The sequence below is a fragment of the Dermacentor variabilis genome, chromosome 2 (assembly GCF_050947875.1).
Source record: "Dermacentor variabilis isolate Ectoservices chromosome 2, ASM5094787v1, whole genome shotgun sequence".
NCBI classification, from domain to species: Eukaryota; Metazoa; Arthropoda; class Arachnida; order Ixodida; family Ixodidae; genus Dermacentor; species Dermacentor variabilis.
In genome coordinates, this window is record NC_134569.1 from 12489278 (window position 1) to 12621037 (window position 131760).

Genomic DNA, 131760 nt, shown 5'->3' on the forward strand with positions numbered 1-131760 from the left:
TCTGTCTCGGGAGGCACATTGCAAACGTAGTGAAGACGTGCGTTTATTTGCCTGGAGGATATGAACGTGACCTGGCGGTCAGGGATCCTCCCAAAAGCTGGCGGACAGCAGTTGCGATGCCTGTACGGAAGCCTGGGTGATCGGCTGCAGCCATAAATTTGTACAGACCGGACTCGTTGACAAATTCTACCTGCAAGTGCATGGAAGCCATAGCCCTGGCACGCCTGAGCTGGATAGCAGGGGCAGTGGAGTTCCTGCCAGAACGGCAGACGGCCTTCCATCGTCAGCGCTGCACGGCCGACTTAATGGTGGATGTGGTGTCCACTCTACAGTACGACAAGAGCAGGGGAGAGGTTGCCCTCCTGATCTTGATAGACGTCCAGAGCGCTTTTTATGGCCTACCACACACGGTCATTGAGGGTTCTCTGATGTTCTTGGCATTACAGGCAGCCTCCTGCAGTTTGTCACCGCCTCCCTGACAGGACGGACCCTCCGAGTGTGAGTTGGCCGGGAAACCAGCACCTCCAGGCCAGTGACCACAGTCGTCCCACATGGTTCTGTATTGAGCCAATTCCTTTTCAACATGGCACTGGCTGGACTGCCTGCTGCGATACCAGTCGATGCAAGCTATCAGACGCAGTGCTCCGTTTACGCAGACGATGTATCTCTCTGGGTGCATGCATTTAGGAAGCACATACCAGCTATCCGGTCGACACTGCAGCGCTCCCTGGGTGCGGTGGTCCCCTTCTTCACAAGCATCGGGCCTCTCGCCTGCAAAGACGGAGGCCTTACTGAGTCATCCAAGAGCTGCTGCACGAAGCACCATCCAGACGCTGGTGCTAGGAGGCAGGCTCATCCCACGGAACAGGATCATCACATATGTGGGGCTGAAGGTGGACCACTGCCTAACCTGGGTGCCAGCTGCCAAGGCTGCCAATGCCAGAATCCGTAAGGTGCGGACCGCAGACAGCAGACTTCGCTTGCGAGGGCAGGGCTACAGCGCCCAGTGGGCCCTTCGCCCCTACCAAGCTGCCGCCACTTCAGTACTACTATACGCTCTTCCACTGGTGAGACTGTCCCCTCGCCGAAAAGACCAGCTGGAAATGCAGCACAGGGCAGCCATCAGGCTGTTCCTGGGCTGCCACGTAGCTCACCAGTTGCTGCCACGCTGGCAGAGGCCAAAGCCTGGCCGCTATCACTCCTGATGCTGCGACAGGCGCTACTCCATGTAGACTGGCTGCATCGGGCGCCACAGGGAGCAGCTCTTCTACAAAGACTGCAGATCCGGCTGTTCTCCAGGATGGGCAGCATCTGTCCACTCTGTGAGGAACTGTTGCTACAGCCCCCCAGGGCAGTGACGGACCCGCCACTACACTACAACAGGAGCGGCTCAACAAGAGGCGCACACCGGCGTGTGAACTACAGCAGGCACATGCGGCCAAGATCCATGACCAGCTGAGAGGTCACCTCCTTGTATTCACCGATGGGTCTGTCTACCAGAACCACAGATCGGCTGCGGCTGCTTGCTTGGTTCCAGCAACGGGGGCAAGCATCCAGTGCCGCCTTCCGTTCCCAGCAAGCTCCACGGCAGCTGAACTGGCGGGACTGCACCTGGCAGCTGACCACCTGGCTGTCCACATGCCTCAGACACCAGTGGCGATCGTTACTGACTCACGGCCGGCCTTCAAGGCGCTCTTTCAACCTGATCGGGCAGGCATCACATTCAACCTGCCACTGGCCAAATTGACAGCCATCAGGGCGAGTGGCCTCTCCCTGTCCCTGCACTGGCTACCATCTCATGTAGAAATAGCAGGCAATGAGGAGCTGGATGCAGCTGCCAGAGCTGCACACCATGGTGCTCTCCCAGTCACCACGGCAGTGGCAGCCTGCGACTACTCTCGGCAGCGACTACTGCAATTGCTGACAATGGCTCACCGAGACCAACGGGTGCCTAATGGACACCCCCCGCGGCCAATCCCGGAGACGCGTCGTGGCAGGCAGGACATGACACTGCTACTACGCCTCCGGACAGGCAGTGTTTGGCCTGCCGCAGGAAAGTTCAAGGTAGGCCGCTGCCCTTGCCAGCCTGCAGTGTATGCGGGTCACCAGAGACGCTGGAGCACATTATATTCTTCTGCCCAAACTTGAGCAACAGCGACAAACCATGGTGAGCACATACCACCGACTAGGCCTTCCGGCTTCAACGGTCGAGGACCTGCTGTTCCCAGACAGTCACCGGACAGCTCTGCGAGCTCTCCTGGAGTTTGCTGACCCGGCTGGGCTTGCCACGTTTTAGCCGGATTCCACGACCGCCAGCACTCACACGCGTTACGGACATGCTATGCCTGCCTCCTGCTCCTATCTCACATCTTAAGCTTATACCACCTCTAACTCCTCCCTACTCACTGCGCTGTGCCCTCACATGGGAGGCAGAAACCAGTGTCTCTTATTCTTCCACCAGAATCACTATATATACTGATGTCAGTTGCTGACGCCGTGAACGAGCGTAGACCCCGCCCCGACTCACGCCCCCCTATCCCCCCTCCCCTGAGAAACGCAAATGAGATAGCCCACGGCTCTGTAAATGAGTTGCTGCCGTGGCCGCCAGCAACTCAGCGCATGCGCAGGCCGTCTCCCGTCAACTCGTACTCCGCTTTCCGCCTCATGCTTTCACTGTAGCCTCCTTCTTCACTTTCCTCCTCGCTCGCACTCTTTCATGTCCCGTTCGCTTCTGATTCGCTTTCATCTTTCGCTGTGCTCATCCGCTCGGTTACAAGGTATAACAACGCCGAGGCACGCCGACACTCAACGCCGAAACGGGCACCTAAGAGCTGCGCTCTAAAGAGGCTGTGAAGAATTACAAGCATGAGAAAAAAGAAATTAGTAGGGAAAATTGGTACGATAACACAAAGTGCAGGCCTTGCTATTTGAGCCTCGAACTGGTTGCCTAAGGAAAAAAAAAAATATGCCGGAGCAAATTTTCGCAACAAGATGAGGCATTTATATGCGGCGGCAAAAATCCGGAGACGCCGTAGCACATCCTAATGTATTGCGAAGGGATTCACCCAGTGAGACCCGTAGGTGAAGTGCACCTTCTAGAAGCGCTTGGATTTAAAATGGACGGAAGTATCAACCGGTCAGCAGTAGAGGTAAGCAAGATACGTTTAGGATATTGATGGAAAAAAAGCAAAGGAAAGATTGATAAGATCGGGGGGGGGAGGGGGTCTATTGCCGGCATAGGAAGCGGTAAAATATATATAGAGAAGTTTTGAGGAAGACTGGAAAAGGTTCAGGAGATATGTACAAAAATGGTAGAATGAAAAAGATCACCGACGATTACGATACTCACTAATGCAAAATTTGAGCGCATTTCGTGTTTTCATTTCGCGTTATATTGGTTAGCGCGGACAATCTGTCTCGTGCGTCACGTTGCAAACGAAACGACGTGCGGCGCGACTGCTTCGCTAATCGGGAGATCGCGAAAGGCAGTGCGTGGGTGACACGTGGGCGTGGTTCAAAGCAGCCGCCGCAGACAGACCTCCGCACATGCAACGCTTTGTTTACAGATATGGTATCGGTGGTGTCATCGGTGAACAGACGACACGCGCAACTCTGGCGCCATCTAGTAGCCATCATCGTCTGAGAGCCCGTCTTGCGCGTCACTATACGCTTTTATTCGGACACATTCGCCATACCCTCCTCCTCCGCTTTTCTCCTCATGGTTGAGCTGCACCCTCCTCCTGCACTTTCTCCTCGCGCTCTCTTCGGCATCGACGCTTTTCATACTTTTTCATACCCCGCTGGACTCTACCTTCGCTCTTTCATCGTTCGCTCGGTTACGAGGGACGCCGACGCTCGCCGCAGTAACCGGCGCCTGAGAGCTGCGCTCTAAAACCTGTACAGCATACCTAATCAAATCAAGAAGGCTAGGTGAATATTTGTCAACGCCCCGTTTCAAAGGGCCGACGGCAGTAAATGCTGATCATCGTGATCAAGGTCCTGGGACCAGGCGACTGACTGCGCGGCATCACTGCCATCGCGTTGTCGAGCACCGGTCAATGTCCCGCACCACCTGTGACGGCGGCGAGCCACGTTGCTTCAAGCGCGTGTTCAGTCAAACAGCGGAAACGCTACAACTGCGCAGTCTGTACAGAGTGTTCAAAACTAGAAACAAAATTCGCTAAAACGTTTTGCAGCTGCATAAGCTGCACTTGTACGAGCGTATATTTTACCTGATGACGTATGGGTGCAAGCGCCTCGAATATCCGAGCATGAGCGAGGAAAATATGCCGCGCAAAATTGCCACGCGACTGGCCGGTCGAGGCACTCTGCGGGCATTCCCGGGCTTCTTTCGCGCTCGGAAGAATACTTCTACGTAGTACGTATCGAGCAACAGAAATCTGTATCGGGAGTTTTTCATGTTGCTCTACAATTTTCTCATTAACACGTTTCATTTAACTATAATATTCGAGATGTTTATGTATTATTAAGACGAATTATGTCATTAGGCAGAATGCAAGACGTAATCTGCGTATCTCCAAGCGAAGGCAAATAACATTACCTTGATTCTGTCCAGCGACATGGAACTTACATATTTTTTTATGTTTGGCTCAAAGTACCGGGGACAACCTGTATACGCCAACCGCCGTGGTTGCTCAATGGCTATGGTGTTGGGCTGCTGAGCGCGAGGTCGCGGGATTGAATCCCGGCCACGGCGGCCGAATTTCGATGGGGGATAAATGCGAAAACACCCGTGTACTTAGATTTAGGCGCACGTTAAAGAACCCCAGTTGATCGAAATTTCCGGAGTCCTCCACTACAGAACTACAGGCCGTCCAGAGGGCCAGCGACGTCGCGGAGAGTCCCCACCTCCCTGTCCCGTCGTGGGCGGAGCCACCAACTTGATCGGGGAGCCTTCGGTTCCCCCCAATCGAGTTCCTCAGGACACTCTAATAAAGTTCTTGTCACTGTCACTGTCCTCCACTATGCCACACCTGCTGAGAATTATGGAGGACTTTAATACTAAAGGCACACTACCCCACAACATAATTCTCGCAACGCTAGACGTCACTGTCCTGTACACCAACATTCCAATCCTTGATGGTTTATCTTCGATAAAAACAACGCTGTCTAAACACAATGCACAAGACTTTACTGAAGTCTACTTGTCTCTCCTTGAATTAGTTCTAACAAATACATAACTACTTGCAATTTAAGGAGAGTTACTACCTACAGATACATGGTACAAGCATGGGTACGCCTTTTGCACCAACCTACGCGAACATAGTTATGGGGATTCTAAAAACAGATTTCCTATCGCGCTGCACTGACAAGCCCCACACATACGTACGATACAAAATAGACATATTCATAATATGGGAACATGGTCAAGACAGTCTAGATAAATATGTAGCATTTCTAAATTCTTTTCACCCAACAAAAAAATTCACATCAGAATCTTCAACTGAGCGCATAAATTTTCTGGACACAACAATATACATTGAAAATGGGGTGCTAAAGACAACGCTGTATAGGAAACCTTTCGACAAACAACAGTACCTAGAATATACGAGCCACCATCCCAGACATTGCAAACAAGGCATCTTTAAAGGCCAAGCCACACGACTACGTCGCATTTGCGGTGGAAACCAAGATTACATAGATAGATTCGATCACCTTGAAGAAACCCTATCAAACAGGAACCACCAAAACAGTGACCTTCAAAAAGCCTACACCGCTGCAACCAAACTTGATCGAGCTGAGGTCCTCAAGCCCCACCCGCGGATCACAAGAACAACAACGGCTCTTCAACCAGAAACTTACCAGAAACTTCAACCAGAGACCAGCAACCAGAAACTTAAGATTTTTTCCGACGCGCCCAGAGTAGCCTACAGACGCAACACTAACCTTAAAGACATTCTTACGCATGCCAAACTAAGGGCAAAGACGAAGTTGAGAACCGGTCCCTGTGGCCACCCTAGGTGCTCTACATGCAAACATATTCAATGACTACTACAGTAAAACGTACAGCGTCAAATTACGCACAGAAGGTAACTTCGGCTTTCATCTTCATATCAAGCAACGTAGTCTACTGTGTAGAATGCGCCGCTTGTAGCAAACAATACATAGGTGAGACTGGACAACAAGTTCATACAAGACTCAACGGTCACCGCGCGGACATAAAACACAATTTACCTAAAGCAGTAGCCAGCCACTTTAACGAACATGGTCATATATTCGACAAAGCAAGGCTCTATATACTACAAACAAATTTCCGCTCACCTCGCCAAAGGAAATAAACGGAATCATACCTAATACACAAGTTTAATTGCCTACACCCGACGGGAATTAATTTGGCACGTGGCAACTTAGAACCTTTAAAAGCGGTAAGTTAAATCTGAAATTCTTTTATCATCAACCAAGGCACAAAACACATTATGATACCATCTAACCTTAATTCTTAACCTCACCTATTCCTTCATTTCGAATTTTTTTTCCTGCCTACTACTCAATTTAATATACTCTTTCATGTTTTTACGTTTATATCACCTTTTCCCATGTACACCGGCCCCCGCCCGCTTCTGCGCACGTCACCCTCCTATTTGTTATTCCGGTTTCGGTTCCCCTCTCTCTTTCCTTTTTTTTTGGCTGTTTTTAATATGTGTTTTTTGAAACGCCCTCACCAACACATTGCAAAGTCCCGGATGTCAGTATACCTTTTTCGGCGTCTCAGCCACACAGAGTATCGCCATTCGTGTATACCGCCGTAACGACACCTACGTTGAGCTACTGGGGCTAACGTCCCTTAGAAAGACCATGCCGCTGCCCTCCAGTTACCCCATACATAGCACCCTAGACTCGTTGTCGCCAATTTAACTACTTCAAAATTACTCGACGCATTGCTGCTATGCTACTAAGGTCACTCTTTCAACTCATGTTTTTTTTTGGGGGGGGGGGAGGAGTCTTTTGTGTTACTCGCGCACTGACCGCCTGACGGGCTCTTCTAAAGCCACAAAAACATGCCGCCAACGACACCCCTGAATGCACCCTAACCTCTCGCCTCCCCAACGCCTCCATGCCCCGCTTCTTCCTTTTTTGTTCTTTCTTTCCCTCGTGGTGTCCCCCCATTTTTTTCTCTCCTTTTTTTCTTTTCTTTTCTCCCCGCCTTCCCATTCTCCCACTCTTGTTTCGAGCGTCTTGGGAACCACGCTCACAGACGTCAGGCGACAGCGCTCATTATCTCTGAAGTTGTTCCCTTTATAACCAACCGCCACCGACAACAACCGCACGTGACGTCACTGCACTAACCTTTTAAAACTAACATGCCGAGGATGACGACCCGGCTTTGACGAAGATAGGTCCTCCTATTGCAACGCTGGCCAGCCTTTCTGAGGCACCTTATCCCTGTTTACAAACTTTATACCACAATATATATTGTAAACACTATATATATATATATATGTATACATATATATATATATATATATATATATATATATATATATATATATATATATATATATATATATATATATATATATATATATATATATATATATATATATATATATATATTGTAAGCACTATTAAGGTACTTCGTCGTTTTCATCTTTACATAGCCATCATCATCTTCCCTGTTCTCCATCATCGCGCATGAGCTGGGGCGTTTCCTTTCTTTGAATAAAAAGCGCTTGACAGCTTGGTCGGTCTCGTTCTTATAAAGGGGTGGAGGTACGTCAAGACCCCGACGTCCTCTCGCGTTCCCGTCCTCCCTGGACCTATGTTCCGGTCGCCGGCTGCGCCCGGCTAGCCCTACAACGATGGACACTTCCAACCCCTGCTCTTCCGGCGCCTCTAACCCCACCACACAGACGACTCCGCCTGCGGTGCCCTCTTGGACTGTGACAAGCCCTCACTGCGATCCCCCTGTCTTTGCGGGACTGCGCGGTGATGACGTCGACGATTGGATCGACCACTACGACCGCGTGAGTTCTTGCAGTACGTGGAGCGACACCCAGAAATTGAGACACGTCGCATTCTACTTGACCGGTGTTGCAAAGACGAGGTATTTCAACTATGAATTCCGACATCGCGGATTGGTCCACGTTTACCTCCAAGCAGCGGCAAATCTTCGTTTCCTCGTCTGGCCGTGCAGAAGTTACCAAACAGAAGCTGGGTACGCGCCTCAAACTTCCACAACAGTCTTACACCTCATACATAGAGGATGTCTTGGCTCTGTGCCCCCGTGCGAACCCTAGCATGACGGAAGCCGAACGCGTTCGACACATATTAAAATGGATTGGGTCTCTCGCATTCAACTCCTTAATCGTGCAAAATACGGCTTCTCTCCAAGACATCACGTCCACGTGTCAGCGCCTAGACGAGCTGCGGTCTCTTCGTCTTCGACATGACAGCAGCGATCCGCAGGCTCTCCATTCTTCAAATCTACGTGCTCTTATCCGCACCATCGTCTGCGAAGAGCTTCAAATACAAGACCTGAGGCATCCACCTGCTGCCTGCGCCCCAACCCCCACATTCGATTTGTTCGAGGACGTAAAGCAAGGGTTGACAGCGATGACTACACCCACGACGCATCTTGCTCCGGTAGCGCGCCCCACACCTAGCTACACCGGATGTTGCTTCGCTACCCACCCCTACCGTGACCTCCGTGCCTACTGACGTTTCCTATGACCATTTGGCTTCGATGGGAACCAGAGCACTTGCTGCACCATCGTACCTTCAGTGGCGTCCACCTCGTCCGGTTTGTTTTTACTGTGGTATACGCGGACATATATCTCGCTTCTGCCGCCGTCGCCAGCAGGATGAAAGACGAGGCTATGCTGAGCACGAGAGAGACCGCACTCGTCGATTAGACGCCTACTATCCCGGATCGTACTCGTTCCCTCAACAGCGTTCTCCGTCTCCTCCAGCTGCTCCCAATCTGCCTCATAGTTCCCGTTCGGCCAGACGTCGTTCTCCTTCGCCTTACCGGCGCTCTACATGAGCGCTTCGCCCCACTTTCCATCTTGCCGACCAGCACTCGGACAACTAACTGTTGCGGCTTTTGGAGGGGAAACTGCCTCCTATCGGTCTTCAAAAATTCCTCCTGTTCGCCCGGCCAACCTGCTTTCTGTAACTGTTGAACGTGTTCCCGCGTCAGCTCTCATCGATACCGGTGCCGCCGTTTCTGTTCTTCGTAGTGATCTATGTTCACGGCTCCGGAAATTAAGAGAGCCTTATCTTGGACCTATTTTTCATGGTGCTAATAATGCATTCATTCATCCGGACGGACAGTGTACAGCTCGTGCTCTCATAGACAGCATTCGCCACCACACTGAGTTTATCATCCTTCCAACGTGCATCCATGAACTTATACTGCGTTGGGACTTCCAACATTCTGCTTCAGCCGTCAAGTCATGTAGAGAGGAAGTTGTCAATATCACGCTTGCACCTGTTACGGACTCTTCACCTTCTTGCGTGAACTTGGCCATCGCTGTAAACTACGTCCTGCCTCCTGGTCACGAAGACGTTGTAGCCGTAACATCCAGTCAGATCGTCGAGGGAGACGCCCTAGTCGCCCCTTCTTCCCGCTGTACTTCTCGCGGAATTCTCATTGCCGCCTGTCTCGTTCAGTTTTCACGTGGCCGCGGCCTTCGGTCTGCTTGCAACACGACCCCAGAACCTGTGATGCTGCCCAAATGGATGACTGTGGCAACCCTCGCCGACACTCAACCTATCTCGATAGTCATGCTTTGCCCTTCTTCATCACTAGCACAAACCTCAGGTTTGGATTATTCTTTCCCTCCCACAGCCGTTGTTGGTTCTGACCTTAACAGCCGCTTAGTCCGAAGCCTTAATGGTGGTCTTGGCAAAGCACAAAGCCTGTTTCGATAGCTGTTCCCCTGTGTTGAGCCAAACTCCTGCGGCTACGCACCGCATCGAAACTGATGGTTCCGCTATAATACGACGACGTCCCTATCGTGTATCACCGTCCGAACGGAAGGTCATTGAACAACAGGTTGCTGACATGCTTGCGCGGAAGATAATACGACCTTCATCTAGCCCATGGACTTCTCCCGTGGTCCTGGTAAAGAAAAAAGATGGCTCCGTTCGCTTTTGCGTCGATTATCGAGTGCTCAATAAGATCACACGCAAGGACGTGTATCCAATACCTCGAATTGACGACGCTTTGGACACACTACAAGGGGCGGAGTATTTCTCCAGCCTTGATCTTCGATCAGGATATTGACAAATTCCGATCAACGAGACTGACAAAGAAAAGACCCGATTCGCTGCACCAGACGGACTTTATGAATTTAACGTGATGCCTTTTGGCCTTTGTAACGCTCCTGCCACGTTTGAACGCATGATAGACAACGTACTTCGTGGTCTAAAATGGAAGACCTGCCTCTGTTATCTAGACGATATTGTCATCTTTTCGTCTGACTTCAACCAACATCTTCATCGATTAGACGAAGTTCTCAAGTGCCTTGCAGATGCTCGTCTCCAGATCAATACAAAAAAAAAATGCAAATTTGCAAGCAAGTCTATAAAAGTATTGGGCCACGTCGTCTCAAAAGATGGCATCCAGCCAGACCCCGAAAAGATTAGTGCTGTTCTCCAGCTTGTGGGGATGCGTGACTCTCACGCCTCCCCTGAGATCTAGTTTTCCCGCATGGCTCGTCTCCTGCAGGGCGGCTTCGCCCGCCGCGTGGCCTGGCGCCCGCGGCGGTCGGGTGGTACAAGCGCGGTGCGAGAGATGGCGCGAGCGTCGCGCCGCTGCGGGGTTACTCGGGCGTCGGGAGACAAGGCGCTTGGGCTGTTGGGTTCGAGACAGGAAGCGGGACGGCCGTGCCGCACGTGCAGCGACCCTCTTGCCCGGCGGGTCGGCTAACAGCGAGGACGTCCCGCGCGCCGACCCATGCTTCTGCGAGACCGCCTCGCGTGGCCGCCCTCGAACGCGCCACGATTCGCGTGACCATACACGCGAACGACCAGGCCTTGTGATCCAGCATGGGGCGAACATATTCGCTCGCTTCCGGTCGCGGTGAGTCAGACTTCTAGATTTGTCGCGCGCCCATCGGCATGTTTTGTGGATAGCAGCTCGGCTAGCAGGCACTGATCTATGAAAGGTGCAATAAATGCCCTTGTGACTGTTTGCACTACTGTGTTGTCGTTCCTTTGTCCCAAGAGCACGGGCGTGAGAGGACCCCACATCTGGCGCCCAACGTGGGGCCTCTTGGGGCATCGGACGATAGTTTTAACAGTTCTGCTTCGTTCGAGACCTTTGTTTGAACCGAAGCGTAGGCCTAGCGTGAATTTTGATCGCTAGCGTCGGCGGCGTGCTTTCTTGAGCGAGGTGATGGTGGCTGTAGTGTGTTTGAACATGTCAACATGCTAAGCCTTTCCGCAAGTGTTTTTTTTAATGAAATTCGTCAGTACGAGAGCCACGTGGTCTGCATCCTGGGAGAGCGAGGCTGAGCGCCCGCAGAGCAGTGGCAAGTCTGAAGCGAGTGAGTACGGAAGCCTCGTGGGTGGTCCGAATTTCTCATGTAAATAGCTTCTCCTATCTCTTTGACTCTGATGAAGTCGCGGCTCTGGGAGCCGGGTGGCCGCGGGCCACGGGTGCCACTACGGGCTGACTGGTATTGCGGCCTGGCACCGGGCGCTCCGACACCGTCTGGGACGGTGGGCGCCGTCAACTCGGATGCTGCGTGCACCGAGCGGAGTAGGACCACCTCACAGAGCTAACGTCTCCTCGCGGCTGCCTGTTTTGCGCTCATTTTGGGTGTTGTTTTTGGATGCCGGTTGTTTTCAGGGTAGCGACGCTTTAGGCCTAAGGCTTTACGAAGCTGCCTGTCGCACGTGGAGGGACACAACCTGGTGGACCGTGGCGTTGAGGTGTTGCAATTAGCTTCCCTCATTCTATTTAGCCTCGCACGAATTGAAATTACTCGTTCGACTCAAGAAAGCGAGCTTCGTTCACGTGAACTTAGCATCTGAGTAGCTCCCCAATCTTTGCTAGCCGAGTTGAACATCGTACCACGTGGGCGATGCGCATGCAGAATTCCTCTCCCTTGCACTACTTTAGTGTTTGCCGAGTGTGTTGAATGTACGCAGCGTGATTGGAGTCACCCCTGGCTTGCTGTCACCTGCACATCGTCTGCACTGCTGCCCCGGACTACGATCGAGCCACCCCGGGCGATGGTGATGCTGTGGCCAGTTCGGCGCAGCGACTTCGGCGGCCTCCTGCATCCAGTTCACAACCCTCGGCGGCGGACAAAAGAGCCGGCGGTCACCGACAGCTACGGCGGCTCTTCCCAGCAGGGCGCGCCGGCGCGAACGACGCTTGCTCGTTCCGACTACTGCGTCGTCGTTTCCGGAGTCCTGGCCTGGAATCGTGCCGCCGAGTCGGCAAAGCTGCCGCTGTGACCGGCGGACGCCAGCGGTGCACCCAAGGACAATGTCGGCTCGCATGTTATGGACAGCGTGCGGACATTTCTTCGGCGCGACCACTGTTTAATGTTCTACCTTGTTTGCGAAGCACAGTTTGATGTTAGACCGTGTCACATGTCTCGCCGGAATATGTAGTGATTTAAGGTTGGGGGGATGTGGGGATGCGTGACTCTCACGCCTCCCCTGAGATCTAGTTTTCCCGCATGGCTCGTCTCCTGCAGGGCGGCTTCGCCCGCCGCGTGGCCTGGCGCCCGCGGCGGTCGGGTGGTACAAGCGCGGTGCGAGAGATGGCGCGAGCGTCGCGCCGCTGCGGGGTTACTCGGGCGTCGGGAGACAAGGCGCTTGGGCTGTTGGGTTCGAGACTGGAAGCGGGACGGCCGTGCCGCACGTGCAGCGACCCTCTTCCCCGGCGGGTCGGCTAACAGCGAGGACGTCCCGCGCGCCGACCCATGCTTCTGCGAGACCGCCTCGCGTGGCCGCCCTCGAACGCGCCACGATTCGCGTGACCATACACGCGAACGACCAGGCCTTGGGATCCAGCATGGGGCGAACATATTCGCTCGCTTCCGGTCGCGGTGAGTCAGACTTCTAGATTTGTCGCGCGCCCATCGGCATGTTTTGTGGATAGCAGCTCGGCTAGCAGGCACTGATCTATGAAAGGTGCAATAAATACCCTTGTGACTGTTTGCACTACTGTGTTGTCGTTGCTTTGTCCCAAGAGCACGGGCGTGAGAGACCCCACAAGCTTCTTCGCCCCCAGCAACAGAAGGATTTACGTAGTTTCCTCGGCTTGGTGTCATATTTTGGTCGATTTATACGCAACATTGCTGCAATAGCAGCTCCTCTACACAAGCTACTGGTTACCGGCGCCTCTTTCACATGGACTAACGATTGCGAGTTGGCTTTTCAAGCTCTTAAGCAACATCTTACTTCCGGACCAGTGCTTCGCCACTTCGATGATCGAGCCCCCACCATACTCCATACTGACGCAAGCGCACAAGGTATTGGCGCAGTACTTCTGCAACGTAATGCAGCCTCTAAAGAGCAATTCATAGCCTATGCCAGCCGTACACATTCTCCAGCTGAGCGGAACTACATCACTACAGAGCAAGCGTGCCTGGCTACCGTTTGGTCGATTCAGAAATTTCGCCTATATAGACCTTTACGGTGCTACGGCTGGCGTCTAGCACCTCGTGCAGAAAGGACTTTAACCCACCATGCCTCGTTGAAATGAAGCGTGACTTCCTAATTCGCCATGGTCATCTCGGGTGTCTGCCGGTCTGGCGGAAGCCCCGCAGTGTTTACAGGCCTCTTTTGTGTGCGTGTGTGTGTGTGTGTGTGTGTGCGTGTGTGTGTGTGTGTGCGTGCGTGTGTGTGTGTGTGTGCGTGTGTGTGTGTGTGTGTGTGTGTGTGTGTGTGTGTGTGTGTGTGTGTGTGTGTGTGTGTGTGTGTGTGTGTGTGTGTGTGTGTGTGTGTGTGTGCGCGACCTTAGAGGGACCGTTTCCTCGACCTGCCAAGCTCTGCAGGGGAACTTCCGGGAACCAGCAACGCCCAAAAGAGAAGGATAAGCGTCTGCAATTCCCTGGCCTGGGGCTTGGTGCAACCGGAGGCAGGATGCCCTTCTCCTTGCAGCAAGCTCGGTATAACCAGAGGCTCGGTATAATTGTAGGAGGAGGGGCCCTCTTTTCGCGAATAATTCTCAGAGCCGGTCACGTGACGTCGACGGAAGCAAGATCCCTCCCACGATTGTAGAGAGTCTATTTAAGGGGCTCCGAAATGTATTTTTTAGAACACTTCATTCTCTTCTCTTCATCTTTCACCAACCTCTGAATAAACCGTGCAAGTTTCGCACTAGAAATCGTCTCGTCCTTGCCCGGTCGCCATGGTCTACCGGATGCCTGCAGCCCGCCGACAACGCTACGCTACCCAATAGTAACGTCGGTCGAGCTTCAATAGGCAGGCGTCGCTACAACTTAGCAGGAGTACGATACGCTACCCTGGAGTACGCAACAACGGCCGCCACTCCACCATCGTCACCGACCATCATACTTTGTGTTGGCTGTCATCAATGAAAAACATGTCAGGACGCTTAGGACGCTGAACACTCCGCTTGCAGGAATAAGACTTTACAATAATATACAAGTCTGTAAAAAGTCATCATGATGCAGACGCACTGTCTCGCTGCCAACTCGCTATCGCCCAGTAACGCGCCGTCATCTTCCCGACCACGTCGTTCCGATACTACGCCTGCCTCACACCAGCTCTCGATAATGCCTCTGGAACAAGTTACGCTTTCATCACGCTCTGATTTCATCTCCTACTGTCGCCTTAGTGGGTTCGCCGAACCACCCAACAGCCGCTTGCAACGCCAACACCGACAATTCCGCCTTCAAGGTGGCGTGCTACATCACTACGTTTACCACCCAACAGGTCACCGTTGTGTCCCAGTTCTACCTCGCTGCCTTCGCCTGCGGGTATTAGAGGCACTTTACGACGACGTATCGGCTGGCCACTTAGGCTTCCACAAGACATACGACCGCATAAAGACCCGCTGCTTCTGGCCTGGCCTATCTACAATGGTGGCCAAATACTTTGCCTCTTTGCGTCATGTCGGCACCGCAAACGCTCGACATCCCCTCCTGCCGGTTTACTACAACCTCTCCCTTGTCCGGACGCACCTTTTGAATTTGTTGGTATTGATTTATATGGTCCCTTGCCGTTGACACCCTCCGGTCACCGTTGGATTGTCACTTCGGTCGACCATTTAACAAGATATGCCGAGACTGCCCCTCTGCGATCCGGTACCGCTTCTGAGGTCGCCGACTTTTTCTTGCGCTCCATCGTATTGCGCCACGGGGCTCCTCGCGTTCTTCTCAGTGACCGTGGCAAGGCGTTCATTTCACAAGTTCTTGAGGAAGTTCTTCGGGCCACTAATACCGCCCACAAATATACTTCTACCTATCATCCGCAAACCAATGGCCTTACTGAGCGCTTCCACCGTACGCTGTCTTACATGATTTCCGTGTACATCCGTCCTGACCACACTGACTGGGATAAAATTCTCCCTTTTGTGACATTTGCATATAATACTGCTATTCAACGGACTACCGGCTACAGCCCTTTCTTCCTTGTGTATGGACGATCTCCTTCCACCATATTCGACAGAGAATTCTTTCTAGCACCTTCTTCGCCTAACGCGTCCCTTCCAGAAGATTATGCTGCCCGAGTTGCCCATTGCCGTCAAATCGCCCGGCAAAGCACAGAAGCTACCCAAGCTGAGCGCAAACGTCGCTGCGAGAACAAACGCCGTGACCTCCGTTTTCACCCTGGAGACCAAGTCTTGCTTTGAATTCCAGTCTGCACTCCAGGCCTCTGATAAGTTCCTTCAACGTTACATTGGCCCATACACCGTTGTGCCGCAAACATCTGTAGTGAACTATATCGTCCACGCAGTGTACACCGTCACTGACCGGCGCCGCCGGAATGCCGAAATTGTTCACGTCTCGCTGATGAAGCCCTACACACCCCGTTTAGATAATCTCTAATCTGCGGCCAGGCTGGCCGCTTCCATGAAGGGGGGAAGTTAGTGTAAGCACTATTAACGTACTTCGTCGACCCTGTTCGACTTCTTCGCACATGAGCTGGGGCGTTTCCTTTCTTGGAATAAAAAGCGCTGGACAACTTGATCGGTCTCGGTATTATTATATATATATAAATATATATATATATATATATATATATATATATATATATATATATATATATATATATATATATATATATATATATATGTGTGTGTGTGTGTGTGTGTGTGCAAGGACGACAAGAAATGATAGCAGATGACATTGGTGTCGCTGAAAAGACGAAGAAGAAGACAGAAGTACGGCGCGTGAAGGAATGAGTGAGTGAGTCAGCGAATAAACTTTTACTGGGTCCAGCAAAAATCGATAAAACGCGCGCCCGGCTAAGCCCACGACGGGACTGACAGATCTAGCCTGCCGACCCGATCGCAGGCGCGCTGGACGGCCAGGATTCGGTCCTCAAAAACGGGATTTCGCAGGAGCGCATCCCTCTCTTCCTTGGTGAACTTCGGGCACAACGACCCGCACTCCCGGAGCATGTGAGACAAAGTAGCAGCCTCACTACAGGCCATGCTAGAACAATTCGGGTAAATCTCAGGATATATGCTGTTAAGGGACGCCGGATTACGGTAGGAGTTAGTTTGCAAGAGTGTTAGCGTGACCACCTGCGGCCTGCTTAGCTTGGAGTGAGGCGGCGGGAAAACCCTCTTCTCTAAGTAAAAGAATTTAGTAATTTCATTGTGAGTGATAGGAGCGTCTCTGTGTCCGGGGAGAGAGTCGCCCGATCCGAGGGCAGCGCGGTCTGTAAAGCCACGCGCAGCCTCGTGGGCAGACTCGTTGAGGTTCAGATGAACCTCTTCAATCGCGCAGACGTGGGCAAAGAACCAAAAGATGGAGTGTATGAAGCTGTCGCCGTGTTTGGCGCCTTTCAGAATTTGAACTACCTGCCGGGCTGCGCGGCCTTTCTGCCTTGACGGCCGCTTTCGAATCGCTATACACCCTGTCCCTCTGACCGTCTTGCATGGCGAGTGCAATGGCCACTTGCTCGGACACCTTGGGGTCCATTGTCCGGACCAAAGCACAGTTGATGACTTTGCCCGCATAAACGAAACGCACGTGACAAATGAAGCGTGGCAGCGCTTCATTTGTCAAAGGAGACGGGCTTTTGGAACTCGAGAAGAGCGGACATGTCAGCACTACGTCCCAGCAACATCGGCAAGGCCTTGGCGTGTTGGTCTGGGTCCCGCCCCAGCACCTGTCGTCGCTCAGAGTCTTCCTGCCAAGCCTAAGTCTCGGTAAGGTGCCGCCGTCGACCGCCAGGACCAGTGCTCGGCATCCTGTCCGGCTGCGTCCAGGTCAGGCAAGTACAAGCGCCAGGAGTTCGCGGGCCACGTCAGTGAACGTGCCACGAAGGGCATCGCTGACTTTACTCTGGTGAATATACTGGAAGAAAGAAACAGCGTTACAAAGACAGGGACTAAAATACGGACAGACGCAAACTTCCAGTTAAACGTTTAGTTGGAAGTTAGCGCCTGTCCGTCGTGCATGTTCTTATTTTAGTACGCGTCTTTGTAGCGCTGCTTTTTCTTCAAGTATGTTAAAACAAACTCGGCCACATCAAGATCCTGGTGAATATACGTTCCGTCTATTTCGTTGAGAACACTCACGACGTAAGTGTGTTCAGGGGCCGTCAGTTATGCGCGTGTTGTAGAATTCGGAATATTTGTGGTTGCGCTGCTGTTGAAGTTTGTGAGAACACTTTATAAGGAAATTTTTGTCAACTATTGAGCCTGATAGGTTCTTTTTTCACTTTTTTCTAGTTTGTTTTATTATAACCTCTCTAGCGTCCGAATTCATCCTGTCGAGTGGGACGACAGGCCAGGTTTCGCGTTACAATATATATATATATATATATTGTAACGCGAAACCTGTATATATATATATATATATATATATATATATATATATATATATATATATATATATATATATAATGTTGCACAAGAAATACATATTTTCAGATATCTACAAGATAAGGCGCGTAGCATAGGCGTAGCAATAGCCAAGATGGCGAGGAGCAACCTTTACGTCATCGTCATCGGTGCCGGCCTAATGGTGCAGTATTCTTCTGTATCGCGCCAATATACAATCATAAGCGAACAAACAATGACACCTAGGAAAGCATAGGGGAAAATATTGCAGTTCTTAAATGAAATAAATGATAAATAAATGGAAATTAACATTAATGGCTGCAGTTCGGATCACGTTTTCGCATTTCCATTCCGACACCCCGAACTCTTGGACAATTGCAGATATTGTGCTTTTACCGAAAAACCAAAAGGTCGGTTATGTCTTGGACAACATTCGGCCTTCCCTTATATCAAACCAAGTCAAAGTAATTCATGTCCGGCTCAATGAACTTACTTCTCGGGGTATTCTGAGCTCGAGACATATACAATATAGGCCTCAATGTTTTCTGTATTCAGCACGCGTTGATTTGAAACACCGCATTCAATTCACACAACTATCAGGAGATGTCTGAGCGTTAGTGACTTTAGATATTGCAAAAGCTTATGACAGTGTCGAACATGAAATTTTAATTTCTAGAATAGCAAGCTGTGTAATTCCAGACTATATAGATAGATGCGAGAGTTTTTTTCAGGTAGACAATTCTTTTGTTTCCAGGATAGAGTGACAACGGGTACATGTAAACAGACAAAAGCCGTAGCACAGGAATCAGTTCTTTCTCCGCTTTTATTTAATATTTTGTTATCTTCTGTCCTAGTTCACGAGGATGTGCATCTCTATAATAATGAGATTGAATATTTCTCCCCATCGCGGAATATCAATGGTTTCTACTAGTCTACCAAACTTTACAATCATATTTGTGTGAACTCGAGTTCCGGCTGGACGGGCTGTCTTTTTCCCTGAACCTCAAGAAATTCGGTTGCCTTTTTTCTCGTTCATTACATTATACGAGGGTCCCGAGTCCGGCAACATTGATGCCCTCAGGAAGCATGTGTGGGTTTATTGACCAGCTGCCGTTACCCAAAGAGATGACGTACTCGTGGCGCCTGCGGCAGAAAGGATGTTCCACATCCGCCGCCAAGGTTTGTGAGTTGTGGCGCTAGCTAACACTCCCAGGGTAAGTTCTAGTAGCAAAAACAGAAATATATACTCCAGAAAGTAGGTGGCGAAACGGTGCCGTGGTGGCTCAGTTGTTAGGAGCATCGCACGCGTAATGAGAAGACGTGGTATCGTTCCCCACCTGCCTGCGGCGAGTTGTTTTTAAAGCGAAAGCTTTACTGGCCGCGAACTTGCGATTTCGCTGTGGCCGTGCTCCGAGGGGGCACATGACGTCACACCGCGTTCCTCGTCGTTGCGTTCGCCTCCGCTCGCTACGCCAGCTGCGTCGCATGCCTGTTAACATGTCGGAGGATTGAAAAGCAGAGCTCGCGTGCGCCGCAAGCACAGTTGAGGCGGCAGTGTGGACGGCGACAATTCTGTGGAGTAGGTGGAGGCCTGGAATCGACATCGGAACGAGATGAAGAGGAAACGAATCGCCCAGGAAACAGAGGAACAGCGCGCCGAACGACTGGCTAAACGCCTCAACGTAGCTAGACAACTAGACTAACCTGGACTTGCAATCAAGATAAACCAAAGCTAACCACGCTATGCCTTAGCTTTCGCTACGTATATCCTGGCATAGCCGAGCTAAGCCACTGCCAATTTTTTCATCCACTTTCCTTTGCATTAATTTATCATTTCTTTAATTCAATTAGTAAGTACAAGTAATTTCCTCTATCTTGGCTTTGGTGTCTTTGTTGGCTTCTTGTGATATGATTAATAAATATCGGGCCCCTCGGTCCTCTGATCTCTCGTTTATAGAGAGCAATATGTTACTCGAGAATAACGTCGTCTAATTGGTCGAAGAAGGTTATCGCACGCTCGGTGCTTACCATGTGCTCGCTAGGACACGGGGACGCGTGCAAGAAAATCAACTTATCTTGAATATAGTACAACATTTGTCTGTGGCAACGTGTGTACAGAATAATCGTTTTGCAGTGAATTTGCGTTGTGCTTTTTGACTGTCTGTTTTCTGCTGCGTCTTGTTTCATTTTGTCTGAGATGGTGGCCTGAATATTCCTTAATTCCGCGAGTGTGCGTTGCTTGGCCAGTAATAGCATTTATATTCTGGTGAGGTTGAACTTCTAATCGGTCTGTATATACTCGAGATAGCGTCCAATGTTGCCCTGTGCCCACCGCGAACGACGGCGTTTTCACCTATGTTTAGCATAGGCCATTGCAGTCATAGACTTATTTACCGGTCGGTGGGGGGGGGGGGGGGGAGGGGTCTAAGAGAAGGGAGTAAGTATGCCATTTGCCCCCCCCCTCTACATACACACACAGTTTCCAAGCTGGAACTGCTGATTGTGCACTGGCAAATCTGACAAATCAACAGCCGATGCCAAGTATTTTGCAAAAATAGCAGTCACGTTGTCATGCTCTTTTTCTTACACTTTTCCAGCTATAGCAGCGAGTCGAGATGTAATATTTCGAGAAATTTTCAAGCTGCGAAGAAAGGCTATGAAATAAACATTCTTTTTCTTTAAAATTTGTAAACACTGAAGAAATATAACTTTTCCTAACATGCGGAAGTAAAAATAACAGCAGACGAGGGAGCATGCTAATACATGTTTGTAAAAAAGCTTTGGCAAGATGTGGACATCCCATGTCAAAGAAGCCACGTTCTTTTTTATTTTTTCGAAGATTATCGGTAGATTTCAAAATTTTCGCCTACCAGCCATGAAAGCTGCGCACATTTATTTTATAGGCCGGTGACTCTGCGCACACTTGAGAGCTTAACATATTCAGATTGCGAATGTAGTGTGTTTGCCGCGTGGTCAATTGCATTACTTCTATCGGTATAAGCTAAGTCAAGCATGTGGGCGACTTAAGCGCGCGGCACCGTCGAAAAGGACCAGTCACAAGTATATCGCATTCTATTAGTCCCGAGAGCGAACTACCAGGGCGCTGCGAGCACCGCTCGCTTAACGTCAGGGCGGGGGACTCGCGCCTGTCGTCTGCTGCAGTTCGGGCGCTGTCCGGGCGCCTTCTGCAGTCTTTCCGTTTGTTCCCTCTCTTTCCCTATGCCTGTATACTCATGACGGTCGTCTCAAATATACTTCTGCGACGTCTTCGCTCGCGAAAACTTATTTAAAGAGCTTATTTCTTAAACGACAATACAATTCTCAAAGGCAACGCTACAGCGCCAGCCGAAGGAGCGCAGACCAGCCGATTGTGGGTTTTTCATGAGCGGATCGACAACCGCAGAAACATAGCATATAAGAATCCAGTTATGATACCATACCTGCCGCAGCGCGACAAGTACGTCACAAACGCTGGCTATATATGACTTCTACAACGTAGTTACCTTGCTTTTAATCCGCTAAAACAAGTTTGCTCACGACGAGTAGTTCATGATATAATATCGAAGTTTTGCATTTCATCACAAAAACGCTCGGCAGTAACACCAGCACTTAACACCGCAGTTTCGATTCTATCGGCACCATTTGCTGATTTAACTGCTTCTCAAAATTAGGCGGTTCTTTGCGTGTTTAAGTGACCGTAATTTGTAGTAAAGCCAATTCAGCCTTACAGCTGTTTGCAGAATACGAAAAGGAATGCACAAATATATATTCCATTTTCCATGCTACACGTTCAACTCACTTGAGCATTTTACTCGTGTTTGTTGCTTGAGGAATATACTTGAATCTGTTTGGCGAACTAGCACAGGCTGTCCGGCTCAAATTTTTTACTGCAATATGCCTTTTGGATCGCATGGCTGCAGCCAGAAAGAAGCCGAAGCGTCATTCATGATTAGTATGGGACATATTGAAGATATCATAATTCCCCGGTAGAGGGTCAAAAATTAAGTGAAATATGTAAGACTTGTGGTGTCTTCCTTATGAAGGTTTGCGAGGTTCTCTTTTATGTACAGAGGAAACGAATAGTTCTCCGTTCGTTTAAATATAGAACGCTGGATCGAGACATGGCGAGTAAGAATGTGCTTGAATTTTCCTTTTCTGGACCCCTAAGCTGCGCTGTAGTACCTCGAGTATACTTTAGGCATTGCAATTGGTGCTGTAAAAAACTGCTTCATCGTTGCAATTTGCAGTTGTAGTGAACTGATGGGTTTCGCTAACAATACGTACCTGTCTCGCCATAACGACTATCGGTTGGTATACCGTTGCGTGAGGGGAGTGCCATATTGTCGATAAAGGCTACTGAGGGCCGTCATGAAACATTTCACCGCTTGCAGTTGGTTGGCTCTCGATCTGAACCATGAAAGCTTTCTTTCAGGTGATTGCTACTATGGTATTTGTGAATTAACTATATATGTAAATAATCTACATGACGCGCCGTCGCGTTAGCAACCATGAGCAATTCGTTTTATGGGGGCCTGTTTCAGAGAGAGGTGAATGTAGCAGCAAACTTTTTCATACGAAATGCGCGCCTAATTCTTTCTTTTACGAATTAATAACGTGGCCATATTTGACTAGAACAAGTCACCAGAGTAATAACAATCATGATGACAGGTTCGCTGGGCAGTGTCTTTCTGAAACGGATAACAGGTTGACACCAAATACCAAGATTTTTATTCCATGTAAAATGCAATGTCTCTCGTAGCTAAGCACTAAGAGAATGTTAAGTGTTTAGCAAAGCGTCATACAGGAATTCGCGTGCTAAATTTGCAGGCATTCCTATTGCGCAATATTTATGGACAGACATGGCGCATATTGCATACATTGCAAAACAAGTAGACCCTTCAACGCTACATAGCTTCAGATATCCAAGCCGCCAATTTTCTCGACTCACGCGCTTTTGAAGAAGGAACTGTGCTTCAGGCATGGCAGCTGAAAGAAGCCGACGTATCCTTCAACAAGTACGGCTCGGGCCACCCGTCCCCACAAGCACACACGAAGGGAACGAGCGCGCGCGGCAGCTGCAGCGAGCGGCGTCCTCGCCGTGACGTCACTCGCGAGAGGGCGCCACTCCAAGTTCTCGCCGCTAGTAGAGCGACCCACTAGAAAGCAGTTAACAATAGTATATTATTCGTTCAAAACTGTTCTTAATCATTCTGCGGAAAAAGAAATGTTGGTGAATAATTACTGAAATTAGGGCCAAACTTTTTCTTGGAATTATTTCGTCGAAACCTCTGTGGCTGTCACCAATGTGTGACGTGATGAATTTATTTTTTTGTGTGTGCGTATCTTTTGTACCTTTTACGGATAGAAAACGAAAGGGAGCACAGTCTTTGTAACGTGCTCATCCACAATGATCCATAAAAAATGGATCCATAAAAAGTAGTAGTGACAGAAAATTTTGTCTTATTTTTTAATTGGATAGCTGTCAATCCAGTAATTGCGCTATGGATCCTTAATTATCCTGTGTGCCGCGATAAATTACGCATGCAGTTGCTTCTCTGAGCAACAAACGATGGAGATGCAACACACCATCACCATAAGAAATGTCACACAAACTGGAGGAAATAATGTGTTGTCTTAATGTTTATACTTGCAAAGTGACTTTTAATCTAATTCAGACTCATTATTTTGTTGTTGTTTTCGATTTTTATGCCCTAGGAAGAAAACGAGACAAAAGCTGATTTTTTTTAATTCGTTTATTTCTTAGCCCTCACATCACAAGCAGCGAGGATTGTCTGTTGGCTTCGCTGCGACGCTCTACATTATAGTAGACAACGCGCGGATGGCAGCATTGAAGGGGCACTAAGGAAAAAGGATAAATTCCCCTACACTGACAACGTGCTCCTTCTAAATTTCATTTTCGTTAATTTAGCTGTAAGAGGTAGATTATTAGAAGAGAAAAAAAGTTCAAAGTATCGCTTCTCGAATTTCGCGCCGAAACCTCAGCGCCGTTCTTTGACGTCATTGTGACGTCACAGATCTTAAAATACATTTCTTTGTTTGCATCGTTGTTGCTCAGTAAAGTCCTTGAAGCTTTGCTAAGTTCAATCTCTGGCGAATAAAAATTTCACCTAGGCACGAGTGGATGCCGTCAAAACCTGTGACGGCCCGGTGGTGTGGCAAGTTCAAGGCGGCGTCGTCACCGGTCTTTGCACGTCAACTTCGGCTGCACGCAGGCTCGTCTCGCGGTGAGAGTGGAATTTTCGGTGTTGCAGGAGGGTAACTTAATCGTGCAGCTGACATTCGAATTTTGAACAGATATATTTCCCTCCACTCGTGAACTAGTTGGTACGCCACTGATTAAAGTGTTTACAAAACGCCTAACCACTAGACTAACAGCCAAATTTTACTGTACATGCACGCATGAGCTGCTTGGATGCCTTTTACGATAATAAGAACAATAGCGCAGCATTTGCCGTCTTGCTCTGCTATGATGGTTGTCGGTGACGATTGTCTGGTCCTCAAAGCTGTCGTCACCCCTTGCCGTTCATAAAGATCACGGAACGCACGTAGCGCACCACTGCCAATGATATTCTAATGTCACCTCCAAGGAAGTCTCCTTTGACACAGTTCTACAAGAGAAATTTGTCAGAAAATCAATGTATCGAAATTATGTATGCGGCAACAAAATGTGAAAGAAAGGAAAACACGCCGGAACAATCAATTGGATCAAGGAAAATGGCGAGAAATCCACGTTACCGCTGTTGTGTTCATCACTTCGTTTAGGCTTCCAGAAAAGCTTCCAAGGACTTCCTGGAATAAAAGGCAAAAAGTACTTTTAGGCATGTGTAGGCGCAGCCACGATCTGGAACTCCGTGGTAGCATCATAGGCGACGTTTCTGAATGTTCCTCAACCGAACGTTGAACTTGCCTTCATCGTTCTGCATTCCTCTTGTGTCATCATCATCATCATCCCTTTACGTCTCCATTCCTCCTGTGCACAGCTAGTAGCAGGCTCAGGCCGGCTCTATAAGCCTTGCTTCAAATAATTTCCCCCCTCTCTCTCTATCTAACCATGGTAAACAGACTGCGGAATTTTCCTCGATATCACTTTATAATACTCTACCGCCTATAATCAGCAATGCAAAAAATTTATGCCAATTTAAAGAGAACTAAAAGCATTCATAATAAATACTTACTGATATTGTCCGTCTTTTTAAATTTTATTCTGTTTCGTTATATTGTTATGCTGTCAAAAAGTGTTCTTATTACTCATACGCTATAAACATGTTTTGACATTACTCTTAGCTCTCATCTGTACTACTGTTGCTTTAAACATTGTATAACATCATATGTGTTTTTAACAGAAGGTCCCGATACATTCTTTGACTACGGGGCCTCCTTATGTATACTACGCACATGTAATTATCTGTATCTTTACTAATAAATAAATTATGAAATTATGACTCTATCTATCCACACACACACACACACACACACACACACACACACACACACACACACACACACACATATATATATATATATATATATATATATATATATATATATATATATATATATATATATATATATATATATATATATATATATATATATATAATACCGAGACCGAACAAGTTGTCCAGCACTGTTTATTCCAAAAGAAGGCAACGCCCCAGCTCACGCGCGAAGAAGAAGAATAGGGAAGATGATGATGGCTATGTACAAATGAAAACGACGAAGTACGTTAATAGTGCTTACACTAACTTCCCCCCTTCATGGAAGCGGCCAGCCTGGCCGCAGATTAGAGATTATCTAAACGGGGTGTGTAGGGCTTCATCAGCGAGACGTGAACAATTTCGGCGTTCCGGCGGCGCCGGTCAGTGACGGAGTGTACTGGGCGGACAAGATAGTTCACTGCAGATGTTTGCTGCACAACGGTGTATGGGCCAATGTAGCGTGGAAGGAACTTCTCACAGAGGGCTGGAGTGCGGACTGGAGTCCAAAGCAGGACTTGGTCTCCAGGGTGAAAACGTAGGTCACGGCGTTTGTTGTCGCAGTGACGCTTGCGCTCAGCTTGGGTAGCTGCTGTGCTTTGCAGGGCGATTCGACGGCAATGTGCAACTCGGGCAGCAAAATCTTCTGGAAGCGACGCGTTAAGTGAAGAAGGTGCGAAAAAGAGTTCTCTGTCGAATATGGTGGAAGGAGATCGGCCATATACAAGGAAGAAAGGGCTGTAGCCGGTAGTCCGTTGAATAGCAGTATTATATGCAAATGTCACAAAAGGAAGAATTTTATCCCAGTCAGTGTGGTCAGGACGGATGTACATGGAAATCATGTCAGACAGCGTACGGTGGAAGCGCTCAGTAAGGCCATTGGTTTGCGGATGATAGGTAGAAGTATATTTTTGGGCGGTATTAGTGGCCCGAAGAACTTCCTCAAGAACTTGTGAAATGAACGCCTTGCCACGGTCACTGAGAAGAACGCGAGGAGCCCCGTGGTGCAATACGATGGAGCGCAAGAAAAAGTCGGCGACCTCAGAAGCGGTACCGGATCGCAGAGGGACAGTCTCGGCATATCTTGTTAAATGGTCGACCGAAGTGACAATCCAACGGTGACCGGAGGGTGTCAACGGCAAGGGACCATATAAATCAATACCAACAAATTCAAAAGGTGCGTCCGGACAAGAAAGAGGTTGTAGTAAACCGGCAGGAGGGGATGTCGAGCGTTTGCGGTGCCGACATGACGCAAAGAGGCAAAGTATTTGGCCACCATTGTAGATAGGCCAGGCCAGAAGCAGCGGTTCTTTATGCGGTCGTAAGTCTTGTGGAAGCCTAAGTGGCCAGCCGATACGTCGTCGTAAAGTGCCTCTAATACCCGCAGGCGAAGGCAGCGAGGTAGAACTGGGACACATCGGTGACCTGTTGGGTGGTAAACGTAGCGGTGAAGCACGCCACCTTGAAGGCGGAATTGTCGGTGTTGGCGTTGCAAGCGGCTGTTGGGTGGTTCGGCGAACCCACTAAGGCGATCCATGAGAGCTCGACAGTAGGAGTCGGCCCGCTGTAGCGAGGCGAAATCAGAGCGTGATGAAGGCATAACTTGGTCCAGGGGCGTTATCGAGAGCTGGTGTGAGGCAGGCGTAGCAGCGGAACGACTTGGTGGGGAAGACGACGGCGCGTTACCGGGAGAGGGTGATAGTGGGCAGCGAGACAATGCCATAGAGTTAGTAGAACAACTCTAGAGAAAAAGCTGGGCCGGAAAAGTGGGAACCTCTAGGGCGCCGCCCTGTTGCTACTGGTCAATGTGGCCAGCGCAATTACTATTGAAAGAGCTGAAAACAAGTACAGGTCACCTTATGCTTTGTCATCTAAAAACGCATACCTGATGGCTTTATGAAGGTGGTACGTTAATATTAAGTTTACAAAAAGCGATCGCTAAGTCCTTGACTTATGTAAATCACGATGTAGTACGCATTCATGCAATAAAGGATGACGCGAATTTCGGTTTAGAATCTGTTTTTTGGAAGCGTAGTAGTTTCGTACAGTTTAGGTTCGACATGCGATCGCGCGTCGGCATCGGACGCTATGGCACACTCGTGCCTTATGTGCCACCGAAGCCCCGAAGTGCTCTGGCATATACCTTCACATGTAAGTAAACGAATGCATCTCCTTGTTGAGAATATCACGCGAGTAGGCAGCTCTTGTAGTGCATCACAATCGTTTGAGAAGCGTCACAGTAGAGCATTTTTCTGCATGCGGAGCGGTGTTTTTATTTGCAGGTTTCTCTTCAGTAGGAAATGGCTGGACAGGCGGACCAGCGCACCGGAATTGTACTGGCGAAGCCACAAGCCACTCAAAGAATCTGTTTAATTGTTGCACTTTGAACAATCATGCTTCTACAAAGGCCACAGCAGAAAAACAGCCTGATGCCGAGTATTTCTATGCCACGAAGTAATCAAGAGGCGAGTGCCTATAATGCGGACGAAATCGAGTGCATCGAGACTTAGAACGACAGAAAGCTGAGCTAGTTGAAGGATTCATTATGCAAAACAGAGGTGAGGCGTGCAGACAGGACACAAGAGTAGAGAAGTGGGCAGCGCTCGTGTTGTTTGCTTGTAAATACTCTACTCTTGTGTCCTGTCTGCACGCCTCCGTTTTGCATAACTAGTGCATCAACCCACATATTAATAGCGTAGGCGTTTTATTAACTGTGCAATATTTTCAACACTTCCTTGCATGCAATTTCATGTGGAATATCTTTTCTGGTCACAAATTTGTGCAGCGAATCTATTTGCATGATCGACTCCGGGCCTGTGGGACCGTTCACTTGCACTTGATGCTGAGTCTTTTACATGTATCCATAAACTGCAGGTATGCACATCAGATCCTTGCGAGCATTTTCAAAATTCAATTATTTTAGACAACAGGCACATATGCAATACTGACATAATCCCGAATACCACTAAGCGGCTGGGACACATTTTTGTTGACCATACTCGCAGGTAAAATAAGTACATCATGTGGACAGCTCCAGCTCATTTTCCATAAATCAGTGTGTACAAGGGGTATGCAAAAATAATTTTTTTTTCTCGCACACCGATTATTTTGCTGTATAAGCAAGAGAACCCACCACGTTAGTGTAACGTATCTTGTACATCACACTAATATGTGCTTTAATTTAGCAAATGAGATGAGTTACTGTTATGGCTCATTCAGTCATATCACACTGCAAGCTGCGTTCATCAATCTTCAATTGGATTTTGCAAATGTTTAATGAAACATGTTTCCCTTTTATGCAGATATGCAATGGCAAGCCCTTCCGTGTGTTCCAAAGGTAAAATTTAAGCTCTAAATTAAAGAAGACATTTCTAGTCAGAAACAAGCAAAAATGGTGAATGCAGAGTATCAGAAGCCCAAGGTACAGAAATTATGAGAAGTGTCGAATGATTTTAAGGAAAGAGTCGTATTTGAAAATGCAAGACTCTTTAGTGGAGGTCAAGCAAGTCAATATAGGTAGAATGCTCTGCACAATTATGCGAGTGAGGGGATGGCAAACAATGGGACAGGAAATGCGTTGTTTTTCTGCAAAACAAAAGCTGATTGCCATTACATAAGTCACTTTAGCATCATGAGACTGCTGCTTGATAAATTCAGAAATAAACCAAAAAACAAGACACGCAAAATAAAAAAACAATTTAATGATGCTCTCTCCACACTGGGATAAATAAAAACATACACATCACATCTAATTTGGACATATCAGACGCCTTGTGAAACACTAAAGGAAAAATTCAGTTTCGAGCTATGGCACTTGTCGCATAGATGTGGGGGGCCTTGCACTAATAGTGATAGTTACCACTGCATTTAGAAATTGAAAGCATTCGTGCAGACAAGGATGATTCTTTATATTTTTGGCTACCACTTCAAATGCCTCCACCAAGTGTTACAATGCTGCACGCAGCCACACTAGGGATCTCGCAGCAACACCTGCAGGTAAAAAGAAGAAGCAGTCAAAGTGCTGGTGTGTACTGGACACTATGTTTGAAAACTTTTAGGCAAGAAGAGTGCAAGAAGCAGACATAACAACTGCATTTATTTCCATAATTCCCCATTTGAATGGCCTTTTCTTTTTGCTTAGACAATGCCTACGCCTAGCCACAGCAGCTCCCTCATACAGACTCTGCAAGCCAAGAGGCCGTGGAGGCAAATGCAGGTAAGAGGCAAGAAGCAATAGTACTGGTATCGATATTCATCTAATTTCTTTATTTTCCTTTCGTTTAGGCAGCCAGCACACCTCGAACAGCCACTTTGACTGCGGGTGTGTCACCCTAGTCGCCAAGGAAACATTTGAGGGAAAGCGACAGTCAATGTGAACAGCCACTTCTCCATGTAAACGATACTCTTTCTCTCGGATGACTCCTACGCCTCGCCACACCAGCACACTTGTGCACAAAGATGCCGCTGAGGCACAGGCAAGAAGCACTGGCACTGGTGTCGACATTCACTCTATTTCTTTTTCTTACACTGAGGCAGCCAGCACACCTCCAACAGCCACCTTGACTGCGGGTGTGTCAGTAGATTCCTGTTGTACATATGCTCATAACAAACTTCAGTAAACTTGAACTTGATAATAAACTTGAAGGCAAATGGGACATTGATGCATTGTATTATTGAACATTTATTGTACACATACAATATATGTTATACTTTGCAGTGCTACAGAGCGTATTTTGAAGCTTCCCCCTATATTTTGCACCTTTAATTACGTATGTGTTGTGTGGCCCTCAATGCAGTTCATGTTGTAGCAGCTGCTTTGTCTGTGTATGCACATTGGCTTAAGCTTGTGATATCCACATACTTCTCTCACATATACAAAATAAGGTTCTATGTAGTCCTCAGTGTTACAATAAAAACTGAAAGTGAACAATCCGATTGTGATTACAGTGATTCCTATGACAGTTACTGACAAGTTGACATACTGAACTGGTCAATCGGTCCATAGCCTCCTCTATTTTTCAAAAATAAAGGAGGCTATGATCCGTCATGGCAAGGAATTGTATGTATACATAAAAAAGGGGGTATGTGTGTGTGTTTGTAGTGGGGGGTATAGGATTAGGGCGGTACGAAAAAATGTACCAACACCGTCCTCTAGACCCATTCCGTTAAGGTACCGTAACAAAGCGTATTAACCATGAAGTCCATACAACCAACTCTGACATTACTACACAGGCCAGGCGACGCGAGCTACATTTGTCATGACGCATTCGCGACTGCACCGGATGCCCTCCATATTATTCTCGTTAATCGTGCTCACTGCACCGAGGCAAAAGAAAGATCATGGGCGCAGGTGCCTTTAAAATATCTCGACCTTGCGAGGCACTGCTGCGCGTGCCAGGGGAGCTGTCCGTGCGAACACTACCTGGCAAACACCTGCCTCGGCGGCTCCAACCTACGTACCGTTCTGCTTCGAGCTTTGATCCCCCCACTGTCCCTTGGGTGCCCTGGAGTTCCTGCGCCGCCTGCTTTATTATAATCTCAGGTGCTCTCCTGAGGCTTCTTTTTGTCGGTTACATGTGCCCTACAGCAGGATCAGTACTTACAATAATAAAAAAACCCGATCTATCGTCGCGACGATAGATCGTGAAAGGGGCTTTTGCAACATACCGCGCCCGTGCGAACAGAATTACGGAATGCCAACGAGGAATCTGACCACAGCTTCGAGCTCGTAACCTCGTCGAGTGACACTCCAGCAACAGGCGTGACCACTGAAAACTTCAACAGGATCATCCCTCGGTTGCATAACTGCCACCTGTACGGCCAACGTGGACCACACCCACACCATCCCGCAACATAGAATAAAGAAGCAACTTAAAGAAGCCCAAACACACGGCTGCACGCACACCACTTCACGACACTACAAGCGAGACGCCATGCTGCTACGCTGCTACTGTTGCCGGATTAAAACTGACTACTGTCACCAAGTCTAGCAAGCATCTCAGGAGGTGGCAACCTCGGCGCGTAGCAACATGGCGGCGCTCTTGCGGTTCCCGATTTCAATGCATGGGCCCTATGGGTAGCTTGTCCTCTAGAGTCAGTATAGTAACTCTATGGACAATGCGTCTGCATCATGATGGCTTTTTCCAAACATGTACGTTATAGTAAAGTCATATTCCTGCAAGTGGAGTATCCAGCGTCCTAAGCGTCCTGACATGTTTTTAATTGATGACAGCCAACACAGAGCATGATGGTCGGTGACGATGGTAAAGTGGCGGCCGTAAAGGTATGGATCAAATTTCTGAATCGACCAAACGATAGCCAGACGCTCTTGCTCTGTAATGGTGTAGTTCCGCTCAGCTGGAGAAAGTGTTCGGCTGGCATATGCTATGACTTGCTCTTAGCGGCTGCATTACGTTGCAGAAGTACTGCACCAATACCTTGTGCGCTTGCGTCAGTATGGAGTATGGTGGGGGCTCGATTATCGAAGTGGCGAAGCACTGGTCCGGAAGTAAGATGCCGCTTAAGATCTTGAAAAGCCGACTCGCAGTCGCTAGTCCATGTGAAAGAGGCACCGTTAACTAGTAGGTTGTGTAGAGGAGCTGCTATTGCTGCGAAGTTGCGTATAAATCGACGAAAATACGACGCCAAGCCGAGGAAACTACGGAGATCTTTCTGTTGCTGGGGGCGAGGAAACTGGAGAACGGCACTAATCTTTTCGGGGTCTGGCTGGATGCCATCTTTTGAGACGACGTGACGCAATAATTTTATAGACTTGCTTGCAAATGTGCATTTTTTTGTATTGATCTGGAGACGAGCATCTGCAAGGCACTTGAGAACTTCGTCTAATCGATGAAGATGTTGGTTGAAGTCAGACGAAAAGATGACAATATCGTCCAGATAACAGAGGCAGGTCTTCCATTTTAGACCACGAAGTACGTTGTCTATCATGCGTTCAAATGTGGCAGGAGCGTTACAAAGGCCAAAAGGCATCACGTTAAATTCATAAAGTCTGTCTGGTGTAGCGAACGTGGTCTTTTCTTTGTCAGTCTCGTTCATCCGAATTTGCCAATATCCTGATCGAAGATCAAGGTTGGAGAAATACTCCGCCCCTTGTAGTGTGGCCAAAGCGTCGTCAATTCGAGGTATTGGATACACGTCCTTGCGCGTGATCTTATTGAGCGCTCGATAATCGACGCAAAAGCGAACGGAGCCATCTTTTTTCTTTACCAGGACCACGGGAGAAGCCCATGGGCTAGATGAAGGTCGTATTATCTTCCGCGCAAGCATGTCAGCAACCTGTTGTTCAATGATCTTCCGTTCGGACGGTGATACACGATATGGACGTCGTCGTATTATAGCGGAACCATCAGTTTCGATGCGGTGCGTAGCCGCAGGAGTTTGGCTCAACACAGGGGAACAGCTATCGAAACAGGCTTTGTGCTTTGCCAATAGTGAGCACCGTGGATGGCAGTCAAGGGCGTCATCAACGCGAGGTAGGGGGATACACGTCTTTATTCTTTTAACTCTGTTGAGGTTCTAGTATGTCAAAGATTGGGATATGATTACTTGCACTCCTCGAACCGGAGGGGATGAGGCGAACAAAAACCCATCATCCCGGCGGAATCAGGGGACCGAGCGCGCCGGTGAAGAGATGCGACGCGTAGACCGACCACCTGCAGAAGGAGATTCCTCGACAATCTAGCCAATGAGTTCCTCGGGCGTCTGCATTTCCAGAAGAAGTTCCTTCTCCAAGATCTACCTCGAGTTAAGCCGAGGACGTCTAGCTCAAGACCAGTACGGGTGAATACAAGTGGACACTTGTTACTCCTCCTAATTCTGTACTATACGTGTTGAACTCTTAGTGCTTGTCGTTCATTATTTGCCGGAGTTTTGTTAACACTCATCTGAATTGCATTATGGTATGCCTAGCCAAAGTGTGCATATGTTTATGTGACCGCCTTAATAGAAGAATATATTTTATTGAGTTTTGACAACTCTGGCCTCTCACTCGGTCTTTGGACTACAACCGGCGTTCGCTGACGCACCAGAAGTCGTCTTATTAATCGCCCGTCCTTTGGTGGGGTTATTTTCGGAATCCGATAAGTCAGCTTTAGAATTTGGCCCGGCGTTGGCTCCTCGTTCACGGGGTGTGCGATAGTGTGGCATAGGGAAGAGAAGAGCTGCTTAGGCGAGAGGAGCCAGTATAGATGTTCTGGGCCGGGGAGCTCCAGCGACTGTGACAGGAGCGAGAAATGTGCCCGATTCGACGGTAATGAAAGCAAATGGGCTTGTCGTCAGCAGTGCACCATTCAGACGGGTCTCGGAAACGTGTATAATAAGGTGTCAGACGGGGCGGAATCGAAGAATCCGTGCGGGCGTCAGATCGATATAGGCCGAACAGACGGAGTGAAGACCCATGTTGGCGAACTTTTGGCGTTGTAATGGTTGGGATCGGGCATGAAACAGATGGTAGCTGGCCCATGCCGTCGTCCAACTTATCCGCGCTGAGGACTTTGTTGGAAGGAGAGACTTGTTCTCATCGAGAAAGAAGAATATGGGTTTATATACAGTATTCACATGAAAACGTTATAGTTCATCAGTCTAACATGATTGAAAGAGCTATGCACACTGAGGAGCCGCCAACGGCTCCTTAAATACACTGTGTCCTCCCTAGATCCCTAGGTGAGGAAAAGCGGCCGTTCGACCAAACGGAGCGTTCAAAGTCATCGTCGTCGACCCGCCTTTGAGGAGGAGGGTTTACACACTCACTTCCGCACAGGTTGCACCGACCACACCAAGGTGAGAGGGTTCTCGCAGACACGGGTCTTGCCCCGAGCAGGCGCCTCTTCATCCCAGTGATGATTCCGCGACAATGGCCGCCGCAACGGTTCATTGACCGACGACTTCTAAGCCCCGTGAGACGGCCGCCAATTATCTTCTCCCAGGAGTGCCACCGCTTCAAACAAGCCGTGACGGTGACGGTGAATCTACTAGCAATACTTGGTCCGCCGACCGCATTTAGTCATAGCGGCGCCGAGGGGGTATTGATGAGGCACATCGTCGCCCCTACAAAGCGAGTCATTGCAGAAGGTCCGGTAGGGTTCCACGGTCGCTTCTGGGAAGCTCTCCACCCCCGCAGCAGCAGCTGGCTGGGAAAATTTTGTAGGTCGGTACCCTTGCAGGCCGTTCGTAACAGCGTACAACTGCCTGAATGAGAGAAGCCGTGACCGTAGGTGTGTTGAGGAAGCTGGATTTGAAGGCAGCCGGACAGGTGACCTCAATCTCTTGTCGGACGATCCGGGTAACATCGCCAGTGTTGTTGCACAGCGTCAGCACAGGAAGATGTCGCCGCGGTGTTTAGTAGGCGGGCAAACTGTTGGTCGATACGTCGGCTTCTTGCAAGTTCGTGGCAGCGGCACTCTTAGATAACTGCGTCCACCGTCGCCGCATTGTTTAAGACCAGCAAGTTGAAGGCGTCGTCGGCAACACCTTTCGGAATGTGAGAAAGCTAGTCTCGCTCAGTCATGTGTGCGTCAACTTTGCGGCACAGAGCCAAGACGTCTTGAATGTACGTGACGTAAGGCTCTGTTGACACATGCACTCCGCTGTATAACGTCTTCTTTGCGGCAATTTGATGACCGTAAGGATTGCCGAACAAGCCACGCAGCTTTTTGTTTAAGGATATCTCAACTGGTGAGCTCGTCTTCGCGTGTCCTAAACCATACTCGAGGTGCTCCACCGAGGTGAAATACTACGTTGGCGAGCATGACAGTAGGGTCCCACTTGTTACTGGCGCTGACGCATTCGTACAGGCTGATCCAGTCCTCAACGATTTTCCCATTTTTGCCCGAGTATACGTCAGGATCACGGGGAGCGGAGAGTGCGATGTAGGCCGCCGCGGAGTGGCAGCAGATGTCGGAGCCGGTTGAGTCGAGCTGTCGTCTCTTGTTGCCATGACGGAAGGCTCGACGTACCGTCCACTATGAAGCTCCGTGACGAGGTACAGCGAACGTCCACCTACACCGAATTTGTTAAGTGGGAAGACCCGAGGCTATATAGAATTATATTTACAGATCAATACGCTGCGCATGGCTAAAAGGCAATAAATAGCCCGCGCTCGCCGCTAATCGTCGTCGTATTCGCACCACCGGCCTCTTCGTCATTGGACATCGAAAATACTGGTCTGTAGCAATATCATTGTGATCATAAAGCGATAGTCACCTTGGTGACCAAATAATAAATCCAAGAAAGCAAACAAAAGGAAGATAAAATCGAAAAGCATTGAGTATGCAATTTAATAAAACAAAATTCGTTGTGGTATGTCTTTTATTTTCAAGCAACATAATTATTATCAACCTATCTATCACCACATATACAGCTCCGCTGGTCACCCACCTTCACAGAGCGGAACGGCTCTGAATTTTTCTTTAATTTGTTCCTTTGCGCCGTTTTTGTTTCCCACATAATCTTTTTTATGAAAGTGAACATGGATCATAACCATTCCCTCTATATAAACATGGTATACACCCTAATACTAGTTATGTTTTTCGTATACTTATAATAGTAGAGTCAAAGCTTTTTATTTATTTGCATGTGCCCATCATTTGTTATGGCTCCTTTTTGGGCTGTTGCTGCTCACACGCCTGGTGGTGAGAACTCGTCAAGCTGCCTCATTGGAATTTTTTTCTTTTCATCCCTCCACGTACACTGGTGCATAAATAAACTGACTGGTTGATTGATCGATCGATCGACCGGAATATTGGGGCAGAGCCGCGAGCGTCAGAAGTTCGTGGCACTGCCGCAATTATCGTCACTCTAGGCGGCGGCTATACACACACGAAACGCATCTTGGGTGCGGCGTTGCTCTTTCACCGGGACGCCGACAATGAAATTGGGACAGAATCGCATTCCACATGATTGAAAGAGTAATTTGCAACGACATAAAATGGACATCAACGGCAAATAAACCACGGTGCCATAACGTACGTACCGGATGGACTTTCGCAATCAGCTGTAGTGTCTTCAAGAAGCAATGCATCATAGCGTCTACAAATGTATTCTTCTTCTGAAAGCAATGCAATAAAAGAAGAACGATGTCGAGACTTGCGAGAAACTATAATAGTTTGTCCGTGTATGTTCATATAAACAGGAGTGTTATAAACCGCGTAAAACAGCTAACGCAGCTGGTTGGTACATTCGTGGCTGTATGTCTCTCTCAAAGAGCTCTCGATGAAAAGGACCGTCGAACGCTTGTTGGTTTGGCGCAAGTTGTTTTCATCAGAGACGACTCACCGAACTCTGAGAATTCGTGATGCAGCAATTCACAGCATGCCCTGTGCTGTTTTTTCAATGCGGTACGTATACAGGGTGTCCCACATAACTTGAGCCAAGAATTTAAACATGAAAGGCGCGTCGGAAGCTGATTGAACCGAATGCATACATTCACATATAGTAACTCAGACATTCTTTTTGTTTTTCCCGTAACTCACTAATTAAGTATAATTACTCAACTACGATACGTCTCACGTAGTCGTTTTTTCCGGTTCGCAAAGAAAGCCCGCGAAATATGAAAGAAGCCACGTGACGGAGCGTTTGCGCAGTGGTATCGTGCTGCTCTCAAGCGTGCGTTCGGTGAACAAGGTCGGCTGCATGGTGACTGGCGACGAGGAAGCGGCAGGGCGTTCTTTATCTCGTCGGCAGCGCTCGGCCAGCAGCCGCATGCACTTGCGCCGTCGTCCGACGAGAGCCGACCTTGTTCACCGAACGCACGCTTGAGAGCAGCACGATACCACTCCGCAAGAGCTCCGTCACGTGGCTTTTTTTTCATATTTCGCGGGCTTTCTTTGCAAACTGGAAAAAAGGACTACGTGAGACGTATCGTAAAGGAAACAACTCGATCGGTGGTTTCTGAAGGTGCTCTACAAATCTGCGTATCATACTTGGGGTCCTCAGCCAATAACTAGAAGTTGGGTAATTAAACTTAATTAGGGAGGAATGGGGAAACAAAAAATTGTCCGAGTTAATATAGGCTATTGCGAATAGTATGCGCCCGGTTCAATTCGCTTCTGCCGTGCTTTTCATTTTTAAATTCTTGGGTCAAGTTATGTGGGACACCGTGTAGAATCTCGTTAAACTGAATCTCAAGCGGAGAAATATGTTCCGACTGACAGGAGTTCCGTTTGCTTAGAAAGATATGTGCAGGGTTGCAGCACTGTATACCATACGCCGTTTTAACATTGTTAGATATGTTAAGCTTAAAGAAGTGAATGTAGCAGCCATATTTTCCCCATCGTTTGGCCGCTGTCGACGGCCAGTCGATCAACTAAGCCTCGCTAGCTTCGCTTTTGAGGATGCGCCACGGCGACGTAGGTATCAAAACAAAAGAAAAAAAAGAAACATCGCTTATACTGCCTCCAATCGGCGGCCGAATAAAATGCGGTCCTGCAGGGGGAGTGCAAATTATGCAAAGTGTCCTAAATTTCGATTGTACTAATTTTGGTCGTATATGCGGCGAGTCGCAGCGCTGCGAAGTTGTCGACGTGTTTATACGCTTTGCGATAAAAACCAACAACTTATACTTGATTGAGTCTTTGCCACCACCTTTTAAGGATGGCTTTCTGGTCAGAAAACAGGTGTCGGAAAAATCTATTCTCAGTTCCTGCCTCTTTCTAAAAATATGGTCTAGAGCTTGCTTTTGTGTTTCCGTTTACCTATGGTTGCGGCTCCAATAAACTAAAGTTCTCTCTTTTTTGCATTATGCAAATGTAAAACCAACCATTTTAGATGACGCCATTTTGTTTAGGCCGTAGCTCCGTTTAAGTGGCTCCCCCGTTTGCCTAAAGCCCTTCCATCCGCACGCCACCTGGTCGATGAAAACATGTGCGCAAGGGCCTTATACTTTTACCGAGAATCTACTATATTTCATCGAATGGCATCGTGTTCGGTCTTCCGTCAAGCTTCGGTTCAAGCACGGATCCTAACGCAACAAAAGATAATTGAGCTAATGATGGTTAGTATATGTTATTGCAATATTCATGATTGATATTTTAGAGCGTGCTTGTATAATACGCTTTACTTTTTTAAAGTTCACTAGAATTGAACAGAGCAGATCGAAGCGTAGCCACGCGCTCAGTGTGCTCTCCCCCCCCCCCTCCTCCTCCGAAAGAAATTCTGCGTGCCAGGATACCTGGCATGAAACGACGTGCGACAACACCCGCCTGCCACCCCCGTCTTCAGTTAAGCGCGAGCCTCCCTTCGCCCCGAAAAAAAAAAAAAAATTCCCACTGACGCCAATGTAGTACTGAGCAAAATCATGGAGCGGGAATGGGGAAGAGCAATTTAATCAAGGCTTCATTTCATATTTTGTTTGTATTGTTCTGCTTCATTCTGTGTTTTTTGTTCATTTGCGCCGTGGCGTACATACAGATGGGAAATAAAGCTAATAGAATGAAGTTGTTATTCACCGCCTGTATGTGCATTGCGCCTTCCTTTCGCCCATGTCTTCTCCGCTGCTTTATAAAATTCCTCATAATACATATTTCTAAATTTTCAAGAACAGGTGTTTTAAACTCAGGGCCGCAATAGATTTCTGCGCACTTGCATAATAAGTGCGAATCGCTGCGTTTACAACGCAATATATCTTGCTGAATACTATCAATCGGCAAAGTCACAAAGCCTTTCTAAGCAGCGCGGACGAAGTTTAGGGCCCATCCGCATCCACTCGGACACTGTCTATACTCGTCGTGGCCGCTGCTGCCGCCCTCGCAGGTGGCGGGCTGCAGGGTTTGGCTCCGATGCGGTGCAGGAAGCACTGCGGCTGCACCGCTGGTGCATGTGCACTGCGGTACGGTCCTCCGAAATAAAATAGAATTACATTTTTCTTTACAATTTTTAGCAACCTTCCTCGAGAAAGGATGGCCTAATCAAATATCTGCTCAACACAATCTGTAGAATTTACCTTTATTTCTTTCAAATGCAAAGACTCATATTAAAATAAGTTCAGTGGATAGCAAGCAAAATATTTTCTTCCCACCTATTTGTTTATTGGACTGACATATCCCAGGTGAAGCTTTCTTTCGACACCTTTATTTGGTTCTCTTTCAATATATGTGCTCTCGTGCTTTCAAAAAGCAACTGTAAATGTACCGCTGCGATAAAAACAGAAAACACCCTCTTCCTAATTCACAATTGCGTTTCTCTGCATTGCACACGTGCCCTGCTCGTGGCATTACTCAAATGAAGACGACGTGCGAGCGCAGCCAAGTAATTAAGGCTTGCCTGAACAACAGTAACTGTGCCACATTTTCATGATCGCGCGAGCCACCTCTACACATTCAAGCTCGTAAAACGCACCAACTGTGATATACGCACTCATTTAAATACTGGCTAAGCCGCTATAGGGTTGGCAAGACGCCTTGCAAGAAAGCTACCTTTAAGTTAAGATACTTGCCAAGCAGCATAAAATTCCCATCAGGCTGTAATATCCGATGGATATTTTGAGTTCATGCGACGAAGCTGAGTGAGATGGCGGAAAACGCTTACCTCTCGCAGGTGAACGTTGTGAGCGTTGCACATCTGCAATACCACACAGCTCTGCGCGAAGCCCTAATCGTACAGAGATAAAAAATCAAGCAATCAACACTCACAAGAAATCGTGCGCGCTATATACGACGTAACGTCAGATTGCAGAGCAACGTCACCATATTCCTCGACTTGCCAAAAAAGTGTCACCGTTACGTATACCTTTGCGAAAGAAAATACACTCCTCTCTGTCTTCCTTCTGTTTTCTTTCCTTCTTTCTCTTTTTTTAATCGTAACGTGTCATCGCTTTAGCGACAGATAGTTCAGCAGTCGACATTGCTTATTATATCTCACACTCCAACTTGCGCCTCATCGGGTGAATATGCAACCAGAGTTCTCGAGATCAGGTTGGCAACGGAACTGCACGACGCCGTGACCGCCCGCCACGCCGCTGTCACGAGCGCTCCGTGAAAAACATACTGCTGCCATTCACGCCTGTCAGAAGCCGTAATTGACTAGCAGTAGCAGACACAAAGAGTGAGACAGAACTACAGCTATGAGAAGGAATAAACTGCGCATGGGCATAGAATTGAGCGGTATGCGTGCACAAGTACACTCCGTTCCATACACGGCTGCAGCCACCGCTAGGGAGGCTAGTGAGACTTCTTGCAACCGCTTCGTTCGCACTTGGACATAGTTCCGTCTTTTTTCACCACAATCCTGCGCTACTGTTTGTTATAATAGGCTCAGTATTGAATGAAGCAAGTTTTAACCCTTAGAAACAAAGACACTGGACTATGCGGCTACCAATGCGTTGCTTTAGATCATCGTTTTTGTTGTTCTTTTCGGACTTTTCATTTGCAGCCCGTCGCGTGGAGCCTGACGTGCATGGACGCGCGAGCGAATGTAGTGGGCGCGCAGCGAAGCATGGACGGAACGCGCGGAGCGATAACTTCCCTTGACCGACCGTCTTGCGTAGCTTCCACAGCGTTGACTGCTAAGTATGGAACGGAGTGCACTTATAATCAAGTATCAGTCGACGCGTAAGAATGAGCTGTATTGAAGAGAAATTGAAGAAGGGGTATGTTTTGTAATTTTGGGAAGTCATCACCGTCATTTAGACAAGGCGTTTCTATCGCCGTGAACAAGGAGAGGAGAGAGTCACGAATACCATATGAAAAACAGAAAGGAATTGCTCGTGATAATAACGAGATTCGATTGGCTGCAGTGTGGACTATGTCGTGTTGTACGCCTTCTAAATGACGGCCTGCGGTCATTTTGACGGTTAAATGCTTGAAAACAGAGCTGCGAACATATGTCCCTTCATTTACTGCATGCAAATTTCTTCTTCCAGTGCCATAGACAGCTGAGTTTAAAGATCCGCCGCGATAGCTCGGCGGCTGTGGCGTTGAGCTGGAGGCTTCGGTCCCGGCCGCCGCATTCCGATGGGGGGGGGGGGGGGGGGGGGGGCAGAAACGCTTGCGTACCGTGCACTACAATTTATATAGGTGCACGTTTAATTAAGGACTCCAGACGATTGAGATAAATCAGGAATCCCCATTACGGGTGTGCCTCAGACTCAAATCGTAGTGTTGGCAAGCGAAGCACAATTTCATTTTATTTTTAGCTGGGCTAACCTAAATATTTATGGCATATTGAAGGGCGAGCAAGGACACTCATCGAGACAGCGCTTAAGTATAAACCCCATGCAAGCGATCTTGCGCGTGACAGCGACAAGCGACGCCATGGAGATGGCTGTCTCGTTCGCTCGTCGCCTACAAGTCGTACCCCATGCGAGCGAGGACTTCGAGCGACGTCTCCCCGGTGTTGCCGGTATGAGGGCAGCAATATAGGCGCCGAAACTAGCGTGACGCGTGCTTTATTAATTTAAGTTGATGTATTTTACTGTAAAAAGCAGCATAAAATATTTCTGAGGGTCTTGCAGCGGGTTCTTATCCTTGCAAGTATAAAAGTTCAATTGTTTGCTCCTTCCGTGCGTCGATCGGTAGTACTTGAGTAACGTACATCTAGTTCGGGCTTCGCGCTATTCGCTAGTCGCTCATAGCACTTCCGGGCGGCGAGCGACGAATTCTAGATTCGCAGAACCGAGCGATCGAGCGACAAGACCGAGCGATCTGTTCAAGCGACGGCGCGATCCGTCGCTCGAAGCCGTCGCTCGTCGCTGTCGTGCACAAAATCGCTCTCATGGGGTTTAGGCTTTATTGCTTCTCCGTCTGTGTGTCTTTGCTCGCGATTTAACATCATGGGTATTAAAGACGTTAAAAGTGTAATGAAAATTCTGTAAAATTACATGAAATTTGCTCGTGATAAAGCTTATGAAAAGTGGCACGACATTGTTTTGTTTTGTTTTTTAGGGCGCAGCTCTATGGCGACCGTTCCCGCCTTTCGCGTCGCCGTCGGCCTCACCGTTGTGCCTAGCCGTAACCAGCTGCGTAGCCGGGGCTAGCGCGCGCCCCTAGCGCCACCTCTCGCGCATGGCGCGAGCCTTGCTCTCCCCTTTTCCTCCAAAGCCGGATCACGTGTTCTCGCCTATCCTCTCGCCCCCTTCCTCCGCGCAGCGCCGTTGCGGTGACTCTCGCCGCTATCGCCTACTCCTTCCTCGCCGTGCCTGCTGCCGCTGTCGCGGCACCGCCGCGGTGCCGGCGGCGGGCGCTCCTTGCCGCCTGGCGCGTGATCCACGACTCTCTGCTCCTCCGTCTCCGCGTCGCGTGGCTGTACAGCTCTCTGCCATGTCTCTAGCTTCCCCGTTTGCGGGGCGCGTTCTTCAGTGGCATTTGTCGCCTATGGCAGTGCATGCGCCAGGCTGCCCTTTTCCCGCCTCCACACTTGCCCTATACGTCCCCTTACCTGGCGCAGTGCCGTTGCAGTGACTCGAAAGACAGTTAAAGCGTTTCGTCCCCTTAGTTCTACTTCCCACCCAAACCAATGTGCGGTCACATTGAGGCCTGTCTGTGAGTGAATGAGTGTGTGACCTCTACTCAATACCCCTGTTCTCCACCCGTTTCCTCATCCCACCTCAGAAGAAACATTCAATAATAATTGCTAATCCCCCCCTCTCTCCGCAGCGGTGACCCACTACAAGATGGCGTGTCGCGGGAGCGCCGGCTCGATAGCGGCGGATCGCGATGTATGCTGCCCAATCCGAAACGCAGAACCGCAACCGCTCGGCACTGCGTGTTCTTTATGCAGGTGCCTGTTGTTTAAATAAATCAGCAGCTGCGCTCAAAGATCGTATTACCAAGAAGCGTAATCGTCAGCCATTCTTTCCATACTGTGAGCATCTGTCAGCAAACACCTAAATATGTAAAGTTCACAAGAATGATTTGACATCGTGTTTTTTTCTACCGCATAGTCCCCGCTCTGTCTTGTCTATGTTCGGTTGTTTCCGTTTCACGTTTTTGATGCGAAAGCGTCAAGTGGCCCATTGAGCGAAAAAGCCGACGTCTGTAGTCTGTAGCAGAGAAACGGAACCTGAAGTACCATTGGCTGCGACGCCATGTCACGAGGGCGCCTCGACGGAGCGGAGCGGGCGAAAGGGAACACCTGCTGTAGCGCGCCAAGTGTTGCGCGAGGAGAGAGAGCATCGCCGCGACACAACGTCACTCTCGCTCTCGCAACCGCGCGTTCCTTGTCCTTGTCCGCGCAAGCTGCGTGCTGCTGTTTCTGATGCACTTTCTCTCCCTCTACTTTCATTCCCCACCCCCTGTGCAGCGCGGTTGAGGTGTCCTCTGCTGAGAGACAGTTACTGCGCTGCACTTTACCCCAACCTTTCCTTCCCATCATCAAGAATCTCCTTCTCTCTCTCTCTCCGCGCAAGCTCTCCCCTGCATTCTAACTTCGCCTCGGTAATAGACCAAATCAAAACGCGCCAAGCGTCTCAAAGCGCTCGCTTGCCCCTGAGGAGTACCTATAAAAATAGTGCGTTGAATTGCAGATTAATGCTTTCGCATTCACAACTCACAAAAAATGTTCAGGTGTCCTCGGATCTTTGTTCGTAAGTGCTCTCTGCCGTGGGCCAGCCGGCTTAGCTAATGATGTGCCCAGCATAAGGATCGGCTGAAACTTTCCTTTACGAGCAATTCTAGCGTAAGATGTTTTGGTGAATACGAGCCCGCGCCTTTACTCTGAAGAATAGCATACCTTTTGCAAGGTAACCGCTTAATTAAAGTAGTCAACCGCTCATCCCTTACCCTAGATCATCATCATTCATGAAACTACCACAGCATTCGTGAATCATCCATTCGAGCTCCCTAGCTTCGTCTTCTACTCTCACTGCTCGACGGGAAGAGACTATTGTACTCAAATAATGATGAACTCTCTCCGTCTTGCTCTGCCTCCTCGTATACGCGACTTCTTTCGTGACGTGACAGCACAGCCGCAATCTGTAATTGGATATCGTTTCAGGGCTAATCGTGCAACGAATATGTGATTGATTGATTGATTGATTGATTGATTGATTGATTGATTGATTGATTGATTGATTGATTGATTGATTCCATAAAAAGGGCACGACAGTGGGACACAATAAAAAAGTGGTGTCGAGGGAATCGTGACTGTCTCGCTGTATTGCGGACACCGAAACTATTCGGCAGCTGCAAATGAAAACGAAGCGGTAATTGAACATATTCCTAGGGGTGGGCAGCGCAACCCGGACGAAGGACGATACGAAAGCAGACTAACAAATGGTTTATTTTTTCAAATAAATGATTAAATATAAAGAGAATATACTTCCTTTTGTTCTTCGTCCTGGTTGCGCTGCCCACCCCTAGCAATATGTTCAGTCGCCAACTCGCCCAGCTAGCTGTGATAACTGAGGCAGGAACGCGGACTTAGGACACACAAAATATGTGACGTCGCTTCAGAGAGAGAAGCCAGCAAGGCCAGGAGACGTGAGGAGTCGTTCGCCACACGGAAGATAAACCAACGATGGCGAGCGGGATAAACGTATATTTGTCTAGAAGAAACGTAGTGTGTCACGCGGAGAAGAAACTGTAGCCAGCGCTTTGGGTAATGGCACGTGAATAGTTAGTTCCACGAATGCTGTTCGAGAGTAGAAGAGATTATAAGGGCATTGAGGAGATTTCCTCGATGATTTCTATGCCTCGAACTCCAGCGTACAAAAACCTTTCCCACAAGTTTCCAGGCTTTCTCAGAAACATCACAAACACGCCTCGTGAATCAAAAGATCCAAGTTGTCAAATACGCACGCATGAATTAGAGGCACGAACAAGAGTCCGTTTTCGGCTATCCTTAGAACTATAAAGGATCCTACAGCGAATTTCATTCGGTGACAAAAGTACTATCGTGTGTTCGAGGCGTGCGTGCTCTGACTATGGGCCCGCTGTGGTAAACGTAGCCCTTTTGCGAGAGAGAATAGCTAAATATTGACCACACAAAGACCGTATTTCACCATAAGTTTACCACGGTTTCGGAGAGTTACACGAATAGCATGGACGCTGCCCGCACTCTGGGGCTTTGAATGTGCGCAGGCTGCAGCGGTGTCGCCAGTGGAGCGGGCTCACCTTGGACAGCGTCTCGGAGCGAATGGAGTGCTTGAGAAGCAAGTTGCGACCACATTTTGCCAGAAGGGAGGCACCCATCGAAGCAGCTTTAGCCGTTGTCACCACCCCTGCATCCATGGCGAAGGTATCAAGCAATGTTATGGGTCGAGGTGCTGGTTTAACGGCGCACTTTCTATTTGAAGAAGGCATTTGATGCTAAGCATGCGATCGAACGTAGCGCAGACCGTCAGCTATCTCATCTGCAGAGGTGGGCGTACGCGAATAGCAGTGATTTCGTCTTCGTATCAACCATTGAATGGCACAGCGGTAAAGGGACGCGCCTACTTTCAAAATATCAAAATCTATACTTTCCGGCAATCCCAGCAACAAAAATTTGTATTAATTGCCATGCATTTTTTAGCAGAATGAGTGTAAAGAAAGAGAGGTCGAGCTTCAGATTATGTTACTAGTGCAAAATAAAGCTCACTAAACGAACAAGATAACACAAACCGCGTCTCACTAACATTACAGTTCACTCCCGACCGGCGAAATTACCTGGTTTTGGCCCGCACTCGTCAAACTTGGCCGCTTCCAAAAACACCGACAGAGAGATGTGCGTGATGACAAAAATGGTGGCACACGGGGCCCGAGCGCCCAGGGCGCGAGTCATTGCTCCTGAAACGAAAGTATTCCTGCATGGCACCTTTCTGCATACGAGGCCAATCAAGAAATTGTCGCCGCACTTGCTACGGTTTCTTTATTTGATTTTAAGAAATAACAAACACATCTGTGATCGATATTTACTTAGCCCAGGTTTTCTATGGATACTCAAACTGTTTGTCAACATGGAGAATCATCTCGGGCGACTTTTGAGCGCACACGCTCGTGCGTTAATTCTTCCTTCCTACAAATACCGTGTAAGTTCAAACTTCAACACCTGCACAATATCCTCAGTAGTTTACCTCAATATCTCCCCAGCAGCCCCGTATAACAGAACAGAACAGAACCATTCACCTATCTGAGTTGATATACCGTGATCAAAGCTGCTCAATGTTCAATGAAAAAACTCACGGACGATTACGGAAATTTGAGCGCAACCTTATACTTGCATTCATTTCGCGATATATTGTTTAGCGCGGACAGTCTGCCTCGTGTGGCACGTTGCAAACGGAGCAAAGTGTGGGGCGACTGCCTCGCTAATTAGGAGATCGCGAGAGCCAGCGCGTGCGTGACGCACGGTAGCGATTCACAGCAGCCGCCGCCGACAGACCTCCCAAGCGGCGCACGCAGAGCGCTTACAGGACAGTGTGATTGTTTTAGAGCGCAGCTCTCAGGCGCCTGTTCCTGAGTTGAGCGTCGGCGTCCTCGGCGTAACCGAGCAAACAAGCACAACGAAGGATGAAAGAGCGAACGCCGAGAGCAGCGGGGTATGAAATGCAGCGATAGTGAAGAGAGCGCGAGGAGGAAAGCGCGGGAGGAGGTCGCAGCGGAACCATGACGAGGAAAGCGGATGAGGATGGTATGGCGAAAGCGTGAGAAGAAAAGAGTATACAGTGCCGCACACGATGGGCTCTGCGGCAACGACCGCTACGAGATGGCGCCAGAGTAGCGCGGCGTCGTCTCTTTACGGATGACGCTATCGATAATGCATGCGGCGACCGCGTCCACCGAGTCGATGTGTGCAAACAAAGCGCTGCGTGAGCGGAGGTCTGTCTGCGGCGGCTGCTGTGAATCGCTCCCACGCGTGCACCACGTGTTGCCTCTCGTGATTTCCCTATTAGCGAGACGCTCGCGCCACAGTCCGCTCCGTTTGCAATGCGCCGCACGAGACAGATTGACCACGCCAGCCACGCTACGCAGAGCGTTCTGTTCCTAGCATAAACCGTGTACCCTACTTATATAATCATAGTACAAAATAATGACATGTCTACTTCTTTTACGTATAGAGCTGCGGTCAGATTTCACATGTAGTATCGTAATCATCGGTGGATTTTTTTTCTTCATCAATTAGTGTTCCAGCAAGGAGTTTTGACAGCCGTATCGCCGTTTTCATGCACAGCCAACTTTCCTATACTCCATCTCACAAGTACCTTGCAGCACTGTCAAAGTGCAAGTTGTACGCAGGCAATAACCTCCCGCAGCGGCATATCATCATCATCATCATCATCCTCATCATCCTCCTCCTCATCATCATCATCATCAGCCTGATTGCGCCCACTGCAGGGCAAAGGCCTCTCCCATGCTTCTCCAACAACCCCGGTCGTGTACTAATTGTGGCCATGCCGTGCCTGTAAACTTCTTAATCTCATCCGCCCACCTAACTTTCTGCCGCCCCCTGCTACGCTTCCCTTCCCTTGGGATCCAGTCCGTAACCCTTAATGACCATCGGTTATCTTCCCTCCTCATTACATCTCCTGCCCATGCCCATTTCTTTTTCTTGATTTCAACTAAGATATCATTAACTCGCGTTTGTTCCCTCACCCAATCTGCTCTTTTCTTATCCCTTAACGTTACACCTATCATTCTTCTTTCCATAGCTCGTTGCGTCGTCCTCAATTTGAGTAGAACCCTTTTCGTAAGCCTCCAGGTTTCTGCCCCGTAGGTGAGTACTGGTAAGACACAGCTGTTATATACTTTTCTCTTGAGGGATAATGGCAACCTGCTATTCATGATCTGAGAATGCCTGCCAAACGCACCCCAGCCCATTCTTATTCTACTGATTATTTCCGTCTCATGATCCGGATCCGCCATCACTACCTGCCCTAAGTAGATGTATTCCCTTACGACTTCCAGTGCCTCGCTGCCTATTGTAAATTGCTGTTCTCTTCCGAGACTGTTAAGCATTACTTTAGTTTTCTGCATATTAATTTTTAGACCCACTCTTCTGCTTTCCCTCTCCAGGTCAGTGAGCATGCATTGCGATTGGTCCCCTGAGTTACTAAGCAAGGCAATATCATCAGCGAATCGCAAGTTACTAAGGTATTCTCCATAAACTTTTATCCCCAATTCTTCCCAATCCAGGTCTCTGAATACCTCCTGTAAACACGCTGTGAATAGCATCGGAGATATTGTATCTCCCTGCCTGACGCCTTTCTTTATTGGGATTTTGTTGCTTGCTTCATGGTGGACTACGGTGGCTGTGGAGCCGCTATATATATCTTTCAGTATTTTTACATACGGCTCGTCTACACCCTGATTCCGTAATGCCTCCATGACTGCTGAGGTTTCGACAGAATCAAACGCTTACTCGTAATCAATGAAAGCTATATATAAGGGTTGGTTATATTCCGCACATTTCTCTATCACCTTATTGATAGTGTGAATATGATCTATTGTTGAGTAGCCTTTACGGAATCCTGCCTGGTCCTTTGCTTGACAGAAGTCTAGGGTGTTCCTGATTCTATTTGCGATTACCTTAGTAAATAGTTTGTAGGCAACAGACAGTAAGCTGATCGGACTATAATTTTTCAAGTCTTTGGCGTCCCCTTTCTTATGGATTAGGATTATGTTAGCGTTCTTCCAAGATTCCGGTACGCTCGAGGTCATGAGGCATTGCGTATACAGGGTGGCCAGTTTCTCTAGAACAATCTGTCCACCATCATTCAACAAATCTGCTGTTACCTGATCCTCCCCAGCTGCCTTCCCCCTTTGCATATCTGCCAAGGCTTTCTTTACTTCTTCCGGCGTTACCTTTGGCATTTTGAATTCCTCTAGACTATTTTTTCTTCCATTATCGTCGTGGGTGCCACTGGTACTGTATAAATCTCTATAGAACTCCTCAGCCACTTGAACTATCTCATCCATATTAGTAATGATATTGCCGGCTTTGTCTCTTAGCGCATATATCTGATTCTTGCCAATGCCTAGTTTCTTCTTCACTGTTTTTACGCTTCCTCCGTTCCTGAGAGCATGTTCAATTCTATCCATATTATACTTCCTTATGTCAGCTGTCTTACGCTTGTTGATTAATTTCGAAAGTTCTGCCAGTTCTATTCTAGCTGCAGGGTTAGATGCTTTCATACATTGTCGTTTCTTGATGAGATCTTTAGTCTCCTGCGATAGTTTGCTGGTATACTGCCTAACGGAGTTACCACCGACTTCCATTGCACACTCCTTAATGATGCCCACAAGATTGTCGCTCATTGCTTCAACACTAAGGCCCTCTTCCTGAGTTAAAGCCGAATACCTGTTCTGTAGCTTGATCTGGAATTCCTCTATTTTCCCTCTTACCGCTAACTCATTAATCGGCTTCTTATGTACCAGTTTCTTCCGTTCCCTCCTCAGGTCTAGGCTAATTCGAGTCCTTACCATCCTGTGGTCACTGCAGCGCACCTTGCCGAGCACGTCCACATCTTGTATGATGCCAGGGTTAGCGCAGAGTATGAAGTCTATTTCATTTCTAGTCTCGCCGTTCGGGCTCCTCCACGTCCACTTTCGGCTATCCCGCTTGCGGAAGAAGGTATTCATTATCCTCATATTATTATGTTCCGCAAACTCTACTAATAACTCTCCCCTGCTATTCCTAGTGCCTATGCCATATTCCCCCACTGCCTTGTCTCCAGCCTGCTTCTTGCCTACCTTGGCAATAAAGTCGCCCATTAGTATAGCGTATTTAGTTTTCACTCTAACCATCGCCCATTCTATGTCTTCATAGAAGCTTTCGACTTCCTGGTCATCATGACTGGATGTAGGGGCGTAGACCTGTACAATCTTCATTTTGTACCTCTTATTAAGTTTCACAACAAGACCTGCCACGCTCTCGTTAATGCTATAGAATTCCTGTATGTTACCAGCTATATTCTTATTAATCAGGAATCCGACTCCTAGTTCTCTTCTCTCCGCTAAGCCCCGGTAGCACAGGACGTGCCCACTTTTTAGCACTGTATATGCTTCTTTTGGCCTCTTCACTTCACTTCACTCCTAACTTCACAGCGGCATATAGTTCCGGGCATACCTGGCTGATTATTGGCTCCACTAGAGAGTTTGATTTTTGCTCGCTGCACATGCATAGCGATACGTGACATGTTATGGGCTTTGCGCGTGTACTACGTCGTATACCGAGAATTACTGTGGCAGTTACCGCCCGTTTCCCTAATGGCCACCATTTTTCTTTTATTGATATGATATAAGGAGATGTTGGCGCACAATTTAAGGCGCCGGCTACTCCTTATCTCTTGAGTGGTTCCGTCATACTTTATATAGGGTTCAAGATTACAAATCAAACAATCTTTTCACACAAGCACCCGGACTTGTCACGCAACGTTTCCACAGGAAGACGTAAGGAACACATGGTACATACAATATACAAGGTAAATGTCTCCACAGTTATGTAGATAAAAGTCTCAAAAGTACCAACGATACTGTCGCCTAATAACACATTGTCTAGTCAGCGGGTGGTACATACATCGTGTAAATGCATTATCACATACAGTCACAACAGAACAGTCAACATAACATAATTCACAAACAGATGCAGTGACATTGATATGACATTATATACAGTGACATTGAAATGAAGGGAACAATGAAAGCGCTAATGACGTCCAACAATGCCGCTGTCTCCAAGAAAAGTCTTTAGTGCTTTTAAAGCGCTCTTCTGCAAGGCCGTTGTTGGCCAAGAGCCCAAAAGTTTCCTTAAACTGAAAGGTCCGCGGTCTAATTTAATTAGCGCTGATTTAAGTCGGCATCTTGGTGTGTCGTGATGTGGGCAATCTAGAAGGAGGTGATATATATCTTCGTCTACAAATCCACAATCACATTCGGGGATTTCCGCTCGGCCAATTCTGTGCAAGAAATGCTTTGTGTAAGCAGTGCCTAGCGTTAATCGATGAATAAGGGTTTCCATAGTTCTATCTAACGACAATGAAAATTTGAATTCAATAAATGGATCAATATGGTATAAGTCCGAGCTCTTAGAATTCTGGTCAAACCAAGTGTTTCTAGATAATTTGAGAGACGTTGTCCTTATAATGCAGCGTAATTCATCCTTTGATATTGGGAGCGGAGCCGTATCATCTTTTAGGTGCGCTTGTCGTGCTGCTTCATCGGCTGCTGTGTTGCCAGGAATGTCGCAATGCCCTGGTATCCACTGGAATGCTATTGCATGTTTCGCTTCGCTTGCCTTCGTGAGGTTTTTAAGTGTTTCATATATTATACTGTCACTGAATGTTTTCCCCTTTGTGTTGCAGAGTGATGTTAGAGCCGCCTGTGAATCGCTGAAAATTACCCATTTTTGCGCATCTCTTACTGACAATATAAATTTTATCGCACATAGGATTGCGAACAGTTCAGCCGTTGTGGACGAAGTCGCATGAGATAACTTAAATGATTCTTGTTTGCTGAGGTGCGGTATAATGAATGGTGAAGTTGAAAAGGTTGCGGTACTGGAGCAGTCTGTATAGACGTCTGTGTATCCTGAATACCGCATATATATCTGGTATAGTGCTAGTTGTTGAACAGATTGAATGAACATGTCTCTTTTTCTGAATATCACATCTACTGACAATTCGATTTTTGGAACTGTAAGCAGCCATGGAGGATATTCGATGTCTGAGTTCCAAAATTAATTTCTTGGCAATATGTGAAGATTTTCTTGAATTTCTATACGAACATAACTTCTATCTCATTTCATTATGTCTAGAGCCAATGGGTGGTTTTTATGCTGGGTTTGAAGACGGAAATAATGCCGGCATGTTTCTTTAATTCGCATAACTGGAAATGGTGATTGGCGAGCCTCAGCTATTACAAGAGAACTAGAAGTCGCTCGTGGAACTCCTAGACATAGGCGTAATCCTCTAGCTAAAAGTCTTCGAAGGCGCTCTTCTGACGTGTGGGAAAGTCCGTGTAAGATGGGCGCGGAATACGCAATTTCTTGTTGTATTAATGCATTGTAAACAGTCAGCATGGACGATACTGATCCGCCCCATGATGTGCCTGCAAGTCTGCGAAGTACAGTCACTATGGCATTGACCTCGTTTTAGAGTTTTTTTTTTATGTGGGGTGCCCAGGATAGCTGCTTATCAAGTATTATGCCAAGAAATCGATGCTGTGTGACAATCATTAGAGGGTGTCCTTCCAGATTAAGAGTGACATTTTTTAACTGAAGTGAAGGGCAATACAGCTATCTTTGCGTGTGACAGTACCATCTCTCTCTCTCTCTCTCTCTCTCTCTCTCTCTCTCTCTCTCAAAAATTGGTTGATGATATTTATGCCGTCTTGCGATGCCATCTGAAGTAGTTGAGCATTAGACCCACGTGTCCAAATACACACATCATATGCATACAGTGAAACCTTTAACTGTGATGGCAGCCTTCTTGTTAAATCAGCCATGACGCAGTTAAAGAGGAAGGGGCTGAGTAAGCTTCCCTGTGGTACTCCCTGTTTGACAACATATTCAGCACTCTTTCCTTCACCCGTCTGAACCAATGTTTTGCGACCTCATAGAAATTCAGAAATCCATCGCAAGGACCTGCCAGACAGACCAAGTTCCAACATGCTTAGCAGAACATGAACGTGACAAACAGTGTCAAATACCCTCTTGATGTCTAGGAATACTGCTATAGTCATGTTTCCACGTGCACGCTCGTGCACCACACAGGTTACTATATCTAATATTGCATCCACTGTGTATCTATGTTTCCTAAAACCTACTAAGTAGTTGGACAACACATTTTTTTCCTTACACCACCACTGAAGTCGCGCGTCAATCATTTTCTCCATTACTTTGCATAAAAACTTGTCAAACTAACTGGGCGGAAGGATTCAAGGCACAAGGGCGTCTTACCAGGTTTTAAAATTGGTATGATTCGAGCGACTTTCCAAGAGTCAGATACAGTTTCCTCTATGCATAAGTTATTATAGATGTCTAAGAGAGCATTTGTACCTGTCGGTCCGAGGTTTCTTAGCATATTGTACGTAATGCCGTCCGGCCCAGCAGCGGACTTTTGGCGACATGATGCAATTGCACTTTGAAGCTCGGTTAATGTGAAAGTATGATCTAATTGAGGATGTTGGAGCCAGTAGCAAGCAGTAATTATTCGCTTAGCCAACACTACTGAAACATCAAATTCTGCACATTTCGATGAAAATCAGGTCTGGAAATAAGTTCACAAAATTCATCTGCAACTATTATTTCACGCGTGTCCCGAGCTACAGCGAGAGCACGAAATGGGAAGCTCTGTGTTACAGGTCCGCTTAAAGAACGAATTACTAGAAAAATTCGTGGGACAGACGTGTGGGGAGACAGCGTGCCGCAGAAATCGCGCCAGATCCGTTTGCCTAAATTTTCCATTCGTCTGCGCATTACATTGTGTATTTTCTGAGCGTTTCTGTATGCTTCTAAACTTCCGCTCGGTCGGTAAGCTCTTTCGGATCGGCGTCGGATGGCTCTTAGGTGTTAATAATCTCCGTCAACTGCAGCATAATCTCTTGGAATTGGGACCTTCTTTGTGCATGTGTTCATATTATCCTGCAAAAATTCTGCAAATCTTTCGTTGCATGTTGATTAATTTGATTCCTTAGGCGGTACCGAAAAGCTTGCCAGTTTGTTAGTCTGCTGTAACGCTTGATATCATAGTGCATGTTAGAGCGATTAACAAGTATGGGAAAATGATCACTTCCGCGCGTTTACATATCTGTTGTCCATCCCACACCATTCACTAGATCATGTGAATGATCTTGAGTAATTGAGAATCACTTGAGTATGAATCTTGAGAATGATCTTGAGTAATTATATCCACGAAGGAATGTAGGCGACCCATCGTTTAAAACAGTCAAGTTGCATTTATCTATGGCGCACTCAATAACGTTACCCCGTGCATCACAATGATCACTGCCCCAGATGATGCTGTGTGCATTGAAGTCGCCACGTATAAATACATTAGAATGAGCTAGCGCTTCTAATGAAATCCGGTTTGAAGGTTGTAGATATAGATTAATCACTGTTATACAGAGCTTGCCGAAGGATACTTTGCATGCGATGAATTCCGGGAAGTCTGAATAACTGGACTGAATTTGATAAGATGGTAAGTCCTTTCTGACGCACAGGGGCACTCTGCTAACAGCACCTTAACGAGAAGTCTTGTATATCACATAATTCGAGAGGCGAAAGTCGTCATTGCTTCCCGCCTCTTGAATGCAAAGTATTGGGAAGTTGTATTGCACAAGCAGTTTACGAAAGTCAGCACACTTCCTTCGAAGACTGTTGGTATTCCATTGAAATATGGTGACACTCTAGTAGCGGGTATTCAGATACTGCCTGCCGCAGTTTTGGCCCGGATTGTTGACACAATAGTGCTTCTAGAGGCAACGATGGTTTCACTTCTGGTAGGTTGTTTGCTTCCGGCAGAGCAGATAGGATTGCCTTAACAGCTGCGAAAAGCATTGGCAAAATCAGTTGTGTCACCGATGCTGTGGTGTGTTCGCTATTAGCTGGCGTTACTTCTGCAGTAGATGCGTAAGGTCGCTGAGAGAAATGTGTGCGAATACTGGAGCTTTCTTGTGTATTACTTTCTGCCTGTTGTCGTCTGGGTTTCAGTAGCACTGATGCATAAGACTGGGCGCTTGACTGTGATCCTCTTGATTGTACGGTTGGTCGTTCTCTAGAGGGGGGGATAGCTTGTTGGTGCTCTTGGCTGTGGTGGTTCCGGTGCCCGCTGAGGTGGTTGATCTGGCACTGGATGAACAATCACAAGGGTTCGTGCGGTTTCATTGTGTCTCGGTTGTCTTCCATGGATTAGTTCATGGCGACGCATTTGTGCCGCTGCCTTTTTCTGAGGGCAGCCTGAGAAGAAGGCGACATGGTTCCCCGCACAGTTTGCAAATTTAGGTTGAAGAAGTGACTTGCACTCCTTGTGGTCATGATCTTCTGAGCAGATTTTGCATCGACGTGTGCTGCGGCAGGTTTTCGCCATGTGCCCAAATCTCTGGCAATTATAGCCGCGAAGTGCTGGTCCTAGGTATTCCTCGACAGAGTGACTGGTAAACTCAAGTAAATTCTTCCTGGAATAGGGCGATTGTCTCTGAAAGTCAGAATTACCGCGTGAAGTGAATGTGACTTTACCGCTCCATCTTCTTGGCGGTCCTACCTGTCAGCAAATGAAAAAGGCTGGATTCTTTCTCAAATGAAAACTGTTTATTATCTGCAGAGCGTCGGCGTGAAGCGTGTTGCTGCCTTCCTCGGCCGCGTCTCTCGTGCGTCTCTCCGTGCCGTCTCTCCGGCTCGGCTGACCTCCGGCCCTTCCCTCTCGCCTCGCTCGAACCCCCGTGTCTACTCGTGGGTCTCTTCTTACAGTCCCTGGAACTATAGCAGGGCATCGGTGCGATGAGTCTTTCCTCGTGTTTACTCAAGGGTCTCTTGCGGGGAGCAAAGTACCATGCGGGGCGTCTCGTGATCTACGGGATTGCGGCGGTGGAGCACGCTGCCTGACAGGTCGGCGTAAAATGCGTGACGGCTAAGTTATGAGAGTGCGCGCCGCTCACACGGCCCACCCAAAATTTGCGACTGTCCTCAGGCGCACGTGTCCGTCGATGTCAATTCCTCGGTGGCGAAGGCGCGTTCTTTGTACTTGTTCGGAGATCGACTTGCGTATCCATGAAATGACAGAGGGCGCCTTGGACACGAGAAATTGACATCGACGGAGACGCACGAGGGACGCGGCCGAGGAAGGCAGCAACACGCTTCACGCCGACGCTCTGCAGATAATAAACAGTTTTCATTTGAGAAAGAATCAAGCCTTTTTCATTTGCTGACATACCTTACCAGTCTGCGTGCCGATATAACTCCTGCGTCTTTCAAGAAGTCTAGGGGTTGTTCGTCTGTATACTGCAGAGGCACATGTTTTACTTTCCCAACGTATCGCGTGTATGACTTCCAGGCCGCCTACACTTGAGAGCATCAAAAGGCGTTTCGCCGATGCTAAGGAGGCAACGCTGACACTGAAACTTTCATCTCTGGTCGTCCTGAAAGAGTGTACTTTTTCTTTGGCAGCGAAAACTATTTCGGCAGACACTCGGTTTGGATTTACTTGCCAAAAAGTAGTACCTTCACTTGTTGGGCGAAAGACAACCGGAATGCCTTCGGCTCTCTTTTTCTTATACGTGACCAAAGTAAATGGTGCATCTTCACCCATCTCTTCTTTATCACTTAGCTCATAATTCGATGTTGTATTGACGCGTGTACTTATCTTTATCGGGCTACGATGTTTCGCCGCCTAACAAATGTTATCGCACAGCGCAGGACGCGCCTGCATGTAAAAGAAGTTTCTGGAATGTTATCGATGGTTCTGTCCACTGTCTTTCACCGCAACTTGTGTAATCTGATTGCTTGTATGCGCGACGCGAATAGTGTAGAACTTTGTGAAAGACACGCGGGTCCGAGTGGTTAATCTGGAACATTCTGCGACTGATCTATAAAAGCCGAGCGCGCTTGACCCGCTGATCAGATTTTCGACGATCGCCGACCGTGTTCGCCGCTATAGTTGTGCTATAAGTGTAGCCTGTTTTTTGTGGGCACAGGTTCGCCCAATAAAAGTTAGTTTTGTCTTTCACAGTATTCCAACTGTGTTCTTAACGTCACCACCACGTGAACTCTGGTGGAGGTGCTTTTCGTTCATGTACCGGACCCCCCGACAAGCCGTGATCCAAGCCCGGACCGCAAAGACAGCACTAACGTAGACCGGACCATCGAGCTAGTCACCGTCTTCAACAACTACCCCCGGAGCACGGACTTCTACGGGAGAAGACCAAGAAGATTGTGACCAAGGCAACCCCAATGGCAGCCCCAGCGTCCACCATCGTGCTGCAGCAGCCCAGGGAGCCTCCAACGTTCCGCAGTTCAACGTTCGAGGACCCGGAAAACTGGCTTGAGACATACGAGAGGGTCGCTGCTTTTAACAACTGGAAAAGCGACGACAAACTGAGACATGTCTTCATCGCATTGAAAAACGCTGCCAGGACGTGGTTAGAGAACTGAGAAGCCGCCTTAACGACCTGGGAGCTGTTCCGAAGCGGCTTCCTGCAGACATTCGCAAGCGTCGTACGCCGAGAACGAGCCCAAGCGCTATTAGAAACCCGGGTGCAACTACGAAACGAGACCACCGCGATTTTTACAGAAGAAATGAGCCGCCTATTCCGCCACGCCGACCCGGAAATGTCCGAGGAAAAGAAAGTCCGCCTACTCATGCGTGGTGTGAAGGAGGAACTTTTTGCCGGAATGGTACGAAGCCCACCGAAGACCGTCGAGGAGATTCTTCGTGAGGCCACCAGCATCGAGAAGACAGTCGAGATGCGAAACCGGAAATTCGATCGCCGCACGAACTCGACATACTACGCCGGAGTTCAGTCACTGGCCACCGACGACCTACGCGAGACTATACGAGCGCTCGTGCGGGAGGAGCTACAGAAGCTGTTCCCATCATCACAGCCTCAAATGGCTTCGATTGCCGACGCCGTACGTGACCAGCTCCAACAACAACTCGGAGTAGCCGCAGCCTCAGCCGCAAGCGATGAGCTACGCCGCCGTCGCCCGCCGTCAAGGTCCCCCTCCACGACCGCGCCAGGACCCCGTAACGCCGCAATTCCGTCGACCACCACCGCCAGCACGCCCACCCGTCGCCCAGCGCAGCCACCCGAGGAAGACAGACGTTTGGCGCGCTCCTGACCACCGCCCGCTCTGCTACCACTGCGGTGAAGCGGGTCACGTCTACCGACGATGCCCATAAGGGGAGGTGGGACTGCGAGGTTTCGCTGTCAACGCTCCGCGCCCGCAGCAAGGTGAACGCCCTCGCGATATCGCCGACTACATCGCCGCTACTCAGTGGAGCTCTCGACGACCATCGCGTTCGCCATCACCACAGCGCTACCTGTCGCCGCAGCGCCGACCATACACTGGCCCAGCTCGGGGCCGGTCAGCGAGCCCATATCCGGGAAACTAAAAGCAGCAACAGATGGAGGTGCGGTTGCTGTTCGTCGAACTGACGAAGATCCTCCGCCGCCGACGAAGACACCGAAGAAACTACCTCGACGACATAACGACACGCCGCCGTCCCGACGAAGTCTGGAAGCAAAGAATACGACGACGAAAAATAACCCGACGACGCGATCTTCCCGCTTCATTTCAACACGACGCAGCCGTGATCCGACGCCAAGACCTAACTGCAACGCCAGACAAAGAACCACCGACCTCGACGTGCTTCTCGACGGCCACGCAGTTACCGTCTTAGTGGACACAGGGGCCGATTACTCCGTAATGAGTGGACACATCGCCGCCCAGTTGAAGAAAGTGAAAACTGCATGGGAAGGCCCTCAAATTCGAACCGCTGGAGGTCACCTCCTTACGCCGACTGGAATCTGCACGGCAAGAATAACCGTTCATAACCGGACTTACCCTGCCACCTTCGTTATCCTCCAACAGTGTTCACGAGACGTCATTCTCGGCTTGGACTTCCTGAACCAACACGGTGCAATCATAGACCTGAAGTCAAAATCGATAACGCTGTCGGAAGATCAAGCGATACCACCGGAGAGCTCTCGTAGTCACCACGCCTTGAGTGCTCTCGAAGATCAAGTGAGCATCCCGCCTCGCTCGAGCATTGTTATTTCGGTCGGCACCGAAATACCCGCTGACGTAGAAGGCGTCATCGAAGGCGACCAACGTCTACTGCTCGACCGTGAAATTTGCGTCGCTAGAGGAATCGCTCGACTGCACGAAGGAAACACGAAAGTGTTGCTGACAAACTTCAGCCAGGAGTTCAAGCACATCAACAAGGGCACGACGATCGCATACATCGAGGATATTCTGGAAACCAGCAATGCCTTTGTCCTCTCGTATTCTGCCGCATGTACCCCGACGACCGTAGTTCCCGAACCAGACTTCGACATAAATCCAAGTCTCCCCATGATTAAGCAACAACAGCTGAGAAGCTTACTTCGACGATACAAAGAGTACTTTTCGACGTCATCAAGGATTCGACAAACGCCAGTCGCAAAGCATCGCATAATAACCGAGGAGTGTGCTCGACCACTCCGCCAGAGCCCTTATCGAGTAACGTGAGGCTATAAGGCACCAAGTCGACGAAATGCTGCGCGACGACATCATCCAGCCGTCCAAAAGCCCGTGGGCATCTCCTGTAGTCTTGGTGAAGAAAAAGGACGGAACCCTACGTTTCTGCGTCGGTTATCGTCGACTGAACAAGATCACGAAGAAGGACGTTTACCCCGTCCCACGAATAGACGACGCATTGGATCGGCTCTGCAACGCTAAATACTTCTCGTCGATGGACCTCAAGTCTGGCTCAAGTCTGACCTCAAGTCTGGATCGCCGACCGTGTTCGCCGCTATCGTTGTGCTAGAAGTGTAGCCTGCTTTTGTGGGCACAGGTTCGCCCAATAAAAGTTAGTTTTGTCTTTTACAGTATTGCTACTGTGTTCTTAACGTCACCACCACGTGACAGTATCATCGTACTTGCTGTCTTCTAGGCGAGGTTTCTTGCTCTCGGCTTCACCGTCAGCCATTATTCCTGAATTCGCTGAAGTTGATTCCGAGTTGTGGAGCACGAAACGTGCCGGCTTCATGAAGCTTTGTGACGCTTGCAAGGCCCCATGTTTTTCATTACGGCCCGTAGCATCATTCATATGGCTTGTTACGTTTGGACGAGCATAAGGCTCGTGACGATGTTCTCGGCTTCCGACCACCGTAGCGGCAGGGTAATAGCCAGGTCCTCAAAAAATAAATGGCGTACCTGTAAGGCGCCTGGCTCGTTGAATCTTCACCCGACGTCTTGTTAATCAATCGTCGTCAATCGTAACCGTAAATGTCCAAGAAACCAGAAAACTCAGAGCACCACATAAAAACAACGACCAAACAGATACACTTCTTGTTGTTCTTCCAATGGCCACCCTAACCATGATCGCTTATAGAAACATGGCAGTACCCATCCAGCGCCGACCACCCGCTTCGATCCGAATTCGCACTTTTTACTGGCTCTCCACCATGTGAGCAAAGAAACAAGGGGCAAAATTGGTCATCGCTAAGTCTCCTCTCAAGTTGAGGTGAAAGCACATGGTTTGATTTCTAGTTATCAGATGGCGCCACACCAATAACACTGGTGATACGTTAACGATGCGGAACGCTATTGAGCCTTTTGGCGGCGATCCAGTGGGCGCTGCCATGTTTGATCACGTGGTGATCTTGTCTTGTCTTGTGTCCCAGACAGTGGCGCATAGCCACTATGGGGGATTGGCCAAGAAGCAGGCGGTTTTTCGTATGCTTAGCAGTAAAGCCAAACTAGATTTAAATTATGGAGCGTGAGACTAGAACTGTAATTTAGACGTGTGATGAAAATATTGTGAAGAATTTTGATAAAATAAGTTAACGTAAATAAATAAAATAATAGAAAATATTGATAATTTGAGAAAGTCAGCAAGGTACTCTTTTGGTATCTCTAATAAAATTGCAAGAAAAGCATCCCTGTGGCATGATCCCAGTGAGGTCGCACCAAAAGAAAGAATGGTTGGTGAGGTTAGCGATAGCACAAGTTTGATGAATGAGTGTACTAATAATTTTCTTTGTCTTACAAAGCGGCGGCAGGAGAGAAAATAATGTTCGATAGTTTCAGGTGCACTGCAAAAAGAACATAGAGGGGACAAAGCGAGACCAGACCTGTGTAAGTAAAAATTTAGAGGAGGTATACGGCATCTCAATTTCGCAAAAGAAACTTCCAATTGTCTTGAAGGACACCATTTATTATTCCATGGGAAGCCAAGATGGTGGAAATCAGAAGACGGTGTTAGTATGGATGTTGCAGAGTTTTGGGATATAGCGAAATTTCTGTACCTAGCCACGGTGACATAAGCTGATATCGGCAAAACAGATATGATAGGGCCGTTGAGGGATGCTCGTGCGAGTGAATCGGCCATTTCATTCAAGTGTAACCCATGATGTCCCGGTACCCAAAGCAAACATACTTTCCGTAAGTACGGAGGTACCATCGAACGAAAGGTTCTTTGAATTCTTGTATCTAAAGATGCAGTCAGTGCTGCACATACAGATAGCGAGTCGGTCACAATAACAGCTAATGGGTCGTTTTGTGGAAGTTTTCGTAACGCTAATATAATCGCTAATAATTCTGCTTGAAATATAGGTGTGAAATCGGGAAGGCGAAGCGAGTAAGACCACTGTAGAGATTCAGAGAAGATGCCCACTCCCGCCTTCTCATTGCACACAGAAGCGTCAGTGGCTATTACATTTTCAGTGGTTAGTTGGTATAGGTGGTCGTGTAAGATATTAATTAAATCTCGCCTTGGTAACAGTTTAGCATGATTCGGAAATATGTCCTCGAACTCAATTTGGAGGTCTGTTAAGTCATTATTTGAATGACAAACTTGGCGTATTGACACATCCAATTGTTGTAACTGTGCTTGCACAAATAATATCTGGGGGCTGTGGAATCTTGACCACGATACCTGAAAAAACTCAGATGGTTCAGTGATAAAAGCATATTGCGTACGCCATTTTTAAATATGTCTGAACCGCAAGCATTCCGAATCTGCAATCTAGGGTGGGTATATGGGCTTCCTGATATAAAACAGTGTTGGCAACAAATCTAGGAAGCCCGAGGCATGACCGTAGAGCTTTTTTTTCTAAAAGTATGAGAGGTTTAATTTTGTAGGCGGGGCCACCGGAAAAAATTACGCAGCCAAATTCTAATATGGGCCGAACATACATTTGATAAATGATCAGTAAGGTATGCCTGCGTAGTCCAGAGCGGCGGTGGCTGAGCCGGCGAAGCATAGCTACGGCTCGCTCTGCCTTTGTTTTAATATGTTCAATGTGACTACGCCAGGTGAGTTTGCCATCGTAAATAACTCCAAGGTACCTGACTTCGTCAACTTGAGGAATGATTTCCTGTCGGTATTGCAAAGATATATGCACTTGTGCAGTTAATGGGAAGACTAAGACCGCACTTTTGCTAATATTTAATGACATACGTAAACTCTCTAGCCACGTCTCCAGCATTCCTAATGTTACGTTTTGCCTACGACGCGCGGTAAAGCCGGCGAGGATACAACAGACGCCAGGGCTTCGTTCAAAGCGGCAGACATTTTGGCCCGTTCGGCGCCGCCGCTACGCCTCCCTGCCAAGCGCGTCCAGGCATGTTCCGATGCCACGTGTCTTCATGTGCGTGTGTGAGTGTATGTGCATATTGGTGCCCACGCTTGTCGAAGCGCGGCAGCCGGGGAGAGGAGCTCCCAACAACTGTGAAGCAAGGGGGTCCGAGCGGCGCCGACACGACGGCTGCTCCTCCTTCTCTTCCCATTGTGCCCACGCTTGTCGAAGCGCGGCAGCCGGGGAGAGGAGCTCCCAACAACTGTGAAGCAAGGGGGGGTCCGAGTGGCGCCGACACGACGCTGCGCCACCTTATCCCATTGTGCCCGAGCGGCACCGTCACGTGCTCGTCTATAGAGGGGTTCCTTCTTGCCCTCAACTGCGAGAGTATAAAAGCAGCTGCCCCCGGACGCCAAAAGAGGGCTCCGATTTCTTCTGTTGAGTAACGTGTTCTCCCGTCTCTCTACTTCGGTCGACCTGACCGCCAACTCTTTGCGATGTTAGAATAAACAAGTTGTTTTGTTGTTACCTGTCGACTCATGCTTTGCCGGGACCTTCGGATGCTTCCAGTTGTACCCCAGGCCGCCAGGCCAACGCTACCCTTGGGGCTTGCGACCCAGGTGCAACAACGGGCGTCAGCGCCGAGTTCCCAACAACTCGTACCAGCGGTGCGATTACAACACTAAGTAATTTTGCAACGACTGTTGTAGAGAATGTATATTGCTTGCGGAGGAAAAATAAATGCGATATCGTCCGCATAAACATACACATGTACTTACAGAGACAAAGGAATGGTGCTTAGCAAAATGTTAAATAATATCGGGGAAAGAACGGAACCCTGTGGTACACATCTTGTCTGCTTGTGTTTAGACGTCGAAATACATACCGTGTTGGTAACAATAAAATTCTCTATCCCTTATAAATTCACAGATCCAAGCGGTTATATATTTTGGGAAATTCGTAGAGTGAAGCTTATCGAATAGAATGCAAAGTTCTACAGAGTCGTATGCTTTTGCTAAATCTAGCGTCACCAAAGCTGCGTACTCTCGTTTGCGGCGAGCAAGTTTAATGCGGCTCTCTAAATCTACATGGGCGCATCATATGGAGTGTCCCGGACGAAAGCCAATCTGACAAGGACTGAGAAGGTTATCATCCTGCATGAAATTTGTTATACGGCCGTGAAGAACCCTTTCTATTAATTTGACCACATTTGAGGTAAGAGAAATTGGTCTAATGTTTTCTAACTCAAGTCCGGATGATTTTTTCTTTAATAGTGGGATAATTTTAGCTACTCTCCACTCTCTTGGAACCCATGAATTCTTGAGAGAAAAATTTATTATGTTTAGTAGGTCCTGAGGCGCATAATCAAATAAAACTTTTAGCATTCCTGTTGTAATTTCATCTGGACCGAGGGCTGACGCCGGGAAAGAATTAATAATGCCTTCAAGCTCTGTCGCTGTTACTGCTACAAAGTCGTCTACCAGGGGAGGTCTCTTTAGTCCTCTCGGCAATTGATGTGTGAAACGTCGCGCAAGTCCTTGAGCAATTTTCTCAAGTGATTCTGATAATTCTTTTGTTGATAGAACGACAGATTCGACGTTCACGGGGGCCGGTATAGCTTTGCTAGATCGAAGAAATTTAAACGGGGCTTTTTTATTGCTAGACTTCGAAAGGTATGTGTAGTGCCTGGAATCGTAATCCTCCTTAGCTTTTGAGACTGTTCGTTTAAATGTGGTAGCTATATATGTATAATCAGCCCAATTAACAGGACACTGGGTGTATAAAAGTTTTTTCCATGCAGCTTTTCTACGTCTAAAATCTCGTTCGCACTCAGAATTCCACCAGGGACAATGTGATCTATCCTTACAAGATTTCACAGCAAATTTAGCTTTTTTTGATGACTGTTTTAGTATTGAACATAGGCTCATTGCTTTAATATCCATCTCCATGCCTTCCTGGGCTTGTAAAGCTAATTTTAAAGCATTTTTAAATTTTTCGTAGTTAACAAAAGTACGCATATTATTATTAAACTAGTTAACGGAGTAAGCAGTGCAAAAATTATAGGAAGGTGATCACTGTTAGTTCCGGAATCTACAGTCTTCCAGGAGGTGACAGTCATGCTCGGGGTAGCAAACGTAAGGTCTAGGGCAGATCGCGACTGACCACGCACGAAAGTATATGTGCTCTCGAATTTAAGCAGGAGAAATGATTCATTAAGATCCAATCCCACAGGCGTTTGCCACAAGTGTCCGTTCGGAAACCCCACGATACATGATGAGAATTAAAATCTCCCACTAGTATGATGTTCTTCTGACTGCGAGCAATAGAGGTATCTAGATAACGGGTATCTTGTACTCCAGCGGGGAAGTACGTGTTAATTATAGAAAAAGGTGTGCAACCAGGTAGTATTATATCCAGTGCTAAGATTTCACAGTCTGGGGACATTATCTGGTATGCTATAGTAGCTCTATGGCAGATTTTTGATGAGACAAACGCCACTAAACCTCCGCCTCGGTATGGGCGATCCAATCGAAAACATCGGAAATTTTTTAGATGAAAAGATTGACCAGCAGCAAGCCAAGTTTCCTGTAAAATAATAATATCTGGAGAATATGTAGAAATAAGATATAATAAATCTGTTGCGGCCGAAAGTATGGAACGACAGTTCCATTGAATTACTGTTAAAGTTCCTATGGTGAATAAATCCGAGCAGCAGAGACTGCTTGGTCTAAAACGTTCTCTTTTAAAAAGTCTTTCTTAGTCGGAGTCTCTCTAACGTACTTTTTTGCTTTAAAGTTGATGGGAGAGCTAGATTTTTTTTCTGTCGGTGACCTTGTTCCTTTCAGAGATCGGGGGTCCATAACTACATCTTGATTTTCCACCCTATCTGTGTCGGAGAGACAGATTTGGTCGACTTTCTCAGGAGTTGATGGCTTTGGTGAATCGTTATTTGTGAATGGCTGCGCGGTAGATATTTCAATAGGTGGACTCCGCGGTAGACCCGACACCGGATCCTCAATATTGGGTTTATTAGTTAGTTGAAGCCACGGAGTTAGTTGTGAAGACAGCACCTGAACAAAGGAGTCGGTTAGATTTGTCATGATGCGCTCCATTGCTTTCTCCAGTGCCTTTTCTACGGAAGCTGCCACAGCCTCAGAGATTGAGTTCTCCGTAGACAATGTTTGACGGTGTGTGTGTGCAGCGTATTGGGGGTGAGCTCCACCACTGGAAAAGCTGGTGCCAGCGTCGGCTTGACGTGACATGAGGGATCACGTGGACACTGCGGCCGCATCGGCTGCTTCGGAAGCGCCAAAGCGATCGGAAAGGAAAGTCCCAACTGCGCTGCGGTTCTGATTAAGTGGTGAGGCTTTGCCGCCTTGGGTATCTGTTTGACATTTGAAAGCACTATAATAGGTAGCGGCTGCCTTTGGAAGTGTGCAGCATGGTATGCTACTGCACGGTGCCGCACGTACGCAACGGAGCCCGGTGTCAGCCTTCACACGTACCCGCGGGGCAAGAAACTGCGTGAAGCTTGGATAGCGAAATTTAGAACCGGCAAGCAGCCATCAGCTACAACTCGGGTGGTGCAGACGCGAGGTATAGATTTCTGCTACGGCGTCGGGACTGCAATGTTTGGTGAGTAGCAGAAAACGCACACTGAGACGCTCACCCGCACCCTACTGCCTGACTAATGTCATGACACTTTGCTCTATGAACTTGTTGATGATAGATACTGGTAAGTTCACTGGAATTGAAAGGGAGCGGTAAGAAGAGCATTTAAAAAAAGGCATGGCATATGGCCATGTTTGTGTTATGAATTAACTTACTGGATTACGAAAAAGAATCAGCGGGAAATCGCACGCTGAAAAGATCGATAAACATACAGTGCGACGCAATTTGAGAAATAATATTCAAATGTCTAAGAATTTAGAAGAAAAAAAAAGATAGGATCGTGGCGACGGCACATTCCGAAATTTTTTAACAGCCCTGATAACGTCCATGCAACAATGGTCGCTTGTGCACTGCCAAATGTTCATATCCTGCAGCCTAAAGTGCACGGCACGGTGCGAAAACGCGCTCGCCGCGAAAGTGAAAGAATGTGCGCGGACATGCATGCAGACGGCGCAGTCCGTCGCTGGGAACCCGTGTGATCGCTGCATTGAGGCTTCATTCTGTTATGATCCATTTAGTTATACAGACAGCCCACTACAAGAACATATTTTACATAGTTTGCCATCAACGATTGCCTACCTTTAACGCAAGAAACCGGTTCGGGGGACTCAATCGCGGTGACTGCGCGCAGTGGGCGTTCTCTGTACGTTTTCGGTGAAGAGATAGCGTCTGTAAACCATTATGTGCTCTCTGTTTACCAAAGATCATTATTTTGACAGTAAAAACTTCCCTCGTTGTGAGAGTACCTACAGAGATGTCGAGGAGGGCTGCCTCGTGGTATTGAGCGCCGTAAGCCAAACCTATGAGGAGCGCGCCGCGTTATCCCTCATACTACACAAGGGAGGCGCCTCTGACAGATGGCGACTCCGTAAGTCCTCGCCCGTTCGGGTTTGGATTCTGTGACGAATGGACAGGCTCTCCGTGGCGGTGAAGAAATCATAAGTGTTTGGGCATGCTTTGAGCTTGCTTCTGTTTTTGATTTGCTGATTTTTTTGCTTTAAATAGTATTTGGGTGGTTTTCATTTTCTTTCATTTCTTTTTTCTTTGTTTCGCGTATTTCGGGTGAGCGGGTGTGTTTCGTGTACATTTGGTTTTGCAGGATGGTTAGAGCGTCCTTTCGCGCCACGTGCTTGTACACGTGCAGCCGGGTGGGACGTTGAGTGTTTGTAGTCTTTAAATAGTAGCTTGGAAGTGGCAAGACTAATAGCTATTAGCGGTTTCACTGTGTGTGTTTTGGTAGAAAAATGAGAGCGTGGCCGCGTGATTGAGTACGTGCGAGCGCGTGTCATACCTTCGGTCTCCGCGGCATTGATTGCTTTTGAAACAGTGGTGAGAGTTGCTTTGCGGCATATTGAAGATTTGGATCCTGAGCGTATCGGTTTTTCCTTAAAGGCACGGGCTCTGCATTGATAAAGTATTAAAGTATTTGCACCAGTAGTAACATTATTATATTATTATAGTATTTGCAAAAAGCCCTGCAATACGTGGCGAGAAAGCCGGGAAAGCAGGCAGTGCGCGGGGGGTCCCTCAAGGCAGATGAGGAGACGCATGAGAATGGAGTGGGCGTCGAATCAACCGGCACACAATGTGATGTCGGTACTAGGCTGCAGAAAATGGAGGCTTTCCTGGAAGAGCTTGTCAAACAGGTGCCAGAGCTCAAAAATGAGCTAAACAGGGAGCGCGATGCACGAAAGGTAGTTGAAAAGAGACTCGAAGCAGCAGCGGAAAAGCTGAACAGGGCCGCCATTGCGAACGAGAACGTGAGTGACAATGGAACGCAGACGCCCGACGCGACAGGAGAGGGAGTGTCAGCAAAGTACGTGGAACGCGTGCAGCGTGATGAAGAGTTAGCTGGAAAGAGCGGCATCTACCTTAAAGGGACACTAAAGGTTAATATTAAGTCAACGTACACTGTTGAAATACCATCCCAGAAACCTCGAAACCCTTGTTTCGTGCGAAGAAGAGACTTATTTTAAGAGAAAATGCGTTCTGAAGCGTCCGGGTACCTCTAGCGCAGTTCAAATCACCCGCCCTCCGATCGAGGAGTATTGACGTCACGGTCTCATAGTGACGTTGCGTCGTCTGTGAGTAAAACGGCTCCCGCAGACGGCGCTACGGCTTTTCTGCGCTAAACGCAAACGCGCTGCCAGAAACAGAGCCAAGACAGAGCCAACGGCAGCGCGAAAGCCGAACTATGGTGGCTAGCGGAAGGGAAAGCGCTCGACGATCAGCTTGTCCTTTATTTTATGACGCCAACTTCGACGCTCGCTGCAATGTACGACCCTGACAACGACACATTGGCTCGCAATGCTAGGCTCGAGTTCAGCGATTTAAGCACTGATGAACGTGACCTGCTGCTGAGGGCTCGCGCTGCCGGCGTCGTTGCGTGCTACTACGACGGCGGCCTGCTTTGAGAGGCACTCCACGCGACTTCAGTAAGTCGGCGTTGAACTCGTAATCCTCTGGACGAAAGTGCAGCGAGCAAACTATGTGATTTTTCGGCTCTTTGCCAGCGTGCTGTGGCAGAGGTACGGCACTCAACCACTTCGAACGGAAAGGTTCACTCGTTGGCACACACTGATAAGTAACGTTGGATTCGCCGCTGCAACTGCCCTTGGCCAAGTTCCGCGGACCGTTCGCGCATCCCACGACATCGCATGGACGTGGCATTGTCGCTGCTTGTTCCAAATGCAAGTTTCGCGAGCCAGCAGGACCACCACAGCACGACGCGATAAAGAAACAACTGAAACTCCAAAGCGCGCGCGGCGCAAAGTCGAGTGAAAACGAAACCTTTCGATCACCCATACTACTAAAGGGTAACGTCAAAATGTTATTATTTCTTAGAATCGAATAGAAGTAGGCAAGTAGCATTTTCTTCCGTCTTATAATCTAATGAAATGATCTTTTTAATACGAGTAGTTGAGTACTAGTGACATAAATTATGATGAGGAGTGCTTTCGTCATCGGGCTAGTACCGGAATGTCTCGGTTACTAAAGCTCTGTTCGCGATCATATTGACGCCTTAGTCGTTCTAGAGCATTGCTTTATCACTTTAACTTGACTTTCTGGTAACCTTTAGTGTCCCTTTAAGGCCGCCATGCGGGAAAAGCAGGAGCCCAGGAGACAATGCCCCTTGTCGAGTCCGAATCACGCAGAAAAGGACGAAGGGAAGCAGGGAGAAGTAGGAGAGATTGAAAGGGTGATTATCGCCGGCGGCTCAAACCTGGCTGAGTGCTCAAAAGCAATTGTGGAGAGCGTGATAGGCGATAAAAGAGTGGGAGTAGGGAAATTTCCAGGGCAGAGAGTGGGTTCTGTCATAGAGCGAGCAAAAAAAAGCTCGCGGAAAATACCCACGTGCGCTACCTTGTCATATTAGCAGGTGGGTTAAATGACGTCCTAAACAGGAAAGGGACTGGACTAGCCCAGCGCTTGGCGAAGGGGGTGGACGACTTGCGCGAGCTATCCCCTCAGGTGCAGGTGGTGGTGTGCACGGTGCCGGAGGTGCCTGTACGTGACAGTCACGCACAAAGAGCCGTAGTGGCTGCTAATGAGGCGATATGGAAAATGAGCCGAGAGAAAGGCTTCGAGGTTGTCGAAATAAACAGGGAAGTGAGAACGTGGGGTGGTTTTAAACGAGACGGGATCCACTTCAATTACAGGCTGGCACGAGAAGTGGGCTCGCGATTGGTGGTCGCGCTGTAGCTTTTTTAGGGGGCCCGCGGACGCTCAGGAGGTCAGAGTAGGTAATAATGAAGAAGGTCCCCTAGGGGAACCTCAGAACAGCATCATCGTCGATAACAGAAAAAGGAGGAAAGCAAGAAAGAGAGCTCGCCGTGCAATAGGCTACATAAACATGCAGGACAGCAAAAGAAAGGAAGAGTAGGCAGAGATTAAGGAGCAGATAAATAGCGAACAAATAGGGATTTATGAGGTTACAGGAACGCACCTTAGAGACTCAGAAGAGCCGCCAGTTATTGATAATTATTTTTGTGAAGGGTGCAACAGTACTAAGTCGAAAAGAAAGAAAGGGGGAGTCGGAATTCTCATCCATCAGGGAGCCAAATGGAGAAGAGTAAATTCACAATGTCAAGAGCATCTTTGGTTATCAGGTACAATGAGCGGGAGAAAAAATTTGGCTGGACGTTACGTATTTGTTATCCAGAAATAATTGCACAGAGAAGAATAAAGAGTTAGTGGAATCCTTAAGCGCTGATATTAAGGGTTTCGGGAATGGTGCTTAAATTGTCCTATTAGGTGACATCAATGCCCACATACAGGATTTAGATGGCTATACCGACAACAACACGAAGTAAATGCTAGACCTTTGTGAGCAACATAACCTGGTTATCGTGAATACAGAGCTTAAGTGTGAAGGGCAGATCACGTGGAAAGTGGGAAACTGGCAATCGACCATTGATTACTGTCTGATGACTGAAGGAATTCATGATAAGTTGAGAGAAATGGGCATCGATGAGGAAGGGTTTAGCAGCATAGGGAGTGACCATAAACGCATCATTTTGAAAATGGGATGTGTAGTTGGGAAAGAAAGCAAGGAGCGCAAGATGGCCAGTCCAAATTTGAACGCTGAACAAATAGCAAATATAGTCACTAGAGTCGAGGAAGAACTTGGCAAATGGCCAAGTAAGGAGTGGGAATATAGTGAGCTTCTAAGTGTAATAACGACAGAAATACGGAAAGAGAAACAACATGGTTGTTGGAAAGGAAAAAAGAAACCGAAAAGCTGGTGGAACAGGGAGATACGAGAAGCGATCGCCGAACGACAGAAAGCATCCCAAGAGGACAGGCAGGCAAAGAAGGCGCAGTTGCCGCAGGATGAAGTAACCAGTCAATGAGAAATATACCACGAGAAAAAGTCTCTGGTTCAAATACTGGTGCAAGCAAAATTAAACGGTAAAAGTGAAGGTTGGTTGTCAGAAATACGTGAGATAAAGAAGGCGGCACCTAGAATATTTTTGAATCACATAAAATTATTAGGCAGGAAGTCAACAACAATACAACAACATATCCTAGACGACGATGAAAACAGACTTGAAGGAGAAGCGGCAATAAATTACATCCGAAAAGTAACAGCCGAATCTTTCGAAGGCGATGATGAGGTTGTATTTGAAAAAAAAGAGCATGAAAGAAACCCAAGTGGAAAAAGAACTGGTGCTGACAAATTTAAACTGGAAGAAAGCGGAAGAGAAAATTCCTAAGCGCACAGTCACAGGGCTAGACGAGGTTCCCGTTAGGCTGATAAATGAACTAGGACCAAAAAGTAAGCAAGCTCTGGTGACAGCAGTGGAAAAGACTTTAAAAGATAGACGAATACCAGACAGTTGGCGACAAACTAGAATGAATATTATTTATAAAGGTACGGGGGAGAAAGACAGAATTCACTCGTATAGACCGTTGACCATTACATCGGTAATATACAGGCTAGCAATGCAGGCAATCAAATTAAAGCTTCAAGCATGGGCAGAGAATAATGGCATTTTGGGAGAGCTTCAGAATGGCTTCAGAATAGGTAGGCGTTTGGATGGTAACTTGTTTGTTCTTACTCAGTGTATTGAAATATCAAAAGCAGAAAGCAGACCGTTGTATGTGGCCTTTTTAGACATTACGGGAGCCTATGACAACGCAGACCGCAACATTTTGTCGGATATTCTGGAAGGGGTAGGCTTAGGTGACGATTGTATACAGTTTTTGAGGGAGATTTACCTAGAAAATACCGTTTGCGTTGAATGGGAAGGGATGAGGAGCGAGGAGAACGTTCATATCAACAAGGGACTGAGGCAGGGGTGCCCTTTATCCCCGCTGCTGTTTATGATGTACATGGTGAGGACGGAGAGGGCGCTAGAAGGAAGTAGTATCGGGTTTAATCTCTCCTAGAAACAGGCGGGTACAGTAGTGTAGCAGCAGCTCCCAGGTTTATTTTATGCGGACGACATTGTGTTGCTAGCTAACAAGCAAAGTGATTTGCAACGTCTGGCTGATATCTGTGGACAGGAAGGCAACAATTTAGGTTTGAAACTTAGTGTTAGAAAATCAGGTGTTATGGTATTCAATGAAAACAGGGAACAGACAGTGGAGATACAGGGCCAGGAAATACCTCGGGTAACAGAATATAAATACCTTGGTATATGGATAAACGAAGGCAATAGTTACATGGAAACACAAGAAAAATACAATAACAGTGAAGGGGAAGAGAAATTCAGCCATAATGGAAGCAAAGAGCGCTATGGGGATACAATAGGTACGAGGTCCTCCGAGGTATGTGGAAAGGTGTAATGGCTCCAGGACTTACTTTTGAAAATGCGGTTGTTTGCTTTAAATCAGGGGTACAATCAGGACTCGACGGGAACCAAAGGTCAGTGGGTCGCCTCACATTGGGCGCTCACGGGAAGACTACAAATGAAGTTGTGCAGGGTGATATGTGCTGGACTGGTTTTGAAGTGAGGGAGGCTCGCGGTAAAATTGAGTATGAAGAATGGCTGAGGAATATGGAGGAAAGTAAGTGGGCTGGGAAAGTGTTCAGGTAACATTACAGGAAAGCATTGATTCACAGTGGAGGGAAAGAACTAGGAAGCTTACCAGCAAGTATGCTGCCTGTAGGGTGGGCAACACAGAAAAAAACAAGGTCAAGCGAAAAGTCAGAGAGGCTGAAATAATCTCATGGGTCGCGTGGCAATGGAAAAGAAACCTGTCATGAGTAACTACTTAAGAGGAAAAAACAAAATCAGAAAAGAAACCATTTATGATAACTCAAAGGGAAGCTCATTACTTTTTGAAGCAAGATCGGGATGCCTTAGAACACGCACCTATAAAGCCAGATATAAGAATGTAGAAGAAGCATGTGCTTGCTGCGGTAAAGCTAGGGAAACTATGGAGCATGTTTTATTAGAATGTGAAGACGTCTACCCAGCGGTCGATTTAGGCACCACTGGCCTCCTTGAATCCCCTAGGTTCAGCAGGAGCAGTGATAAAGTAAATATGTCCGCAATAGGCATTAATAAGAGGCAATTGGAGGGTTGGTGGAAGAAAAGTAGGGAAACGACAAAAGATGGAGACGTACAAAAGCACAGTTCGCAATAGGGGATCAGAAAATTTGGGTGTGGTAGTTCATAGTGCTTTTTTTATTGTTTAACCTAGGTAGGACATTAGGCAGTAGAATAGCAAGACCTTGGTGGCGCAACCCACCACTCCGTTCCAAAGGGGACGCTGATAACATCCATACATTCCATCCAGCCCCCTATATCCAGCAAGTGACCCCTTTATACTCGTAGTGTGCTTCACCGCAATACATTGCGTATGCTTGACGGCGTAACATTCGTGTGTTACGGCGAAGCTAACAATAGGGAACCGGCATGGTGCAGTGCTCGAGCCCTCTCAGTGACTGCGGATCGAAAACACAGACACGTTCAATAGCTTTTCATCGAATTCGAATATCGTGCTTGTTCCAAAAGCGGAGCTAAATATGTATTCGAAGCTTTCGAAACTTTCCGCTCATTAATTGAATCGGGATTAGTGCGTTTTCTGTTCGTTCTTTATTTGGCAAATATTTTGAAGCAGCGGCTTGTCACATTTCTGACTTCTTCGGTGCGGTCACTATCTGATTATATTCCGCCTAATAGCTCACGGGTGTGCTCACTTCCCATAGATTTGTTCTTTCTGCGCGCAAGGATTGAAACGTAGCGGTTTGGTACATTGTAATACCTTCTAGCGAATATGCATCAGCGCTAGTAACACGCTTACTCTTGTGAACCGTCACGAAACATTCAGCTTCGCCCATTAGCGCGGTATCGGTGTAGTCGGGCATTTATTGTGCGTATATAGTGTGCATATATTCAAGTGTGCGCCCATTCACTTACTGACACGTTGGCTATAGAGCGGTGCTGAGCGATACTATGCACGGAACTTACTATGACAGAATACAGCGCTACACTCTTTGTTTATCGAGTGCTGCTCACTCTTGCCGACGTTCCGGGGCTGAAACACTTTTTTTAAGGTTAGCGATACAACGCTGGCGGATGAGCAAATTTATGTATCCTCGAGGAAAGCCGTACACCTCGAAGTGCCTGTAACACGTACTACGCACAGCTGCACCAGAGGTTCGCGAACTTGGCCACACAAATTCATTCCATTCCTTAATATGCCAGTCACTATTTTTGCAGCCAACTACTGCACACGTCTTCAATCCACATGATTCAATCCGGCATGACTGGTGCAAAGTGCATTAGCGAACACTCAGCTGCATTTCCGACAGCTGATCTCACTGAAGCAAGGTGAAAGCGGTAGTGGTTTCGTGTTCGTGCGCTGTCGCTCAGGCAACGTGCGGCGCGCCGCCGAAAGCGCCATCTCGTTTCTCTAGAACACACTGCTCCGCGAAAAGGGTCAAAGAAGGCCTAATTGTACAATACATAATTAATTTACTACCCCCCTCTAGCATGGTACGTGATGACGGTAGCGAGCAAACGCCAAGTAGACGCCGAGCAGACGCTGTGCCGCAGGTGAACATTTACGAAGGTGTTCGCCCTTACTACTTGCTAAGGAGGCTGCAAGGTAACTGCAGGGAAAGCGCACAGGTGAAGCGAAGCCCTGCTGTCGCATGCATGTAACCGAAGCTTAAAGTTATGACCTCAAAGCAATTTTTGCGTCAATCTATAGACCGTGGAGAATACACCAACAGGATGCTCAGCAGATGCTGAGCAGAGGACGAGGCGCGGATCAGTACATCTCGAGGGGCTTTAATTCAGCCTTTATATTGCTTAAGAATTCATGCAGCTTCCACAGTGCTGCAAGGAACTACTGAGATAGAGTTAGAAATTCTCCCTCAATGCGGTCTGATCATTTTATTGCTACGCACCACCCCTTCTATGTGTGCGAACCACTATATATAGTTGGTGAACTGTTTGAAGCCCTCGTCTTTGTTTTGCTTATACATATTACAGCGAAGCTGTTTATGGCTAGAGTTCCGTGCATTTTTCGTGTCCGTCAAACCAATTTATGCGTGGCAAAAAACTATTCGTCATCTTCTTCCACAGCTGGCTCCGTTGCCGCTCATCATACCATCGTTCCCATACTGCCCCTCTATCTCTCTGTAGGCGCTGACGGCACTAGCCCAGTGCCAGTCGGTGCAGTGATTTCAGTCTCAAATTATTACAGCGAAAGCTTTACTCGGCTTGACGAGGTTAAATATCGACGAGGTCAAATATCGAATTTGACCTTCATTTGACCGCGGCTGCGCCGTAGCCTTGGCAACGCATCACGTGACGCCGCGCTGAGCTCCGGCGCCGCCGCGTGCGCTAGCCGCCGCCTGACCCCGTGACTAATGAAATCTATGGATTACGCACTGTTTTACTCCAAATTATGTTATGGAAACTTAGCATGGGGAGCAACAACACATGGTAATTACGATAAATTATTGGTATTACAAAAACGAGTACTTCGCTGCTATGAACGCTAAGAAGGGAACCCGCGCAATCTAAGAACATCGCCTTTACTTTTAAGATATCATATGTTAAGAGCTGACTTAATATTTTATTACAAGTTACTACAATTTGCGCGTCATGAAAAATTGTGCATACATGGTAGCACTGTTAAATCATCTTACTGCTTTAGCGAAAAGAAACTACACATGCCACAAACATGGACTAACTATGGTAAACAATCCATGACATATCAAATAACGTCGCTTCTTAATAAACTCGAAAAAGATTGGATTTCGGAGTTAGTCGAAACCTCTTTAAGAAACAACTAAAGAAAGTATTATTAACCAATGCATCCACTTTTACTTTATCCAATTAAACTAATTTTGCCTTCTATTTTATGTATTATTCTTTGTATTGCCTGCAGCACTTACTGTTAAATTGATTATAACACTCTGCATACGAAGCTCTCGTAGTTGTATTGTTATGCAGCGTACAAATTTCTAAGAGTGAACTGTGAATAAACCACGTTTTCGTTGTATGAAAGAGAATTGTCACATGCTGCGAGCATTTTACTATGTATGTATTATATTTATGTGTAACCGGTACAGAGGCTTCTGTCAGGTATTACCATACCTTTAGCTTCTGTACGTTTCTTGGAAAAAATTCAAGAGAAATAAACCATCTGAATCTGAATCTGAAAAATGTATTGGCGTTTCAGTTACTTTTTTAAAGAAAACGCTGTTCTATTCATTCAAGCACAAAAGAAACCGGAACACCAACGCATTTCGTCGGACACCTTGAAAATTAATATCCCGTTAGCAGTTGCTTTAAGCCGGCTTTTATTGTGTATGATTTCTCGGAAATGTTCATACTATCGTTCCGCGCTTATTATTCCATGCAGACTGATAGATTCAGCTACTTACGTACTGAACTTTATTTGCGACAAGAAAGAATAAAAAGTGAACAAGTAACTGCGATTTTATTTAGATTAAGCTGAGTCGTATTACGATTAATTAATTCAATGATATGACAGAGTTCTCAAAGCAGTACATGAGCTGTGAGATGTGCCGAAGTGGACTGATGTTGGGGAAATGGGATCCTTTAAAGAAATGAGCAACATGAAGTTGAGCTGGGCCCCCATCCTTCTAGAGTGCCAGAAACGGCAACTAACGATGAGTGGCGATGCCGCCCGCAAGCTTTCGCACTAGTTCCTCATGTCGTCATGTGTTTCGATAGCATCTCGGCATTCATCGTCCAATAAATAAAAAATTACATTGAATACTAAAAGAACATAAGCCTCAAGCAGCGTGTCTGAGAACGTTGTCCTCACGGAAAGAACAGAAACACTCAGAAGCACACTGAGATCCGTGAACGTCATACCGACGTACTGAAACTGCGGTTTAACGATACGTTAAATATCTGGAACTTCAACCTTGATTTTTTTCCGCTAACAAGCGAGCTTTTCCCGGTAAATAAGTACGGATACAGAATTTGCCAATCTAAACTACGCTGCTCTTAGGCGTCTCTTCTAACGTTCACCAACGCTTCGGTAGACACATTTCTCGCTATTCACCGTAGGAATACGGTTTGACGTAGGAATACGGTTTGAATACGATTTGAAGTTAAAAATCTGGAACTTCAACCTTGATTTCTTCCGCTAACAAGCGAGCTTTTCCCAGTAAATAAGTACGGATACAGACTTTGCCAATCTAAACTACGCTGCTCTTACGCGTCTCTTCTAACGTTCACCAGCGCTTCGGTAGACATATTTCTCGCTACTCGGCGTAGGAATACGTCCGCCACGGCTCGAACCCGCAGCCCTCGTGCTCAAATGCACCACCACTACGGTGCCTGTCAGCATATAGTATACTCCCACCAGATGTAAAACTACTAGCATGTAAGTCACTTGTCAGGCCTAAGCTGAAATACGCGTCAGCCATGTGGAACCCGCATTAAGCATATTTCACCGACGCATAAGAATCAGTTCAAAATCGTGGTGTTAGATTCATTCATGCCTCATACTCATACGACGTCAGCGTTTCATCTCTGAAGTCAGAATCCGGCTTGTCAATGCGTTCGTGTCGATGTCGCATTTCCAGTCTTTCCCTGTACCACAAGTTCTTCTATTCTTCCCTTAATCGAGAGCCTTCACAGCAGCAGCACGCATATCTCATCGCACCAGCCATCCACTTTAAGTAGCGCGCCCACGTGCACGGACAACCACCTTCACAGCCTCCTTTTTCTTCCGCACCGCCACAGACAGGAACGGCCTTCCCACCAACATCACTTACCACTTGTCCATCGTCGTTCACAGTACTTGTAACCGACCATTTTGTTAAATAATTATTTCTCACGATGTTTCCGCTATCTTTATAAAAAAAACACCCCTTATGTAATGCCCCTACGGGGGACTTTAAGGTAATACACTGAACTGAACTGAAACGGTGGCTGTGTAAAATAACCGACAAGGCTGCCTCAGTGAAACTATCGCAGGCGTCGATGCCTGCTAGCCTGTTTCAGTTCTTGCGCCACAGTGGGTCTCCTTTGCGCGAGAACGTTGCAATTAGATTACCTACAAAAGCTGAATCTTTCATTGTACAGCCCTACAATGAAGTTGTGGGCCACTTAAATGAAAAAGTACGCCGTACTTTGTGAAATCCACTGCACATAGGGTATCTTAAGTGATTCGCCTGAAAACATTCAGTTAAAAAACTTAAAGATGGCACTGTAACAGGTATTCACATCTGGCACTGATTACAGCTATAGATACCGAGTGCGAGAAGATGCACTGTTCGATCTCAAGCAGGCGCCCGTCCTATGAGCTTGTGCATGCCAAAGTGTACTATATATGCCAGCCGCATGCTGCTTCAACTGCAGCCGCTTTAACTTCACTTAAGAATCTTTGATACTTAGCTTAATATATTATTTCACTTCAATTAATTATCTAAACACTTTATGTCAGTTATGCAACTTGCGCAATCAGATAAGATCATGAATATATGTGAGCAATTCTAAAGTAAGAAAAACGCGAATTAGGCGTTTTAATGAAGTGTCTACGTGGCTCCGTTTGTTTTGTTTGCTTGTTTTTACGTACGTATCTTTTGCGTGCGTGTGTGGAGGGGACAGGTGCAGTTGCCACGGGTCGCACTGCAAGCAGCAGCAGGGTCAGCTCTCGGGAATCCACGCAGCCGCGCTCGTTCTCTCGCCCTCTGTGCCGTGTCATCGGCGCGCTAGCGATTTTTAACGATAGCCAATAGGGATGTGGGAACAGTGATTTTTGAGCCCAAATCGAATTCGAATCGAATAGTTTTCGAATAGTTCTCAAATAATGAACCGTTGTCATAATTAATATAAAGCAACGCTCTCATCCATGTATTCTTAATGTTAGCAAGTTTCTGTTATTACGTAGTATGTTATGAAGCGCTGTTTATTAAAAGCTCGAACAGTGCATTATGAGCAAGCAAGTAGTTTCTTCGCACGCACAGGACTCTTCAGAGAGCTCGAATGATCGCTGTATAGCCTGTAAAGTATGGCTACCCAATCGACGTTGCCTGCTCCACTACGCAAGTTCTCATGTTCTATGCCTATACTATGCCAGCGGGGGTGAAAAGTTACCGTACTTTTGCTCCAATATTATGTTTAATTGGGTGCAGTTTACGCTCTGAAATATTCGAAAATGATTCCAAAAATGTTCGCATTTACGAACAGTGACCATTCATTCGAAGGCTGCACAAATGAAGGAGTGGTATGACGTTGCAGACATGAATATCATATGCAAAGCATGCAAAAAGGAGATATGCATGCTTGAACATATTCTCTGGGAGTGTGGGTCGCTCGGCCCATGGCATTTACCGGAATCGGTTTTCAGGAATGATTTGATGCCACGATCATATCCCTCAAGTCCTGGCTGTCCATTACGCCCGAGATAGGGCTAGGAGGCTTGACCTCCCGGTCCCAACATGTGACTAGCCAGGCAGGTGGCAACACCTTGTACAGGACCTGCATAAAGTTTTGCCCTCCTCCTCCTCCTCCTCCTTCTCCTCCGAATTGAATAGGGCACGACTTGATTCGTTGTTCGAATGTCTCGAATATTCGCACATTCTTAATAGCCAAAAGCAGACGTGAAGATGCAGCGAAGTAAAACTTTTCGGGTGTCCGTGTAGACATCTTGTGTATATAGGTACTGGTGAGAACGCTAAGGAGTATTTTGCGAAGTTCAAAAGTCCGTCATTAATTGTCAAACTTGCAAAGAATCTTGGCAGAGCGCGCCGACACCGCAACGTCCCGTGGGCAACACCCTTAAAATTTTCAGCGGTCTTGCTTTGAGTGATCTCAGTAGAACGACTCCAGCATCAGCGAAACATTGTATTGTGGGTCTTTTGCTCAACGCTGTCAGTTCGCGCTGTTCTGGGTGTATGCCATGCCCGCCCAGATATTTTTGTTCTGTTTTTTTTTATTACTATTATTGATGAACGAGGTGTTTTGTGGCGCAAGGACCAAGTATGGCCAAAGAGCGCCAGGCCAGTGTTGAGTTTGCAGTGGGTGGATCCATGAATTCCGAGACACGTGGCTGTATATTATTATTATTATTATTATTATTATTATTATTATTATTATTATTATTATTATTATTATTATTATTATTATTATTATTATTATGTTGTTGTTGTTGTTGTTGTTGTATAGATGTTTCGTTTCACGAAAATAATATTCTGTCTGGCGACTCTCCAGTTGATTTCAGTATGTATGAGACATGTTGCTACCACGACCTACTGTATAAAGGGCGACCTGCGCATCCCGTGGTCGCCTACGGCAGCGCGCGGCCGAAGAAATACCACGTGATCATTGAGTAGGGACCAAGCGTGCCGGTAGAGGCCGCCAGTGCTCACCCTCACAGCAACGCCCGAAACGCTCCGGCCCTGCCTTTAGGAGTACGGCGATGACGGTGAAAATTCGCAGAGGAGCTGCAGTAAACTCGGCATTTCACATTATTGACAGGGTGCAGCTAGAAAAATCCGCGTCGATACATGCGATACACGCCCCAGATATTTGGTATCTTCGTTGTGCTGTGCAATGAAATTTTAAACTACTTTGAAGGCGCGGCCGCGCGGCTGCTAGGATTGAAATAGTGTAATCCCTTAGAGCTTCTTTTTTCCCCCTCATTGTCTGCTAAAATGTTGGTTAGTGCTGTGGTGCCAATAAGGCCTGGTGCGCACTTTCCGCGCTAGCCGAGGCCTGAGCGCGCCCGCACTTCATTCTCCCGTAGGTTTCGCTAGTCCCGAGCCGGACGCAATGAACGCACTACGTACCGCTTTGCAGCGCCCACGCGTTCCTTTGCTGCATTCGGCACGTTCACTGAAGTGACGTGCCGCTGAGAGCGTGGCAGAACGTGAGTGGTTTTAATTGCAGTGCATGCCACAATCGTAAAAATGTGCTGTTATTGACGTATTTATTTACGCCACTTTACCAAATGATAACGAAAGTCTAGCTTGAAAAATTCCAAGGGCGCTTTATTGTTCCATCACACATATAGTCACTACACTTTAAGCACTTTTCTGGAGTTGGGCTTTTGAAACGAAAAGCTTCGCTACGTTAGTCGACACCACGCTTCGCGCGAGCCGGCGTATGTCGGAATTGGCTCCGTAAGCGTGTTCGGAGTCGGCGCAGGTGGCCACTGCCGCGCGCTATGCGTCGTCGTTTGACATTCGCCGCAAGCGCGTGTTTATCGCGGAGGCCGACTATATAACCGCTTGCCAGAGAACAGGCGTGCGCATTCAACATGGAAGGGGAAGAGAGTGACACTACCGATACAGAGAGCTGTGTTTATGGCTGTACAGAAATCGCAAGACAATGTGCCCAACAACGATGAATAAATATTAATAATCCTGCATAACTTATGGTATATATAATTCATAAGCAATTTGCATCACTACACAAGGCACACGTATAGCATAACCATAAGCTTACCAAAGCATATCCATATGTGAAACCATAAGCATATATAACCATAGGCTAAATCATAAAGCATAAGCTAAACCGTAAGCCGTATCCCTAACTTAAACCATAAGCATATCCATAAGTTAAACCGTAAGCATATCCATAGGCTAAATCATAAAGCATAACCATAAGCTAAACCGTAAGAATAATCATAGGCTCATAAAGCATAACTATAAGCTAAACCATAAGCATCACCGAACCTTTTCGCTTCGAGATATCCAGGCTTAACCTTAGCTAAGCCCCAGCCATTTTTTTTTTTTTGTTGCTGTTCAGGTTTCAACCATTGGTTTCTAATATCGGTCACGGGGAACTCATGAAATGAAATTCCTCTTGATGCTCGGCCGCTTGACTTTCACAACGGTATGCAGAAGTAAACCATCGTCCATGAAGAAGCCGCAAACGCGAAAGCCGGCGCCCACGGGGCTGAGAATCACAGTGCCACTGAAATAGAATCTGGTAATCAAGATCTAGCGACACCAACAAATCACCAAGCACTCAGCTAATCGATTGTTTCGCGCGCGTGCGTTTGCGTACGTCCTTCCATGCTCTCGCTGAAAATGCTTGCTGCCCGTGCGTGCGGCCGGCCACGGGGTTGGGGTAGGTGGGGCTGAGCACTAGCGCCACTGTTCGCGGCGGCGCTTTGGAAAACTAAAAAAAGCCACACAAGCAAAAGCAAATCAGCGGTGCTGGCGCAGCGCCGCACGCGCAGGTCGCCCCTTATACAGTAGGTCGTGGTTGCTACGTACGGCCTGCGTGCCGAATTGTTGAGGTAGCAGAGGCCTCCGTCAGGCCACATGGCCTTTAGCTTCTGCTTCCTTTCTGTTGTAAACAGGAGAAATAAACTCATTCATTTATTATTATTATTATTATTATTATTATTATTATTATTATTATTATTATTATTATTATTATTATTATTATTAATGCAGTCGGCGGCGATTCAACAACCGGACATTAACACACATATTTTACAGGTACTGTACTTACCTTGTGAATCTAACTAAGGGTGTGGGCCGCCGACTGCAGAGTGTATCTTGTTGAGTGTCATTGTGGACATTTGTATTGCTTGTAACAAACTGCTACCCGATGATGGTCGTTTCATTGCTTGTTCGGAGTGCGGGTACCCTTATCATTTGGGTCAGCAATGCTCAGGTGTAGCTCAAAATACTTTCGCAGCGAAGAGTCAAAGTAAACGTGAATCATGGGTGTGCAAAACGTGTCGCGCGGTAAAGCAACGAGGGCGGGGCGGGCTCACAGTCCACGAGTACGACTCCACTAGAAGAAGACACTTCAGAAGCCACGTTAATGTCAGAGCTGGCAGGTATTAAGCAAACTTTGACCTCTTTGCTGACTTTACATGGAAAAGTAGATTCTCTGCTCCTCCTGAAAGCAGAATTCACAAACTTGAGCATAACAATGAAAGACCTAGAAGAAACAGTCTCCTTTCTGTCTAAACAATACGACATGGTGTTAGCACAGCTTTCCGCCCGTAAAGAACGGGAAGCTGCGCGTGAAGCACAAATTGCTGACATGAAAACGCAACTGGAAACACAGGCGGAACAGCTGCAGCAGCTGCAACAGGATCTAAATGAGAGCGAACAGTATGGCAGAAAAGTGAATATGGAAATTGAAGGGCGGCTACCTGTCAAACACGAGGAAAACCTAAAAGAAGTCTTATCGAACATAGCCAGCAAACTGGAGCTATCAGATTTCTGTAGTTCCGATATCGAGGCGGTGCATCGCTTAACAAACAAACATAAGACGAACCCAACAGTACTAGTACGTTTTCCTTCCGTGACCGCGAGGGATGCGTGGTTTGATGCGCTGGGGAAGCTAAGACGCTTGCATCAAGTTGGACAACTGCCGAGGCTTTTCATCAATGATAATCTGACAAGAATGAACCGAAATCTGTTCTGGCGAGCTAGAACTACAGCAAAAGAAAAGAACTACAAATTTGCATGGGTCAAGGGCGGAAGTATTTTCGTGAAGAAGAATGAAGATGCACCCCCGATCCGAATTAAGAGTCTAGCCGATATCCTTAAAATTTCATAAGCAACATGGCAACGAATTTTTCCTCTGTCTCAAATTTCAATGAGTTCAAAGATATATTTGCTACCAGCCGTGAACACGGTTTCACAGTAATTAGTATTAATATCAGAAGTCTACGAAAATATTGGGAGGAATTTAGAGAGTTAGCGGAATCAGTCGCAGATGTAGTAGATGCATTTATAATAGTGGAAACAAATGTACCAGAGGACTGCACTAACATTCACAAATTAAAGGGTTACAAAGCCCATTTCATGTCACGACATAAACGACGAGGAGGGGGTTTAGCATTGTTTGTCAAGATAAGATATGACACTGTGGTTACGGACATTTCTTTAAACCACGCCGAAAGTTTGACAGTAAAAATTACGCTTACTAACACAGAATTATTGTTGATAGCTATTTTTCGTGCGCCTAATAACAGTGTCACACGGTTCTTGCGTGAACTTGAAGAAATTTTAGAAGGCCACAAAGCAGCAGATCAGATTTGTTTGGCGGGTGCCCTAAACATTACTATATTGAACATCAGTTCGACTACTGTGCCAGATTACCTCTCCATCTTATCAACCTATGGATTACAAGTGACTATAAATCAACCTACAAGAGAACAACTCTTACAAAATAGACTAGTATCCTCCTGTCTAGACCACGCAGCAATAAGAGCACCGAATTATTCTTTAGCGGCATGTATCATAAGGCAAAAGATAGCGGATCACTATTTTGTCGCATGTCGCCTTAAGGCACTTTTACCCCTGCCCGAAAAGGACAAATCAGAAGCAAAACATGATAGTAATCAACTAGAAGTGCAGATTTTCAACAGGAAAACATTTGATCATTTGATTGCACAGTTTGACTGGGCGGAAATGATTAAGGATTCTAATTATGCTAAAGTTTATGAAAAATTTTGTCAGCAGTTGAAAAAATTTGAGCTTTCTATTATGTACACAATAACTAAAAAACAAAGGAAAAGTTACCCCTGGTTCACAGCCGACATAATGAGAGCTATTTCCTACAGAGTCTGGTTGCGGAAAAGGAGCAGGCGTGCGCCGAAAAATCAAGACTTGAAAACGGAATATAATATTGCGCGGAATAGGGTCGTTGCCCTCTTGAGATCAGCAAAACGGCGGTATTTCTTAGACAGATTTAATCAAGCACACAAAAATTCTGCAAAAACTTGGGCTTTAATAAATACGCTCCGAGGCAGTACTGCGGCACCTGCGAATTTCTTAGAATCTTTTTCAGAGAAGCCAGATAAAGTGATAGATAATTTCAATAATTTCTTCACGCGTTTTTCTAACACTGCGCAGTCGCAGAGACACACTTGCTCGCTCAAGCAAACTGTTCAAGCATCTGCTTTTTTGCCCACGTTGTCGAAGGAAGATCTGAGGCGAATAATTTTTAGTTTCCGACCTAATAAACAACCTGGTATAGATGGGTTGGCTGTCGCCACACTAAGAAGAAATTTTGATACTTTAACAGACATACTGCTTTTTATGATTAATGGTTTTATAAGTACCGCATCAATTCCGGAGACATTGCAAACGGCGATTGTTAAGCCACTGTATAAAGCAGGAAAAAAAGATGAAGTTGAAAACTATAGACCTATCTCTGTTTTGCCTATACTCTCTCAAATACTGGAAAAGTTTCTGTTTGATTGTATGACTTCCTTCTTAGAGAAATTTTCAATCCTAACACCAAGACAGTTTGGATTTGTTGTTGAGCGAGGTACTATTACACTGTTAGAAGAGTTCACCGATGAATTATATTCTGCTCTAGATAAGAACCTGTGTAGTTGTGCTTAGTTTTTGGATTTAGCAAAAGCGTTCGAAACTGTAAATCACGATATTTTATTGAAAAAGTTGTTTCGCTTGGGTTTCAGGGGACCCTTTTTTTATCTTATTTGCAATTATTTACATGATAGATCACAGGTGGTCATGGGCAGTAAAGAAATTGTTAGCGCTAGAAAATATATTACTGCTGGGGTTCCACAGGGATCCGTGTTGTTCCCTCTCTTATTCAATTTATTTATGAAAAACTTTCCCGCGATAATTACAAAAGCCACTGTGTATCAATATGCAGATGATACAGTTATACTCACTCGTCATATGCATTATGAAGAAGCTATAAGCGCCCTACAACATGCAGTTCATAAGGCTATGCAATGGTTTGAAGAAAACTGTGCATATATCAATGCCAAGAAAAGCAAAATCATGTGCTTTCGTAGTCCATTAAAAATTCAAAAAATAAACTCGCCAATATTTCTACATAATGAACACTGTATTTCATGTAAATGTACTGCTATAGAATATGTGGAGACATTCAAATACCTGGGTATAACGTTCAACAGCGGCATGTCTTGGCAACATCACATGGCGTTTTTGTGTGGCAAGCTACGTAGTGTTGCATATTTGCTTTTCAACATAAAGGGTTTAGTACCTCTACCTGTCAAGAAAATGATAGTGCATGCACTAGCGTACAGTGTGCTGAGGTATGGGATAACGATCTTCGCCTTTTGTACAAAGCACTGGAAAAATCGGATTGATAAACTATTAAAATATATATTTAAAAAATGTGGCTTATGGTACTACACTTAACGACAACAATATTTTTCAGGAATTAAGATTTTGCACATAGGAGGATTTATTTACCAGAGCTGTTATTATGCGGCATAATTGGAGCGATGAATTCAAAGAGGCATACGATGCACCTCGACTGTTAAGAAATAAAAAACGTTTTAAGGTACCCTATTCCACTGCTAAGTATGGTGAAGCGAGAAGTGTATACATCCCAAAAATATTTAACGATTTGGCCGATAAATTCTTTTTGGCAACTTCGAAAAAACAGTTGAAGAAATTATTGATGAAATGTTGAAATTTAGTCCTGATTTTTACTTAAGTTGTTTATGTGTTTCTCTTTATTTACTATGTCATTGTCTGTTAACGGGTAAAACTACCAAACATTCTTCTCATAGTTGAAACAAAAAACGTGTTATCATGTGAATGTCTACCTTTTCACTTTTTATGTAAATATGTAACCACATATTTACATAAACATATGTAACCACATATATTATGTAACCACTCTGCCGGGCCTAGTCGCACAAGTCCTCGTGGACTTAGACAGGCCCGTTTCTTTGTTTTGCTTTTGTATGTGTGTCAAAAATTATTATTATTATTATTATTATTATTATTATTATTATTATTATTATTATTATTATTATTATTATTATTATTATTATTATTATTATTATTATTATTATTATCCGGGTTTCTTCAGAAGCGAAAGAAAAAACAAAAAACGATGAAGTGTACATTCATGCCATAAAAGCTACGTGATGTGTTTCTGAACACGCAGCAAACACCGAACATCTGAGCAAACAGCTGTATCGTTGACTGAATATGCTAAACTTCGTAATTTGTGTAAATATAAGCGCAGCCTCAACAAAGAAAGGAAAACGCCGCGTTGCTCAAGATATCACCACGATGCTTTTTTACATGCTGTTGGTCTCCCAGACGCCCCAATTATTTACACATAAGTGCATCTATGTACGTGAGACAGCGGGTATGTAAAACATTAATCATGATCATCAGCCTATACTTATATTCACTGCAGGACGAAGGCCTCTCCCAGCGATCACCAATTACCCCCGTTTTAAGCTAGCTGATTCTAAGTTGTACCTGCCAATTTTATAATTTCATCACCCATCCTAATTTCCTGCCCTCCTTGACTGCGCTTGGCATCCGCAAAAATTTAATATATCTGTAGCAATATTAGTCGACATCATAATGCACGTAAGTCACAGTAACATGCAATAAATTGGCACGTTGTTTGGTTCGCAGGCGAACTGTGTGGCATGCACCCCCCCCCCCCTCCGAAAAGAAACAAAGTCGCGCAGCTATACTCACCTCCCGCACGGCCGAAAGGTGCGTGAACAAGTGCGGCGCTGTGCACACGGCGGCTCGGAGCTCCCTCATAAAAGTGGACGGCTTCTTCTTCTGGGATAATAACGCCCGCTGCGCTGTTTGCACAGCTAGCCTACGCACCACTCGACAAGGCACCTCAATGTCTACGCAGCCATCAGCGAGCCGCAGCGAGAGAGAGGGAGAGAGAGAGAATAGAGTTTTAGGTTAGGGGACGCAAGCGGCTTGCGTACGCAAGAATCAGGGGCGATGGTACTGCGCATGCGCAGACCCGGACGTAAGGGCAGGGAAGAGGAAAGCCTGGTGACCGCACCGTCTATACTGTCTACACTTGCGGACAACGAACTGTGGCAACGAAGGGAAAGCTACGGGCGCGTGGCTGCTGTACGGGCGTTACGGCGCCAAGTAGTCCGCCAGTATAGCGCTCGGCTGACACCTGAACAGCCGTGAGTGAAATGAGGCTGCACAACGCTTTCCTCGTAGCCTCTTGACAGTGCGACTTATTGAATTGCCCAGGTGCTTCGCGACCTCAGCGGTGCTGCCGGAGATGCGCTGCCAATGCATTATAGTGGCACACATCAACAGCGACTAACGTTTTCTCAGCCGTGTAAAGGTGGGCAAACACCGCTGGCTCGGTTTCATTAGGCGCTCGTTCCCGCGAGCAAAAACAGCGCTTTCCTTCTGTGCCATTGTAAAATCCCGATCAAGCCCGCATTCTCTCGTTTATTTCCCCCAACGCTTCTTGTGACCGACGTTGGCACAATGTACACGTTTCCTTAAGTAGAGGCTTGAGACGACCACCGCTGCTGAGCTTTCCCCACGAAGCACTTTCGTTTAAATTAACACTTTTGTTGTCCTATTTATTTTTAAAACTACCTGATACCTTCACATCCAGAGGGCAGGGCAAGCAACATCGCGCATGAGCATAACGCGAGCCAGGCTTGTATTCTTTAGTGCGCAGTAAAGATAGGTTAATTTTGTGATTATTTTTCTCAATATATGTAAACTGTCCAAATTAAATTATGGATTTTTACGTGCCAAAACCACGAACTGATTATCAAGCACACCGTAGTGGGGGACTCCGGAAATTTGGACCACCTGGGGCCCTTTAACGTGCACCTAAATCTAAATAGACGGGTGCTTTCACATTTCAGCCCCATCGAAATACGGCCGCGGTGGCCAGGATTCGTTTCCGCGATCTCGTAAATTAGCAGCCCAACGCCACAGCCACTAAGCAACCGTGGCGGATTATGTGAACTGTGCGCCCCAGCTAGCTCTTTCTGATTGCCTATTTTATACGCAGTCATAACAAACTGAACCTCAAGAACCGTGCATGCACAGACACTTCTGAATTCACTTTCTTAGCGCAGTCAACCGCTGGAATGTCATATCTATCTTATCGGTCGATAGCTGTTGACCAGTTGCTTAATGCCATTTCAGTTTATTGATGTTCACTTTTGTGAGTTGTTTCTTTTTGTACTTATCTTTTTTCTTATAGAAAGTGTGCTTTGAGGCGTTTTTTACTGCGGCAGCATTCAAAAGCTCTAAACATAGTTTACCGTGTCCGACCGGCCATTACCGTTACGCTGAGCTTCAGACTTGAAGAAGAAAACGAAACCACGGTGTATCGAACTCATTTCTCCCGATTCTTGGCAAGTTCCCCTCAGGGTGCCGCCATCTTTAAGATCATCAGCATCATCATAATCATCGTAAACTCATTCCCATTCGGAGCCGGGCGCACCAAGCGCTGAGCTATTTTTAGCGCTTGGGACTTTGTACGGGTTTCTGTGTGCCACGCAGAGTAGGGTGCGCACGCATTTCGGAGGCCACCGCAGAGAAGGACGTTGTGCGCATTGCAATTTTTTCTGTTTCCGAGGAGACACGGCAGTATCCGTACGTGAGATACCTCGACCGCTATGCCCGGGCAGCTGAGACTACGCCGCAAAACTATTCCCTCCCCTGCCAGTTATCCTGCACGCGATCCGCCCCAAAGGACTCTGGGAAGATGCCCTTGGCGACGGGCCTCACGAGGTCCGCCGCGCTCTATAGTTCAACAGGCCCCTGCTGTTGCTGAGATCGTTTTAGGAACCCCGGACTAGGGGTCCCTCCCACACTCTTACTTTATTTATTAAATAAACATGTTCCCTCTCTCTCTCTCGCTGTACGTGAGAGTTTGCTGCTGACGGCGCAAGCAAAAACTGGAGTCTGTGCTGGCAATCCTCTTTTCTTCTCTATTACTTTATTTGTTCTTACGCTTCACTCCTGACTGGTTTGTGTTTGCCTTTATTGGTGTTTGCACGTTTACTACAGATTTCGGCATTTATATATATTTTCCTTACCATAGTGCCTATTTGATGCTATCAGTTACCGTTGTGCTAAGTAAATACGCGAATGAACAGACCACCTCATGTTTCCGCAATGTTGGAAAGTGCAGACATACATTGTCGGATTTCTGTTAATTGTGCTTCGAAGATCTACAGGAGTGCATCGTCTCAGGATTATTGGGCATTACGGGGAATGATCTTATGAAGTCCGTGCTGGAGAATCTTCAGTGTTATGCGTTATTTGTGGTTGTAAGAAATCACCAAATTTCCGCGGATTTCAGTTATTCTCGATGCTTACCCGGGAGGGCTATATATAGATAAAATATTTGCCGCTTGCGAACTACAAGCGTATCACGATGAGTCTTCATTGGAATAAAGCGCGCGCTGCGCGAAAAAAATGCTAGAGAAATTACAGTTGTAGATGTAAATAGCAGTTGTAGGTGAGAACACCATACGGAATTTCTAAAATTCCATGCATCATCCTTTCAAGGGACACTAAAGGTTACTATGAAGTCAAGTTAAAGTGATAAAGCAATGCTCTAGAACGTCTCAGGCGCCAATATAATCGCGAACAGAGCTTTAGTAACCGAGAAATTGAGGTAAATGCATGACACGATTTGAGCCCCCCCAGCGACATGCCGGTACTAGCCCGATGACGAAGGCACTCCTCATCATAATTTATGTCACTGTTACTCAACTACTCGCATTAAAAAGATCATTTTATTAGGTTATAAGAGCAAAGCAAATGCTACTTATCTACTTCTGTTAGATTCTAAGAAAAAAAATTTTACGTTACCCTTCAGTAGTATGGGTGGTCGAAAGGTTTCGTTCTCGCTCGACTCTGCGCCGCGCGCGCTTTGGAGTTTCAGTCGTTTCGTTATCGCGTCGTGCTGCGCTGGTTCTGCTGGCTCGCGAAACTTGCATTTGGAACAAGCAGCGACAATGCCACGTCCATGTGATGTCGTGGAATGCGCGAACGGTCCGCGGAACTTGGCCAAGAGCAGTTGCAGCGGCGAATCGACCGTTACTTATCACTGTGTGCCAACGAGTGGACCTCTCCGTTCAAAGTGGTTAAGTGCCGTACCTCTGCCACAGCGCGTTGGCAAAGAGCCGAAAATTTGCATAGTGTGCTCGCTGCACTTTCGTCCAGAGGATTACGAGTTCAAAGCCGACTTACTGAAGTCGTGTGGAGTGCCTTTCAAAGCAATGCTTTCCCGTAGCGCTGTTCCGTCGGTCTTGCCTGCATTCTCCGAAGCGCAAGAACAACTGCAGGTCGAAGACGGGCGGTGAGCACTGGCGTAGCTAGGTCGTCTGGCGCCCGGGGCCCATAGGTCTTCTGTCCACCCCACCTCCCCACAGGTGTAGCCGGCGGAAAGAGGGGTATCTTCAGACGTATATGACACCTCCCGCCGCCCTCCAACGGGCCTCTTGGACCCGGGCCCCACGGCACCCCCGCCCTCCTCCCCTCCCCCCCCCCCTTTGCTACGCCACTGGCGGTGAGTGCGGCATTTGGTTTTCACGAAGGAAAAGCTACAAATGTGCGAATATGTACAGCCATGACATATAGTTGCCGTCGTAGTAGTACGCAACGACGCCGGCAGCGCGAGCCCTCAGCAGCAGGTCACGTTTATCAGTGCTTAAATCGCTGAAGTCGAGCCTGCAGCATCGCGAGCCAATGTGTCCTTGTCAGGGTCTTCCATTGCAACGAGCGTCAAAGTTGGCGTCATAAAATAAAGAACCAGCTTATCGTCGCGTGCTTTCGCTTCCGCTAGCCACCATAGTTCCGCTTTCACCGCTCGCCGAGCCGGGTCATCATCATCATCAGCCTGGTTACGCCCATTGCAGGGCACAGGCCTCTCCCATACTTCTCCAACAACCCCGATCATGTACTAATTGTGGCCATGTCGTCCCTGCAAACTTCTTAATCTCAACCGTCCACCTAACTTTATGCCGCCCCCTGCTACGCTTCCCTTCTCTCGGAATCCGTAACCCCTATTGACTATCGGTTATCTTCCCTCCTCATTGCATGTCCTGGCCATGCCCTTTTCTTTTTCGTGATTTCAACTACGATGTCATTAACTCGAGTTTGTTCCATTACTCAATCTGCTCTTATCGGTTAACGTTACACCCATCATTCTTATTTCCATAGCTCGTTGCGTCGTCCTCAATTTAAGCAGAACCCTTTTCGTAAGCCTCCAGGTTTCTGCCCCGTAGGTGAGTACTGGTAAGACACAGCTATTATACACTTTTCTCTTGAGGAATAATGGCAACCTGCTGTTCATGATCTGAGAATGCCTGCCAAACGCACCCCACCTCATTCTTATTCTTCTGATTATTTCCGTCTCATGATCCGGATCCGCCGTCACTACCTGCCCTAAGTAGATGTATTCCCTTACCACTTCCAGTGCCTCGCTACCTATTGTAAATTGCTGTTCTCTTCCAAGACTGTTAAACATTACTTTAGTTTTCTGCGGATTAATTTTTAGACCCACTCTTCTGCTTTGCCTCTCCAGGTCAGTGAGCATGCATTGCAATTGGTCCCCTGAGTTACTAAGCCAATATTATCAGCGAATCGCAAGTTACTAAGGTACTCTCCATTAACTTTTATCCCCAATTCTTCCCAATCCAGGTCTCTGAATACCTCCTGTAAACACGTTGTGAAGAGCATTGGAGAGATCGTATCTCCCTGCCTGACGCCTTTCTTTATGGGGATTTTGTTGCTTTCTTTATGGAGGACTACGGTGGCTATAGATATCTTTCAGTATTTTTACATACGGCTCGTCTACACCCTGGTTCCGTAATGCCTCCATGACTGCTCAGGTTTCGACAGAATCAAACGCTTTCTCGTAATCAATGAAAGCTATATATAAAGGTTGGTTATATTCCGCACATTTATCTATCACTTGATTGATAGTGTGAATATGGTCTATTGTTGAGTAGCCTTTACGGAATCCTGCCTGGTCCTTTTCTTGACAGAAGTCTAAGGTGTTGCTGATTCTATTTGCGATGACCTTAGTAAATTGTTTGTAGACAACCTACAGTAAGCTGATCGGTCTATAATTTTTCAAGTCTTTGGCGTCCCCTTTCTTATGGATTAGGATTATGTTAGCGCTCTTCCAAGATTCCGGTACGCTCGAGGTCATGAGGCACTGCGTATACAGGGTGGCCAGTTTCTCTAGAACCATCTGTCCACCATCCTGGTTCCGTAATGCCTCTATGACTGCTGAGGTTTCGACAGAATCAAACGCTTTCTCGTAATCAATGAAAGCTATATATAAGGGTTGGTTATATTGCGCACCTATATCTATCACCTGATTGATAGTGTGAATATGGTCTATTGTTGAGTAGCCTTCACGGAATCCTGCCTGGTCCTTTGCTTGACAGAAGTCTAAGGTGTTCCTGATTCTATCTGCGATTACCTTAGTAAATAGTTTGTAGACAACTGACAGTAAGCTTAGGGCTCCTCCACGTCCATTAGGCCATTAGGGCTCCTCCACGTCCACTTTCGGCTATCCCACTTGCGGAAGAAGGTATTCATTATCCGCATATTATTCTGTTCTGCAAACTCTACTAATAACTCTCCCCTGCTATTCCTTGAGCCTATGCTATATTCCCCCACTGACTTGTCTCCAGCCTGCTTCTTGCCTGCCTTGGCATTAATGTCGCCCATTAGTATAGTGTATTTTGTATTCACTCTACCCATCGCCGATTCCACGTCTTCATAGAAGCTTTCGACTTCCTGGTCATCATGACTGGATGTAGGGGCGTAGTCCTGTACAACCTTCATTTTATACCTCTTATTAAATTTCACAACAAGACCTGCCACCCTCTCGTTAATGCTATAGAATTCCTGTATGTTACCAGCTATATTCTTATTAATCAGGAATCCGACTCCTAGTTCTCGTCTCTCCGCTAAGCTTCGGTAGCATAGGACGTGCCCGCTTTTTAGCACTGTATGTGCTTCTTTTGGCCTTCTAACTTCACTGAGCCCTATTATATCCAATTTACTGCCCTCTGATTCCTCCAATAGCACTGCTAGACTCGCCTCACTAGATAACGTTCTAGCGTTAAACGTTGCCAGGTTCATATTCCAATGGCGGCCTGTCCGGAGCCAGGGATTCTTAGCACCCTCTGCTGCGTCGCAGGTCTGACCGCCGCCGTGGTCAGTTGCTTCGCAGCTGCTGGAGACTGAGGTCCGGGGTTTTATTGTTGTATTCATATAGGAGGATGTGGCCAAGTACTGCAACAGGGTAGCCAATCTTGCTCTGGTGAGGGAGTGCGTTACCGGTTCTGGTCACCGGGATCAGGCCACGCTCCAGGCCTGTTTATGCAATTTTATCAACACGCGGATTCTTTTATCCGGTGGAAGAATGCCGGCACCGGGATTCGAACCACGAACCTCTTAAACGCGAGGCGGGTGTTCTAACTCGACGCCACCGCTCCATCCAGGTCAGGTCTGCTTATTCTGGCCGCCAGTAGATGGTGCTACAAGCTAACAAGCTTAACCTTGCTGCCTGTTTCTGGTGTTCGAACAGCTTCCGCATAAAGCCCCTTAAACTTCGTAAAGCATCGACACTCTCCTCCTCCGCCTTTACTCCTCGTTTCTCCTCTCTTCCAGGCACCCTCCTCGATCATGGTGCCACCTACGCCGCTCGAGCGTAGCAATGGCGCCACCATGCGCTCCTCACCACTCCGTAGACGCCTCTCGAGCATAAATGGCGCTGAAGCATGGCGCGAGGGCCGACGTGGTGCTATTAGGCCAATAGTGACGCGGCGTCGGCCTCGGCCAGAGCGCGCGAAGTAGCATTCTTCAAAGCGTGCCGCTACACACTTAGGCAAAGTTACACCCTTTGGGGTGCATCTCTGCCACGCAACGATAATCGTCATCTGCCTTGCTTGCGTTTCCTTTCTTGAAAACGGCGCGCCCGCTACTTTCCTGTCGAGAATGATGTCATGCTGATAACGCGCATGCCGTTCGTTTCTGGGAAGTACCGGGCTCGCCACGTTAAAGAAAGGAAATGCGGACAAGACATGACGATTATCGTTGTGTGGCAAGAGGATGAAATTTTGCTTAAGAGTGAAGAGTGTACTTTACGAAGTTTAAGGGGCTTTAGTTCCACAGAGCACGTGTAAAGTGAAGTAGAAGCTTTCCAGGCCACGCGCTCGCGTGGCCTGGAAAGCGTGTTCGCGTGTTCCCTTTCATGAAGCACCAACCTGTACCTATCTTTTTCGGTTGTCCGCTTTTCACCGTCCAACAAATGTTATCGCTCAGCGCGAGACGCACCCGCATGTATCGGAAGTTTTTTGAATGTTATCGATGTTTCTAGCCGTTGTCTGTTGTCACCGAAGCTTGTGTAATCTGATTGCATGTGCGACGCGAATTGTGTAAAATTTTCTGGAAGACAGGCGGGCACCAACGATTATTCTGGGACCTTTGATGACTCATGCATAAAAGCCGACACGCTTGACCGGCAGATTTTCGACGATCGCCAACTGTGTTTGCAGCTATTGCCGTTCTTTGAGTGAAGCCTGTTTTTGAGGGCACCGGTCCATCACGTCAGACGGCCTCTTGAGTTCAAGGTCATGCCATCGGACTGTGCTCGGTGCCTGCACGTGATGGACACGGTGTTAGCAGGGTTAAAAAGACCGACATGTCTACTTGGATGACGTCGTTTTCTTCACGGGAAATTTCGACAATCACCTTAAGCGCGGCTTGCGACAGTACTAGAGGTCATCAAGTCATCAGGGCTCACTCTGAAGCCGGAAAGTGCCGCTTCGCTTACGATGAGCTTCTAATAATAATATTTGGGGTTTTACGTGCCAAAACCACTTTCTGATCATGAGGCACGCCGTAGTGGAGGACTCCGGAAATTTTGACCACTTGGGGTTCTTTAACGTGCACCTAAATCTAAGCACACGGGTGTTTTCGCATTTCGCCCCCATCGAAATGCGGCCGCCGTGGCCGGGATTCGATCCCGCGACCTCGTGCTCAGCAGCCCAACACCATAGCCACTGAGGAACCACGGCGGGTACGATGAGCTTCTGTTCCTGGGTCATGTCATCAGCAAATCTAGGGCGGAATCTTGCAATGGTTCGGAAATCGAACCGTTCACTTCGCCGCTTACGTCACTAAATGTGCAACTCCCAAGCCGGAGGTGGAAGCGACCAATAGACGAGAGGGCGCTACGTCTGAAGCGTACGTCATCAAGTGACGAGCTAATCGAGGAACTGCAGAATGTTTTGCTTGCTAAATAAATGTAAAATATAAATATTATACGGCAAGTTCTGAAGTATAAACGTGTGGTGCCGGGCGTTTACGCAATGCAGAAGTAATTCTTTTCATTCTCAGCCGACAGGTGTATTGCAAGCGTAAATGAGTTGGCAGAGCGCTGCGCTATGTCGTCTGCCACCAAGAGCTCGCACGATGCACGCAACAGGAACGCACTGCCAGCACTTCTTAAGTAGCGAGCGCAACAAAACCGTGAGCTGGTTCTTAAGGGCACCTTTAATTAGCAGCCGACTATATAAATTTTCCTTCTTTTTCCGCCCTTCGTCATCGGCTCGGACATGACTCGCTCGCCGCCGCGCTGCCGCTATTCCTGCAATCTACCCCACGGCGCGTCGCGTGATAGAAGCAATGGAACTTGAAATCGAACATTACGATATTGACACGTGTACTATCTTCATCGGGCGACACATTTCACCGCCTAACAAATGTTATCGCACAGCGCAGGACGCGCTTGCATGTTTGGGAAGCTTCTGGAATGTTATCGATGGTTCCATCCACTGTCTGTGACCGAACCTTGTGTAACCTGATTGCATGTGTGCGCGACGCGAATAATGTATAACTTTGTGGAAGGCGCGCGGGTCCCAGCGATTCGTTTGGAACATTCGACGATTGATGTATAAAAGCCGACGCGCTTGACCCGTTGATAAGATTTTGGACGATCGCCGAGTGTGTTCGCCGCTACCGTTGTTCTTTGAGTGAAGCCTCTTTTTGAGAGCACAAGTTCGCCCAATAAAACGCTCGTTTCGTTAATCACAGTTTTGCTGCCTTCTTAACCGTCACTACCAGGTGACATCTGGTGGAGGTGCTAGTGCGTTCATGTACCGAACGCCCCCGCAAAGCCGCGATCCAAGCCCGAAGCCCGAGGACAAAACCAACATCGCCCACGACCAGCGTGCTAGCCGCAGACTGCAAGGACTGCCCCTAGAGTAAGGACTTCTACTTGAGTCGACAAAGAAGATCGTGGTCAAAACAACCCCAATGGCTGCCCCAGCGTCCCCCGTTATCCTACAACAACCTCGGGACCCACTGACCTTCTGTGGAGCAGCGACTGAAGACCCGGAATCCTGGCTGGAGACCTACGAACGAATCGCGACTTTAGCAACTGGGACTCCGACGACAAGCTGCGGCATGTATACTTTGCCTTAGAAGACGCCGCCAGAACGTGGTTTGAGAGCCGGGAGTCGACCTTGACAACATGGGACGTCTTCCGTAGCGGCTTCCTGCGCACCTTTACGAGCGTCGTGCGCAAGGAAAGGGCCGAAGTCATGCTGGACGCCCCAGTGCAGCTACCCAACGAGAATGTTGCTATCTTCACGGAAGAAATGAACCGTCTGTTCAGGCACGCCAACCCAGATATGCCCGAGGAGAAGAAAGTCCGCCTTCTCATGAGTGGTGTGAAGGAAGAACTTTTCGGCGCAATGATACGAAGCCCACCGAAGACTGTAGAAGAGTTCCTTCGCGAGGCCACCAGCATCGAGAAGACACTCGAAATGCGGAACCGGCAATTCAACCGCCGCACGAACTCTACCAACTATACAGGAATTCAATGGCTGTCCACCGACGATCTGCGCGAGACTATCAGAGCGGTCGTACGGGAAGAGCTGCAGAAGTTGTACCCTAGGTCGCAGCCTCAAGTAGCCTCAATCGCCGAAATCGTCAAAGATGAGCTTGAGCGATCCCTTGGAGTTCCTGAGGTGCAACCAGAATCACCGTAGCCCCAGCCGGAAGCGATGACCTACGCCGCCGTCGCCCGTCGCCAAGGTCCCCCTGAACGACCGCGCCAGGTACCTTTAACGCCACAATTACGTCGTCCACCGCCGCCACCGCCAGCACGCCCGCCCGTCGCCCAGCGCCGCTACGCGAGGAAGACGGACATTTGGCGCGTTCCTGACCACCGCCCACTCTGCTACCACTGCGAAGAAGCGGGTCACGTCTACCGCCGATGCCCATACCGGGTAATGGGACTGCGAGGGTTCGCCGTTAACGCGCCGTGACCACAGCTTGGGGAGCGCCCACGTGACATCGCCGATTACCTAGCCGCCACTCAGTACAACTCTCGACGACCGTCCCGTTCGCCGTCACCAGGCCGCTACATGTCGCCGCAGCGCCGTCCATAAACTGGCCCAGCCCGGGGCCGGTCAGCGAGCCCATATCCGGAAAACTAAAAGCAGCAACCGATGGAGGTGCGGTTGCTGTTCGTCGAACTGACGAAGATCCTCCGCCGCCGACGAAGACGCCGAAGAAACTACCTCGACGACATAACGACACGCCGCCGTAACGACGAAGTCAGGAAGCCAAGGCTACACTGACGAAAGACGACTTGACGACGCGACGTTCCAGCTTCAGTTCAACACGACACAGCCGTGATCCGACGCCCAGACCTAACTGCAACGCCAGACAAAGAACCACCGACCTCGACGTGCTTCTCGACGGCCACGCAATCACTGCCTTAGTCGACACAGGGGCCGATTACTCCGTCATGAGTGGGCACATCGCCGCCCAGTTGGAGAAGGTTAAGACTGCATAGGAGGGCCTCCAAATTCGGACCGCTGGAGGACATCTCATTACGCCGGCTGGAATATGCATGGCAAGAATTACCGTTCATGACCGGACGTACCCTGCCACCTTCGTTATCGTCCAACAGTGTTCACGAGACGTCATTCTCGGCATGGACTTCCTGAACCAACACGGCGCAATCATCGACCTGAAGTCGAAGTCGATAACACTGTCGGAAGATCAAGCGATACCGCCGGAGAGCTCTGGTAGTCACCATGCCTTAAGCGTGCTCGAAAGTCAAGTCAGCATCCCGCCTCGCTCCAGCATTGTCATTTCCGTCGGCACCAAAACAGCTGCCGACGTAGAAGGCGTCATCGAGGGTGACCAACGTCTACTGCTCGACCGTGAAATTTGCGTCGCAAGAGGGATCGCTCGACTGCATGGAGGGAAAACTGAAGTGTTGCTGACAAACTTCAGCCAGGAGTTCAAGCACATCAACAAGGGCACGACGATCGCGCACATTGAGGAAATTCTGGAAACCAGTAATTCGTTTGTCCTCTCGGATTCTGCCGCATCTACCCCGACGACCATGGTTCCCCGAACCAGCCTACGACATTAATCCAAGTGTCCCCACGATTAAGCAAGAACAGCTCAGAAGTCTGCTCCCACGATATTCGATTGGATTGGAGCCAACTTTATTTATGCCTGCAGTTGGGCGCTCGCGCGCCCCTACGAGGGCCTACGTCATCCTTGAAGTCGCCGTTACTCGGCGCAGGTCTCCGCTCGCCGTTGCCGGCTCGCTGGGTCCGTGCCTTTCGAGCGCCTCGAGGACCTGCTGAACGGCCCAGAGCTGATCGTCTCGGTCGTAGCTCTTCGCGGCTGCCGCGAGCAGCGGTGGGAGCGTTCTTGATTTTGCTTCTTCTGGATATTTAACGCAGTCCCACAAGATGTGCGTGTAGTCTGCGGTCTCCCTCCAGCAGACTCTGCACATATCTGTCGGATATGTCTCGGGGTACATGCGATTCATCAGTCTCGGGCTCGGTAGCGATCCGGTCTGGAGCTGTCTCAGTACTACCGCCTTCGCTCGACTCAGTCTTGGGTGCGGGGGCGGGAGAGCCCTGCGAGCCAGGCGGTAGGCTTTCGGGATTTCATTGTAATCCGTCATGCGGTCCTTGGTTCCGAACCACGTCGGACGTTCTGTCGCCGGGGCGCGGTTGCTTAGCGCTCGCGCCGCTGCGTGTGCATTATGGTTCTCATTGCGTTCCGACGCGTCGCCCGCGTGCGCCGGGAACCACTTGAGTCGTACTTTTCGTTCTTCTAGTTTGACCGCTCGCAGTACGAGCTCAGCCTTCCTGCAGATTTGGCCTTTTATGGTTCCGATTGCGTTCCGACGCGTCGCCCGCGCGCACCGAGAGCCACTTGAGTCGTACTTTTCGTTCTTCTAGTTTGACCGCTCGCAGTACGTGCTCAGCCTCCATGCAGATTTGGCCTTTGGCGAAGTTTCGCACCGCCTGTCTTGATTCACTCAGCACCGTGTGGCAGTCTGCGTCGGCGATGGCCAGGGCGATGGCAACCTCCTCCGCTTGTTCCGCTCCGGCGGTTCTCACGCTCGCTGCCGTCCTCGTGGCGCCGGTTGACGCCTATATGACGACCGCTGCGAAGGCGTTCCGTTGGGATACGGCCGCGTCCATGTACCGCACGTGTTCGTCGTTGGCATGCTGGTCGATGAGAGCCTTGGCCCTCGCCGCTCTTCTTCCCTTGTTGAACTCGGGATTCATGTTCTTCGGTATGGGGTCGATTCTGGTCTGGCGTCGGACCTCTTCCGGAACGGGGAGCTTCATCTCCACGTCGTTCGAGCGTCTAATTCCCAGATCGTCCAGTATCTTCCTCCCGGCTTTGGTCATGGACAGCCGCTCAAGTTGAGAGTTCCGTTGCGCTTCGGCTATTTCTTCGAGCGTATTGTGTATCCCTAGTTGTAACAAGCGGGTCGTGCTCGTGGACTCGAACAGGCCCAGCGCCGTCTTGTACGCTCTTCTGATGAGCACGTTGATTTTGTTGCGTTCGTGTTGCAGCCATCTGTGGTAGGCTGCAACGTACGCGACGTGGCTGATGACGAAGGATTGGACGAGCCTAATCAGGCTCTCCTCTCTCATGCCAGCCTTTCGGGAAGTGACTCGTTTGAGGAGTCGAATCCCGTTGGCTGCTTTTGCCTTGAGACGGGTGATGGTTTCGCCGTTTCTTCCGTGCTTTTCGATAACCATGCCTAGGATCATAATTTTGCCGACCTCGGGGATCACGTTGCCGGATTTGGTGATGATTCTGATTTTTTCGTTTTCGCGTTTTCTGGTCTTGCCTCTGCTGTTTTTTGGTAGGTGGCAGTATGAGAAGCTCCGATTTGCTCGGCGAACATTTGAGTCCGGTGCCTTCCAGCTGGTCTTCTATTGCGTCGACGGCGGCTTCCAGCGCGCCCTCGATGTGGGCGTCGCTGCCACCGGTCACCCATAGCCTGGTATCGTCCGCGTAGATGGTGTGCCTGACGTCTTCGGTGTGCCCGAGCTTTTCGGCCACTCCGACCATTACCAGGTTGAACAGCATCGGCGAAATGACCGATCCCTACGGTGCGCCGGTGATAACGAGCTTCTTCTCTTGCGTCTGTAGGTCGCCTGCTCGTAGCTCGACGGTCCTGTTCGTGAGGAAGTCCTTGATGTAGTTGTAGGATCTTTCGCCCATGTTGAGCTTGGAGACTTGGGACAGAATAGCAGAGGAGGAGGCGGAAAGAGAAAAGAAGAAGGCAGGGAGGTTAACCAGAATAACGTCCGGTTGGCTACCCTACACCGGGGGAATGGGAAAGGGGAAAGCAAAGATCACAGGGAGAGAGAGGAGGGAAGGAAAGAATGAAATTGTGGCAAGTTCGCTGACGCGTGCGGTTTTACAGAAATTGCCTTAATAGTCACAGGTGGTCGCACAAACCCGTCGTCCTTAAGAAACACAAAAGTGCCTTCACCGCTTTATGGGCCGACGGGCGATGGGGGCGGTGTTCCAGCAGCACCTGCACAGAAAGCGGCCGATTGTCCAGTTTTTGGAAAGCTTTGGCAAGTTCTTGTCTCTCTAGGGCATATCTTGGACAGTGGCACAGCAGGTGGTCGATGTTTTCTTCGGTGCCACAGACCTCGCATGCTGCACTGTCAGTCACCCCAATTAATGTAGAGTATGCCTTTGTGAAGGCCACTCCTAACCACAGAATAGCAGAGTGTTTCATCTTATCGAAGGTGCTCTGCAGGTCGAGCCCTAGGATTGCTTTGTTGTCGCGGGCGCTGCCGCAATCATCGATGATTTGGTATTTGAGCTGCAGCATCGTGTCCTGCGTGCTGAGGTGCTGTCTGAAGCCGATCAAAGTGGCCGGGTACAGCCCTTATGGTTCCAGGTAGTCTTGCCACCTGTTGAGCAGGACGTGCTCCAGTACCTTGCCCACGCAGGACGTGAGCGAGATGGGCCGGAGGTTATCCGGAGGTTATACAAAGGCTGCTTTTCGACGTCATCAAGGATTCGACAGACACCAGTCGCAAAGCATCGCATAATCACCGAGGAGTGCACTCGACCACTCCGCCAGAGCCCTTTCCGAGTTTCGCCGCGAGAACGTGAAGCTATTAGGCAACAAGTCGACGAAATGCTCCGCGACGACATCATCCAGCCGTCGAAAAGCCCGTGGGCATCTCCTGTTGTCTTGGTGAAGAAAAAGGACGGAACCTTACGTTTCTACGTCGATTATCGTAGGCTCAACAAGATCACAAAGAAGGATATATGCCCCCTACCACGGATAGACGACGCATTAGATTGGCTCTGCAACGCAAAATACTTCTCGTCGATGGATCTCAAGTCTGGTTACTGGCAAATAGAAGTCGACGAGAGAGATCGCGAAAAGACCGCCTTCATCACGCCATACAACCTCTAGGAGTTCAAGGTCATGCCATTCGGACTGTGCTCGCGCGCCTGCGGTTCAAGAACCAGCAGAGGACCGACAGCCGACACTACAACCTCCGACGACGCTTTGTCGAGTACCAGCCCGGCGACCGTGTTTGGGTATGGACCCCGATACTCCGACGAGGACTGAGTGAGAAACTATTGAGAAACTAGTGAGAAAATCATCCGACGTATTGGCGCACTGGACTATGAGGTCGTGCCAGACGGCATTTCGCATTCACAGCGGCGCCACGCACGATCTGAAGTGGTCCACGTGGTGCGTCTTAAACCCTTTTACGGACGCTGACGAACTTTCCTTATTTTGTTGTTTTCTTTGCTACAAGTGCTCTTTATTACTTTCGTCTGTGTGCAGCATCGGGTCGATGCTTTTTAAGAGGGGGGTATTGACACGTGTACTTGTCTTCATCGGGCGACACGTTCCACCGCCTAACAAATGTTATCGCACAGCGCAGGACGCGCTTGCATGTGTGGGAAGCTTCTGGAATGTTATCGATGCTTCCATCCACTGTCTGTGACCGAACCTTGTGTAATCTGACTGCATGTGTGCGCGACGCGAATAATGTAGAACTTTGCGGAAGGCGCGCGGGTCCCAGCGATTAGTCTGGAACATTCGACGATTGATGTATAAAAGCCGACGCGCTTGACCCGTTGATCAGATTTCCGACGATCGCCGAGTGTGTTCGCCGCTACCGTTGTTCTTTGAGTGTAGCCTGTTTTTGAGGGCACAAGTTCGCCCAATAAAACGCTCGTTTCGTTAATCACAGTTTTACTCCCTTCTTAACCGTCACTACCACGTGAAAATATCGGGGCCCCCTGCATCGCCTGCGCGAAGTGAAATCGAAGAGTGTGATGCTGACGGTGCGCGCTGTGCCGTGAAATTGAGGAACAAAGTGCGGCACTCCCGAACTAGAGAAAGAAGGGCAGCCTAATAAGAGATCTCCAAAACATCTTCCCGTCTTGACTGTATAGTTTTACCAGCCTAATGAAGGAAGCGCTAGACCAGCTTGGGCTGAACCCTTCTGATTGCTGAACGGCGATCTGCGAGCTATTCACGCTGGCGATGGCACTGGGAATTCAATCTCACCATTCAAATATCTCCTTGGCATTGGCTTTGAAGCGGAGGTCACGGGAAAGCTGACCCAGCCCTTCTACCGCCAAACACAGTAATTGCGAGAGCAACTTCGTGGACAGTGTCGGCAGCAGAGATCTAGGCCATTCCGATGAATGCTTCGCTTCCGACCGACCTCTGGGAGCTGCAAGCCGGTGGCGATGAACCGCAGCGCACAATGCCGTCCTCTGCGTGGAATTACCACTGGTACGCTTGCACACGAGTCTCCTCCAGTTGATAGCGTAACCTACAAAAGGTCTACTCAGAAAGCCGGCAGGGGCGGTGCAAATAATTATCCGTGATCTCTTTGAACGCGTATCGCACTTCCAACCGTGGTCGACACCAAAAGAGCAACGCCAAGCAGACGACGAAGGCAAGTCATAGCCTCCGAAGCAACCAACCTACGCGCGCTCGACGCCCGCGTGTCTTCGGGTCGCGCGACCGGCACGCGCGGCCAGGGTCGCGTGCCAACAGCCAAGCAACAGCAACGGAACCCCTTCGCCGGTTCCGCTCTTAGCCAAAGACGGGTTCGCTTTGGAAATGATTGAGAGATGCGTGACGTGAACGTTATTTGCGGTGCCGCCCCGCTGTCTCTGACGGCCTCTGACGCAAGCAAAATTTTGACCAATCAGATGAGGCCAAGTGAACCGGTTACCTTCCGAACCGTTATCAGATTCGGCCCCTGGAGGCGGTTCCGACTCGCAGAACACAGTTGTCATCGCAAAGTTCCAGCAACCTATCGACAAGAAGGCAGTGCGTAGATTCCTTGGCATGTGTGCCTACTACAGGTGCTTTGTCAAGGACTTTTCACGTATCGGTGAACTGCTGACAAATCTAACTAAATGTGTTGTCGAGTTCAAGTGGGAAACGCTGCAGGCCGATGCATTTTAAGAACTTAAACTATGCATGCAGTCACCACCATACTTCAGGACTTCGACGAGGACGCCGATACAAAAATCTACACTGACTCCAGTAGCCTAGGCCTCGGTGCCGTCATAGTCCAGAAGACAGACGGATTTAACGGTTGTAGCTAACCCTAGTCGGTCGCTGTCAAAAGCGGAAGGCAATTATTCTACGACCGCAAAGGAATGCCTCGCCATCATTTGGGCTACATCAAAATTCTGCCCTTACCTATATGGCAGACCGTTCAAAGCCATCAGCGAGCATCACGCGTTGTGTTTGCTAGCGAATTTAAAGGACCCTTCAGGACGCCTGACACGATGGAGCCTCAGACTGCAAGAATATGAAATCACTGTCGCCTACAGGTCAGGACGAAAACACTGATGCCGACTGCCTGCCTCGCGCTCCCGTGGACCCGCCGCCCCAAGACGACCAAGACGAGGACGGCTTTTTAGGTGCATATTTTAAGTGCGGACGACTTTGCCAGGCGACAGCGAGCGGACCCGGAGTTCAGAAGTCTTGCTGAGTACTTGCAAGCAAGAATTGACGTTGTGCCGAGGGTATTTAGGCGCGGATTGGCTTCGTTTTCACTATGGGACTGTTAGAACCTTGCTGGGTTTGTCATTCTGTCTGCAGCTTCGTCGAGCTGAGAGAGAGAGAGTGAAAGCAGAGTATAAAAATAGCATCACACAGCATAGCGACGCGGCGAGAGTGGGTGGAACCTGTCACGAGGATCCCATCCTCGTCGCCAGTGTCACGATCCACCCCGGGTCGTGAACAAGGGAGGGTTTGTGGCACCCTCCGATAGACGGACGCTCCACAGCGTGGTGGTGCCGAACGATGACTGACCGGCGAGCAGCCGTGCTCGTCGGTGTTTATTGCGGTGCGGGGATCAATCTTGCCTGCCGAGCTTTAGCAGGCCACCGAGCCTGGCGGCGAACGAACATTATGTCTGGGGGCGTCACATGCTTGCTATACCCCCTTACCCCCAGTTTGTTTGTTAAAGAAAAAACAAACGTCGATGTTTTAAACACGAGGTTCTGCCTCCACCCTAGCTGGGTCGACGGTGCCTGCTATTCAGGCGAGTAACGGTCCGGTGGCCTCCGCCGTCGAGTACTCCGCCTGGGCACCGGTGTTGAAGGGTCGGGTGTGGCAACGGCGGGTACTGCCTGGGCCAGCCTCGCTCCATCTGGAGGGTCCGTAGTGGTCGGCCTCGTGAGTGGTGCTGGGCTCGACACCGGTCCAACGGGTGCCCCACCACTGGCTACGGTTGCCGCCTCCGAGGTGGGTGGTGCTCCGCTGGAAGTGACTGGTGCTTCCAATAGACCTCCTGCGGGCTGGAACTCAGGAGTGGCAGTCGAGGGTGCTGGCCAGGTCCCGAGGCGAGGCCTGACATGGTCGGCGTGTCTGTGCCACATGGCCCCGTCTGGCATGCGGACGAGCAGCGATGAGGCGCTGGCAGGAGACAACACCTGTCCGGCAGACCAGGGTGGGCCAGGACGGAAGTTCCTGGCGAAAACTGGAGCTCCCGACTCTGGCAAAGGCCCGGGACGGCACCCTTCAGCCAGCTTCTGCTTCAGCTGCTTCAAAAGCACTGTGGATCTGTGAATCGGAGGTCCGGATGCAAGACGTCCAAGGGTGTCTTGACCATCCGACCCAGCAGGAGCTCACAGGGGGCACGGCCAGTGACATCGTGAGGTGTGGTCCGGTACTGGAATAGTATCCGGGCAATCTGCGTCCGGAAATCCCCGGTCTGGCTCTTCTTGAGCTTGTCTTTGATGGTTTGCACCACCCGCTCGGCTGCACCATTTGAAGCAGGGTAGTATGGCGGAACCATCATCCGGCGGATCCGTTTTTCGTAAGCCAGGCCAGGTACTCTGTGCTGGGGAAAGCAGGACCATTGTCGGACACGATGACATCCGGCAGCCCCTGGGCGGTGAAGACCTGTCGTAGCGCCACAATGGTCGCGCCTGCTGATGGGGTGGTGACAGGTAGAACCTCCACCCACTTCGAAAATGCGTCCACCACCACCAGGAAGTAATGGCCCTTGAAGGGTCCCCCAAAATCCACATGTAGGCGGGACCAGGGTCTCTGTGGGAACGGCCAGGGGGTGCTTTCCACATGACGCGAGGCTCGCTGATGCTCCTGGCAGATTTGGCAGCTCTGCACCACATGCAGGTTAGCTTCCGGGTACTCTGGCAGACGAACACCCAGTGCGTGAATCCAGTTTCGGCCCAGCAGCGTCGGCGACGACCCCTTCGTTAAGTAAAGGGTTGCCTCCCTGTCGCCAAAACGAACGCTGACCTGTGCCTGACCCTGGACCTGGGTGAGTTGCCCCGAGGAGCTGCGAGGCATCACGCCCGAAGCCTCGACTGACACGCCGCGGAAAGTACGCTTGAAGAGTTTCCCGGCCATTACTGACACGCTGGTCCCTGTGTGCAGCTCCATGGAAATGGGGTGCCCGCAGATTTCGACGGTCAGCGTGTACGGCGGCACAGACGGAGGTACAAAGCCTGTGTGCCACATATCGAAAATCGGCGGTTCTCGGCCACGACGTGGAGCCTGGCCGCGGAAGAGCCTGAGCCTGCTGCCACACGCCTCCGCCGCATACGCTTGCGACGGCTACCCTGGCCGCGGCCTTGTCTGGTACCTGGGCTTGAATCAGGCTGCTGCTGCTGTTTGCTGTTCGTCCTCCCCCTTCGGCATACACGTGCCAGGCGCCCAGTTTTTCCGCACGTAAAGCATTTTGCTCGAGAAAACTGGCACTGTGAGGGGGAATGGGCACCACCACAGCGACCGCTGGTACTGCCCTTTGTCGCCAACTTCTTGACCGCGGCTTCCGCCGACGGTGAGCCAGTCGCACTGGAAAGCTCGCCGGCGTCCTTGGCGGCAGCTTCCATTGCCAGCGCTGCCTTCACGGCGTCGTCCAGCGAGAGGTCGGGACGCTCCAGGAGTCGCGTCTGCATGGCGGGGTTGTTGATTCCGCTGACGAAACGGTCCCGGAGCAGCGAGTCCAGCTGGTCCCCGAAAACGCAGGCACTCGCTAACCCTCGTAGCGCAGCAACGAATTGCCCGAGGGTCTCTCCTTCCCGGCGGCTCCGGTTGTTGAAGCGGAAACGCTCCATTAGTGTGGACGGTGCTGGGTTAAAATGCGAGCGCAGTATGGCGAGCAGCTCACCCAGCGTGTTAACGTGCGGCGTGGCTGGCTTGAGAGGGTCGAGCAAGAGGCTGAAAACGCGGGTCCCGCAGCTGGCCAGGAAAAAGTCCCGCTGTTTGGCCTCGGGTGTGTCGTTTGCGCGGAAGAACACGTGGACTTGCTCCTCGTAAATTTGCCAGGCGGACCCATCTCCCTCGAACGGCTCGAGCCTTCCGTACAGCGGCATGGCGGCAACAACGGGAGGCGGTGTTTCGCCGCACGCGGCGGCATGGAACGCTCCGTGGGTACTCGTCCCCATCCTCGTCGCCAGTGTCACGAGGGTCTCACCCTTGTCGCCAGTGTCACGATCCACCCCGGGTCGTGAACAAGGGAGGGCTTGTGGCAGAGCCTACTGGGGGAGAAGGAGCGGCGCGCACGCGAGCGAGGAACGTGGTCAGGATGCGTGCCTTCTCCTTTGGCGCGCGAGGCAGGGCAGTCAGGTGAGGGAGGAGACGGTTTCTCTCTCGCGATAATAGCAGCGAGAATGCGGCCCCAAGAAACTTCCGGTCATGGGCCTTATCAGCCTTCTGCGCCAGAACACAAAATGAGTTTTTATATATAAGTTGTTTTACTGTGCTGAAAGTCTATTTAAAGCGAAGCTGTATACCTCTACCCTCCAAGGAAATTTTCGTGTCGTAAGCAAAAACTCCCCATATGTGGGCCGATCCCGGAGACAGTGCAATGGAGGGACGACCCGCATCGTAGGTGAAGCAGGCTTTAAGCACTCCCCATACGTGGGCCGATACTGGAGATAGTGCAAAGCAAGGCCGACCCGAGGCGGAGGTGAAGCAGGCGTTAAGCACTCTCTATACGTGGGCCAATCCCGAAGATAGTGCAAAGCAGGGCCGACCCGAGGCGGAGGTGAAGCAGGCGTTAAGCGCTCCCTATACGTGGGCCAATCCCGAAGATAGTGCAATGCCGGGACGACCCGCGGCAGTGGTGAAGCAGGCGTTAAACACTCCCCATACGTGGGCCGATCCCGAAGTTAGTGCAATGCCAGCCCGACCCACGGCAGCGGTCAAGCAGGCGTTAAGCACTCCCCATACGTGAGCCGATCCCGACGATAGTGTAGTGACGGGCTGGCTCGCGGCGGAGGTGAAGTAGCCGTTAAGCATTCCCCTTACGTGAGCCGATCCCGAAAACAGTGCAATTCCGGCCCGACCCACGGCGGAGGTCAAGCAGGAGTTAAGCCCTCCCCATACGTGGGCTGATCCCGAAGATACTGCAATGCCGAGCCGGCTCGCAGCAGAGGTGATTCAGGCGTCAAGCCCTCCCCATAATTGGGCCGATCCCGAAGGTAGTGCAATGCCGGGCCGACCCGCATCATCGGTGACGCAAGCTTTAAGCACTCCCCATACGTGGGCCGATCCAGGACATAGTGCAGTGACGGGCTGGCCCGCGGCGAAGGTGCGGTTCATCATTAACGGGCTCACATACACAGCTTCGTTGGTCATCCTTCTTCACAGAGTGGAAGTGCACCGAGTTTTTTTTTAAGTTTTTAGATAAAAAAGATGCGCATTACGCCTCAAAACTAATACAAAATATTTCGTATAACTTACGGCAACATTCATTTGTAACATTGTCGTTATGTCCATAGAAAAAGTGTTGAAAATCTGTGGGCTTATATTTTTACGCACTCCTGCTAGCCTATATCGCACCCAATGCCTTTCTCGCTCGCTAAATTAAGCGGGCTACGTCAATGAGCAAAACCGGAAGCCGTCCAGGACCTATGTTTGTCGATGTCCTCTTCGTCCGCCGCTCCGTACAGAGTGGAGACAACCGCGGCGTCTACTACGACGTTGGCCACGCGAATCGCGGACGCCGTATAGACGTCGTATAGACGCCGTTTGGCGGACGCCTTAGGGACGCGCTGCCGGCGCTCGTGTGTCTTGTGCGGGGTTTCGCACTGCTTTACTGGCCTTCCCCGCTCCACTGGTCTCTGGTGTTTGCGATAGCAGAACCACGCATAATTTTCTCACGGTCCTGGTGAAGAACTTTTCGCCAGCCCGCGCAAACTACCTTCTCGTCGTGCCCGCAGCGCTCCGATTAGAAGTCCTGCACGCCCTGCACGATGATAAGACAGCCGGACATCTCCTGTATTCCCGTACGCTCGCAAGAATACAAGAGAAGTACTACTGACCACGCCTGAGCGCCGACGTAGCCCGTTACGTCAAGACATGTCGAGACTGACAGCGACGCAAGACACCACCGACAAGGCGGGCGGGATTACCACAGCTGATCGAGCCTTCTTGCAGAACATTTCAGCAGATCGGGATGAATTTGCTGGGGCCCTTTCCGACGTCAATATCTGGAAACAAGTAGTCGTCGTGGCCACAGGCTACTTTACCCGCTACGCCGTAACGAAAGCTCTACCTGAAGGTAATACGGCAGAAGTAGCCAAATTTTTCGTCGAGAACATCCTGCTGCGACATGGTGGGCCAGATATCCTCGTTATTGACAGAGGAACGGTTTTTTCTATAAGCTTACTCAAGCCATCTCGCAGTGCAGCCAGATACGTCCCCTGAGGACCACTGGCTACCACCCGCAGACGAATGGCCTAAGGGAACAACTGAAGACGCTCGCCGACATGTTAGCAATGCACGTCGACGTCGAACTCAAGACGCGGGATGCCGTGCTTCCGTATGTCACCTTTGCTTACAACATGGCAGTGCAAGAAACAACACAGATCACGCCGTTCAATGAAGTTTACGGAAGGACCACTACAACGACTCTAGACGCCATGCTGCCGCACGTCACCAACGAAGAAAATATTGACATCGCCACCTCTCTCCAACACGCTGAAGAAGCACGACTATTCGCCCGCCTGCGCATCAAGAACCAGCAGAGAACTTAGAGCCGGCACTGCAACCTTCGACGGCATTATGTGGAATACCAGCCCGGCGACCGTGTTTGGGTTTGGACCCCGATACGGCGACGAGGACTCAGCGAGAAACTATATATTGCGACACTATTTGGGGCCCTACAAGATCATCCGACGCATTGGCGCACTTGACTATGAGGTCGTGCCAGACGGCATTTCGTTATCACAGCGGCACCGTTCGCGACCTGAAATAGTCCATGTCGTGCGACTTAAGCCGTTCTACCAGCGCTAACGAACTTTGGAACTTTGCATAGCTTAACTTTGGACTTTGATTCTTTGTTGTTTTCTTACTGTTGTTTAATAAGTGACCTTTTGTTTTTCGACCTCCTGTTTGTGACATCGGGAAGATGCTTTTTGAGAGGGGGGCATTGACACATGTACTTGTTTATCTTTTTCAGATGAACGCTTTTCACCGTCTATTAAATGTTAACGCTCAGCGCGGGACGCGCCCCCATGTAAAGGAAGCTTATAGAAAGTTATCGATGTTTCTGCCCGTTGTCTGTTGTCACCAAAGCTTGTGTAATCTGATTGCATGTGCGACGCGAATTGTAGAATTTTCTGGAACACACGCAGGCAGCAGCGATTGCTCTGGAACATTCGATGACTCATGTAATAAAAGCCGACGCGCTTGACCGGCAGATTTTCGACGATCGCCGACTGTGTTTGCCACTATCGCCGTTCTTTGAGTGTAGCCTGTTTTTGAGGGCACAGGTTCGCCCAATAAAAAGCTACAATTTCGTCATTCTCAGTTTTGCTGCTTTCTTCACCGCCACTACTACGTGACAATGCACATACACACCAAGGACGAGGGAAACAAAAGCACTTGTTTATGTAAATAATGTTCTTACTCATTGAACAAGTAACAAATATGTACTTGGTTGACCTGTATATGTATTTTTGTGTATTGGACCAGCTGCTAGCCACATGGGCTATTGGTCCAACTATTTTTGCACGCCCATTCCTTGAATTGTTTAAATAAAGCTCACTTCTTGATTGATTGATTGATTGATTGATTGATTGATTGATTGATTGATTGATTGATTGATTGATTGATTGATTGATTGATTGATTGAAATAAATCCTCTGCTAACTCTGCAACAGATGCGACACGAACGGGCAGGAGCATCCTGGACAAACTTGGGATAACCTATCACAAGCAGCACGGCGACAAAATATCCTTCCCAAGCTCGATCAGGGAAAAGCTCTAGGCGGCTAATCTACCCAAAAACACGCACCCCGAACTCAATCAAGGTCGAAGAGAGAGTAGAGCCAAGGCTTTAGGGCTACATCCTATGAGCGCGATTTTGTGCGCGACAGCGACGAGCGACGGCTTCGAGCGACGGATCGGGCCGTCGCGTGAACAGATCGCTCGGTCTTGTCGCGCGATCGCTCGGTTCTGCAAATCTAGAATTCGTCGCTCGTCGCCCGGAAGTGCTATGAGCGACTAGCCAATAGCGCGAAGCCGGAACTGGATGCACATAACTCAAGTACTTCTGATTGTCGCACGGAACGAGCAAATGATTGAATTTTTATACGTGCAAGGATAAGAACCTACTGCAAGACTTTCACAAGTATTTTATGCTGCTTTTTACAGTAGAACACATCAACTTAAGTTAATAGAGCACGCGTCACGCTAGTTTCGGCGCCTATATTGCTGCCCTCATACCGGCAACACTGGGGAGACGTCGCTCGAAGTCCTCGCTCGCATGGGGTACGACTTGTAGGCGACGAGCGAACGAGACAGCCATCTCCATGGCGTCGCTTGTCGCTGTCACGCGCAAGATCGCTTGCATGGGGTTTATACTTTACTCCAAGCCTTCGGTAGGGGCAAGGAAGCGCTGTTCGTAGACGCGGCAGAATACGAGGATCGACGTGCCTTCGCAGTGGCAATCCTCGATACCGACAACCGGTCAGTTCGTGTAGGCTACGCGGCAAAATCCCCGAGATAGCAGAAGAGGTGGCGATAGCCCTAGCCATCGTTAACCCCGGTTGCAGATACGCATTTAGTGACTAGCGGACAGCGGTCAGAAACTATGCACAAGGCAGAATTTCGCCGAAGGCCGAGGCTATACTGAAAGCCAACGCGAACTATATCACCTCCGAGGAGACGGAGGAACTACACATTTTATGGTTCCCGGTTCACACGCCCCCCGACACAACCGTACCCGACTTAAACGAGGAGGTCCACCGCATAGCGCGAGGTATCACATTCCGCGCCCGCGTAGAAGGATCCGCTCTGGGGGACGGAAAGCCAACGGAAGGATGGACAGAAAGGTACAGAATGACTAGGTACTGTGACATTACAAAACTTTATCAAAAATCCAGGCATGTTTATCCACTCCTAACCCCAAACTCGACAGGGCCCAAGCGGTAGACTGGAGGCAGCTACAAACCAAGACCTTCCCCAACCCCGCTCACCTCGGGAGGATATATTCAGACATCTATTCAGACGATAACTGCAAGCTATGCGGCAGGGCTCACGCATCTCTTAGACACATTCTCTGGGAATGTGAGGTTATAGGCAGAGAAAATGAAGTATCCCCAGATAAAGCTGCGGTGCGGTGGACTGCCGCGCTGCGCAGCTCAAACACTCCGAGATCAACTACGGGCCATCCAGCAAGCCCGTAGTGCGGCGAGGAGACAGGATCTCCGAACCTCTTCGCTGGCGGCCAAGGCCCAGGCCACGAATTTGCCGGATTTTCAATAAAGTTGTTACCACCACCACGACCACCACCACCACCATACAGCATGCAAGAAATGAGAATATGCTTTGAAGTGACTGAGCCATGCCGCGACATCGACAAAACCCTTATATTGCTGCACATAAGCAAAACAAGTGTAACTGCATAATAACGGTTAATGATAAATGCAGAAGGCTACTGTCACAGGTGAAACAACTAAAGTAAAAGATTGAAATATTTGAACCGTACTTCATTTTGGCTAAGCAGAGGCACAAACCTGGCTAGCGTACCTGCATTTTCTTTCGCTCGGCTATAGGAAGTGTGCGCGCACTGCTTTCTGACTAATTCACTGGTGGACTACCGGAAATAATCTTGATACAAAATAATTTTAGGTTAGGTTCACACGGCATGAAACCGTGTATTTGGTCACCGACCATCTAATTCAATAAGGATGTTTCTCGAATTATTATTTTACGATTGCCTGTTAATTTGTAAACTTCAAGGACCCTTCCGCATAAGCAAAATCCGTTGGTGTCGATTATTTGCATAAAAAATCGAGCGGTTAGTATAGGCAGTAAATCGCTGAAGAATTGGCATCGTCCTTCTCCACAGGGTTGCGGCAAACATCATGTGGCCTAAGCAAATATAGTGTTTTCTAAGGATGTGTAATGAATCTCAAGTGGGCCGAAATTAACAACAAATAAGAGTGTGAACCGCTTTGAACTGAAATCAACAGCAGTGCGAGCAAAATGAAAGCTTCTGCAAGCAAAGCAAGGTGGATTGATAGAATAAACTTTATTCTCCAACGGTTAAGGTGATCTACCCACCCCCCCGACACGCAGGTCAGGGGGCGGGGGCGGCCGCCTCAGGCTGGGAGGTCTTGAGTCCCAGCAGCCTCTTCAGCCAGTTAGACGAGCCGGAGCTGGAGCTCAGAGTCCGAGCTGCGCAGCAGGGTCTCCCAGGTGTCTCTACTACCAATATTGCGCGTTCCCCCGGGAGATTGCGGGCATTCCCATATTATGTGGTCGAGGGTCCCTCTCGCCCCACAAAGATTACACCTATCGCTCCTGGCCTGGGGGAACATGTGGTTCGCCATAACCGGGTGCGGATACGTACAAGTTTGCAGTCGTCTCTACGCAACTGCTTGTCTGTTGTTTAATTTCGGGTCTGGCGGGGATACCAGTCTACGAGCCAATCTATAATGCCGCATGATCTTCCCATATTTTAGCACGCACTCTCCGTTCCCTCGGTCATCGAGGGGCCCCGTAGCGGCTCGGCGGTAGAGATCTCGAGCCAGCTCGTGGGCCGCCTCGTTGCCGGGGGCGGCTTCGTGCGCCGGAGACCAAATTATTTGATCGAATATTTCTATTTAACTTTCTCTGGCCTATGATTCTGGCAGCTAAGGGCGAGATCGTTCCCTTGCTAAAATTTTGTATGGCAGTTTTGCTGTCACTGATCACAAATTTCGCCTCTCAAATTAAGAGACTTAGCAGCACTAGGACAGGAAGAGCCATATTGACCGAAGTTAGAATAAATACGGACAGAGGCCCCACCTAAAAGGTGGAAGTCGATAGAGAAGTGAGAAAAAATCTGAGTATCCTCCCCCCCCCCCCCCTGCCAAAAAGTATGCACCCGGAACATAACAAAGACAGGAGGCAAAAAGGAGCCGAAGCATTACAAATTAGATTCGGTAATATTTCGGAACATGAAGTGGCCTATGTAAACGCGACGGGAGGTAGCGGCGGTTTTACGGTGGCAAAGGTCGCTTGCGACCGGGGTATTCCCGTGACATCTGCCACTCCGCGCGGACGCAGCATAGAAGTTGCCGAGGAAATTGCGATCGCGTTAGCTTGCGCTGGAAAGGAAGGTGGAGGCGTAAACTAAAACCCCTCCATTGCGCGCAACGCCGACAACGCCGCCTGTCGCCAAGGCTGCGAAGCGTAGGCGGGCTCGGGCGAGCACTGTTCCCGTGAGCGCCTATGCGCGAGCTGTCATGCTTGCGTTCTTGATCGTAATTTAACGCTTCTGTCAGCCGCCAGCGATGCCTTGAAGCAACTGTTGCGTAGCTGGGCGCTTTAACATGCACGGGAAACTCGTCACGCGCACACTTAGTTTCCGGTGCTGTTTCGCGAGCAAGAGCGACGGCGGCGGTGAATGACGGCTGTTCGACGAAGAAGATAAGCAACGCGCTTTGTTTACTGCAGTTTTAGAGAAATCACTGTGTTCTCATTTTCTGCTTGATGTCGCTGCGCCTTTAGTGAGCGCTTCCACGTTTAAACTTATTAGATTATGGCGTTCTACGTGTCAAAACCATGATCTGATTTAAGGCACGCCGTAGTCGGGGACTCCTGAAATTTGGACCATCTGGGGTTCTTTAACGTTAATCTAAGTACACGGGTGTTTTCTCATTTCGCCCCCATCGATATGCGCCCGCTGTGGCTGGGGTTAGATCCCGCGACCTCGTGCTTAGCAGTCCAACACCTTAGGCACTAAGCAACCACGGCGGTTGATTTAAACTTAATTAGTCGCCTCGTCTACACTCCAGATGATACGATAAACATTAGGCTGTTGTTACTGAGGAGACGCGATGGCCCCCTTTGAAGAAAAAAAAGAAGATGCGAAAAGCTAAGCCAGAGAATGCTGAGCGAAGCTGTGAAGCGCTCATTGTGTTTAGAGGCTTTGAACAAAGGGAGCCGTGTTAAAAAGCGGGTAACGACGCCTTCAAAAGAAACGTCACGCAATCACCCCTGCGTTGCACGGAATCGGCTGTTGCTCTACCTTGTGGGGGCTCCACTCTGCGTGCGGCTAGAGCTGAAGGCGAGCTCCGGAAGGGCGTCTTGCGCTGGAGTTTGAGGTACAGTAGCGGCGCCTGGTGGCGGCACGCGAAACGTTATCTGGGTAGTACCGGCTTGGGTAGTATTGAGCCCTGGCTGTGGCGAAGCACGTTTCTAGCCCGAGTTTTGCGTCGATTCGCACTTTTTTCTGCCCTGTTGCAAGTGCGAAAAGGCTCGTCACTTCTCACAGACCGCGCTGACCACGCTGCGAGCTAGCCGCAGCCTATAGTTTAACGAAAACGGACTCTCGGTGAGACGTAATGCTGGAAGCAGAAGGAATCGGAGATGCTGATCCGGAGAGACCTAGCTCAGCCTCGAAAAAGCGTCACCGTAGTTACTTCTGCGTCGTGGGCTGCCATGAACAAGGCTTGAATCCCAACATCAGATTCTACCGTTTTCCTTCAAGGCCTCGCGAAGCGGAGCGTCGGGCGCGCTGGATAAGCGAAACTTCGCGTCATGCTGACTGCTTCGCCTGTCTTGAAGCTTGCTTGATTATCTGCGTTCCAAAATTCGGTCTTTTGCACCTACAGTCCCGACGGCAGACCGACATAGCAGCAGGCATGGCTTGTGATTCACGATTGGAGACCCGGCCACAGCAACAATTAACAATTCGACTGGTGCGAAGTGGTGAAGTGACCAGGTGTGTGCAAATGACCACAAATGGTCGGGCTGATTCGGCGACAATTTATAACTACCCCACTACGAGCAGCACAGGTTCGAGAGTTAAATGTGCTCATCCTTGACCTCAAGCCAGCACGTTGAGGCAGCGCAGCAAAGTAGTATTGATTACAGCACATCGATGTTCGAGCGCTGTCATTAAATTAAGTTACGTCAAGCGAGCAGCGCAGAGCTCGCGCAGCAGCGTGATTCGCACGTACGTTACTCCGAGCTCATATGCATTGCATCAGTTATTTATCAGTTGCTAAAGGGACAGACGGCCGCTACTTGACTAGCGGCATGTAGTCAACAAAGATTGCAGGAGGCCCGCGGTTTCGCGGCATGTCGAAACACCGCTACCGTCGCGGCGCGTACGATCGTGCGCTCGAGCAGTTCGTACGTGGCGGCATGCTGAAAGACCGCTGCCGTCGCGGCGCGTACCGTCGTGCGCTCGAGCAGTTCCGTACACGTCTGCTTATCGCTGCTGTGAATTCATTTATAGCAAGCATTTCCTCGCGTTTGTGCGCCTGAACATAGCAGCGTGCAAACCTTACCTGAAGTTCAACTTCGTACGCGACTCGCTTCACTTGCGATTGACACCGCGCTAAAACTTCGCCGCTTATTTCTTGAACGGCGTACACGTAGTCGGCGTTGCATGATTTATTGCCTTTACGCAACGTGCCACCTCTGAAAAATCTTTGGCGCCCGATATTCGCTGCAAGCCGTGGTAACACAAAACCGAAAGTGGCGGGTCCGTATTGTAAACGTGCTTTCCGAAGCAGACGACCGAGCTTGGTACTACCCAGTTCAGGACAGAGGGCGCTCTTTAGCACCATTTTCGATGCGCCCCCTGGGCAATGCAAGAGCCCCATAGTCGCTCCGTGGTCCTCCTCAACCCGTAGCGAGGGAATCGCGGCTACGTTGGATTCGAACGAATAAGTGAGGCAACCAGTAGCGTTAATTTGTTATAAGATACAATAGAATGTCAATTGACAGTATGTACGATTGTCTACTCTGTAGAGCATATAGGCAGGAAATAAAAAATGGAGTCAGCTTTCTAAGAACACTAGCGGATTTAAAAATCAACATTACAACATATATGACAAGGACCAGAGAGTGCATTAGCGCAAGCTCTTGGGCCAGTTGGTGCACGATGAACTTGAAAAAGGGGGGCGCCAGCGAAGCACGAAGGACGCCCACACAGGGAAAAGGCGTTAGACAGCGTCTAATACCCGTGTCACACGGGCAACTCGGATCTGCTTCAAACTTACTTCTCTTAAAGGACCGCAAGGGAGTTTCACCTCAAAGGAGTTAGCTCCGTGTCACATGGCCTATAAGCGAGCTTTTGAAAGCTGCCGCTGGGGGCCCATTAGGCTCTGCTCACCTCGTATGCAGTCATGTAAGAAACACGTTATATATAGCTAAAAAGTTTTGGTTACTTGTCTTCTCTTACAAAAAGCCGCTCCCAAAAGCCGCTCCGTTTCATCAACCTTAATGACGTAGCATGGTTAATAAAGCTGATGATATTGAAAGTATCATTTTAACACACAAGCCACATATTCTTATAATCACGGAAACTTGGCTTCCGACGAGGAAGTAACACCACCAGGTTACGGAATCCATCGTAACGATAGAAGTTCGCGCGGCGGTGGTGTTGCAATTATTTATCAACAGTCACTGCTCGTGTCTAGGCTACCTGATATACCTGCAATTGAGTGCGTGCTCATTAAAGTATATTTCGATGGCCACACTGTAATTGTAGGAGGCTTCTACCGTCCCCCTACTCAAGATAACTTCTTTCTCGAGCTTAACGAATTCCTTTGTTCTAGCAAAAGCTATTCTTGTAATGTCCTCTTGGGTGGTAATTTCAATATGCCTTCAATCGACTGGAGTACCGATTTTCCTGAGCCCCTTTCTAGTGCTGCTGAACCTTTTGTCGACCTCGTAGTATTCCATGATTTAGCTCAGTTAGTAAAAGAACCCACGCGCATTCAGAATGATACAGCTTCAATTTTAGATGTATTCCTTGTAAGCAATGCAGTGCTCAGTCGTGATCCCGAAGTACATATTTTTGACGGAATATCTGATCACAAACTGATATCTTTAACAGTTGAACTTGGCCGTCCGACTGAAACCAAGAAAAAAAGGTGCCTCGTTCCAAACTTTTCCCGCGCTAAGGACGTTGACATATTGGGCGCCATGGATAGGTCGCTGGATGATTTCATACTTCTTTCTGAATCGGGCACGTGCTGTGTGAACGAGCTGTGGTGCTTCTTTAGGAACCTAGTCTTAAAATGCGTCAGGGACTTTGTTCCAATGAGACTAAGCATTCAACAGCGCACACGCCCATGGATTACAAAGGAGATAGTGCGGCTGGAACGGAAGGCTAAACGAATAAGAAAACAGCACCGTCAGTGTACCACAGAGGACAATGCCAGTAAACTTCCCAACATACGTCTGCAACTAAAGGAAAGCATTAAAAAAGCAAAGGAATACTATCAAAGTGTATCTTTGAAGAATTTTCTGCTGTCTTCCCCGGCAAAGTTCTGGCGTCATTTTTCTTCGAAAAAGCAACCCTTGTCTAGTTTCTGCATCGACGGGGATACCGTAACTGATAAAAGTTTGATAGCAAAGTCTTTCAATCAATTTTTCTGTTCGGTATTTACGGAAGACGACGGTCGTAAACCAGGCTACCTTCCAGTTGATTGCCCGCCAATTGCAGATATCTCAGTGACCGAAGAAATAAGGCATTTTATCTCTCTTGTTAAATTTGAATACAAAGAAATCGCCTGGAATGGACGGCATACCTACTGCCTTTCTCGTGAGATATGCCGAGTGGTGCTCAAAATATCTGTGCATCATATTTAGCAAGTCTTTATCGCGTGCGGAAGTTCCGGATGACTGGAAGTACGCAAAGGTTACCCCGATACCCAAATCAGAAAATAGGTCGCTTATCACTTCGTACAGACCAATTTCATTGTTACCCACATATGCAAAAGCCCTTGAGCATATTATATTTAAACATATTTCGGTCTTTCTTAATGAGAACAATATCATTGATCCCAGGCAGCATGGGTTTCGGAAGGGACTGTCTACAACAACACAGCTACTGGAAACTGTCCACGAACTCGCAGCAGTTCTAGATAAACAGGGCCAAACTGATTTAATATTCATAGATTTCGAAAAAGCATTCGACCGTGTGTCTCACACTAAACTGCTGCTAAAGCTACAAACAATACTTAAAAATGATTCTTTCATTTCGTGGATTTCAGCGTATCTGTCGTTAAGGCGGCAAAGTGTGTTTATTGACGGCGCGCGTTCTGGATCAGCACCGGTTCGATCGGGCATTCCGCAGGGGTCCGTCCTTGGGCCTCTTTTCTTTCTAATCTTTGTCAATGACTTAATAAAAGAAGTAAACGTGAAAATACGTTTATTTGCAGACGACTGTATACTATATCAAGAAGTTAATAGCGTAAATGATCAGGTCCGCTTGAATTCTACACTAGCCAAGGTAGAAGCGTGGTGTGACACATGGCAAATGAATATTAATGCAAAGAAAACGGTTGCTATGTCAGTAACACGAAAACGCCACCCCTTAAAATTTTCTTACAGTTTCAGTGGTAATAATATATCTACGGTTAGTAGCTACAAATACTTAGGCCTCGTAATTTCATCCGACCTTAGATGGAACGATCACATATCTCATATTTCAAAAAAGGCAATGCGCCAGCTTGGTTACTTGAGAAAGTCGCTTCGACAGTCCACACAAGAAATCCGTCTTTTAGCGTACAAAACGTATATTAGGCCAATTCTTGAGTACGCCTCGGTAGTGTGGGACACGTACACCCTGAAAAACATTACTCAATTGGAAAATATTCAAAGAAAATCTGTTAGATTCGTGTTTAACTGTTATAGCTGGCACGTATCTTCGACAGTTCTTATTAACGAAATTAACCTGGAAACATTAAAATTAAGGCGATATAGGGACCGCCTGAAATACATGTATTTACTTTACCATGATATGCTGGGGATAGATAAGGATATGTACATTACTTTAGTCACTAGGCGTGCAACACGATCTAATCATCAGAAGAAAATAAAGGAATTTTCTTGCAGAACAAACGTATTTAAAAACACATTTTTTCCTCGGACGATAGGTGAGTGGAACGCGCTCTCTGCGAGTACAGTGGAATGCCCGACCGTCCAGTCATTCTGCAACCAGCTGAATAGCATTTAGACTTGATGTTATATGTATATGTATGTATGAATGTAATTTTTCTTTTTCCTTTTTGATTTACAATATACGGAAGTGCTATTTTCGCTTGCTTGTCATTACTATTTGTAAATTTCTCGCTGCTCAACCTACCGAGCATGCGCGATGTCTTTCAGCATACCACTATGAATGCGAGTCCTTGTTATCAATATCGGGTTGTTATCAATATGCTCTGTACAGCTTTTGCGGTTCAGCGAATATCCGTATTTGAAAATATATTGAAATTTTTTTATGCTTTTTTCGTTGGAATGCTCTGTACGGCTTGTGCGGATCAGGGAATATGTCTATTGCAATGTATTGAATTCTTGTAATGATTCTTGCTGTTAATTTTTGTTTTGTTCATCTGTATATCGCGCTGTCCACTCCTGCCGAAGGCCTAAGACTAAGGCCGGCAGTATCCTGTAAATAAATAATAAATAAATAAATAAAATCGCGTGGACCAAAACAACAAAAATGGCGCAGTCAGGGCAAACGCAGCAGCCATTCCGAGAACGCCCGGTTCGAGAGTCGAATGTAGCTGCTCAACTCAAATACCTTTGTCAGTAGTGCTCAAATACTATATTATATGCAATAAAAACAGTTATAATTTTATAATTGCTGGTAAAAGTGAAATTAATAAAAATGAGGGCGATTTCCTGTCTCGAAATTCAAGCACGCTGGGAACAAGAGTACTCCCTTCAGTCTGCAAGGGAGATCTTCAAGCTCCTTTCGCTAGGAACTTCCTTTGCTAAAGGACTGCCGTGTGACACGGCGCGCATCTCTCTCGAGATAAAGACGTCCTAGGTTTAAGGGAGTTGAAAGGACTTTAGCCGCGTCCGTGTGACAGGGGTATTAGGCCTTTTCCTTGTGTGCGCGTCCTTTGCGTTTTGCTGGTACCCCCCTTTTACAAGTTCAACAGAGAGTTTTGGAAAGTAGAAACCATTAGAACGACATACGGACTACAAACTCTTCGTAACAACCTGCCAAGGCTACTGAATAGATTGCACAACGAAACCAATGGGTTGGAAAATACATCTTATAAAGCTCTATAGTTATTTCAACCTGCACTAGATTGTGTCCCTGGCTTTCGCAAATTTTCCCTTATTAAAACTAAGTAGTCCCATTGTATAGATTATATTCTTGTTTTTTCTCTTGTTTAGTTTGTATGAGAAATGGTATTGTTAAGGCTTGTGTTTTGATTATATCTTTTTCACCCTCGTGTTTATCGAACAGTTTCGACACCGTTATGCCTAGCATCGCGTTTTTGTCCTCATTGGTTGGAGATGTTTTTTACAATGCCCTGTAGTTAGAGCACTTTCTTTTCTTCATTTGCTTCGCATGGTTCGCGATGCTCAATATTGTGTAAATGGCATTTGTAAACAATGATATACTGCCTTTGTGTTTGCTAACGCCGCGCAAACGCCAATGCGGGGGCCTGCAGCTTCGTCAAGCTGTCCATGTGGCAGCTTTTTTTGCATGCCTCTCGCGTCATGTACTGATGCAAATAAACATCATTGTCATTGTCAGCTGTAACAGCGTTTATTGCTACCAACAATGAAGAACACTGGCAGAGGGAAGTCCTCTCTGTAACACGTAATAATAGGCTGGCCTCGTTGCCCGAGATAGTCAGTCAAACGAGGTCACTCACGGGTGCCGTTGTCAGATGGGAATAGGACTTGGCAACCGGAGGTGCCGCGTCCGGGTGATAAGTCCGGCAGGTTAGGAATCCGGCGTCAGAGAGAGAGGGTCTCCGCCAGTGGCGCTGTCTTGTGCCTTTTTACCCTCGCGAAGGTAAGGTCCTCCTCGCCCGCCAGCTACCTTCCCGCGAGTCGGGGAGGAAGGGTGCGCGCGCACCGCGAGAGCGAGGGAGAAGCGTGAGGGGGAGCGCCCTCCCGTGTCTGAGCTAAACAGGGAGCGTGATGCACGGAAGGTAGTTGAAAAGAGACTGGAAGCAGCCGAGGAAAAGCTGAACAAGGCCGCCAATGTGCGTCACAATGGAACGCAGACTCCAGACGCAACAGGTGAGGGAGTGTCAGCGAAGTACGTGGAATGCATGCAGCGGGATGAAGGGTTAGCTAGAAAGAGCGGCACCTACTCTGAGGCCACCACGCGGAAAAAAGCAGGAGCCCAGGGGACAATGCCCCTTGTCGAGTCCGAATCACGCGGAAAAGGACAAAGGGAAGCAGGGCGAGGTAGGAGAAAGTGAAAGGGTGATTATCGCCGGCGACTAAAATCTGGCTGGGTACTCAAAAGCAATTGTGGAGAGGGTAAAAGGCGGCAAAAGAATGGAGGCAGGGACATTTCCAGGGCGGACACTGAGTTCTGTCATGGGGCGGGCAAAAGAAAAGCTCGCAGGAAATGGCCACGTGCGCAACCTAGTCATAGTAGCAGGTGGGCTAAATAACGTCCTAAACAGGAAAGGGCCAGGACTAGCCCAGCGCTTGGCGAATGGGGTGGAGGACTTGCGCGAGCTTTCCCCTTCAGGTGCAGATCGTGGTGTGCACGCTGCCGGAGGTGCCTGTACGTGACAGTCATGCACAAAGAGCCGTAGTGGCTGCTAATGAGGCGATATGGAAAATGAACCGAGAGAAAGGCTGCGAGGTTGTCGAAATAAACAGGGAAGTGAGAACGTGGGGTGGTTTTAAACGAGGCGGGATCCACTTCAATTACAGACTGGCACGAGAAGTGGGCTGGCGACTTGGTAGTCGCGCTGTTGCTTTCTTGAGGGACCCGCGGGCGCTCAGGAGGCCAGAGTAGATAGTAATGAAGAAGGTCCCCTAGGGGAACATCAGAAGAGCATCGCCGTCGATAACAGAAAAAGGAGGAAAGCAAGAAAAAGAGCTCGCCATGCACCAGGCTACGTAAACATGCAGGGCGGCAGAAGAAAGAAAAAGTGGGCAGAGATTGAGGAGCAGTTACATAGAGAACAAATAGGGGTGTATGCGGTTACAGAAACGCCCCTTAGAGACTCAGAAGAGCCGTCAGTTATTGAGAATTATGTTTGGGAAGGGGTGCAACAGAACTAAGTCTGAAAGAAAGGGAGGGGGAGTCGGAATGCTCATCCATCAGGGAGCCAAATGGTAAAGAATAAATTCAATATGTCAAGAGCCTCTTTAGTTATCAGGTACAATGAGTGGGAAAGAAACTTGGCTGGGCGTTACGTATTTGTGGACCGCAAAAAATTGCACAGAGAAGAATAAAGACTGAGTGGAATGCATAAGCGCTGATATTAAGGGTTTCGAGAATGGTGCTGAAATTGTCCTATTAGGTGACATGAATGCCCACATACAGGATCTAGATGGCTATACCGACATTAACGGGAAGTCAATGCTAGACCTTTGTGAGCAACATAACATCGTTGTCGTGAATACAAGGCCTAAGTGTGAAGGGCAGATCACGTGGGAAGTGGGAAACCGGCAATCGACCATTGATTACTGTCTGATGACAGAAGGAATTCATGATAAGTTGAGAGAAATGGTCATCGATGAGGAAGGGTTTAGCAGCATAGGGAATGACTATAAACGCATCATTTTGAAAATGGGATATGTAGTTGGGAAAGAGAGCAAGGAGCGCAAAATGACCAGTCCAAATTTGAAAGCTGAACAAATAGCAAATATAGTCACTAGAGTTGAGGAAGAACTTGGCAAATGGCCAAGTAAAGAGTGGGAATATGGTGAGCTTCTAAGTGTCATAATGACAGAAATACGGAAAGAGAAACAACATGTTCGTTGGAAAGGAAAAAAGAAACCGAAAAGCTGGTGGAACAAGGAGATACGAGAAGCGATCGCCGAACGACAGAAAGCATCTCGAGAGCACAGGCAGGCAAAGAAGACGCAGTTGCCGCAGGATGAAGTAACCAGTAAATGTGAAATATACCACGAGAAAAAGTCTATGGTTCAAATACTGGTGCAAGCAAAATTAAAAGGTAAAAGTGAACGTTGGTTGTCAGAAATACGCGAGATAAAGAAGGCCGCACCTAGAATGTTTTTGAACCACATAAAATTATTAGGCAGGAAGTCAACAACAATACAACATATCCTAGACGAAGATGAAAACAGACTTTAAGGAGAAGCGGCAATAAATTACATTCGAAAAGTAACAGCCGAATCTTTCCAAGACGATGATGAGGTTGTATTTGAAGAAAAAGCGCATGAAAGAGATCCAAGTGGAAAATGAGCTGGTGCTGACAAATTTAAACTGGAAGAAAGCGGAAGAGAAAATTCCTAAGCGCACAGTCACAGGGCTAGACGAGGTTCCCGTTAGGCTGATAAATGAACTAGGACCAAAAAGTAAGAAAGCTCTTGTGACAGCAGTTGAAAAAACTTTAAAAGATAGACGAATACCAGACCGTTGGCGACAAACTAGAATGAAAAGAATTTTGCGCCAAAAAAAACAACACACACAAGAAAGACGACGACACCACGGGCGCTACTTCAACTGTTTAATGAGGGTGAAAGCACTCGACATGTATGTGTTGTTTCTTGGCGCAAAATCTTTTCAGTATGCAAGATCACCAACTAGCCCAGCAGTTAACTCTTCTGAAGCTAGAATGAATTTAATTTATGAAGGTAAGGGGGAGAAAGACAGAATTCAATCCCATAGACCGTTGACTATTACATCGGTAATATACAGGCTAGCACTGCAGGCAAACAAATTAAAGCTTCAAGCATGGGCAGAGAATAATGACATTTTGGGAGAGCTTCAGAATGGCTTTACAATAGATAGGCGTTTGGATGATAACTTGTTTGTTCTTACTCAGTGTACTGAAATATCAAAAGCAGAAAGCAGACCGTTGTATGTGGCCTTTTTAGACATTACAGGAGCCTACGACAACGTAGACCGCAACATTTTGTGAGATATTCTGGAAGGGCAAGGCTTAGGTAACGATTGTCTACAGCTTTTGAGAGAGATTTACCTAGAAAAAACCGTTTGCGTTGAATGGGAAGGAATGAGGAGCGAGGAGAAAGTTTATATTGTAATGAAGAGGAAGAGCACAAGGACAAGGCCAGCCAGATCGTCTGTTCCGTGCCTGCAGTGCAACCAGTGGGCCAGCCGGATCGCCAGTGCTTAGCACGAGCGTGAGCCGTTCGGGCAACCAGCTGTTCCTGCTCTGCGTGACCTTCCTTCTCGTTTACGAACAGACGCTACCAACTGAACTGTTCAAACATTCCATTACAATTGGTGGAGGTGCGGGGTATTCAAGGACATCTACACCCTGGAACTCCGGTCTCGGACTCTGCCTCCCATCATGCCTGACTCTCCCCAGCCGACGTCGCCGCCACCCTCCGTTGCCTGCTCTGGCGTTGTCCCGCAACGCCATCCAGCGGTTTTTAGCGGTGCGGATGAGCAGGGACGTCAATGACTGGTTGTCTACATACGAACGGGTGAGCTTGCACAATCGACGGGACGATACCGCCAAGTTAAATGCCGTCATCTTCTACCTTGCGGGAGTGGCTCACCTGTGGTTTAAAAATCACGAAGCCGACTTTCAGTCCTGGTTCGCGTTCAAGGCGAGTTTCGCTGAAGTTTTCGGTCGCCCCGCCGTCCACAAGTTGCGCGCCGAGCAGCGGTTGCGAGAGCGAGCCCAACAACCTGGTGAAACATTCACCTGTTATATCGAAGAGGTTCTCGACCTGTGCAAACGTGTGGATGCTTCTATGCCCTAAAATGAGAAATTGGAGCACATTTTGAAGGGCATCGCCGATTACATTTTTCAAGTGTTGATCGCCAAGAGTCTGCGCACCGTAGCAGAGCTCATAAACTTGTGCCAAAGCTGCGACGAGTTGAGGAGGCAGCGCGATTTGACCAGGCGCCCATCAGTGGCTGACGAGGCCCTCTCTTCCATGACCGTCTTCCCTGATCCCTCCCCCCTGCTCACACAAATCCAAGCTTTCGTGCAGGAGGAAATTACCCGTCAGCTTTCTCTACTGCCCTTCGCTGAGCTACCCCAACAGCAGCCGCTGCCGTCACAGCCTCCTACACAGCTCGCCCCTACGCTCCGGCGGGTTATTGAAGAGCAAGTTGCTGAGGCTCTACCTATGCAACATCAGCAGTACCCTGTCGCCGCGCCACTTACTTACGCATCCGTCGCCGCGCAGCCTCAAGTTGCTGAGGCTCTACCAATGCAGCATCAGCTGTGCCCTGGCACCACGCCACCTACTTACGCATCCGTCGCTGTGCAGCCTCCTCGTCAACCACTCGTTGCGCTACATCCACGGCCGCTACCGCCCGTTCGTCATACCGTTCATCGACCTGCTCCTCCGTTTGCTAATCCTTGGCGCACACAAGACAGCAGGCCCATATGATATGCCTGCGGTATTCCCGGCCATGTTGCACGACTCTGCCGCCGCCGCATGCTGCACTCTGATGGGTTGGTGCAGTCGCCTCCCTACGCCGACGTGCAACCTTTTCAAGACACTCATTTTAGTCGGCAGTCGAATAGGCCACCAGCCGAGCGCCCGGTCCTTACACGTCGTTCACCTTCCCCGCGTCGCCGCTCGTTGTCCCCCATGCGTCGGCGCCCTTCACCCACGCAAGAGGAAAACTAAGCGCCGCAGTTCAGGAGGCAAGAACTGCGTCGCCATCGATCTGTACAAGTCCTCCATTGTCGCCTTCGAACGTTGTCGACCTTACTGTTGACGGCGTCCCTACCGTTGCGCTAATTGATACTGGAGCAGCCGTGTCTGTCCTAAACGAACGCCTCTCTCGCGCCTTACGAAAAGTTACGACGCCACTTTCTGGGTTTTCTCTTCGCACAGCAAGCGCCCAGCCAGTTCAGCCTTCAGCGGCATGCACAGCTAGAGTTGTTATTCAGGGTGTTCTCAATATTGTGGAGTTTGTGGTTCTTCAGTCCTGCTCTCACGACGCGATACTTGGGTGGGACTTTCTTTCGCGAAATAACGCCGTCATCAGTTGTGCACGTGCTGAAGTCGAATTATCGCCTGTGTGTGACGTACCCCTCGTCGGCGCAACTTCTCTTCCCGCTAAGTTAGTCCTTCGGGAAGACATCACCATACCGCCGTACTCGTCTGCCGTTGTTCCCGCCTTCTGTGGCGCTGTCTCTGAAGGCACTGTCCTCTTCACTCCTTCGGAACTCTTCATAACCCGCAAAGATGTTCCCCTCCCTTTCGCCACGCTTGACATTTCAGCCGGTCTCAGCGCCATCGTTGTCTGCAATCCGCTTCCTACAGCCCTGACGGCTCTTCGCGGTGAAGCACTTGGCCATGTTCAGCCTCTTGATGACATATTTATAACCGGCGTGCCGGATGCTTCGTATACAGAGCTCACTGACTCCTGTGCACTTTCCACTTCTGCTCCGCCATCACCTGACTTATTCGGACCTTTCATTGCCGATGACCTTACTTCCGAGCAGCGCTCCCAGCTTCTTCACCTGCTTGCCCAGTTCCGTTCTTCTTTTGATGTCGCTCAGCCTACTCTGGGTCGCACGTCAACCGTCAGCCACCACATCGACACTGGCTCCAACGCGCCATTGCGGCAGCGCCCGTACCGCGTATCCGCCAAGGAACGTCAGGTGATCAGTGAGCATGTGGACGACATGCTTCAGCGCGGCGTCATTCGACCTTCCAATAGCCCGTGGGCATCACCGGTGGTTCTCGTCACAAAAAAGATGGTTCTATTCGGTTCTGCGTCGATTATCGCCGTCTTAATAAGATAACGCGAAAAGACGTCTACCCTCTACCACGCATTGACGACGCTCTGGACAGCTTGCAAGGCGCCGAATTTTTTTCTTCGTTGGATTTACGTTCGGGCTACTGGCAGGTCCCGAGGTCAGCAGTTGATCGCCCTAAAACTGCATTCATTAATCCGGATGGTTTATACGAATTTAATGTGATGCCATTTGGCCTATGCAATGCGCCTGCTACGTTTGAACGAATGATGGAGAATATCTTGCGCGGTCTAAAATGGAGCACGTGTTTCTGCTACCTCGACGACATCGTTGTGTTCGCCCCTGATTTCAGCACGCATCTTCTTCGCCTTAGGCAAGTGTTGACGTGCTTGACCAACGCAGGCCCGCAACTGAAACTGAAAAAGTGCCAGTTCGCCGTGCGCAAGCTCATGATTCTAGGTCACGTCGTATCACAAGACGGCATTTGCCCCGACCCATCAAAACTTCGCGCTGTGACAGAGTTTCCGAAGCCTAAGACACTCAAACAACTCCGCGCCTTCATCGGCCTCTGTTCTTACTTCAGACGCTTTGTTCGCAATTTTGCCTCAATTATATCACCTTTGACACAACTCTTAAGTGGCGCCAACGACCTAGCCTCCTGGTCTCCTGCTTGCGACACCGCGTTCGTGACCTTACGCCGTCTCCTGACGTCTCCGCCTATAATGCGACACTACGACCCCACCGCCCCAACTGAAGTGCATACCGATGCCAGTGGTATTGGCCGTGGTGCCGTCCTTGCGCAGCGCAAGCCTGGCTACTCCGAATACGTCGTTGCTTACGCCAGTCGTGCGCTGACCAAAGCGGAGCGCAATTACAGCGTCACAGAAAAAGAATGCTTGGCCATCGTTTGGGCACTCGGGAAGTTTCGCCCTTATTTATATGGCAGGCCTTTCCATGTCGTTACTGACCATCACGCCCTTTGTTGGTTATCCTCTTTAAAAGACCCGTCTGGACGCCTTCCCCGCTGGGCTCTGCGCATTCAAGAATACGACATTCACGTCATCTACCGCTCAGGTCGCAAGCACACTGACGCTGACGCTCTGTCCCGCTATCCGCTGCCAGCCGACACGGCCTCCCTCTCCACCATTGAGGCGGTATCCTCGGTGGATATCGCCACCTGCGCATCAGAACAGCGCAAAGATCCTTGGGTGGCCTCTCTTCTGGATCCCCTTTCTGGCTCGCCTGCATCTCCCATCTCCCGCTCCCTGCGTCGCCAGGCTGCCCACTTTGCTGTCCGGGATAACCTCTTGTATCGACGCAACTACCAGCCCGATGGTCGCAAGTGGCTCCTGGTTATCCCTAAGACTTTGCGTTCCGACATGTGCGCGTCTTTCGATACTGACCCACAATGTGCACACGCAGGCATTTTGAAGACGTATGACCGCCTGCGGCAACGTTACTACTGGCGAGGAATGTTTACTTTTGTCCAAAAGTTTGTCCGCTCGTGTCCGCAATGCCAACGCCGCAAATCTCCGCCTCATCCAGCCCACGGTTTATTACAGCCGCTTCCGTGCCCTGCTCGTGCCTTCGACCGTGTGGGAATTGACCTGTACGGGCCGCTACCGCTAACACCCGCTGGCAAACGATGGATTATTGTCGCAGTTGATCACCTTACATGCTAAGCTGAAACCGCTGCTCTACCTGCAGCGACCGCCAGTGACATTGCATCCTTTCTGCTCCATCGTTTCATTCTTCGTCATGGCCCACCTCGGGAGCTGCTGAGTGATAGAGGCCGTGTGTTCTTGTCGCACGTGGTTGAAGCACTGCTTGCTCAATGCCGCATAGTTCACCGGACCACCACGGCGTACCATCCTCAAACTAACGGGCTTACCGAGCGTTTCAATCGCACCCTAGGTGATATGCTCGCCATGTACGTTTCATCGGAGCATAAAAACTGGGACATCATCCTTCCATTTGTCACGGACGCATATAATACGGCTACACAAAGTACTACAGGATTTTCTCCATACTTTCTTCTCTACGGTCGCGATCCTTCCCATACCATCGATACAGTTTTGCCTTATGCACCAGACGCGTCAGAGTGCTCCCGTTTCAGCCGTCGCCCGATACGCCGAGGAATGCCGTCAATTAGCCCGAAAGTTCACCTCCGCCGACCAACAACGACAAAAAGCCAATCGTGATGGCGACGCTACGAATCCGAACTTCGCTCCCGGCACACTTGTCTTGTTGTCCGTGCCTGCTACCACGCCTGGACTTTCGACAAAACTTGTCTCCAAGTATGATGGACCATACCGCATCCTCGAACGGACCTCTCCGGTCAACTGTGTCACAGAGCCGCTTACATCGACATCCGACAAGTGCCGCCGTGGACGGGATGTTGTTCACGTTCACCGCCTGAAACAATTCTATGACCCGCTCGTCTCCACGTCGTAAGTCGCCAGGATGGCTCCGCTTTTGCACCGGGGGTAATTGTAATGAAGAAGAAGAGCACAAGGACAAGGCCAGCCAGATCGTCTGTTCCGTGCCTGCAGTGCAACCAGTGGGCCAGCCGGATCGCCAGTGGTTAGCACGAGCGTGAGCCGTTCGGGCAACCAGCTGTTTATTTATTTATTTATTTATCAATAATGTAGGTCTTCCGCAGACCCATACAGGGAGCGGGCTTTCATCATCATAGGCATGTAATAAGATACAACAAGTTCTCAAAAAGACAACAGGAAGACATGAGGTAGATCAGAACCCTTTTCAACAAAAAGTGCATCAATATTATATTACCTACGTGTTTACGCTTCGCGTACACGAAAACAGAAAATCTAGCATTATGTATCGTATGCTATACAT

At 48.5% G+C, this 131760-nt stretch overlaps 1 protein-coding gene across 1 annotated transcript; it reads right to left on the reverse strand.

Annotated features, from left to right (window-relative positions):
• Positions 1-23737: 23737 nt before the first annotated feature.
• Positions 23738-87761, reverse strand: LOC142571366 (uncharacterized). Its single transcript, XM_075679651.1, has 7 exons — positions 87661-87761; positions 46062-46181; positions 45528-45634; positions 40006-40068; positions 36455-36529; positions 24725-24778; positions 23738-24597 (listed from the first exon to the last, which is right to left on the reverse strand). Exons 2-7 carry the CDS (start codon positions 46174-46176, stop codon positions 24499-24501), a joined length of 513 nt encoding a protein of 170 aa, XP_075535766.1. The 5' UTR covers positions 46177-46181; positions 87661-87761; the 3' UTR covers positions 23738-24498.
• Positions 87762-131760: the final 43999 nt, after the last annotated feature.

What these genes read in the sequence shown, in the direction of transcription:
- LOC142571366 (XM_075679651.1), bottom strand. Translation starts at nt 46,176, where the DNA reads ATGACTCGCGCCCTGGGCGCTCGGGCCCCGTGTGCCACCATTTTTGTC. An exon ending in CGAGTGCGGGCCAAAACCAG is followed by an intron (nt 45,635 to 46,061) that starts GTAATTTCGCCG and finishes CCATGGATGCAG; the next exon opens with GGGTGGTGACAACGGCTAAA. An exon ending in ACAACGTTCACCTGCGAGAG is followed by an intron (nt 36,530 to 40,005) that starts GTAAGCGTTTTC and finishes CATTGCTTTCAG; the next exon opens with AAGAAGAATACATTTGTAGA.